At 44.8% G+C, this 144,179-nt stretch overlaps 1 protein-coding gene across 2 annotated transcripts; it reads right to left on the minus strand.

Annotated features, from left to right (window-relative positions):
* Nucleotides 1-3,624: 3,624 nt before the first annotated feature.
* MYOCD (myocardin) lies at nt 3,625-97,087 on the minus strand. Of its 2 annotated transcripts, XM_073797019.1 has the most exons (15): nt 96,647-97,087; nt 61,958-62,023; nt 56,677-56,720; nt 51,994-52,049; nt 50,257-50,332; nt 48,115-48,276; nt 34,794-34,966; nt 31,709-31,834; nt 26,398-26,642; nt 24,581-24,734; nt 16,523-17,461; nt 14,285-14,428; nt 12,858-12,986; nt 9,874-9,931; nt 3,625-7,549 (listed from the first exon to the last, which is right to left on the minus strand). In XM_073797019.1, exons 5-15 carry the CDS (start codon nt 50,270-50,272, stop codon nt 6,975-6,977), a joined length of 2,721 nt encoding a protein of 906 aa, XP_073653120.1. In that variant the 5' UTR covers nt 50,273-50,332; nt 51,994-52,049; nt 56,677-56,720; nt 61,958-62,023; nt 96,647-97,087; the 3' UTR covers nt 3,625-6,974. The 2 variants fall into 2 exon arrangements, with proteins under 2 accessions (XP_073653120.1, XP_019799687.1); XM_019944128.3 differs by lacking the exon at nt 56,677-56,720.
* Nucleotides 97,088-144,179: the final 47,092 nt, after the last annotated feature.

The raw sequence follows: 144,179 nt of genomic DNA on the forward strand, positions 1-144,179 counted from the left end.
AAGAAGGGCACCAGTGATTTATCAAACGAATTCACAATTTACTCGGCTGCCCTTCCCTTATCCTTGTCACTCCCATCCATTTCCACACTATAGCCAGAGTTCTTTTTCTAAATAATTTGGAATTTGGGATTAACAGATACAGACTACTATATATAAAAATAGATAACTACAAGGACCTACTGTATAGCACAGGGAACTATATTCAATATATTGTAATAATCTATAATGGAAAAGAAATGTGAAAAAGAATAGAGATATATATGTGTAACTGAATCACTTTGCTGTACACCTGAAACACTGTAAATCAAGTATATTTCAATAAAAAAATTATAGTAAAAATAATAAATAAAAATAATAAAACAATAAAAATTAAAACATAAAGTGTAAAGATTATTATAGCACTTCCTTGCTTAAAATGCTCCAATGATACCCTCATGTTTTAAAGATAAGTTCACACTTATGGCAAATTCTCATTTATCTCCAGGCCTTTACACAGGCTGTTGCCTCTGCTTGGAATGCTTTCTTCCTCTGCTTTGGCCTGGCTAACTCCATTGTTGTAACTATCTTTGCTTGGTGGTCCTCTGGAGAGCCCTTCCTGACCATCCTCCCCACCCAAGACTTCCTTCAATGCCCTTTCTCTACCACATACCACATGGGAGCAGTATGCACTTACCCGCATGTAAGCAACGTAGGCTACGTTGTCATTCCTTGTTTGTTTCCTCCACTAGGTGACAAACTTCTCATCAACAGGGGTTGTATAGAGTAATCTGTAGTTTGTGCATCCTTTCCACCTTTTGGTAAAAGCGCCTCAACCTTGCTTTAGAAAAGCTCACCTTCTCCACTGTCAGTGCACGAGATTCAAATGGTCCCACACCGCAGCTCAGGGCTAAACAGGAGATCCAGACCCTATGCATGAATTTGTATCTCATGCTCATGGCCACAGAGATTGGTTCATGGATGAGACCGCTGAGAGACAGCTGTCAGATTTCTGCTGCGACTCTTAGGAATGAGAAACTCTTTTTGCTGGGACTGCTAATCTGGCAGGATGAACACCTGGGGCTTCTGGCCACCTGTGACCTTCTTGCTTCTAAGCAGGGAGAACCCACGAGAAAGTAAGGCCAGAACAGGGAAGGAAGAGCCATGGCATGGGGCAAGATCAATGCTAGTCTGAACTAGAGCTGAGGACCCCCATGCCAGGGCTCTTTCACAAAATCTCAGCTCCTCCATTTGGTTTATATATGCACTGATGAGAAAATGATGGTCAGGAATAAATTTAGGGGAGAAAAGAAGATAAAAACTCAGTCTTCCTTGGGGAGTCTCTACAGATTTTATAGATCACCTTGATGCCCAATTTGTTCTACGTTACCATTCGGTTTGCTCAGCTGCGAAACTGATGAGAACATTGGGTTGGCTAACTTATCTGTCCGTGTGTTTTAACAGCATGTATGTAACTGCAGACTCTGTTCCTTTTCACCAAAGTCCTCATTTTATTAGTATCATCAGTGGTAAGTGCGGGTGAGACGTACAGTGTTTGAGATCAGGGACATCGGAGATAAATAAAGTGCGATTACTGGTTCTGCCAATTTTGAGATGTGTAACCTTAAGCGATTAACTTAGCCTTTCCAAACTCTGTTTCTTCAACGTAAACTGGGGATGATCACGGTACCGCTTCATGGGACCACTGTGAGAATTCAGTGAAATAACAGCACAATGCCTGGTACATCACATAGTTAAGAAAAAAGCTTCCATCTTTTTCTAAAATAAACATTTTATTTAAAAATATACATATTTTTTTTAAAAAGAACACATGCCAACTTTGGTATTTAGCCATTGCTTCTTTTCTCTTCCTGGTCACCCACATTTCTTTCTAGTTACGTATCGTTGAGCAAAGGAGGCCGACGTGAAAACTCCACCACGCAGGGTCCCTGCAGAGAACGTATGCTGGCTCTTCTGACTTCTTCACAATGTGTCTCTTGGTGTTTCGCCAAGGGAGGATTTCAAGTACCCAGCCACACACTGCCCTCCTTCCCCACTGCGGGCGCACTGGAGAGAACTCTGGGCAGCAGTGTGGATTCCCTTCCTTTGGAAAACATTAGAACAGCCTCCAGGATCCTCATCCTTATCCTCCCTTTTCCCATAAACCCCCGGGAGCTGTTAAAACATGTACAGGAAACTCACATGACCAGTGTCCATGAGGCTGGAGGTGATTCAAATAAGCACAAGAGACAATCAGGTGTTGGCCTTAATCCGCAGAATTCTAGAAGCCTAGAATCCACCGACTCCTACAATCAGGAGGGAACTTATTCATATGTTATCAAACTCAATGAATCCTATTACAATTTCCCTGCAAGATGATAGAGACATTTTTCTCAGACCTCTTGCTGTCTTAAAATCATCTCCTAATGTGCAGTCCCAGCCTAGACAGGGTTGCTCTGAAAATGTGGATTCCAGAATCGAACCCAGCTTCTCACCACACAGAGCGGCTCTCAGACTTACAGGACCGTCTTGTTCTAGGACCTGGACTCTGTGTGTCTAGTAATATCATCTAATAAAGCATTAGCAGTTTCAGCATCTGTTGGTTTCTACTGGCTTTATAGGAAAATGAACACTCCAGACTCTTTTAATCCGAGTTCTCTCACAGCTGATAGCAAACTGTGTGCATCTGTGGACTTCCCCTGTGAGGACCACAGCCAAGCCCTGAAGGGGGACCACGCTGCCCTCGCAACCCTGCAGCTTTTCTCCTAAAAGATGGAGACTCCCCGTGGACACCCCCCACCCTTAAGTGTCCCTTTGGTCCGGAGAGCTCGTTCTGAAGATCAAGATTAGGGGGTGAGGCCAAAAAAAAGTTTCCTTTACCTTTCCCTGATTTTCAAGAGGCTTCTGTATCGGGCAATGAAAACAAACCCTAAAGCTCTCACAGATGATTTAAGTGGTGCAAGTAAGGAAAGATGTCTAAGTGACACACTGAGGCTGTTTGAGAAGAAAAAAAAAAATGTTAGCATGGGCACAGCTTTTACCTAAAAAGGGGCCCTCCCCTCCACCTTCCGGGAAAACGCAGATCCCTTTGTCACCACAGGTAAAGGGTTTCTGGTTGGAGGACTGAGAGATTCCCAGTGTTCCTGCAACTCCCCAATCACTCAAAATCTGAACCATCTGTGCAGAGTCTACGTGGTGCTGTCCATTTGGGGGTTTGCGTGCTTTGCACAGGTGAGACATCGAGTACTTAGCCACTGGATGAGTAAATTGGATGTGGGAGTTTTCGGCTAGGCCAGCATTGGTTTCTAGAAGAGCTGATGGTGTCTGAACATTTTTGGAAAAGGACTGTCTTGAATGCTTGGGGTAGGTTTTTGATTATTTTTTTCAGATTGGAAATGTTTCTGAATGGCAAAGGCCACCAGTTCACAACCCCTTGACTATTTAGGTGAAGACCCTCTTGCTTTCCTCATTTACCAGTGCAATCATTTCATTGGAGAGAATCATTTCTCATCCAAAATTTTGCAATTTGCTTTTCATAATGCAGAGTCTTAGTTGAACTGAGAGGTTAGGACCTTCCCTTCCTTTCCGTTCCTTTCCTTTCCTTTCCTTCCTTCTTTCTCCCTCCCTCCCTCCCTTCCTTCTTTCCTTCCTTCCTTCCTTCAACTTCCTTCCTTCTTTCTTTCCTCCCCCCCCCGGCTTTATAGCAGAGTGTGTGTCATCTCAGTAACGCTGTTAGCAGCAGAGCTTCTAATGAGCACTGGCTTAATGAAATCATTTGCACAAAGCAATTTCCTGACTCCACTGGATAAGCGTGAACCTACTGCACCAGCGTTGGGAAAAGCTGCAAATGTCTGCAGGTCTGCTTTACCACGGGGGGTCCCAGGGGTCTTAAGAGAACTACATGTGGCTAGTTTCAAGCGAACCTTGACCCTGGCCATCTTCCTAAGTCTCTGTACATCTTTTAGTCATGCTCAATTTGTCACCAGAAAAGGAGACACAACTAAGAGTTTAAAAGAACTTAAAAAAAAAAAAAATCCTCAACCTCCTCCCAATTATCCTCAGTTTTATCTTGCAAATATCATATCTGATCTACGAAGAGACAGTGAATATGGCGGGTGAAGACTGTGGGAGGAGGTTAAAAACAACCATCCAGGAGGCTGCTCCGGGTTGTGTGTTGGTCTGTAGTTGCGAGTATCTTCACTGTGAGGCGTATATGTCAGTGCCTGATAATATCCTAAAAATATCCCAATGAAAATGCATAGTCTTACAAAGATAGGGGCCTCCTAACCAAGTCTAGCACTTCAGACAGAAATACCCAAAGGAAAAAATAATTGACACTCAGACCAGAGTCTCAGAGATTGCTGTGCGATTGTTTTCCAAAGGAAGGGGGACAAAAATAACATTAAAAAAAATCACACAACGTGGCATAGGAGAAATGGACGGACCAGCGAGCTTTATCAAGATCTGAATACAACTTCGACGTCTGAGGAACACACAAACGTGAGGAATGTGTCACGAAGGTTTTCTTCTCCATAGCTTCATCGTCAAAGAAGAGACTGGCAATCTTCCCCTCTAGATGTTTGGTTCTGATAAAAGCAAAGTGTACCGTGTGGCTCTTTTAAAGCACAACGCAGATGGAGGAATGTAAAACAACTGTCATCTTCCACTGGTGCTCTCCCGTGAGAGACGGCAGTACCCTTTCCAGCGACCAACGGTGATGCTCTTCCGTCTTTTCACATCACAGTCAAGACGCGCTTGTTCATGGTAAGCAGGTGGCTGTGAGTCATTGGGTTGGAGCCATGAGTCATAAACAGAGAGGCAACGTGTAATCTGGGTGATTAATCAGGAACTCGCAGTGAGAAACGGCAAGATCATTTCACAGCAGATGGAGGCTTAAAGGCTTTTGGTATAGAACTCTAACACTGCCTTGAAGATACACACACATACACATATGTGTATGTATATGTACATATGTATGTGTATATATGGATACATATGTACACACACACCTATAGACACACATACATATACATATGTATATATCTATACACACATGCATGTGTGTGTGTGTGTGTGTGTGTGTGTACATCCCTCTCCTTCCCTCCTCACCCCCCAATAAGATCTGGCAGCTCTCAGAGTAGCAGTCACCAAAAACACTCTGTGTTCACACACGTTTACAAGTTAACAATGGAATGACTTCTAAATCTTTGGTTTTTTTTCAAAAAGAGAACTTCTAAAATCACAACATGTTTGGTTATTTTCTCCATAAGTGCACAGTGAACAATTTTTTTTTTTTTTTTTTTAACAAACGAAGAAAACAGTGCCTTAGTGATTTCAATAAAAAATAAAAACAGCGATAGCTACTTTCTACAGCATGCAACACTACGAAACGGTGAGCTGGAACCACAGTGAGCCTTAGGGAGACGATCCTGCAAGTTAAGTTTTTCAGTTCCCAGCGAAAGCACGAGAGGTAATGAGGAATGCACACGAGACCGTCGTCTTTTCTCCTTCCATCCTTTTCAACGTGCAATTGTGTTTTCTTTCAGAAACCCAGACCTGAAATACTCTCTCCTTGTAACTATGATTCGTATTTATCTTTACTATATAATGATTTCCGATTTCCCCAGAGCAACCCAAATCAGGGATTGCTATTAATCAAATGAGGGTAGAGACAGCTTTGTGACTAATGGGCCGAGTCATTGGTTTCTTCCTGAGGGCATTCTTTTGACTTCCTTTTATAGCAGATTACGCATACGGAGAATGAGTTCTCCAGGAGAACCTCGATTTTTTAGCTTTTTAACATATGGCTTTATTAGGGGTATGACAGCTGGTTAGAAGGCAGAAGTTCTCTTCTCCCGATGGTGGGGCAGAAAAGGAAAGATCTCCAACACAGGAGCAAGAAAGGACTGATATCTTGAAAGAAAAGCAGAGCGGGAGAAAGGTAAACAGAGGTGGACCACCTCCCACCAATAAGAAAACAAGAAAAGCAGCCTGACTTCTATAATCGTCCTGTTATAGTAACCCACGGTATTTATTTCCAGGACACGTGAAACGATGTTCTCTAGTCCTGTCTGAATGATCTCTGATACGGCTTCCTGAGGCTAGGGAGGTCCTTCTGCTCTGCCTACATGGTCCTCTCTAGTCTTCGACACTAAAGGGGGTTGTGCTGGAGAACTGTCTACGGCAGAAGGTTTTGCTTTTCTTCTTGCTTTAGGGTTCTCACCTGTTTCACAACGCTTATCACCACGGAGACAGTGGGAATGATTCGGCTACTGGTTGAGAAGGAGGGAAATTCTAGGTGGGGTTCTTGAGGCCAAAGGTGGGTCGGTTGTGGGATAGAATTGGGGCCACCGCAACGGGGCAGCTTTGCGGCTGAGGGACGCTGAGTTCATTTCACTCCCCTGGGAATGGATTGGTCCTGTCCCTCTGTTCTGCCTTAAGAACCTGACACTGGGCCTGACTTCTATTTTGAAAGCCAGGTGACGGAGAGACAGGAAGCAGCTTCCGTCATGGGTGCGTCCTCCATCACCTCTGATGGACTGGCTTCCCTGTGCTCCCTAGAAAGCTTACATCTTCTTTCCACGGTATGTGTAATAAATTCATGAGAAAAGCTTACAAAGTGAGATTATGCCCCAACGATGCCTGAGAAAAAGTACGGGCTAGAAAAAAGACTGGTGTTTGAAAAGGCAGTGGAAGAATTTTTTTTTTTTTTTTGGCATTCTTGGTCTGAAAAAGCATATTTTTGAGTGCACTGCTGAAATCATGAACTGTCACTGAAGGCTGGTAAATATTACATTATCTATCTATATAGAAAAGACTCCGATTTGCTCTTGTTCGTTGTCACAGAAGTCTCCATTGCTTCTTTTTAACTCTCTCCGGCTTCTCCTTCCCCTCCTCCACCCCCCTCCTCCTTCTTTTGGATAATGTAAGTATTTACGGTTGTGTGCTCTCCCCCACCGGGTTCCTACTGGTCTTCCGTAGCACGCTGCGTCAGGCATCTACCACTGCTGTAAGTGGAGGTCCATGGGGGAATTCAAATTGAGATCCGTGACATCCAGGAAATCGATGTTGAAGATGCTGGGGCCGCCGGTGGAGAGGGAGCTGAAGCTCGGGGTGGAGCTGGGTGGCGTGATGTCCAGCCACTCCATACTTTCCCAAGGAGATTCCGTGAAGCTTAAGGGCAGCCCACTGCTGTCCACGGAAGAGGGTGAATACTGAGTCTGCATGGGGGAGAGGGGGCCCGGCAGGATCTCATGCGCGTTGAAGAGGTCTTCTGCAGCCTTCCCGGAGAATCCATCCATCATCCCATCGAAAGGGGGTTCCTCGCTCCCGATTTTCAGAAGGGCGACGTCGCCCACCTTCCCCAAGGGGCTCTGGGAATTTAATAAGACTTCAAGGTGCTCGTTGCTGTCGGCGCCGTAGTGATCGAAGGAGAGCTGGCCTCCTGCAGAGGCTGGTTCAAAGGAAGCCGGGGGCTTGGCGGGGAGGGCAGCAGTGGGGCTTCGAGAAGACCCAGGTATCTTTGGGACTTTTTGAAGACATGAATGATCCTCTCTGGCGTCAGCTGGCATTTCTGTTGGTAAAACACAATGGGAATTGTTCAAGCACTTCCGCTCGAGCATGACACGTGCATGAATCTCTGGAATGAATGACTTACGTGTAGACACAGGAGATGGCCATGCTTCTCGGGTCACTGCTCATCACCCAGTCTGATCCCCAAACTGCTCTGTATATCCTCAGTTCTTCCCTTGGGTCTCTACCCAAACCCTCTCCTGCTGGAAATTCCGCTCTGTGATTATTGATTGCTCAAAGCAGGTTCTTTTACCTGCTTCTTCACTGACACCTGGCTGTCCCCTGAGGACACTACATCCTCCGTTACACCCTCACTGGGGGCTCCTTTGCTGCAGAGCCAGAAGATGGGTCATCAGGTCCTTTCCCATTGCCACGTTCTGATTGTCACTCCCCCTCATTATTATTAACTCCTCAGTGGTTTTTTTCTTTTTTTTTTTGCGGTACGCGGGCCTCTCACCGTTGTGGCCTCTCCCGTTGCGGAGCACAGGCTCCGGACGCGCAGGCTCAGCGGCCATGGCTCACGGGCACAGCCGCTCCGCGGCACGTGGGATCTTCCGGGACCGGGGCACGAACCCGCATCCCCTGCATCGGCAGGCGCACTCCCAACCACTGCGCCACCAGGGAAGCCCTCCTCAGTGGATTCGAGGGTCATGCTGCTCTCCTTGGCCCCGCCCCCGCCCCCCAGTCTCCTGGCCCCTCCTCTTCATCCACTGAAAACTCTACTTCCGGTTCATTGTTTTCCTCCCACTTCAACTCTTGCCATCCTCTGTGCCTTCAGCATCCCCAGAAGTGACCTGTTGTCCAGCTGGCCTCTCCGTTCCTTGACACTCCATCCCTCCAACCCAGCTGATTCCGCCATTCCCATTCTGCCGGACACAGCCTGGACTTGGTTGTCCCCAAACACTGCATCCCCCTGAAAGCTCGATTTCGATCAATATTGCCAACTCTCTGTCCATCTCCTCCTATTCCTCTAGCTCCCCTCATAAGGACCCCACGACAACAACTTCTCAGCCTGCTGGGGTCACCCCAACCTACCAACTCTGCTGTTTTATCACCATCCATCAGCCCCTTCTGGTTTTTACTTCTTGTCCCGCCTATACTCCTGAGCCACCATTGTAATTACTCTCTCACAAATATCCTTAATCCCCTTGTCCTTTTCTCCCATCACCATACTCCCTTGGCAAAAGCCCGCATCTGGATGAATCTTATCATCTGTTTTCTCTGAGCCTGCCCTGGATCGGCTGGACGTTCAAGAGAAAAATTACACAATGAAGCTGCCCGGTTTCTCTTTAACTTCATGATGTCAAGCCTACGAGGGGCACTTAATACCGCCTAGGGATCCTACTGTGTTTCTCCAGAAAACTCAATTCACTTGGGATCAATTCATCACTGTTCTTCTTTCCTGGAACCTCCCGTGCTCCCCTCTTGTACCCCGACTCTTTGCAGACCTTGCCAACATACTTCATTAAAAATATAAGGGTGTCTGATAGGAACCCACTCATCTTTCCATTACAAAACTTACAACGATACATACCCCTGTGTCCATCTTTTCCTTTTTCCCTCTTGTTACAATGGAAGAATTGCCTGTTTACTTGCTTTTTCCCCATCTCCCCTACCAGACCGCAAACCCCCTAAAGGTGGAGATTGTGCCTGGTACAGTATTGAACCTAGTATGATGCCTGACCACTTTTCTCCCTGAAATTTTAAATGTCGTTACTTAAGGGCTCAGATCTGGAGTCTTTTCTTTCTATGCACACGTTCTCCTTACATGATCCTACTCATTTGTGTGGTTTCAAATTTTAGGCACATACTATGTAATTTTTAAAAAAGAAATAAATGAATGACTTAAAAGGAGGCAAAAAGAACACACTGACCATTTTTTACTTGAATGCCATGTGAACATGAATGGGCCATCAGTGGGAGATTACCAATTAAATTTCATTTTGAGTAGGTAGCACAAAACTTGCCTTATCTGCTTTCTTCTTCTTATAATTAAGAAGAGGGGGACATTGGGATTAGAACAGTAGGGACAAGTGGTGTAGCAGGAGAAAACATTTAGGGAAACACGGACTGAGCTGAAAGATGAAAACTGTTAAAATGACTGATGAAAATTTTTCTGAGGACAACGGGACAGAGGCAGTGAGGAATCATCATCTATGCCTTCTATTCACATTATCTCTGCTTCAAATGTGGACGGGAGGCTGAGAGGAAGTGACACTCAACCCTGAGACGACTTTTTGGTCCAGCTTACAATGAGCATCTGACCTTGATCCTAAGGTTTGCTCCCCAGAGTACATGCAGGTGCAGGGCATCCTGATGCCTTACCTCCACTTTCAATGAGGACATCCAGGAGTTCGTCCATCTGCTGACTCTGGGTCATTTGCTATTGCAAAGTAACCAAAGGAGAACAGAGAAGTTAAAAAATGGCAACCGCTTCTGTAGGAAATCATTAGAAGCAGCACAACAGGCTTTTGAAGTAGGTCTGGCTAGGGTCTGTTTTGTTTTAATTGTGGTAAAATACACACAACATAAAATTTACCATCGCAACCATTTCAGAGTGTGCAGTTCAAGTGCATTAAGCTCATTCACATTGTTGTGCCACCGTCACCACTGTCCAGCTCCAGAACTTTTTTCATCTTGCAAAACTGAAACTCTGTCCCCATTAAACACTAACTCTCCATTGCACCCTCCCCCAGCCCCTGGCACCCACCGTTCTATTTTCTGTCCCTCTGAATTTTTTTTTTTTTTTTTTTTGGTACGCGGGCCTCTCACTGTTGTGGCCTCTCCCGCTGTGGAGCACAGGCTCCAGAAGCGCAGGCTCAGCGGCCATGGCTCACGGGCCCAGCCGCTCCGCGGCATGTGGGATCTTCCCGGACCGGGGCACGAACCCGCATCCCCTGCATCGGCAGGCGGACTCTCAACCACTGCGCCACCAGGGAAGCCCTGTCCCCCTGAATTTGACAACTCTGAGTACCTCGGATAAGTGGATTGATACAGCATTTTTCCCTTTACAGCTAGATTATTTCACTTAGCATAATGTCTTCGAGGTGCATCCACGCTGCATGTATCGTATGTCAGGGTCTCCTTCCTTGTGAATGCTGAGTAATATTCATTGCATGTACAGAATATGTATTTGGTTTATCCATACCTCCATCAATGGTTTATGCATTCATCCATTCAACCAACTTAGGTTGCTTCCACCTTTTGGCCTTTGTGAATAATGCGGCCATGAATATGGGTGTCACTGACTAAAGGTTTTTGAACCATGTGTGATTAAAGCTCAGTATGAATTCTAGACAGGAAAACTACTGAATAAAACAATCTATTACAACAAAAGAAGGGGAAAAGGAGGCAGAATGCTCCCCAGCCCAGAGTTCTTCAGAGTGAATTCAGTTGTTTGAGAAGCTTCCATCCCAGGAGATGGGCACCTTAACACATATATAGTATGGTCATTTTTTATCACTTTGAAGTGACTTGGGTAGGACACAAAACAAGCCTCAACAAATTTAAGAGGACAGAAGTTAGTTCAAGCATCGCTTCTGATCACAATGGCATGAAACTAGAAATCAACCACAGAAAAAGAAATGAGAAAAAAATGCTTACATGGAGACTAAACTACATGCTACTAAAAAAACCAGTGGGTCAGTGATGAAATCGAAGAGGACATTTAAAAATATCCAGAGACAACTGACAGTGAAAACACAACCATACAAAACCTATGGGATGCCGCAAAAGCAGTTCTTAGAGGGAAATTCATAGTGATACGTGCCTTCCTCAAAAAAACAAGAAAATTCTCAACTTACCACCTAAAAGAACTGGAAAAAGAACAAACAAAACCTAAAGTCAGCAGAAGGAAGGAAGAATTAAAAGAACAATAGGAAAAAAATCAATAAAACCAAAGGCTGGTTCTTTGGAAGGGTAAACAAAATTGACAAACCTCTGGCCAGACTCACCAAGAAGAAAAGAGAGAGAACCCAAATAAACAAAATAAGAAATGAGGTGACTCAGCTCTGCCTCCCATTTGGTTGCTGAGGATGTGACCCAAGAACCTGGTTCACATTTCTCTGGTTCCTCATTGTGATAGCTTGTGGAATCTATCAACGTTTGTACGGACTACACCTTCCCCTCTGGCTCATCTGAGTTGTGAAGCAGAGTCCGTTTATGGAAGTCCACTTTGCCTGGCCTTTTTTTTTTTCTTTTGAAACCAAGAAGGATGTGTTGATGTTTACAGATACCAGGGGACAGGAATGGGGAGAACAGAGGCATAATTGGATCTCACTCTTCTGAGAGCTGGGTCCCAATAAACACAGGCATCAATGATCAACGTGGGTGAGAGCACTGCTTGGAGAACGAATCATTTGCATTAAATGCCTACAAGGTCTGGCAGGTCATGTAAATGAGCCAAACGCAGAGCAAGAGAGAGAGAGGGGTAGAGGCTAGAACACATGTTCTGGTCCAAGGAGGCGACGATACTTTGTTTCAGGCAATGGTTGTCTGGCAGAGATGTGCCTCCGGGTTGCCAGTTCTCTGATTTTTTTTCAGAAATGGGAAAGCCTACGTTTTGCATAAAATTTCCCGATATTTAAAACACTCTCTCATCTAAATGAAATCTAACTGCAGGCTGACTTTGCTCTGCAGGATACCAGGGGGCAGCCACCGATGGAGATGGTATTTTCTGGGTTGAGCACACACAGAGGGCCACGTGATCCTTTATCCACATTCAGGCCATTTGAAATATAAGATCACGCATTGCTGGTTTTTTCTTTCTTTTTATTTTTTTTTACTTATTATTTGAAAATTTTCCAAACATAAATGGAAGTGGAGGCTACGACAAACCTCCACGATTACCCAGCTTCTACAACCATTCATATTTTACTAGGATCACTGAATTTTGAAGCTAGGAAGAAACTTAGAAACGACTGGCCCAGCAATTCCTCTCGTATATTTGAGTACCTATCCCATGTCTGGACCATGTGATAAATGCTGCATCATCTGAAATACTTATGCAGTAGATATCGTCCCCATTTTATGTAAGAGAAGTTGAATACTTGCCCAACGGTAGTGGGAGAGGCAGCTGGCACGAAGCCCAGGCATCTGGGCGTCCAGCCAACCTCTTCTCTCTCTGCCTCAGGCAGCATCTGTACACACACAACACATCCCCACAGTGAGCATCTAGACATTTTGCTCATTCCAGCAGGGAGGTGACAGACACGCTCAACAACAGAATCTCCACGCGTGAGGCCGCATCATGTAAAAACACGTCCGCTGAGTCAGCCTACTCTTCCGTAAAGACCAGATCATGTGCTTACCTGCTTTACTGCATCTTCATAGGATGGAGGCTGGCTTATCTCTGAAACTGCTGAAGTTGACTTAGAAAAAGTTGGGGACGGAAGTGAAAACTTTGGCCCTGACTTATCAGAAGAGTGTAAACCAGCCATCTGGGTGAGTAAAACGCAGAGAAAGACAATCAATCCATGCGTCGGAAACGGTACAGCTTCTGTTTTAGAAACGACAGGCTAAATTCTGCAAACATTGACTTAAGGCAAAACAAAAGCTGCAGCTTAAATTTATGTTACATATATACCACAGATACATATTAACAATGGTACACATCACTATGGACTCAAAGCTGGAGGCGTCTCAGGATGGGAACCTCGAAAATTCATTTCCCCCCTCTAAGGTACACCCTGTCTGTTGGGAGAAAGTGAGATGAGAAAAGAAAATAAAGCAAAGGGTCCATCCAATCAGACATGAAGAGCTCCACCAACCCAGGAATTTCCAGAGTGATTTATCTCCCACCCCGTTTCATTCCTAAGTGGATGTATATGCAGACAGTTGCAGGCAGGTGTTGCCAGGGTATCTCTTCATGAGCCAGCCTTGGGGATTGTGAGAGCATTCTGTGCAGTGCCCGGGACCTTTCAGGGTCTCTGTCCCCTCAGGATGCCCTGCCCTGGGGCCTGCAGCACTTTTGTGTCATGGCCGTCTCACGTTTGTCTCTTTTTTTTTTTTTTTTTTTTTCTGGTACGTGGGCCTCTCACTGTTGTGGCCTCTCCCGTTGCGGAGCACAGGCTCCGGACGCGCAGGCTCAGTGGCCATGGCTCACGGGCCCAGCCGCTCCGCGGCATGTGGGATCTTCCCGGACCGGGGCACGAACCCGCGTCCCCTGCATCGGCAGGTGGACTCTCAACCACTGTGCCACCAGGGAAGCCCATTTGTCTCCTTTTTACCATCTTCCCACTGCTCCTTGAATTCCCTGTGTCCCGCATCTTTTATATCCCCGATTATCCCACCTGCTGACATGTATCCGCATCTTTTATATCCCCGATTGTCCCACCTGCTGACACGTAACATCTCTTCCCTTTTGCACCATGATTCCAACTTTCTGCATCTCTCCAGTCCTTTCCGAGGACCCACTACTTCTTTCTCCACATTTTTTTCCCATGAGCCCTGACTCCAATCTTGAACTTCACTGAACCAGGTCTGTTTGCCATGATGTTTCGCAAACATACCAAGGCCGTGTTAGTTGGCATGATTTCTGGGATGAACCCTGGAAACAGTGCCTTGGAATACCCTCACTTTTATCTGTACATCCATTTCTGTCCTTTTCAAGTGGACTTGTTTCTATCCAAAATGTAATTTCTTTCTGCCTTTGAACCTCAACATTTGGAGAACAGGGGCCACAGAGAGAGAAGAGGCAAAGCCAACCCCCAGTTTAAAGCTCTTCCCAGGTGCCTACCTTTTGCTGTACACCTGGGCTTTTGGGACAAGAGTTGCCCCCGGCACCATGACTGCTGTCTGTCTGGGCTCCAGAGAAAGAGGGGTGAAGGCTGGAAGGCTGGGGAGAGAAGCTTGAAGGATGGCCCTCACGTGCCCCTGAGTTCTGTAGAAAGGAAGAAGGACAAATTAAATGGCCACCAGCAGCATATTTGAGGGTAACCTTTGCTGAGACAACTAGTCCCTGCCCTGGTATCTCATCTTTCCAAACCTCCCTGAATTCCATCACCAAAGTCTCAGATCTGGCTTTCGACGTATCATTTCCTGTTCACAAACTTTCCATGGTTTCCACACATCTACATCGTAGGGTCTCCACATCTAACCAGGATAAGTCTTCCAGACGCTCCACAGTTGAGTACGATTTCCCTCTGCGAGCTTAAATTCTACTAACCCCTCCGGGCCCTGGACATACTCCCTCCCTGTGTTTCTTCACATGGAATGATCTTTTCCCGACTCTCCTTCTCCAACTCCACTTCTCAAGTTCAACCCCTTTGCAAAGCCTTCCAGACTTTTCTAGCACTTCATGGTCAACACCCACTGCCATGCTCTGGGGGGCATTTAATGTCAAAAGTGCCCATCAGTGATGTTATCCTATATTGCTTTTTATCTTTTGATTTTTTTTTATTATGGAATCATTCATGTCTTTACAAAGAGTGCTTTGTAAACCATCAATGACTGTACAAATGGTAGTTCTTCTTCAGAGTATCGATATCCTTCAATTGAGCCCCTTCTGGTCCACAGCTGTATATTTCAAGAGCTATTTTCACCTTTGTTGCCTAGGCCATGAGGCGCTCAATACCTGCTGTCAATGAGGATGGTAATCCGTGTGAGTTTCAGCTCCTCCCAGAGTGCTGACTGAGGTCTGAGCACCATTCACGTGAATGTGTTGTTCTGGTGGGTTCATAAAAATGCATTCGCCTTACCTATGGCCACGCCTCATACTCCCAGGGTAGAGAATATTCAGTGGGAAAAGGGCATGCATTTTAGAATCTGATAAACCTAGGTTCCTGTGATGCTGGGCAACTGGCTTCTCCTCCCTGGGCCTTATTTTCCTCAATAGCAAAGAGTGATAAATTGGAACTCGTAAGGTTGTTGTGACAATGAATGAGATGACTCATGTACATGCCTCTTATTACCCGGTACACGGCAGGCATCCAATTAATGTAAGTGTTTTTCCTATTCCCTTTCTAATAACATGGATTCCAGAACCTTTTGATAACGTTAACTGTCTTTCTCAAAGAGACTTTCCTAATAATTCTTTGTTTTCATGGATAAAAGGAAAGTCCTGGATGGTCACCTTGGTCTAGTCTTTGAACGGGTCACTGTTCTAAGCCATCCCTACTCTCGCTCTGCACCAAACACACTGGTTTCTTTCTGGTCCTTGAACATTCCACATGTGCTCCTACCATAGGGCCCTTGCACTTGCTGCTCCTTCTTCACCTGCAATGCCTTTGCCTCAAGTATTTACAAGGTTTTCTCCTTTACCTCCTTCAAATGTCCCGGGCCCTTCCCTTTAAAGTTGTAAACTTCCAAACTCCTAATCTCCCTTCTCTGCCTTTTTTCTGTAAAATGTATCATCTTCTAATGTGTTAAACACTTACTTATACCTTTTGTTTACTATCTGTCTCCCCATGAGAATAGGGATTTTGTTTGGCCAGCTCAGCACTAATCCCCAGAGACTAGAACAGAGCCTGGCACACCGTAGGTAAAGATCTGCACCGTGCAGACCATGACATGGCCATGGTAACTCCCTCTTTGGCCCTCTTGATGAGTTGGTTTGGCCTATGGTAAGGCTAGATACCAAGGGGTCCTGGGAACAGCCCCACGAGCCAAATCCAGCCCCTGGCTTGTTTTTGTAAATAAAGTTTCACTGGAACACAGCCACATGCATTCGTTTACCAGTTGTCTATGGCTGCTTTCATGATCCAGGCGTAGGGCTGAGGAGCTGTGACAGAGACTGTACATCCCACAAAGCCAAAACCACTTATGATCTAGCCCTTTCCAGAACAAGCCACGCTAGTCTCGGAAGCGAGTTCGCTCTACTGTAAAGGCTTGTGCATCGTGGCGTCGGGCAGCTGCTACTGGGTTTGTGGCGAACCCTCCCCGTGACAAGTTCCAACGTCAGCTCTGTAGCAGCTGCACGTCCACGTCCCGCTTCCAGGAAGACGGGTTCACCAGGCATGGGGCCAGGAGTTCTTACCTGTGCAGTACGCACCTGGCTGCCGACAGGTGAGGAGACCCTGTGCTCTTCTCCTTGGGCGCCCGAAGATGCGGGTAGGAAGTAATGGTTGTTTGGCGAGGGGGGCAAACTGATGTGCTGCGGGCTTTTCACAGCCCCGAGGGGCGAATGCTGCGGGGAGCACTGCGGGCTGAGGAATGTGGAAGAAAGTACGCTGGTTTGACCCGAGGGCTCCGCACAGTGAGCGTTCCCGAGGGGCAGGAGCTGAGCATCTTCACGAGCCGGCGGCTGGCCCTCGGAGCAGGCGCTCTGTCTTTTCACAGCTATTTGCGGGGACGCGAACGGACAGCTGGAGGTGGCGTCTTCCTGCTTGATGGGGGCGGCCGGGAAAGGCAGCAGCTTCTTCTCGGGACAGTGGCTCCTCTTGTGCTTCTGCAGCTGCAGCCTCAGCTCCTCCACCTGCCTCTGTTCTTGCTGGAGTTTCCAGGTGAGCTCGTTGATCACCTTCTGCTTCTCCACCAGCATCTTGTCCTTCTCGGAGTCCAGTCCGTCCAGCTCAGGAGGGATGGAACCCCCATTGAGACTGCCCATGAGGCTTTCCTCGGGGCACGCGTGGACTGGGGACGGATGCAGGCCAAAGGACGGGGAGGCATCGTTGAAGGTGTCCGGCAGGGACCCCGCCACCGACAGGTCCGAAGAGGCGGGCGAGATTGGGGGGCTGGAGCTCGTGCTGCCGAAGTGGTAGAAGCCGTTGGACAAGGCGCCGGTGGATGGGGAGGACTGGTAATTGGGCAGCGCGTTGCTGGGTGTCACAGGAAAAGTGACAGTCGTTATGTCACCGAAGTTGGGCACAGGGTTCCCAGAACAGTCCTGGAAGGGCCGAAGCCGGTCCATGAGGGCCGTCTTGGTGCCGGACACCGGCAAACCTCGTATTCGAAGCTGCTGTCTTAACTCAGAGACCTAAAGAAACCAGGCCGTCGTTAGTGCTGCTTAATGACAATCTTTTAAAAATGTATTTATTGTTACAGAAACTTTAAGACATCACGAATGGGATTTTATAATGTCCCCTTCCTTGTTTCCGATTTCCTCCCCTACACCAGATGTTCGACGGTTTTGCACAATTTTACTGATTTGAAAATACTGGCATACACCATGTTTTCACGGGTCCAGATTATAGAAATGTCCAGCTCAAATGAACCACGGCGGTTATCTGGTCTACTGCTCTCCAACCCCCATCTGGGTCCTTGTCCCCACTTTACAGGTGAGAAAACTGATACCTGCCTGGGTTTGGACATCAACCCTCAACCCACAACATCAAAGCAGGCTGACGCCCCAGGACCTCTGCATCCTAGTTGAGTGCCCTGTCCACCACCTCTTTGCCACCACTGGCAAGAGCATTACAGCACAGCTGGGCCCCAGCCCGGGGTTCCTGATTCAGAAGGTCTGAGTTGGGGGCTGAGAATCTGGGTTTCTAGCAAGTTCCCAGAGGATGCAGATGCTACTGGTCTCAGGACCAGGTTCTCAGCCTTGCAGTTCTGCCTCACCATCAATGTCCTAATTTTACTGACTGGCTTGGTAACAGTCATATACTGAGAGAAGTGTGTGCGGAGATGAGACCATCATTCAAATCCTGGCCCTGCCTCTTCCCAGCTCAGTGATCTTTCTGTAAAATGGGTCTGACAGTACCTCCCTTATACATTTTTGTGAGGATTAAAATGGCCTAAAATTTGTAAAGGGCTTGGAGTAGTGCCTCACAAATTGTTAGTGCAGTGTATTTGCTATTATTATTACGTTGATTCACATGGAATTATTTCAACCCTGCAATTTTATATAATATATATATATTATATAAAATTGAAGGGTTGAAATAATTCCATGTGTTCATAAATCACAGATATGTAAAAATATGACAGACATGATAGAACACTTTAGATCCATTAAAACTGATGCTATTTGTTGATATAGAATAATGAGTAATTATTTATGGTATATGATTAAGTGAGAAATGTTTGAATTGCTTGATTCTATTTCTATAAGAATTATATAAACATGTGTATGTGTGTATATGTGTGTGTGTATATATATATATATATATATATATATGCTTAAACCTATGCTTGCAAGATGAAAATGTCTAGATAAAAATATGCTAAAATGTTAACAATCGTTCTCCTTATCTGTATTTCCAAAATAGCCCACATCAGCATATTACTTTTGTAATTAAAATGGGAAATATATTAAATACCTAAATGTCAATAATTCCATAAAACAGCCAGAAATCTATAGGGAAATATTCTTCTGATACTTTGCAGGGAAAGATCTTTCAAGCCTCAAAGCAAAGAAAGTAATAATAAAAATATTGACCACAAAAATTGAAAACTATAAGTCAAAAATACTGGAAGAAAATGCAAATGCAAACAGTCATCTCATTAAAACAATAATTGCAGGGCAAGTAATAAAGTGTTCGTAAGCTCAATGTATCAAAAGAAAAAGACTGACACCCAGTATAAAACTGGGTAATGGACATGATCCAATCCTTCACAAACAAAAGATAAAATTAAAAGAAAAATGGCCAATAACATATGTGTACCATCATTAGTGTTCCAAGAAATGCAAATAAAATAAGTATGTACCTAGCTTTGTATTCATCAAATCGACAAAGAAATGAATAATAACACTGTGTCAGTGAAGTAGCAGAAAAATAATTGAATAAAAATGTTAAGAAAAAAAAGCTTTTTAATACCTTGCTATTCCAAGTGTGGTCTTTGGACCAGCAGCATCAGACAGCATCTGGAGCTTACGGGAGAAATGCAGAATCTCAGGCCCCTCCCCACACCTATCAAATCAGAATCTGCATTTCACCACGAGCCCCAGGTGGTTCACTGGGCACATTCAGGCTTGAGAAGTGCTGCCCTAACACACTACCTCTGGGAATAGATTGGCACAAATGTTCAGGACAGGAATGGGGCCATATGGATCAAGAGTTCTTAAAAATAGTTATATATTTTGGTTTAGAAGTTCCACTCCCATGTATTTAGCCTGGGGAGATAATTAGAGAAATTAATAAATGTGTGTACAAATTTTATATCTATATATATATTTTTTGCGGTACGCGGGTCTCTCACTGTTGTGGCCTCTCCCGTTGCGGAGCACAGGCTCCGGACGCGCAGCCCCAGCGGCCATGGCTCACGGGCCCAGCCGCTCCGCGGCATGTGGGATCCTCCCGGACCGGGGCACGAACCCGTGTCCCCTGCATCGGCAGGCGGACTCTCAACCACTGCGCCACCAGGGAAGCCCACAAATTATATTTTAAATAGCAAAAATTTGGAAGCAAGTTAAAAGTCCAATAGAGGGATGTCAACGAGGTGGAGAAATGATATGCCAATATTAAAAAGAAAAATCTTATTGAATATTAAACGTTATGAAAAAGTCCATGATAAATAAAATAAAAGAGCATGCCCGAAGTATACGCTCACATAATTATTTTAAAATAATTATTTTAAAACCAAACACGTTCATGCATATTTTAAGTCTAGAAGGATACCGAATCTGTGAGTTAATTGTCTTTTAAAATACTTGGGACTTCCCTGCTGGTCCAGTGGTTAAAACTGCGCCTTCCACTTCAGGGGGCGCAGGTTCGATCCCTGGCCGGGGAACTAAGATTCCACATGATGTGCAACCAAAAAAAAAATACTCTTCACTTTTTTATACGCTATCATATTTCAATAGTGAATATATATTACATTAAGAGTTATTTTAAAAGTTATCTCAAAAAGGATTTGAATAACTTACCGTACCACAAGCAATAAAATACGTTCTCGGCCCCCCAGCCTGGCTAGCATTGTTTTACCATTTTCTTTTAGATTTGCTGGTTTGAAAAAGTGCAAGATGGCAGCTCATTACTGTTTTAATTTAGAGTTACTTAAAATTAATGAGCTCTACGTTTATTTTTAGAATCTGCTCTGGCACTGAATAATTTAAACAACATTATTAAATAATGCGGCTCATATTCTAAAATAAAATGAATACTTGTTCAGTCCAGTTTGCTATAAATTTCAGAATATTATGCTGTGTAGGCTTGCCTGGGACAAAGATTTGTATAAACCTCTTTCTTACATTCCCTGGTGTTTTATTTTTTTAATTAATTAATTTTTTGGCTGTGTCATGCAGCATGTGGGATTCTAATTCCCCGACCAGGGATCAAACCCGCACTCCCTGCATTTGAAGCACAGAGTCTTAACCACTGGACCACCAGGGAAGTCCCTCCCTGGGGTTTTAATCGTTGATAAAACTTTAAACCATTTATTACGAAAAATTTCAAACATACACAAAAGTAAATAGAAAAGTGTAGCGAACCCACAAACCCATTAACCAGCTCTGACGATTATCAGCCCGCATTTGTTTCATTTATACGCCAATCTTGTTTGATTTACACCCCAAACTACTTCTTCCCCTACATTTCCTGAATTATGTGGAAGCAAGTTATACATTTTAATCTGTAAATATTTTGGTATCTTTGTCTAAAAAGTAAGTACTTAAAAAATATAGATATAAGATCATTATCACACCTAAAAAGATGAATAATTATTTCTTAATATCCATCAAATATTTTCCCAATTTTTTAAACTTCCCATTTACTTTCTCTCTCCTCCCCCGACCCCCCATGCTCTCTGGTTCTCTGACTCTCCAGTTTGTTAGAAGCAGGATACAAAAAAATCCATATACTGTCAAATTTCCACTTAGAACTTTTTAATGAGAAATCAAATTTTTTTCTCAGTGCCTTTCCCCTTTCACTTCTTTTTTTTTCTTTCTTTCTTTTTTTTTTTGTGGTACGCGGACCTCTCACTGTTGTGGCCTCTCCCGTTGCGGAGCACAGGCTCCAGACGCGCAGGCTCAGCGGCCATGGCTCACGGGCCCAGCCGCTCCGCGGCATGTGGGATCTTCCCGGACCGGGGCACGAACCCATGTCCCCAGCATCGGCAGGCGGACTCTCAACCACTGCGCCACCAGGGAAGCCCTTCCCCTTTTACTTCTATGAAGCAAAACATAAGCATTTTTCTGGAAAACATCACCTTCATTGCCTTACCTTTCTGATTACTTTTTTTGAGGGTTACCTTCATTAAGTCCTCTGATTTCTTCCTTTCCCTAAATGTTTCCATCATTCACCTCCTTTATTCCTCTTCTCTCCTTCCTTTCCGCCTTCTCCATCCTTCCCTCCCACTCTTTCCATTTTGTTCTCCTTCTATCTCACTTGCTGCTCTACTTCCAACCCTCCCCACTATACAAACGATTCCAAGATTTCTGTTCCTATCCCTGACAGCACAGGTGAGCTGAGCGAGGCTAATATACGTCTAACTGATGGAAACTGCCTAGACTTTTTCTCTTGGTTGTCCTCCTGGTACTTGTGCTCAACTTTTCTAAACTGAATGAACTTGCCAACATACCTTGAAACCATCTCCTCAGTCTACCCTCCCAATTTCTGCTACTGCTGTAACTCTCCCAGGTGACACCTCTCCCCATACACCCAGTAGTCAAGCCCAGTTCAGGTTTCTCCCGTCTACCCCCCGCCCCCTTTCCACTCTCAAGAATGACAATAGCAAAGCCTTTGATATCAGTCACTTGAGTTCAAGCCCCAGTTTTGTCACGTAGAAGCTGGTTAACTTGCATTTCACTTAACCTCTTTAAGATCCTGATTTATTATGTTTACATTTAAAACTTATCTTGTGGGGCAAAAATTAAACCAAATCTCAAAGTAAACAAAACTGATAAACTTTTAGCCAGACTCATCAAGAAAAAAAAGGGAGAGGGCTCAAATCAATAAAATTAGAAACGAAAAAGAAGAAAACAGTGGACACCACAGAAATACAAAGGATCCTAAGAGACTACTATGCCAATAAAATGGACAACCTGGAAGAAGTGGACAAATTCTCAGAAAGGTACAATCTCCCAAGACTGAACCAGGAAGAAATAGACAATATGAACAGACCAATCACAAGTACTGAAATTGAAACTGTGATTTAAAAACTCCCAACAAACAAAAGACCAGGACCAGGTGGCTTCACAGGTGAATTCCATCAAACATTTAGAGACGAGTTAACCCCTCTCCTTCTGAAACTATGCCGAAAAATTGCAGAGGAAGGAACACTCCCAAACTCAATTCTAAAGCAAACCTCTGAAAGCTGGCCGACCGATAGTTTATACTCAAAAAATGGTAGTTCCCACTGTCACCACCACCATCTCCTTATACCTCTGTTAATTACTGTAACTATAACCAGCCAATGATTCTGCGCATGTGCACGCCAAGGAAACCACCTCTAGGGGCTCTGATAGGCACATCATAGCTGGACTATGTTTTCTTTGGGGCCAAGACATCTCCAGTCCTACGTGATCTGAGCTCCCATCCAGAGATAGACTACTTAAAAAAAAAAATCTTTGTAGAAGACATATGACATAAAAGTTACCATTTAATAATGTGTAAGGGTACAGTTCAGTGGCTTTAAGTACATTCACGATGTTGTGCAAATATCACCACCACCCATCTCCAGAACTTTTTCATCATCTCAAATTGAACCTCTGTACTCATGAAACACTCACACTTTATTCCCCTCTCCCCTGGGAACCAACATTCTACTTTCTGCCTCTATGAATTTGAGGACTCCAGGGACCTCACAGAAGTGGATGCACACAATATTTGTCCCTTTGTGTCTGGTTTACTTCACTTAGCATAAAGTCTTCCAGGTGAGAGGAGCTACTTCTGTCTCTATGGATTGATGATCTGCGGGGGTGTGGAGGGTGAGGGGCCACCGCTCTGCAGAGCAACATCATACACCTGACGTCCTCCTCTAGGTTTACAGCTGCCAAACTGAAACAAACTCGACGAAACCTAAGCACTTTTATTCCAAGTGTAAGAAACAGAGAAACCTTTGATATCAAAGCCCAAGATACATTTTATCTACCAGTGTTGACATTTGGTGGCCACTGAACTTCCTCTAATTTGAAAGAGTCCCAAGCCTACTTTTCCCCCAAAGGAGAGAATGACTGAGGGCTGAGCATGGGAAGAAGGATGACCAAGGAGGACTGAGGGCTGGGGAAGGGCCATAGGACTGGCCCAGTGAGGACCACGGGGGCCTTTAGGAATTTAGTGTTTTGGGGGAAAAATGATAAGATCCTTTGGGGAGAAGAGTAATCGGTGGGGTGGAAACTAGGTAAAGAGGTGCAATCATGGAGCTGCAGTAGGCATTAGAGGGAGGTGTGCCCACGCATTGGAGACCCGGAAGGGCCCTGCCTCCATCCTTTTCTGTCCTTTTGTAAACACCGGACAGACGAATCTGGCGATCCTGAGGACTGCTCTGAAACACACCAGGTTCAACTCAAAAGGCCAGCGTCCTTTCAGTGAACAGAGATCCATGAGTGTGATCCAGAGTCAACTGCTAGCGCACGTGTATCCCTTAACAAGCTGCTGCTACACTTCAGGGCAGAAGTTCTCAGAACTGGGGATTTCATAATAGAACAGCACCTGGTCTTAAATTGTATTATCGACGTAGGGTTCCCAACGTTTTACCTCGTTGAGTAAGGACTATTCTCCGTATTTAATAGCATCCTGATGGAAGAAAAAGAAATAAAACACCAGAAACACTCAACTTCTATCCACTGCTGCCATCATTTCCCGATGGAAAGGACGTTTTGACATTCAAAACATTGTGGGGAAATAAATACTTCAGATAAAGACTGGTCAGATATATTGAACGCAGTTAGATTCATGAAAAGCTCTTGACGTGGCTCTTGTTTTTCTTACTTCAAGAGACTGGTAAAAGTTCATTGTGAAGTTGGCCATCGGAAACTTGTATCAATCTCAAAGCCGCCCTCTGCGCTAAGGGCTATCACGTATACGATTCTATTTGACTCTTACAATGACTCATTGCAAAGGAGGAATGTGAGAGGCAGAAACATTAAGAGAAGAGCTGAGCTGGGAGCCCCCAGTCTCCTGTTCTATTGGGTATCCAACCACAGTGGTTAAAAAAATATATATATTTGTTAAAAAAAAGAAAGAAAGAAAGAAAATCATGTCAAACCGTATACCTTCAGATCATCTAGGTTGGATGGGAGCGGGCCTGGCTTGAGAGAAGAGACACCAGTTTGTCCAGAAAAACTGTTTTTGGCAGGAGACAAAGGGGTATTGCTCAGCGGTGCTAAAGGAGGGTTTGGATTTCTGACCACCTGCTCATTTGGTTCCCTGAAAAACAAACAGAAAAGAGGCACTTAAAATATCATCAAATACAGTCAGCTATACATCTGGGGGTGCGATACTGTGATTTAGAATAGGAAATATATATTTGGTCTTCATCCTGGTTTCTGGCCTAGCTCCTAAAACCCTTGGGATTTCCTAAGTCATGAGAGCGCAGAGCTGTCTTTTGTTATCCTAATGAGGTGACTCTTGGAAGCCACCTAAGGATGGAGGGTGGTGGCCTGGAGAACCAATCATGTGATTAGAGGGTTGGAACTTTTAGTCTCGCTCCCGACCTCTGGGGAGGACAGAGGGCTGGAGGTTGAACTGATCGGCAATGGCCAATGATCTAATCAACCGTGCCTATGTAATGACGTCTCTATAAAAACCCAAAAGGATGGGGTTTGGAGAGCTTCCGGGTTGGGTAGCATGTGGAGATTTGGGGAGACTGGTGCACCTGGAGGAGCCATAGATGCTCTGCCTGCCTCCCATGTACCCTGCTCCAAGCGTCTCGTCCATCTGGCTGTTCCCATGGGGAGTTACATGCTTTTCCAATAAACCGGTTACCTAGTAAGTAAAATGTTTCTCTGAGTTCCCTGAGCCACTCTAGCAAATTAATCGAACCCAAGGAGGGGACTGTTGGAACCTCCCATCTGTAGCTGGTCTGTCAGAAGCACAGGTGACAACTTGGACTTGTGATTGGTGTCCGAAGGGGGAGGGGACAGTCTTGTGGGACTGAGCCCTCAACCTGCGGGATCTGACACGATCTCCGGGGAGAGAGCATCGGAATTGAGTTGAATTGTAGAACACCCAGCTGGTGTCAGAGAGTTGCTTGGCAGTGTGGGGAAAACTGGGTGACCAGAACCCTTAGGGGGTGGCTTGCAATTAGACTGGATCACAAGCTAATTGCCCAGAAGGATCAGGCGTGTAATAATAAATACATCAGCAACAATAATCAGTGCAACGTAATAATAAATCAGTAGAAGTGGCAGGGTGAGGAAGAACCAGAGTGGGCCAGATGGCAAGCGGCAAGCACCCCTCAAGCTGGTTTTGGGGAGACAAGAAGGAGTGGTGGAGACTGTGGCCGCGGGAGAGGCCCGTCCATCTGTGATTTAGCAGATGCCCTGTCCTGGGGAGGAAGGAGCGTGCGCACGAAGCTTGATCGCGTACAGCACGTGGCACGATCACCAGCATGACCCGAGGTTGAACAGAGGCAGGTGGGGGAACCTACATCCCAACTTCATGGTTGAGGGGAAAGACCCTTTACAAGGTGACCTAACTGTGAGATCACACACTGGGCTCAGGAGTCAATCTTTGGGGCTGTCACCCAGTCACTCAGCCCTGAGCCAATTCCTGAAACGTAATCCGTATTGGACTGGCTCCCAATTCCAGCGTTACATTCTTAGATGGCTCCTCCCCTCCGTTCTCTAGCGCTAATACTTTCCCCAAAGAGGCCTCTTACCAGGGGCACTGATGTACCTGCTTCCTCCCGGCCTTCCGTCCCTGAAAAAGTGGGCGTGGTTTCTGAACCGTCGCGCTCTAAACACACCGGACCGGGATGCGGTGCAGCGCAGGACTCGCTGGGTCCCCAGGGGCTGGCCCGGGGGCCTCGGCCAGATAAGCCACCAGCAGCGTCTGCCCCCAGGCGCCAGCCTGGGCTTGCCTGACTTACTTGAGCTGAGCTTGGTGGAGCCCGGGGTAGCTGAAGCAGTGCTGTTGCTGCTGACTGAGGATCTGCAGCTGCAAGAACAGCTGCTGCTGCTGGAGCAGCCGGGCGTAGGCGGAATCCATGGGCGGAGGGGACTTCTCGGCCTTCTGGTCCGGGGGGATGTACTGGTGATATTTGAGCTTCTTCACCTTTGGCTTGGGGTCCTTGGGCTTTTTGTGGCGGCTCTTACTGTCGCTCAAGGACTTGGACTGCAAAGCGGATGGAGAAACGGCATGTGCTTTAGGTGATGGATGGGAATGGTTTGGCATCATGAATTATCTCTAGGAGGTTTCATGGGATGGATGTTCCTGAACCCCCGACACACAATACAGCAAAGGCAGGATGCACAAAGAGATCCTGGACGTTAAGGTACCTAACGGGCAGATCCACTGCAAATGCATCGCAAAGGAAGGACACCCCTGAGGCGGGGAGTCTTGAGTCTTAGAAGTGGCTCCAGGAGAATTTCCTTCCCGGAGGAGAGGGAGAGGTACACTTGTGTTTCATGAGGACACCTTCTTTTTTTTTTTGTGGTACGCGGGCCTCTCACTGTCGTGGCCTCCCCCACTGTGGAGCACAGGCTCCGGACGCGCAGGCTCGGCGGCCATGGCTCACGGGCCCAGCCGCTCCGCGGCATGTGGGATCTTCCCGGACCGGGGCACGAACCCGTGTCCCCTGCATCGGCAGGCGGACTCTCAACCACTGCGCCACCAGGGAAGCCCGAGGACAACTTCTTAACCTAAAACCACCTGACGGCCTAACGAAGGAGATATTCTGCTCTTGGGATGGATTCAGAAGAAAGCTCTTTCATCTGTATGCATGTAATCACCTTTAGTGAAGCCCTTAGTACGCTGACTTATTAATGACGTAAACTCAGATGAAGTTCAGTTTGCCTCTGAAAATCCAGAATGTGGACCTTTGTTACCTCAAACGTAAGATCAATTCCCCTTCCCATCAAACACTGATATAAGATCAGGAAGTGACATCCTCTGAACTAAAGATTCTTTATTGACTATGAGAAGGGCTAGTCACCCACTGGGACCTTTCCAGAAGTTACCCATCATGGAGCACGATTTGGACCCTTGAAAAAAGTTAAGGACACAGGCTCGTAAGTGAAGACACATTTTTGAACATGGTACAATCATCCAACTTCATGACATCTCAATTACCTCACTTGCAAGTTGGGAAAAACATTCTCTACTTTTGATCTCAGTAATCAATGGAAGGATGGTGAAACATACTGTTGAAATAATAACAGATTTCAAAGGACAGTGTGATTATATTTATAACCCACTCCTAAAATCCAAAGGCCTCCATAGATTGGAAAGCAATAGATCCATACTGGAATCGGTTAAAAAACATACATTTCCAAACCCTGACTTTATTACAGAAGATTGAAAGGAACATAGACATGGTGATGGTAGAGTCTTTTGAGGATCTGGGGACAAGTGGGAGGGAAGGTGTGGTACCAGCAGTGTCCAGAAGAGGGGGCTCCTGAATAGCTGGCGGGCATGTTGTGACTGGGCAGCTTCCCCGTTTTAACCACAAAAGTTTTCTCTGACTCAGCGCATCCCTCCACCGAAGCCTTTTTTTTGTGTTTTCTCAGGGAGGCTTCTTCTTGGAGACCAATGAACAATGAACTCAAGTATTCCCGTGGACCGGGGGCTCTCCTCCCTGCTCATTCATCGGTTAGCGCTCCAGGTAGTGAGTCAGTCTTCTGCACTTGGGAGAGTTTCTGCAGGGCTCCTACAGTCAGCTCTGCCCTGCTTTGCTCCGGTGCAGCCTCCGCTCCCACTCCTAGAACTTGTTTGTCTGGGGGAGCTGCAGCCCTGGGTCTAGCAATTAATTCAGGGGCTAAGGCATTTTCTCTATCTGTCGCCTTAACATAGGGACTCTGAATATTTTAGAAGGTACGAAAATCAGACCATTTTCTCTGGATAGTGAGGGGCAAAGGCCGCTGAACCCATGGAACTCCGAATCCCTGGAACTGTACAGTTTCATATTTTTGACACCAGAGGATACTAAGGCTGTGGGTTTGCTTTTGTTTTCTTTCTAGAACTGCATGGCCGATAGAAGGGGAGCACAGTCATCTTTCTAAAGCAGACCTGGATCCCAAATCCAGTGGTTTAAGACTTGGGCATGAATGTATAAAGCAAGTTAGTGTAAGGCAAGAGGGAGTGGTGGGGCCTGCAGCTAGAGAGGGCACGACTTCCTAAAGGTCTTCTGCCTCGAATTCGCACACACACTGCGCCGGGCACGCAGCACGCCCCCCAAGCCACCTGCACTCAGTTTGTCCATCCCGCACGGCACACTGAAGTCCAAACTGCAGCCTGCAAAGGAGACCATCACCAAGCTGCCTAAACATACTCCTCTCCAATGGCTTACCCCTCCTGACTCTTCTCCTTGTCATTTTCTGCCATCTGCGACTCCCTCCTCTGCTTACTGTCTGACGTCGGCTCATCCTTCGAGGCTGGCTCAAACCCTGGCTCACCTGGGAAGCCTTTCCTAACCCACAGTGAGGTCTCTCCTCTGCATGTCTCACATGACACTCGAGGCTGCCCCGTAACGGTCACACTGCTGCAGACCCTGCTGAGGGGGGAGGGAGACGGACATCCAGCCCCAGGTCTGCTCCCGAGGCTACTGGCCCTGATGGGGGGCTGTGGCCACCTGGGGAAGGGGACTCTCCTTCTGTATTGCGGTAAAATACAAGGAACACAGAAATCCCCAGTCACCATTCAGTGGCATTTACCGCATTTACAATGGGGTGCGACCATCACTGCTACCCAGCTACAGGACATGTTCATCACCTCGAAAAGTCACTCCATCCCCATTAAGCGGTCACTCCCCATCCCCCGCTTCCCTTGGAAACCACGAACGTGCTTACTGTCTCCACGGATGTGCCCATTCCGAAAACTGCATAAAAATGGAATCAGACACTGTGGTGCTTTGTGTCTGGCTTCTTTCACGCAGCATGTTTTCAAGGTTCATTCACGCCGTAGCAAGAATCAGGGCTTCATTCCCTTTTCTGGCTGAATAATCTTCCATTGAATGGATATGCCCTATTTATCCATTCTTCACTTGATGGACATTTAGGTTAGTTCCAACTTTTGACTATTGGGAATAGAGCTGCAATGAATATTGCCGCATACATTTTTGTTGGAACACCTGTTTTCAGTTCTTTTGGGTGTGTATCTAGGAGTGGAATTCGCTGGGTTACGTGGTCATTCCGTGTTTAATTTACTGAGGAACCACCAAACTGCATTCCACGCAGACGCGCCATTTCACATCTCCATCAGCAGTGCACGAGGGTGCCGATTTCTCCACACCCTCATCAACACTTATTATTTTCCATTTTTAAAATTTTAGCCATTCTAGTTCGTGTGAAGTGGTATTCTGTCGTGGTTTGGAGCTGCATTTCCCTGACAACGAATGACATGGAACCCCCTTCTCGTGTGCTTGTTGGGCAATTTGTTTATCTTTGGAGAAATGTCTATTCAAGTCCTTTGGGGCACATTTTTCTTACTTGCTCAAAGCCCCATATGGACTAGTGGTGGCTGTGATATCAGACTAGATTGTAGGCTCCTTGAGGGCAGGAATCATGGGTTTTTTTTTTGTTTTTGCAGTACGTGGGCCTCTCACTGTTGTGGCCTCTCCCGTTGCGGAGCACAGGCTCCGGACGCGCAGGCTCAGCGGCCATGGCTCACGGGAGCAGCCACTCTGCGGCATGTGGGATCTTCCCGGACCGGGGCACGAACCCGTATCCCCTGCATCGGCAGGCGGACTCTCAACCACTGCGCCACCAGGGAAGCCCAGGAATCATGTTTTATTCAACCTGATATGCACTACTTGGAGCCTGCAATGTGAGCACCGTTCTCTTATAGAGGATTTTACAGTTTTCAAAGAGCATTCTTGTGCATGCTCTCCATGGCCTTGTTTTCAGAGTATTCTTGTGCATGCTCTCAATGGCCTTATGTGAAGCTTACGCAGTCGATAGGGCAGAGATGTTTTCCCCTAGCTGGGTTGCTTCCTTCTTTGAGAAGCCCTCTAGTAGCCTCCTAGCTTAGAGATGATGAATATTCATCAGCTGAGAACCCACAGGCACTGACCAGTCAGAAGAGCTGTTGGCTTTCACGTGAGTCCTGCTGGACCAGCTGGTTATCAACCCTGCTCCTCGTTGAAACTGACTGTCCTTCCTCAGGGCAACTATTATACTCCCTTAGTACCAAGAGGCTGAAGGCTTTGCTCATTTGCATTAGGCAGAATTTAAATACTTTGGTAGAAATACCGATGCAATTTCTCCTGGCACACAACGTTAGAAATCCCTGAATCATCCCCTCCACCCTCCACTTGCAGGGAACAAAATTCATCCATGCCACTTATTTTCAACGCTGTTGAGCTGAGTGGACTGTAGGCTGGGTTTAAGCCACTGCAGTCTGGGGAGCTTTCCTGGAAATCGGAAATACCCGCCCTCCATTTATAAGATGAAAACCACTCCTGTGTACATGCAGTGGAGGGGGCGGCGGGTGGGCACCGTTACTTTAGCATTGATTCTAACTCAATTTACAACCTTTTCAAAAAATGTGTCTTAAGAATCATCTCAGCATCAAGCGGTGGCTTTAGAGCTGAGAGAACATGCCCCCCGATCAATCAGAAGTTATTTGGGATAAAACGAAGAAAGTCAAATGACTACCAGGCAGTTCACTGAGGAGAAAGTACTCTGTGAACTATTAGATATAATCCTGAGAAACTTAAACCAAAAGTATGTGATCGTGCTTGTAGTTATGTGTCTCTTGTGAGTGTAACCCTCTGCTTTGTCTTTATTTCCATAGGGAGACTGGCTTGAATGATATAGGGTCTGCTGTAGGCAAGGCCTTCAGGTTTGCTTCCCTTGCATAAAATGCAGCTGCCCTACACCTGTTTTACGCCACATACAAAGCCTGTGTGCACTGCAGTCAGTTGTGTCTATCTCTAGGCTGAGCTGATGAAGCCTTTTAAGTCAGGAATAGGCTGGCTGAGCTGTGATCCCAAAGAAGGGCAAACATTGCCCAGCGGGGGTCTTCGTCTGCAGGGGAGACCCCTGCTGGGCAAGAGCATCTTGGTCCATATACACTGATGGCCCAGGTCTCAACTCCTGTCTTGCGATGCTCCCGGTGGATCGAACACGTCCGTGGGTCCGTGTGACGCTCCCCCTGTTGACAGACCTAACTCGGCACTCACTGCCCCGAGCTGGCCCTGTGAGCTGAGTGCTCAGACGGGCGTGGAGGCCGGCCCACCTTACCTTGACAGCAGCGTGTACAGGGACGGGGTTGCCCAGGGGGCCGAGCCCCTGCTTCCCCGGGTCTGACTGGTTGCCGGGCTGGGGGGCCGAGTCATTCCTTTCATTTTCTGAGCCAGAAATAAGATCCTAAAAATCCAAAGTTTAGCATTATTAGGATGCGGGAGTAAAGACTGCGTGACGTGGAAGTGTTGCGGGAGAGCCTCCCGCTCCCACCCCGAGGTCTGCTGTGTTAATCCTGGCTTATCTCATCTCAGGAACATCAGATTCTGTCCTCCAGCGGGAGGAGTCGTGTGTATAATTTGTCATCCAGTTGAGGACACTTTTAAGAGAGAAAGCAGGCATGATTAATAATTATTCCAGCAGACAGGTATAGGACTGGCCTGTTCTAGGCAAACTGGGACATCTGGTCACCCTGGGTGAGGGTTCCACCTACCTGCGGCTAGGTCTACCTGTTGGAATTGACAGTGGGATTGAAAAAGAGAGGAAGTGGGAGAAGTGGGTGTAGGAGCTTTGGGGGAAAGTAGGACAACAAAAAAGTTAGATGAAACGGGGGTTAGCAGATGGAGGGAGAGTGTGTAGGTATGTGTATGTGTGTGTACGCATCTGGGTCTCTGTATTTGTGTGCATGTGTGCCTCTCTGTGTGTCTGTGTGTATGCCTGTGTAATGTATGTGTGCATATATATATGTATCCCTTTGCACGTGTGTCTGTGTGTATACTTGTGTCTGTCTACGTATATGAACATGTGTGTTTATGTAAGTGTGTGTGTGTATGTGTGTAGTATCAGGAAAACCTTTATGAAAGGCACGTTCCCGTATGCAGAGGACTCTGAAATGGACCAAGTGCCCTCTCTCTTTCCCCTACAATCCTAGGCCATGACTTTGCAAAAGGGGCAGGGGCTGCTCCACGATCTCCCCGAGCGGCTCAGCCCTTCCCTGGGCCCCAGCACCTATCAAAGGTCTGCAGCATCCCTTTCTCTCAGAGCCTGTGCCCTCATCTGTCACATGAGGCTGCCGGATGAACTGACATAAGATGATTTTTGCATTTTGCCTGGCATTGCTCAGCGTTTGTTCCCTTTTTGCCCCGCTCCGAAGGTTAAAAAGAAAAGAATGCGTCTTCTCCCCAAAGCATCTTTAAATCAGAAGCTGAGGAATTTACTGTCAGAGTAATAAGATACAAATGGTCTGATGTACTGTTTGATGTTATCAAAGAAGTTGGGCTGCAGAGACCAGCTGCGGGATGCAGGGGAAGGAAAAATGCTTTGATTATAAACTCTTGCACAATAAACGTACGGCTCTTTTGGCTCTGCTTTTTCTGTCTCCCGTCTCCCTCCTGTTCCACATTTCCTCCTGGGCAGCCTTGGCTTTGTTCTGATGGAGTGAAGAAGGGCCTGACAACGACCGGTAACAGCACAGTTTCAGGAAACAGCATCGTGGTAAATAATTCCTGAAACTGCCCCTGATCCCTGCATGCTTTACAGTGTAAAAATGTTTTCAAATACACTATCTAATACGGTTTACAAAGTACAAACATCCAGCTCTACAGTAAGTCCTGGGGGTGTAATGTACAGCATGGTGACCATCGTTAGCAATACTGTATTGTCTCTCTGAAAGTTGCTGGGAGTAGATCTTACAAGACTCTCATCACAAGAAAGAAAATTTGTAACCATGTGTGGAGATGGATGTGAACTAGACTTACCCTGGTGATCATTTCACAATACATACAATGATATATTGTATCTATCGTACATATTGTGAAATACACAATACACGTGTATATGTACCATAGATACAATATCAAGCAATTATTTTGTACACCTGATATTGTATACACTGTATACATTGTGTATTTCGTGATATATACAATATCAAACAATTATGTTGTACACCTGAAACTAATATAATGGTATGTGTTCATTATACCTCAATTTAAAAAATCAGAAGTACATACAGATATAAAATATCCATATACAATAAAAATGAGATATCTCTATATAATTAAAATATATAAAATAATATCTGTTAATGAAATATACATCATATATATAAAATCTCTGATTTCAAGTCATCGAATTCCTGTGAGGCCAAGAGCAGTAAACGCTTCCTGAAGGGTAGGGGCTGAGGTCGGAGGGTTCTCTCCAGAGCCAGCATGTGGTGGAAGATTCACATCTCATTGTCTCACAAGTGCGACCCCTCCCCCTCCTGTGTGGGCCTCACACTCATCTCCTCTGGGGGCTCTGGGAATACCATCCTGCCAGCCCAAGGAAAAGTCCCGGCAAGCCTGGGTGTGGCTCATAGAGGGGGAGCTCCAGGTGTTGGTGGGGGGCCCTGCATGCTCTTGGGGCCACACAGCTACTCAGCCTCACTTCCTTCTCCGCAACACCTAACAGAAAACGCTTGCAAGGTGCCTAGCACTGGCCCTGGTATACAGTGGGCACTTAATAATGGCAGTAGATGATGTCAGCCATCATTATACTGCTCCTTATAAGTGTGCTTTTAACAGTATGTGCACTATCCATTTCTCACATCTCGACAGTCTGCGGATTTGTCCAGAAAAAGGGGAATGCTGTGTCTGGGCTGGGGCTGGAAGCGGTCCTTGCTCCAGGGGTTCGGCAGGTAGACGCCTGCTAAGGGTAGAACTGGCTCGGGGCTCCAGCTTTGTAGCCAATCAGCGCCTTCTGCTTCCCGCTCCCCAGGGTCCTACGGTGGTAACCCAGTGCCTGGAAAGACCGTGGGCTTTGAAACCAGTCCTGCTGAGGCCCTTTCTCTCCAGGAGACTGTTGGTTGGTCATCTCATCTTGGAGAGCCTCATTTCTACCTTGTCTCTAAAAGTGGAGATAAAAGAGATCTCCTTGACAGAGTAGATACCGAAAACCTAAGTCAAAAGGGCATATTTCTGGGGATTCTCTTTCGGTGTTATCTGGAAGCTTTTGCCCTTACACACAGACCCCTGGACCGAATAGGGTGAGAAGAAGGATCAAGATGACGTGCCATGAAGAGACATCTCTGGGGTCTCTAAGCAAAACCACCTCAGCACCGCTGATTTCAAGACTGAAGAGGTGACAGGCTGAGATGTGGCTTGTTTACCTGGGTTTTCCCCCGAGGACCCGCCGAAGGGGTCTCTGTAGCTTTCATGTCTGGGGGGGATCCTGCTGAGCCCTGGAGGTCTTCACCTCGAGTCTGATCCGGAGAAAGCCCATCGCTGCTGTCCTCCTCAAAGGCAAATGCATCCGCTGATTTGGAGAAACTCACCTGGTTACCTGAGGGAGTGAAAGCCAAGAAGAACTGGGTCAGTGACAGTGCTTCCCTTTCAGGAGCAGTTACCTACCTCCTTAGATGTTTCCAGTTCAAGGTAGGAGTGGAGATATATTTAAAATGACTTGCTTTCCCCTCTATTTACTCCATACAGGGGAACTTGTGTTTATATAAGTGACACGTTTGACAGGGACGAATGAGTGACATATCAAAGGTCTATCATCTTTATTAAACTTCATTTTCAGACTGATCCATTCCTGCACATTCTGTATGTGAGCCCCTATCTTTCTGAAGCTAAATCAGGGAAGATGAAGGAAAGAACAGGGGCCACCGGGTGCAGGAGGAGAAGGTCCCTGTCTCCCTGGGGCTTTACGACGAGAGGTGAAACTGAAATGACAGAGGGCCATCTGCATCGTGTTCAAACATAAAGCGGGGCAACCGGCGCAAAATGTTTCGCGAACTTTGCTATTAAGGAGAAGACAGGGAGCTCCTAAGTTTAAACTCCTAAGTGTCAGAAGAGCTGTCACCAGAATGTCCCAAAGCCCCACTCAACGAACGCATATCTGTTTATAAAAGCCATAACCGTGTTTCAGAAACTGGAGTGCGATCTTTACTTATTTATTTTTATTATTTGGATTTTGTTGTTATTCCTCTCATCTTTGTCTCTATTTTGGAAATCCCCAGCGAATCACACGTGCTCAGATTCTTCCCCAGCAGCCTGCGTGGTCTCGGGAGGGAAACCCAGACATTGGCTTGGGGAGTGGGGTTACCAGACCAGATGGGACTATCGTGACATCCTTTTATGTCCCTTATGTGTTTTCTTTTTTTATCATTTTGATCATTTATAGTACTGTGATTTTATTTATTTATTTATTTTTGGCTGCTGCACGCGGGCTTTCTCTAGTTGCAGCGAGCAGAGGCTACTCTTCGTCGCAGTGCGCAGGCTTCTCACTGCAGTGGCTTCTTTTGTTGCAGAGCACAGGCTCTAGGCACGCGGGCTTCAGTAGTTGCGGCACGTGGGCTCAGTAGTTGGGGTTCGTGGGCTCCAGAGCGCAGGCTCAGTAGTTGTGGCGCACGGGTTTAGCTTCTCCGCGGCATGTGCGATCTTCCCGGACCAGGGCTCGAACCTGTGTCCCCTGCATTGGCAGGTGGATTCTTAACCACTGTGCCTCCAGAGAAGTCCCTCCCTTATGTTTTTTAATTGCCAAATCTCCTCTGGCTTATTATCCAAATGCACAGTACAAAATGTGCTGAGGCTACACAGCTCTTGTGACCCTCTTGCAGGCACAGGTCTTCGAAAGGAATTTATGTATTATCAGCAAGGTTTCCAGCCCGGTATTCTGCAGTTACACTGACAAGAACTTTTGACTCAGGCTTGGGGCAGATAAGAGAGAGGAGCTCTCACTGTGGAGATTGGAGAGGCAGCAAGGAGCTGGAAGTAATGGAATGAATGTGGTTTGGGGCTTGTCATCACCACCACTGCTGGCATCTGTCACGGACCCTCACTCAGACACGCAAGTGTCAAATCAGGAGAGAGGCCGGACCAGGACAGGGCAGGTGGGAACTCCAGTTACTGGCCCGCTGGGCAGCCTGCTAACCTGGAAAGGCCCGGGGACCAGCGTTGCTGCTCCTTGGTTTCAAGATTTCTTTATAAAAGTCATTATTACTTTTCTGTGATTATAGAAGTAATGTTTACTTATAAAAATTCATACCATATGAAACGTACATAACAAGGTACGTAACCATCCCACTTCCGTTAATGATTTATTCCCTCTTCTAGACTTAATTCTATCCATACAGCAGGACACGCACATATTGAAAAAGCATTTCAAACAGACAGGACTGAGTGAAAGACACCGTACTGAAACTTGCTTTTTTCACCCTACAGTGTATCTTGGAGATCTTTACATGTGAACTCAGAGATCTTCCTCAATGTTTTGGTAACAGCTACACAATATTTCATTGTATGAATGGGAACTTTTGTTTTCCAACTTTTATTTCCCAAGGGGTCCTTATCTTTAACTATAAAATTTTTGACATAATAGAAAAGTACAGAGAATAATATAAAACATGTGAATCACCTGAAATAAATATATGCCAGTATTTTCCTATATTTGCATCAGAAACCTATTCATTTTCTAACAGAAAGGGCTTTCAGCGGGTATTTGACAAATGTCAACTTTTTCTTTGCAATCAGGAGTCGCTCTTCTCTCCCATCTGGTCTCTCCCTCCTCCCTCCCTCTCTATTTTAAGGTCCAGAGCTAGCTCACACCCTTCCCTTCTTTTCTTACAGCAACATCCCCCCCCCCCCCCGCCACCGGGGCTCTGCAAAGAAGCCTCCCTCTGTCATTTTCACACAGTGTGAAGGAATTTATATGCCATTTCCCCTTTCTCCAGGGGATCATGTGCCTGCGATCTTCCTAGGAAGGTCCTTCCAGGAGCCTCCATGAATACCTTCCATTGTAAACTCAACCTGTTAATTTCTTTACTTTAGAAACCACGTTTTCATTGAAATTTCAGGTCCCACTTCTAGTTGTGGAATTAAAGGCTTTGTCCCTGTTGAAAAGATGACATGTATTATTCAGGGCCAGGTGGGCATGGGATTTGGTGGGGGGGAGTGGGTGTTAAGCCCTCCCCACCTCAGAAGCCACAGCATTTCATTGGGATTTACTTGGCGTAGACCGTGAGGCAAGACCAACTCAGAGAGCCCTGGTGTGTGACCGTACCAGCCCCTGGGGGCAGCCAGCCTGCCCTGCCCAACAGGACCACCGTGGGGAGAGCTGTAGCATTACACTATCTCCCCACCTCCTTCAGTCTGAATGGTACGGATCTTCTCTGTGTGATCTGACACTTCGTGTGACAAAGACGACGCCCCCGCCCCCTGCCACCTCCACCCGCATCAAGGATCATGTCCCAAACGCGTGCAAATGAGAGGGAATTAACCAAACTGCAAAGTTGTCCAAGCATTCTAACACGCATGGAAATGTTACAAGAAGGGCGGGGATGGGAGAAAGAGAGAAAATTTCTCTCTTAATCCCCCAACTATCCCCCTTCAATAGTTTCAAGGGGAAAGATAACAAATGAGAAAAACAGTGGTTTGCATCAGCAGTTCACTTAGCAGTGGCAGGAGTAACAGAAACAATCAACTTGTGTTAGGCCTTAGAACGGTCCAGGAAGTCAGAGGAAGGACCACATTCTCTCATCTCTGTTTTGCAGACGAGGACATCGCAAGATCCAGGTCCCCCAGTTCTTTAGAGACCGAGCTAAGACACAGGTCCAGCCTTTGTATGCTCAGAGCCTCCAGCAGAGGGGGAGGCAAAATCAATATCCCTCCCGGGAGGTCAACAGATATATGTTGTTTAGGGAACATCGCAAGACCCACTGGGTTGGTGGCAGTGGGGAGGGGTAGCGTAGAAATCGGCCAACGTCCTTTTCTTTTTCGGCACACACGTACTAAGGACAGCTCCATTCTCCACAACATCTTTTACTCGAGTTTTTGAGATCTGAAGGACTGAACGTGACATCTTGACTGTGAGAAGAAAGAAGGCAGGCGATCACTTCGATCTCATTGCCACTGTCTCAGAAAAGGGATTGGGAGGATTGTGAAGCCCTGTTGTTGTGGCCATAAATCAGCGTGTCCTTTTCACTTCGGCACCTGCCTGGAATGATGTGGAAACGTCCTAGAAGTAGAGTGTTTGGAATAAAGGAGTTGGTAACCAGTCCCATTTTCCCCAGAATTGGATGGAACATTCCTCAACTATTTTGTTCACTTCCAGCCTTCCCACTCAGAGAGGAGTAGAGACAAGCAGAAGTATAATCAGATACAGTATGGTGAAGATACGGAAACCACGAGAAGGATGCTATCCGTCTATCTGCACAGGACATAACCGGAGAACCTGTCAAGGACTAGACTGCCTGGTGAGTGCTGTTGGTGGCTAGCAGACAAAGGGGATGGAGATGTGGGTCGTCCAGGCAGACTCACTCCCAGGCGAGGTGGGATGGAGCTGAGCCTGAAATGACGGTGGACAGGATGACAGGAAAGGGGAGGGCACCTGGCAAGAGTTGCGGGGCGCAGAAGGGAAGTCACAGGGTGGTGATGAGCAGAGTTGGTGTGGGAAGGATGAAGAAGTAACTCTCCCAGCCACCGGACTGGATTACTTTAAGATCCAGTTCCTGGAGACACACAGCTTTGAGGAGTCTACTTTACAAGTGACATCCATCATTTAAAGAGGTTCCTCTGGGCTTTCCTGGTGGCGCAGTGGTTGGGAGTCCGCCTGCCGATGCAGGGGACAGGGGTTCGTGCCCCGGCCCGGGAGGATCCCACATGCCGCGGAGCGGCTGGGCCCGTGAGCCATGGCTGCTGGGCCTGCGCGGCCGGAGCCTGTGCTCCGCAACGGGAGAGGCCACAGCAGTGAGAGGCCCGCATACCGCAAAAAAATAAAAATAAAAAAAAAATAAATAAAAAAAATAAATAAATAAATAAAGAGGTTCCTCTGCTTAAGTCAAGGAAGAAGCCATGAGTACGTGCAACTGTATACACGAAGAAGCCGTGAGTACATGCAACCCCGTACATGAAGAAGCCATGAGTACATGCAACCCCATACATGAAGAAGCCATGAGTACATGCAACCACGTACAGGGTAGTTGTTCACACCTGAATGAACAAACACAGGGTGAAGACCAAGGCCCCCAAAATGACTCCCATCTAGTTTCTAAAAAGCATGTTGTACCAGGTCAGAATAAGCCGACAGACACACTGAGGACCCCTCAGAGGCTGTCCACACTCAGAGAGCCGACCACGGGGGGCCCTGCCAGTCCCCCAGCACCACAAAGGGCTTGGATCTCTGACTGCGAGGCCAGAAGGTGAGCGACAGGGCAGATAGATGAGCCCACACTAGGCTCAGCCCCTGCTGATGAGAATGGTGACAGCAAGAGGCCCCCCGAGAGCATGGCAGTGGCTTCCTTTGGAGCTGAGGTACGTGGTGTTCAGTGTGGGCAGTGTGGGCCAGACAGGTCGGTTTGTTTCTTGTTCTACCACTTCGGTGGTGGAGTGACTGTTGATGAATTACTCAACTTCTTAGAGCCTCAACTTCCCCATCCATCAAATGGGCAACATCATCATAGTCACCTCTCAGGGTTTTGAGGATTAAAATAACGCGTGTAAAAGCACTGCGCTTTACATGTTTTATATGTTATTCACATGGTCCCTGACGCACACGTGTCCAGTCATTTCTAGCTGCCGTTGTTGTTATTATTGTTTTTGGTAGCAGTGTCTGCTTGTCTCAAGTTCACCACGATCAAAAATAAAACAAAGGGGGGTTTCCCTGGTGGCGCAGTGGTTGAGAGTCCGCCTGCCGATGCAGGGGACACGGGTTCGTGCCCTGGTCTGGGAGGATCCCACATGCCGCGGAGTGTCTGGGTCCGTGAGCCATGGCCGCTGAGCCTGTGCCTCCGGAGCCTGTGCTCCACAATGGGAGAGGCCACAGCAGTGAGAGGCCCGCGTACCACAAAAAAAATTTTAAAAAATAAAACAAAGACCACCCAAGAGGCAGTTTATCCTGTGGTCAGCTTTGCAAAGGTCAGCCCAATTCCGGAGCCAGAAACACTGAGAGGTTCCTCCCGGGAAAGCAAAGACAGACCTTCCCCAGAGCAGGAGTGTCACAGGAAAGGCTGCGCGCTCCCCCCTCTCCTGCCTGGTTCAAGGCGGGCTCGGTGTAGAGGGACGAAGGTCACCTTATCTGGCTGCTTCAGGAACAAGCAAAGTCTGTTGGCTCCGTGCTGTGACCCTGGGCCCCTGCTGCAATCCCCCACGGCGGGCGCGGGGCTCACTGGCCGCTGTGGGAGAGTAGGGCGCTGGCTGCTGTCCCTGGAGACACGTCAGGCGCTGTGATGACAAGGACCTGCTTCTGGAAGCCCTGACTCACCCCCAGGCTATGCCCACGGGGCTGTCTCTGGGCACCAGCCCCTTGGGGATCTCGGCCTGGTGACTCGGCGCTTTCCCCCTCTTTCTCGGAAGTGATTGGATGAATGAATCAGTTGGACTCTCCTCTGCATAAACATTTAAAATTCCAAGATGAAAATGCGATGGCTAGAGTCCTGGTTACCTTTCCGCCGGGACCCACACCAGGGGCTGGAAAGCATGGGGTGGGAATGTGAGAACAAGCTTTGCTCGCTTATCTGTTTGCAAGCCTGAGCGGTGTTCGCATGACAGCTATTTTAATTCATGATCAGACTTCCCCATGTCCTCCTGGAAGGGACTGAAGCCAAATCCACTTCCTAAGGGAGGAGGTGGGCCAGTGACAGTAGCTATAGTTTAAGAGTGGCTCTTGCCTCAAGAGATTTCAGTACTCTGAAGATACCACAGTCCGGAGGAGATGGATTATGCCGTCCAACAAAGACCGAACCTACTGCCCTTGCAGGGGGTCAGATGCCTTTAGGATGGAAATCGATGAAAGTGGAATTTTGGAGGAACAAGCATTCTTTTTCCTCAGATCCCAGGCACTTCAGAAATTGGCTTTAAGTCTCTAGATAGACCCTGATGCTAGGAACACACGAGTTGTGAAAAACAATTCAGCTGCATAAACACTTGTCCCGTAACAGCTTTCGAGGCTAATTCTCCAGGAACGAATTCTTAGGTGGGCAAAGATACATTAGCACTGTCTCAGGGCACCCTAACTTTCCTCCCTGTCACCGCCCCCCTCAAAGCTACTGGCTTCCTACTTCTCTTTTCCCACCCCCTTTCCAGAACCTTCCTCAGAAAAGTATTTATCACGTATGCCTCCGTGCGTTTCTTTGCCCCAAGGATTATTCGCGCTTTGGAAATAACTTCTCATTATGGAATGACAGATTTTGTCCACGAGAAAGTTATGCCAAAGCAAACGACGCTACCATCTGCCTTAAGGCCATGGTTATTGTCTATTTGTCTTAAAGATGCATGATCGGAGTGGTCGACTTCCAGAGTCTCTGAAGAATGACTGGATACTTAGTAAACAAGAATTTTTGTTCTGTTTAGTTATAAAGTCTGAGCCTTGGGCTTACAGGTGAGCGAAGACTAGCGTAGGAGCTTCTAGAAAAATGTACACGACGCTTGTAAATGGATGACTCCTGGGCCATCCCTGGCGGACAGAAACGTTGCTTTCCTGTGTCGAAGGGTTATGGTGATAAAAAGAACTGCTTTATCTTGGATAATGGTGCTGTATACTCTGAATCACAGGTTCAATTAAAAAAAAAAAAAAGAGCTGAAAAGCAGACTCAGGGATTCAAGTGGGAAGCCTGGCTCAGTTCAAGGAAAAGAGGAGGACACTTCAGGGGGAGGGGCTTGTCCACTAGAGCAGGATGCTGGGACCCTTCCACTGTTTGAAGAGTTGGGAAAGCCAGCTGCGGTTCTCTTTTACCCAAGCAGAAGCCAGCTTCCTTGGTACCTAAGGGATGCTCCTGGCAAGTTAAGAAGACACCCAGATGACCAGAGAGAGGATGAACAGGCTTGGAGTACGGCTCTCAAAACTGAGGGATGCTAAGTGACAATGCCCACGTGTAAGCAGAACAAAGCCAGGCTCAACTCCAGTGTACAGTCTCTGTTCTCGTAAATCATCACTCCCGCATAATGTTATACTTGTTGCATCTGGAGTTCTGGCCTGAGAGAGAGTAGCTGTTAGAGGTTTTCTAAGAAGGAGAAACAGGGAAAACAGGCGTATGTTCTGAGATGTAGCCACGAGGCGCCCCAAGCCTCCTTCTGTGTCAGTAAAACCACAAGGCCCCCTCTTCATCCACATTGCGTCACTCTGGTCACACAAGCCTATGTTTCCTCCCCAGGGAATCTGTAAAATTCTACCTGACTCAGAAAATAAACTTCCAGGCTGGAAGACAGATGACTAGCTGGCACCCCAGAAAGAAGAGGAAAGTTTGGGGGGAAACGATTTGCTACAGTCATTCAGCTGAGTGCAAGAGGGGGGACATCTGGGAAGGAGAAGAAAAATCCCAGAGTAGGGGCTGGTTCCCTGTCTTACAGTATCCTTCCCTCCCTGCACTGAGAGAGGTTCTGGATTATTGTATGTTTGGGATGGAGAAGAGTTGGTCTTGAATAAAACCGGGAGGGAGGGAGACAATGAGTGTTTCGCTCAGGGCTTGGCAGAAACACAGACGCACAGCTGCAGAGGGAGCTGGAAAATGTAAACACATCTGGAAAGGCACGTGCACAGAGGAGGAAAAATACACAGATGCCAGGAGAAGGATACACAGAAAACCACAGCCCTGAGTCACCACTTCACCGAGGGTGGATGATGTGACCCCAAGAAGTGACAGATAGGTGAGGGGTCGGCATCATCACCACCACCGGAAGGGCTACTCAGAGCGCCGTCTCTACAACCGGTCGCTGAGCAACTCCCTCTGCCTCTCTGACACTTCACAGGATGCCACGGCCTTGCCCATAGGAACTCACGCACATTGAAAGATTACCGCTAGAGAGCCTGAGGCATGGACGTTCCTTGGATGAGGTCAACCTATATCCTCCACCTCTTTCGCTAGCTATGCCTTCTCTCTATTCTTCACAGATCCCTGCCTCTGTCTTACATCTTCCTACATGAGAGCCCCCTAGCCCTCTTTGCTTCTTATACATCCTTCATACCCCCAGCTCCCCCTTCACACCCCGTCTACCGGGCACTCCTGATTCTCTGTACCCTGCGCAGCTTCTATTTTTACAGCATCTATCACCATTTATTGGGATATATAATTATTTATGGGTTTTGTGTGTTGTCTGTGTCTCCTGCACTATAATATAAGCTCTGTTAGAGCAGAAATTTTTGTACGTTTGTCTAGTGTCAGACACGTAGAAGATGTTCCATAAATATTAAATGAAGAACTAAATAAATGAAAGGGCAGGCTTATCGAGTCCATCAGTTTAAATTACCGCAAACACTAAAGTCTCCCAAGTCTACAGCTCTAGACCAATACTTCCTTCTGAAGTCTAGTTGGATAGAATCTACTGCTTATCGAATCCCTGCCCTTGGAGTTCCTGCAGACCTATCAGCTGCAACAGTTGAAACGGGAATTCATCATCTCTCCCCAGATCTGCTCCTCCACTCTTGATACATGGCTGTCATTTACTCAGTTGACCAAGAGGGAAACCTCACTGTCATCTTTGACTCTTCCTTTTGTTCACACTGACATATTCTACTGGTCATCTAATGATGCAACGTCAGTTACCTCTCAGATGCTCGTTTTTTGGTACCCACAGCACGACTCTTGTTCAGACTCTTAACTAAAAGCTGTTCATCAGATTTTATGTTCCCCCTTCCGAAGTACAGAGACATTGCTGTGAAATCGCTGTTCAGCCTTGGAACACCACCCCTGCCAGCCGTGTTTTCACAGTGGGATGTGAGTGGAAGCGATGTGTACATCTCCAGGTTGAGGCTTTTTAAGCGTGTGGGTGGACCTTTTCAGTTTTTCTTTCCTCTTCACTGGCTAGATCCAGAGGATGATGAGACTGTAGGGCACAGCTTGGCAAAATTAGGGCCTGTGAGCCTGCTGTCTGTTTTTGTAAATAAAGTTTTATTGGAACACAGCCATGGCCATTTGTTTACATATTGCTTATGCCTCCTTTCCCACTACAGCAGCTGAGATGAGTAGCTGTGACAGCTTAGAGACCTCAGCTTATTCTTTAAGAAAAAGTTTGCCACCCTGGCTCTGGGGGATGGTGGAGCAGCAAGACCAAAGGAGCTTGAGTGCCTGAAGGGTTTGCTGTCGAGGAAAACCCTCTCTGGACTGTTTATGAACAAGAGATAAACGTCTATGGTTAAGCAGCTGAAATTTTGTGGTTTGTTTAGCAGCCTCTGTTATCCCAACTAACAATAAAAGAGATGTAAAGTCTCAAATAAAATACTAGCAACTTCTAGGGAAAAAAATCCAAGGAGGATTTATTTCCAGAAATGCCAAGGACGATTAGGAAAGATAGCAATACCACATTGCTAGATCAAAGAAAGAAGCCCATATGATCATCTTTTCATGCGTGTTGAAAGCATTTAAACAACTCAGCATCCACCTTGCAAGCTATCCTTAGTGGAACAGAATAGAGAAACACTTCCTTAGAACATCTACCTCCAGCACAAGTTAGTGTCATATTTAGAGGTGAATGACCAGAGGAATTCCCACTGAAGACTGAATCAACAAATGTTATCACTGGGCTTCCCTCATTGCGCAGTGGCTAAGAATCTGCCTGCCAATGCAGGGGACACGGGTTCGAGCCCTGGTCTGGGAAGATCCCACGTGCCACAGAGCAACTAAGCCCGTGTGCCACAACTACTGAAGTCTGCGTGCCTAGAGCCTGTGCTCCACAACAAGAGAAGCCACTGCAATGAGAAGCCCGCGCACCACAATGAAGAGTAGCCCCCGCTCGCCACAACCAGAGAAAAGCCTGCGTGCAGCAATGAAGACCCAACGCAGCCAAAAAAAAAAAAAAATGTTATCATCAACATAACAAATATATAACATTATATAATACTGCTTTTGAAGCACTGGCAATGTACCAAGAATAATAATTGTCTACTATGTAATATAGCAATAATTTTTAAATTATATAATGAAATATTGCATAATGCAAAATAATATAAATTATATGTGCTTTATATAATTCACACATATGATTTTATATGTAAGATATATACCTACGTGATATAAATATTTTATATATGATAAAATATATATAGATTTGTATAGTATATTATACTATTATAACATATATCATTTACAAATAAAATATTTAATTTATAAATAAAATACATAAAATTATATTGAATTTATGTTATGAATATACTGCATGTAACTTTTAAAATGATGTTAATTGTGTAATTTATTAATAATTCCATGACGTTGCTTTTCAACAACCAGCCAGCGCTCCAAGGCAGAAAGAAAAAACAAACAGGAGGCGCATCTTCCTTATTTGTAGATGATGTGATTGTCCACGCAAACAATTAAAGATAAAATGAGATACTATCGGAACAATTAAGAAAATCTTCAAAGATGCCCAGTTACAAAATAAATGTGCAAAATTAAGAGGTTTCCAATATGTAAGTAATAACTGATGTGAATTTATTTTAAAAAACCTTACCAAGGGAAATAAAAGAAGATGTGTAGACGTGAAAAGAGATACTATCTTTCTGCCTCAGAAGAATTAATATATTTTAAACCTATGAATTCACCATAAACTAATCTATAAATTCACTGCAATCCCAAACAAAATTCTAATAGGATTGAAGTTGGAATATAATAAACTGATTCTAAATTTCACCCACCATATACTTGTGAGAGTAGCCAAGAAACATTAGAAAAATCAGACCAATGTAAAGCAACTTGTGAAGACAGATATTAAGACGAATTATAAAATACACCACTAAAATCGTGCAAAAAGGAAACTTAGACCTGTCTCTTAAACCGTGCACTGAAATAATGTAATATGCAGTAAAGACTGAAATATAAAAATGAAGTATATACGTGTTAGAAGACAGTATAGGTGAATAACTCTATTCTTGGGGTAGGAAGTGTTTTTGATAAGCAATAACAAATTCAGAAACTACAAAGTAAAAGATTAAGAGATTGCACGATACAGAAATTAAAAACTGCTATAGGTGAAATACACTACACACAAAATCAAAAGGCAAAGGACAGAAACGAACAAACAAACAACAAACAAAGCCAACAATAAAAGGCAAAGGACATGCTGGTAAAAGGATGTGTAATACCTGTGACAGATGGAGGATCAGCTTTTTTTTTTTTTTCAATATATATAAATAGCTTTTATAGTGAGGGAAGAAAATGCCCAGTAGAAAAAAGGAATAGCCACGAATTGCCAATGACACAAGATCCCAGGGAAAAACATCATCTCTCTATAAACCAAAGAAGGCGATTTAAAATGAGATATTTTGCCTATCGTATAAAAATCAAAGATAAATTTGCATGCATGGAATAAATATAATGTTTCAATAAATGATAAGAGATACGCGATAGAGATCTTTTCTGTCCTAGATCTCATCAAGGTAAAGACGGGGATGGTGCACTGTTGACTGGGCTAGTCCAAGTTCAAAGGCACAAGATATTTAGTGTGGACAGAGAGAGTAAAGAAGAGAGAAAACCACGGTGGGATATTTAATGGGCAGTGATGAGGATACTGTCTCCCCTAGAGTTGATTCTTCCATATTTACGGGTTCCAAATACAAAATTCATGTGGCTGGCCTCTGACTGGTTGGGTGCACGATTTTAGAATGTGGATAAGTTTAACAATGAACTTAGCGTTTAATAAAACATCTTTATGCATAATATTAGACAATATGTCAAAACATGTAAATGTGCATTGCTTGTTATATATCAGTAATTCTTAGAGCTTTTGTAGGCTTCATTGGAAGAGTGTAATTTGCCCGTGGGAATGCCAGGATCCCCTTGCTTCCTTCTACCATGGTTTTCCCAGATTCCACCTCAACACCTCTGTGAAGGAATTCAGGACCCTCCGGCCGTTTGGATCCACGTGGCTTCAACTGTTCCAAAGGTCTACAAAATGATTTTACGCAGCTGATGAGAGAATTAACGTTTGTGTCTCCTCTTTCAGTATCTGTACTTCAACCGTGTAGCACACATGTGTGTTGTCAAAGAGTTTTCACGTGCTTAAAGAACTGAAGCTCACTCCCAAGAGCCGATGAGTTGGGCTGGTTGGGTGTTCATCTTCGAGGAGTGAAGGGACCTGGGGAAGCCCCAAGCCACAGCACCTGAACTGGGCTTGGCGTCCAGGTCTTCCCATTCAGGTCCAGCGCTCTTCCCGCTCTGCCAGTCTACACCCCTTTAAAAGAGGAAGGGCGGAGAGTGCCAGGACCCCAAAGTGATGGAACCTTGCAGGGAAGATGTTTTGAGGTTTAAAATCAAGTCAGCTCCCCAACCTGCTTGAGCAGAACCAGACTGGTCTATGTTAACCTGACTTTGGAGGCTGAGCGGGTTTCAGTTTCTTCCTTACTCCCCGGACCTCTGGTTACGGGGAGCACTCTGGAACAGCGACCCATGGATTGACTCTTGTCTAGTGAGAGGTCTTCACCCCCAGGGCCCCAGCGTTTCAGAGCCATGGCTGCCCTCAGACCTCAGCACGGAGGGAAGCGTGCCACTCATTTGTGCTACCTACCCTTTATGGCCTCTTTCACAGCAGAATCCACAGGGAGTATGTTCTTCTCTACCAGCTCCAGGGGCCCCGGCCGGAGAGCGATTTTTTCATTGAGGTCATCTGCAAGTCGGGCTCTTTTCAGCTTCATCTGAGCAGTTGGAACGGATCTCTCTGCAGTGGAGCCTAAGGGGTTAAAATCAAAAGGGTCAGCTCTAGAATTCGATGTTATTTTTGTGGGGTTTTTTTTTTTTGCTTTTGTAACCCAAACACTCTGACACATTGTACTCCACCATCCTAATAATTTTTCAATGCAATCATCCTCATTTCACATGGATTAGCAGCGAAGACTAGACACTTCCAAATAAAGGCAAATAGAGAAGCACGGAAGAGTGAGAGAAACTTGCTTTGTGGGGATTTGGGGGAAAAAAAATGTGCAATTTGGCGATTCTGTAAGTAAGTAGTCCACGGGGCCTGTATTGCTTGCTGACACTAAACTATAGCATTTGCACGCAAAGCCTTGTCTACATACTGCCCGGCCCAGGCTGAGCTGGCAGTAAATATTATCTATTATTATAATTAATTGTAGTAGCGTGACTTCTCAAGAGTTTTAGACTTGTTGAGGTTGTGTTACTAACTGATTCAAATGTCCAGGTCCAGCTGTAAAAGAGAAACAATTTTTGGGGGGGGAATATTTAATTAAACAGGGATTTTAAAAAATTGAATTTATCCAACAGGCAGTCTCTCATCTTTGGGAGAGTGGGAAAGGTCACTGACAAGCCCTGAATCACCGCTCTATTCCTCTTTGGGTGAGGCCCAGACTTATTTCTGTGCAAGAACGTGGAAGAGAATCTTGTGAGCCGGTGGTGGCTATGACGCAGGACTGGAAGTTAGGGTTCCACGGGAGTTTGTAGCTTTCCGCTCAACTCTGCACATCTGGAAGTTGAGACCTTTACGGACGTACTCCAGCGAGCCTGGTCCTTCGCCTTCTGCCCCCCGCCCCCCATCTTCCTGAGGTCACCTTTGTACCTTTGCTTACTTTGTTTCCCCGCCCTAACAAAGTCTTCCTGACTCCTGTTCTTATAGCTTCCTTCTGCTTCGACTACCCCCAGCAGTTACAAGCATTGGTCCCTAATCTTATATTGCTATTTCCAAAATCAGACCATGAACCCTTGGAGGGCAAGGGTCATTTATAATCTAGTAGATCCTTTGTTTACCAGGGAGCCAATTTCCAGTTTCTGTGGGGGGGAAGGGTGGGTTTCATGGGAACCAACAGAGACTAAACTTGGGGTTTCTGTGGTTCATAGCCTGATATTTTAATTCAAGACTGGCCTGATACAACAGATGATGCTTTCTTGATTATCATATTATACATACGTATTGTCGTAAGTATGGAAAACGCTAAAACATTATGCAAAAGAAGTGAAAGCATTAGGAAACTCCCCACTTAGGGTCAACTGTTTTTAATAACTGGGCATCTTTCTTAATTACTTATACAGTATTTATTGGTAAGTCTGTATTTCTTCATCATAGAATCTGACTGTAAATACAATTTATGTATATATTTTTGCCTCCCTGATTTTGACTGTAAATATAGTTTTGTTTTCTGGTCTCCTCACTAAGGAGCCTTTTCTCATTAAAACACGATTCTTCTAAAGCCGCATTTGTGGTAGCCGCAAGTTATTTAATCACACGGATGGTGCATAATTTATTCAGTCTCTCTACTATTTTTTGACGTTCCACTGATTTCAGTGTGTCGTTATTTAAAGTAATGACATGATAAACGCCACTGTACATAAATCTTTGTATGTCTGATTATTATTTTTTTGATACAATACTAGACATTTATTACTGGTATGAAGGATGGACATTTTAAAGGAAGCTGATATATGTTGGACACTCCCTATGTGCTCAGAGAAAACTGGGAGGGGGCACAGCCCAGAATGAATGCCAGGTCTGGTACTTCTTGGCCACTATATGGCTTCCCAATTTGACCGTCTACATGGCCTCAAATGACTAGATGAGAGCTCAAAACCACCACTTTGGAATGGCAGGGGACCCTTTCTAAGGGGAGTTAGCAATTGTGCAGAGACAAAGGACACCGGAAAACGGCCCACGCTCCATTCCCACTGATGGGCCCCAGTTTATGACTCTGGGCAACCTTACCTTGGAGTATGTGCATTTTCACCACGTCTGCACGGTCGGACCTGTTTCTGACCTTGTGCTTCAGGGTGTCTTCAGCCTGTCAGACACACACACAGAATTAATTCTGCTATCAGCCTCATACACTTGAGTCACCTAGTTTTAACTTTAAAAGAAACCCCTTTTCTCTCAAAGGGAAAATGTCTCTTTTTGTTTGTTGTTTGTTTGACAAATGCAACATGCAAATATCTCTGTTCTCCTATGTCTTGATGAAGGAGGGCTCACAAAGACCTCTAATAATTTTAGGATAGAAAAATAAGACACAGAGGTCAAAAGCTTGGGTCCACCTCAGCGCTCCACACTTCAAGGCCAGGCAGGTACCTAATTATAAAATATTAATAAAACTGTGATGATACTACACTGCTTTTGCATGAGAGCCAATCCTATTCCATTGCCTCTTTTTTTTCTTTTTTCCGGTATGCGGGCATCTCACTGTTGTGGCCTCTCCCGTTGCGGAGCACAGGCTCCGGACGCGCAGGCTCAGCGGCCATGGCTCACGGGCCCAGCCGCTCCGCAGCATGTGGGATCTTCCCGCACCGGGGCACGAACCCGTGTCCCCTGCATCGGCAGGCGGACTCCCAACCACTGCGCCACCAGGGAAGCCCTCCATTGCCTCTTAAAAGAGTCAGAAATTAACTAGAGTCAGAGATGAAATGTAACCTCAATCCATCCAGTATAACATGACAACATGTGCCCCCCTCCTGTTTTGCCCTTGATCTCTCTCTCAAGACGTGAAAATGTAAATCCTGCAGACCGAGACCCACTGTAAGCTGGGAGGACACTTAGAGATGAGTTATTTACTGAGTCTCGTGGCTTTCTTGATGATGGAGTTGTCTGTAGGGACGGCGCTGGCTGTGACAGGGCCACAACTGGACCTCAGGGCTCTGATTTCTAGTTCTGGGTTTTTATCCCACTGTCCTGAATCTCTTAATGGGCCCCCGAGAGGAGTCTGGGGATCACTCCAGTTCTGATGAAAGACAATTATTCTCCAGGCAGTAAGGAACCCCAGCCTCTCATGAGTGACTCTGAAGAGTCCCAGGGCTCTGCTCCTTCTTCCAGCCCCTCCCCTCACTAGTTGCCAGGCTAAGATATCCCAGGAGAAAGATACCTAATGGCCTTTCCTTCTACATACACTGCTGATGCTTTCTCAATAGCACTTACTGTATTGATAAATTCAAGTGGCGGAGATTTGCTCTGGAGGTACAGAATATACACCGATTCCCCCCCCTCAAATGCTAAGAGAAAGAGAAATAAATAGAATTCCCTTTGCCTTTAAATAGCCACGAATAAGCTCTGTATCTGCAGGCCCTACCCTACCACTGAATTGGATTTAAAATAATCTGATTGTTGCTGAGAAAAGCCTGTCACGAAAGAGGGGGCAGCTTGCCGACACACCTTACCTCCCTGTTTCATGTCTCTCTGACCCCCGCCGCATCCTTGCAGGGATACCCCCCGACATCAGAAAGATGGGGGACATTTTCTTAAAGCTAATAAACAGTAGCTTCAAAGCCAATACTATTGATCCCATTTCCACAGTTTTCAGTTTCTAGGAGGAAGATTCCACATGGTGTGCGGGGAGGGGACCAGCAAATCGGTTGAGTTTGCAGGAGAAATTCTACCCGCTTTCCCCCAAGCTTAGCATTCAGAGATCCAGAGGCTGGGGCCTGAGTTCAGGAAGGTGGGAAGTTTGCAAACAGTTACCTTGCCACTATCCAAACGTTTTCTTTGCTCATGGAATTCAGGTGGGCTTTTCAGGGCTGAAACAGAAAGACACAGACGTGAGCAGAGAGGGCTTGGGGCTGGGAGCGGCGTCGCGGTGCTTGCCGGTGTGCTTGCCGAGCGGTGCACAGTGGAGATGTGATGGACATGTGATGGCCTTCATCAGGCCACAAGCAATGGAAGAGGAAAGGCCTGGAGGTCACCAGCTTCCCTGCAGCCGGAGAATCCAGAGGAAGGCGGACGTCAGCCTCAAACAAGAGGAGCAGCAGAGACAGAATACGCGACAGGAAGAGAAGTGGCAGAGACAGGGCATTCCAAGATGCTGAGGAGGGACAGGCCTGGGGGAGGAGACCAGGCAATGCTCTAGCTTTAGGGGAGACTGGGGTGACTACCACCCTGTTTGACTTCGCTCTGCCCTTGAGTGCGCAAGTCTGGGTGGAGACTGCAGTCTGTGGAGGAACCTTGTCCCACGTTGCAGGAGGGGACTTGTCCTTTGGGTCAGGGAGTTGGCTGGTGGGGTAGGAACATGCAACCAAAGGGCAGTGAGTGAGAAGCACAGAATCAGACTCTGAGGGCTGGAAGGGACCTTGGAGATGGTGAAATACAGCTCCACGCCTGAGCGGAATGGGGAAACCGAGGCCCACGGAACGGGACTGCCTCGCCCAGGGTCACACAGGTAGGGCTAGGAGCCTAGGTCTTCTGACAACCTAACTTCTTTCAGGGTGTGATGCTCAAAACACTAACAACCAGTCGACAGGGCACTGGTCCCTCACAGCTCACAGCAGCCGGAGACAACTTGGACCGAACGCCAGCCTCCCTTCTTTCCAAGACCCACTGCTCCCCTTCCCAGCTCCCAGCAACTCCTCAGGACGATGCACTGAGCTTTTGACTTTGCAAAGCAGTAGAACATCACTCAGCAAAATTCTACCTTTTTACTGGCTTTCCTGATCCCCTGGAACAATTGCAACCAGAAGCCGTAAAGGACCACCTTTCATCAGAAGTGATGAGGCGGTTCAGAGGTTAGAGAATTGCATCAGATAGTTTTCTGGATAGTAGGTCTGGACAAGTGGGCGAATCACGTGATCCAGGTTTCTCATATTCACTCCCACAGATGTCAACTCTCGAGCGGCAGGCAAGAAAATATTCTTCCAAACCTTGGCTGGCATAAAAAAATTGGATTTCTAGCCAGGTGGGCACTTGGGGCTGTGTGTGTGTGCATGTGTGTGTGTGTGTGTGTGTGTGTGTGTGCATGTGCGTGAGTGTGTGTGCCTCATTCAGCCTTAAGACCATGCCGAATTTGAGCCCAGCTCTCAGACGGGCTTGCTGGACAGCAGGCAGACTCCACTGTGGTCCTGGCAACTGATCGACCACGTTATCCTCTACTGAGCATGCTGCCTGGGAAGCTACTAAGGCATCTCTAAGTCTTCCTGTCTCACCCCGACATCTGCCATGTTGACCAAAGGAACGCACAGAGTAGTCCCAGCTGACTGCCTCGTGCCGAGGAGAATGGACAAGCACACTATTCTCCTCGATCTGACCAGAGACTAAGAGGCTTCCTTCCTTATAGGAAAAAAAGAATCACCCGTTGCTTGACTATCTTATTTCCCATGGATCTAACAGCCCCCGTTTCTCTTTGCTGCTTTTCATGCTTAAAATGAGCCTCTCTGCCAACCCTGTCCTTTTCAATAGCCGCTTTCCCCCTCCCTGTCTCCTCACTCAGTGGCTCTGAGGAATCATCTGGAAAACTGTGCAGGCCTGCTGCGTTGCTCACGCATTTTCTCTGATTTGGGTCTGACCCTCATCCTGAGTCAGGAGGCTTGCCGTTATTTGCACTTGATCACAGTTGCAATTTATATTGATGGAGTTTTGAAACCATCTCCCATTTCCCCAGGCAACCAGATGCTACGAATCTGCTTGAAGTCCAGTGGGCCCTGGTGAGTCTGTACAACCTGAACCCATAGGTCTGCACCTCTGTCCGACGGTCTGGTGGTCACCTAAGTGGGTATTATACATTGGTGCGGCTTAATCTCTTCCATAATCCAGAAAAGGAACTGATCTCAGTGTGGCCTTATTAAGTGGTTAAAAAGAGCAACACAGCCTTTGCCTTAAGAAGCAACCCTAAGGGAACAGCATGAATCTATCTTGAGATCGCTCTTACATTCCAAACTCAATTGGTTTTAATTGGTCTTAGGACTTAGGGGCAGTTCATCTGGTTCTCTTATCCCTGAGGCTTTTCAATTCTTATTTGCGGAACTTATTAATTCTTCTATGAAACACTGCATTTCCTGTATCTTAGCTTGCAGAGCTATAAATCATCACTTCTTGGTGTTAACTATTCCCCTGTGAAATGATTGTACAGTCCAGTTCTCCAGGGCCAGGAGCACAAAGGTCTTCTGGGATCTTCTGCCCCCGGGTGGGAGAGGCTACGCCCATTTAGCCAGAACTTGGGAAGGAAGCTAAAACATCCACACACTGCGTTCTACCCCACGCTCTTCTTTTCGGGGCTTAAGGGGTGTTACGTGGGGTACCATCTGGCTTGCCATGGGCCCTGTGATTGACATTTGCCTTTTCTGTGATTCCAGAGAATGTGGGTTTTAGCCACCTCCCCTGAGGGCCAGCGAAAGCCATAATGCACCCCCTATCCCAGTTGACTTTTTGGAAGAAAGGACCTCCTTTGCTGCCAGCCCTGGGAGTATCCAATGGCACAATTTTGTATTTAAGGGACGTTGACATTTAGGATTGAAAAGGAATTTGGATTTCTAAATTAAAAAAAATAATAAGTCAATGTGATCTCAAATTAAAATACGGTTGTAAATTCAGTCAACCCCACGTCTAACTCATTCCGCCTGGAGGAAGATGAATCGCTTCTCACAGGGGAATTCATGTTCTCGCCGCGGAGTTTAGTTAGGGGCTGTTCCTATTTCTGTCCCCGCGGCTCCAGCTAATTTAGGTCAGCTGTGTGTATAAACATTTGCTTACTTAGAGCTCAGGAAAAGATCCCAAGATAAGAACAGGCCTCCTGCGGTCCCCTGCTGCTAACCTCCTGCTTCCAGCAGGAGCCCAGCAAAAGGAGAAAACAGGCTGCAAGGCCATGGACAATCCGTCAGGGAGAGGGGCCTGGCTCTCACAGAGGAGGGGCCTGGGGCTGGTAGCAGCTCTGGTGGCAGAGGCAGGGCCTGCCTTCTCTCCCAGGGCCGCACACTGCCAGGCTTGCAGGGGAGAACCCAGCTCCACTGGTATACGGATAGGGACCAAGAGGCAGCATCAAAGAGGCCGCATCTTGGGCAACAGATGGAGCAATGGTTCTCAGAGTGTGGCCCCTGCACCAGCATCTTCAGCAGCAGCTGGAAACTTGTTAATAATACCAATTTCCAGGCCTACAGAATCCAAAGCTCAGGTGGGACGTAGAGGGACGGAGGGGTCTGTGTTGGAACACGCCCTTTGGGAGATCCTGGCGCCCCGGCGTTTACAAGGCCAGTGGGTGCTGATCTAGAGTCCTTGGGAAACTGAGAGTTCAAAAAGTGGGGAATGATGTCTAGGACTGATTTCTCAGTATTTCAAAAAGCTGAAGAAAAAGGGTGTGTTTGCCCAGAGAAAGGCTGCTTAGTTCAATGAAACTGCCACTTCTCATAGTTGCTGTCTCGAATCAGAATAACTTGGGTTAGAACTGGTTGTTCTCATCAAGAAGCACTGGCTGGTAAGCTTATATGCCACTAATTAAAGACAGATATATGGATTAATAATTCACATATGTAGGGTTCTTTGGGAGGAAGACAAAACTAATTCAAACGCAAGACCTATGGCAGTAATGGGTATAGTTTAAAAAGTGACTAAAATTTTGGGAGCCTTCCCTGCGGGCTCTGTCCTTGCTTTGCCATCTATTTTTGGAACAGCCTTGAACACGTCTGATAGGTTTCCTGTGTTCTCAGTTTCCCACTTACAAAATGCATCTAGTAGTACCTGTCCTCTCTTGGCTCTGCTGTTAAGGACAAATTGGCCCACGAGTATTTTTTTTTCCCCAAACAAATGGGCTCCATGCTATGGGTGTGATAATGCTTTGGAAATTGTCTTAACTCTTTAGGTAGCAACAGGTTGCCTATTCGGTACCCAAAGGATGGCCTCAGGGGTCTGAAAAGAGTGCCTTTTCCCAACGGAGCTCTGTAATATTTAAGGCCTGGCTTGCACACTTGGAGAATTTAATGCATCACACATGAATACTTTGGAATTTCGCAGAAGGGTTCAAAGACAAATTCAAAGGGTGCCTGTCATCACTGGTTTACTAGTTTCTAAGGAGCAAGGAACTAGAAAATCGAAGGAAAGAGGGAGGGAAATAAAGAAGTGAGGATTTTAGACCCAAAGGGGCTTGGCATGAAAATCCAGGGCGCCTTTTTTTTTTTTTCCTCTCTCTGAGTTTGAGATGTTAGAAGGAAGGGGAGAGGGACAGATGAAACCCTCGTGCCGTGTTCTGCTCAAACAGCCAACAGTGTGTGGTACGGAGGGTGCTGTGGGGAGAAGCCAAGTCAGATGGAGGCACTGAGGAAGGGAAGGAAGACTTTGCCCCGTCAACGTCTCAAAACTATCAGGAAGCTGCATGTGCTGTGGGTAGAGGAAGTGCCCCGTCACTCTTCTTGCTATGCAGGAGGATCACAGAATTCAGGGATTTACCAAGGCTTTGCAGTAAGTATGTGGCTGCTGAGGCTTGGATTAGTCTGCAAAACAAATAAAGGCAGCACCATTCACAGACAGCTCATCGTATCTTTCCATTCATTGACATCGATCAGACCATGGAACCAGGCTGCCCAGAAACTTCTTTCTGGCCAGCGGTGCTTTCTCTGAGTCTCTGGGGAGAAGTCGCAGCCTCTCTGGGCCCCTGGGCCTCTGTAATCCACTTCAGTTCTCTAATCTCGTTTTCTATATTCCTGGAGAATAAACTCAATGTTCCCTCCTCTCTCCCCTGGGTTCCTATAGATCAGCCCCACTGTAGTAGCAGAAGGAAAGGGAGAGAAAGTCATCTATTTCCTTCAATTCTCCCAGAAACTCACTCCGTGTAGCGGTGGGACATTATCCAATATTATGAATGGGGATAACTAAGCAGGAGCGATTTGAGGAACCTTCTGGACTGTAGGCTCTTTGAAACAGAATTCATGTCTGACTCCTTTGTGTTCCATAAGGCCTTCCTCCCAGCAGATGGTCGAAATATTTACTGAATTGCTCTATGACCATTGTTTTCTTTTTTTTTTTTTTTTGCATTGAAAACTCAGAGCTGATCGTCTTTCTGCACTAAGGCTTCTGAAATGGTTGGAATAAAACGGTATTTAAGATTCAACCCAGGAGAGTGATGCCCAGAGAAAAGAAGATAGTGGGGAAAATCTGCCTGAGAAATAATGAACAGATCTGAGCCCCATCCATAGGGCTCCAGAGGACGAGCCTGGGCTCTATCTCAAAGGCAAGAGAAAATAAGAGAACCTTGATGTCCTCTTGCAGCCTTGAGCCTGGCAGGGAGGGGTGGCAAAGCCATCCCTTTGAACTCTAGTTGATGGTGACAAGCAGGCAATTTGAAATCTCCGTTTTGAGATTCAGAGGTAGGATTTTGGAGAGGAGTCCAAACAATATATTCTTAAAGTAATATTTCTACGTTAATGTTGAGAGGCTATTTCACTCAGATTTCACGACTCTTTGGAAAATGTGAATTCCGCCATTGATACTATAAACGTGAAAGCAATCTTAGAAGCCAACCTGGGCCCATGCTTCTGGCCCGAGAACGCTTTCCCACTGTTTGAAGTTGTTCAAGGGGCCGTGTGCCTTCCTTGACTAAATTCAAGGAAAAATGCCTTTAAGGGCATTCAAAGCACTGGAAGGGGAAAATCCTAAACCTATAATATATACAAGTAAGATAGGAGTACATGCTTAAGAGAGGTGATGAAGGGCGATTATAAAAGAGACTTCGATTCTGTGATTGCTGTGGCCTGTTGGTTACTCATCAGCAACTTTGAAACCTGCAGGATGCAAGCCCATGAAGGAGGAAGAAATTAAATTCAATCCATGTGGACCAGTTTCACTCGTCTACTGAAAATCACCCATGGTCCCACTGGAGTCAGTGGGGGAGAAACCTTCTACTTCATCATCAGTTTGGTGCACATTTGAAATGAGACCAGCCACAGAGCAAACTCAGTGGAATTTTCCATTCACTCTTGGTCATGGTGAGACATAGATCACAACGTAGAACCCAAAGCCATTTCATTAAAACCATGGGCTTTTCCTTGGCATTTTCACATATACATGTTTTTATTTTCCCAAATTCCAACTGAATTTTTCTGGCCACAAAATGTTTGATGATAGAAACTTAAGGAAGTGCTTTTACAGTTCCAGTGATTCCTTTTGAATATTTGAGTCAAGAGCCCTACACCAGGATCAGGAGACACGGGTTCTGGCCTCAGCTCTGCCGCACTAGGAGTGGACTGCACTCTTTTTTTGCAATGGACAATGCCCTTGGGATTTAATCTAATGTACAACTCATGACTAATTCTGTCCAAGGAGACCAGGCGTTTCCATTGACCAGCTAAAAACTGCAGAGCCATCCGATAACACCATAAGGACAATCGACAGTTCACTTGGCCATAAGCTTTCCATTTAGGCAATTATGACAAGTTTGAAAATTCAGGGGGAGCACTGCAATTATTTCCAACGTATGGATAACGTGAGATCGTGTTACTAATTTTATCGTGTGTGCATTTAAGGTCTCACAGTTCAGGTCTGTAAGTAGGACCACACTGGGCCCTGATTTGGGGATGTTTGAAAAGCCTCCTAGGCCTCTCCAATCTCGGCTTCATGGAGGTTAAAGACAATGAGACGTGGACTAGGGAAGGGATTTTCAAACTCTGTTTAAAGACGACCAGCGCTCTGGGGAGGATAATCAGGGTCATCTAGGAGGGATGAGGGGAGCCGGATGAATGGGACAGAGGACCCCGACCCTGTTCCAGTCAGTGTATATATATATATATATATTTTTTTTTTTTTCCATAAATTTAAAATTTTTATTTATTTATTTATTTTTGGCTGCATTGGGGTCTTCGTTGCTGTGCACGGGGTTTCTCTAGTTGCGGCGAGCGGGGGCTACTCTTCGTTGCGGTGTGTGGGCTTCTCATTGCGGTGGCTTCTCCTGCTGCAGAGCACGGGCTCTAGGCATGCGGGCTTCAGGAGTTGTGGCTCGTGGACTCAGTAGTTGTGGCTCGCGGGCTCAGTAGTTGTGGCACATGGGCTTAGTTGCTCTGTGGCATGTGGGATCTTCCCGGACCAGGGCTTGAACCCGTGTCCCCTGCCTTGGCAGGCGGATTCTCAACCACTGCGCCACCAGGGGAGTATATGTGTGTGTGCGTATATATATATATATATATATATATATATATATATATATACGCACACACACAGACACACTATCTTTAACTATTAAAAAACATTGAAAATCAGTAAATTAGATGATCTCCAATGACTACCGGCTTTGCTTCCCTCCATTCTACCCCCTTTCTTCCTCCTTTCCTCTTTCCTTCCACTTTAAAAAATTCAAATGATAGAACGAAGACATAAAGAGCCCTCTTGTAGAACATAACTAGTTTCACCCTGACTCATACTATCTGTGTCTCTTGTCACCTTTTCCCCTGAAATCTCGAGTCTCCGCGAAGGACGGTCCTGCTCACTGTGGCCCCCCACAGCACCTGGCACACCACCCTGCAGAGAGCCAAGTTCATCATGAAATGTGTTGAGTTTGATTGAGCTGAAAGGACCCTGAGACCGTGGGCTCCTGTTCCTTCCTCTAGAGCGGCTGCTTTTACACACATGCCCCCGGGGGCGCTGAGTAAACAGACTGCATGTTTCATGTCTGGGTTGATGAGGCTACCATCTCGGCCCCCAGCCTCTCAGCAGGCGCAGGGGCTCGACTGGGTCTGGCTTCCCCAGAAGCACTAAGTCATCGAGGTCTAGGGGCTGGGCCTGCAGGGTGCACCTGCTGCGGCTCTGACATTTTTCCGCAGCAGAATCGACACCCTTGGGAAGCCTGGAGAGGAGATGGCTAAAGAGTAAGGAAAACTGACGATGCTTAATCAACCCTTCTCATTTTTCTGAATTAAAAAGAAATATCATTGCATTACTCTTAAGACTTTCCCCCAGCAATTATCTTAATCAGACAATGGGCTATGGATGCAAAATTTCTGTCAAGCAGTATTTCGTTAATATGTACACTACTTGATTCTGAAAATCCTGGACAACAAAATATTATATCTTCATTGGATTCGACTCTACAAATGGACGTTCAATTTGCATGACTTACATAAGGGTGTTATGTAAAAATGCACCATCGGGTTCATTCCTATTTTTATTAGGTGTTTCACTGACTCCCTGAAATTTAACCCCAGCAACCTAAAAACAAAAGTTTATTCTCATCCGAAAGCCAGCTGCAAGACCCGGGCTTGGATTATTTAAGCACGTAGGTTAAACTTTAAATCAGCTGTGAACAGCTTGAGGGGATGCAAAGGTACCAGGCCTCTCTACTCCAATTGCCTTTCCAGAATTAAGGGAAAGAAACACCCGTGAAGGAACAGGTTATTTGAATCCCACTGAAACCGATGTGCTCATCTTATATCTGAGGGCACGTGGCAGAGACTGTGGTCTACGGAGAGGATCCTGGTGGATCTAGACTTGTCTACACTCCATTCTTAGTGAATCGTTCTTCTAGACGTGGTTAAACAAGTTCGATTCTACGTGTCTGCAACAGGATTCTGAAAAAGACTGGCCTGCTCCCATTGGAGTGCGCACGGATTTATCTGTCTTGAAGTCTGCAGACTCTTGGTCTTTCCTGGGTTTTAGCACCTGCCCTGCTGGGCTGACTGAGATGAAACAGGCCACACAGACTTGTACCTTTGGTTTCTCTTCCTCACTGTACATTTTATTGAAGCAGCCTTTCAGCTGCAAGGTGAGATCTTTCTTCTGTGCTTTAGCAAACCTCTAAAAAAGTTGTTTTGCCGTAGGTCACCTGCTGTTTATTCTTTGTAGCGCTTAGCCATGAACAAAGAACTTCACCTGAATTACCAAGGGAAAGGGACTTAAATAGTCTTAGTTCTGTTCTGGTTCTGAAGCACCGACAACACTTAAATTGTTTGGACCTTGGATCACAGGGCACCAAGGTTACTACCTGCAGGACATTCAATCAAGGGCACATGCTTAACCCTGAAGCCACAGTCATGACGAGGACCTGGATTTCTGCAGGAGTCATTATGGATATTGACTTTTAAATCTTGCTGGGGTGAGAAGTTCGAAAGTGTCACCTAAAGGAGCTTACATGGTGATTCCATTTATCCAGTACTTTTCCTGTTTCTATAGCTAACCCAAAGTTAGCTTCCATTGCTAAGCTGGCAGGAAATTTCAAACGTATCTTCTAAAAGATATGATAATCCTTCTTCTTTGACCCAAATGATGGCCAGTAATTCAATGTTATACCATTTACACTAGAATGGTATTGCCACTCATTATTCCAGAAAGGAAGCACTGGACAATATTCAATTACTTGTGGACTCAGGCACCCACACAGAAGTGAAACCGAGGAGGTGAGAAAAAGGTGATGTGATTGATGCTTCCGGAAAGAAGAGTGATTAGATCCAATTCTAAAAGTAGGAGAGAGGGACGGACGCCCATAGAATTGTGTTTGTCCTATAAACAAACCACCACATTAGAATTTTCGGTACAACCTATATGATTAAAGGGAAGCGCTTACAGGTGAGTAGCATTTGGGGCTAAGCCTCCTTGCCAAGGTCTGGGGTTCCTGCTGACACAGGGTCTGTGAGGATCTGGGGAGACTGATCCATGGAATTAGACTATGACCTCTGAGGTGCTTTCCAGCTCTCAAGCTGCATGGTCCCATGGTACAGATCAGTCAGTAAGAGATGCAGCTACTCACGTGGTATGATGCCTTGGTTAGCCAGCTGTTCTTGGGTCCTTCTCTGTTGAAGCCGTAACTGTAAAACTTAGAAAAGCAAGTGTTAGTTTGTGAGTTGGGCTAAGACTGATTGCAATCACTTCTATTTGCCTCGTACTTTTTTTTTTTTTTTGCATCACTCTTCTTGCATTATTTCTAGAACAGTTCTGAAAGTCTGCGTGAAGGACACTTGCGCGTCTGTTGTAGACGTGGAGGAGGAAGGATGAGAGAAGCTGAGGGGCTTGCAGGGTTCTGCAGCAAGTGGGTAACAGCCAGAGACTAGAAGACTTGTCTCCTCTGTGAAGTGAATGTTACTTTCACAGCAGCATGCCCTGTCTTCCCCTGCTAGACCACCTGGGAGGTGAATACCATCAAACACTGCTGGGAGCTCGGCCATGATTTCCAAAGAGGAGACGGAGTAAAGGAAGCTTGGCCTCTCCACTCTCCCCTGGGTTCAAATCCCATCTCTAGCCCCTTCCTATGTGGGTAACTCTGGGCAAGTTGCTCAACGTCTCTGACCCTCAGAGTGTTTTCATTTGTAACTGGGAACAACACCTGCCTTACAGGATTGTTATATAGTTTGATTAAACTGTGTATGCAGACTGCTTAGCAGGGTGCCTGGCACCTAAGTCATCAATAAATGGTAGTATTCTGAGAGTTTAGAATCCACCTGGAAATTCAGAGAAGGGCTATTGGAGTCATGCTTTACTTAGAAAAATTAAAACATTGTAATCTGTCCAAACTATAAATTATAAAACTTTGTTACTATCCCTAGCATATTATTTATGATTTTCTCATTCTCTTCACCCCTTTCCTCCTAAAAAAATACCCATCATCTTTGGACATTTACAATTTCTCAGGGAGATTCTGAGTTCGCCATCTTGGTTCCCGGGTTTAAGTTGCTCAGGATAAGAACAAAAAGAGCAGAAATTTTCAAGGAGAGGGATTGGTTTAATCGCCTTATAATGAAAAGAGAGAATAACCATTGCTTTTATGAAGATAAAATTAGAATGGAGAGAAGAGAAGCAAAGATGAAAAGGATATATGGGCTAATGTTCAAGTTTATTTAGTATTTCAGAGTGAGGCTTCAGAGCAAATGCAGTCATAAGATACACTGAGAGAGTAATGGAGAAAGACAATTTTAAAAAGTGTTGCTGTGGGTTTTGAATTGGCTTCTCACCAAACTTCTTTGGGAGAGACCAATGTTGCTGAAATACTTTTAATTACTTTTGGTGGCTGGACTGTGCTTCACTGAATAGCCTCATATGACTCCATCTTAGGACTGGACAACAAAGAGGACTAAATTATTTAACTTTGTGGATACATGAAAACGACACGAGCGTTTATTATTCAAGCCCTCCTTCAGACCAACCCTCTTACTGATAAAAACCATAAACTCTGAACATAATGTGAAAAATAACTACGTAAGGATTCTGAATAGTGACAAAATCAGGCAGACTGTAGGGAGGAGTTGAAACTTGGAGAGGTGACTTACATGCAGGTGAGTTTCTCATTTTGGGGCGGGAGGCTTTGCCTTGAGGGTGGCCTGTAGTCATGAAGTGGCAAGTCATAGGCAGTTAAAACTCCAATAGAAAACCTGCTCATCTTTCTGGCCAGAGGAATCAGGAAAAGGTGCCCAGACAACCAAGGCTGCCCACCAGGGAGTAAGAGGGAAATCAGCAAGGGAGGGAGCTGGAGGAGGGGGTTCCCTAATTCCATGTGTGAATCTCTCCAAGTTTCAGGTTGATCCACTAATGATGTTTCCATGGGGCAGATTCAAAGCAGCACAGCAAAGGTTTAAAATTAAACTGGAATTTGGACATCTGTGCACACAGGCAAGGGAGAGCTTAAAGTGGGACTCTACCTGGGTTAACTGTGCGCTAAAACAAAAACATCAGCATTCTCCTGAGGACCGTAGGAGTCTATGTGTAAGATTCACAATGTCCAGGATGCAATGCACAATTACTCTACACACTAAGAATTAGGAAAATGTGACCCACTCTAAATGGAAAAGACAATAATGAGATGCTAACCTTGAGATGACCCACATGTTGGTCTTATAAGGCCTTTAGTTATTTTCAACTATGCTCAATGAAGTAAAAGAAAACATACTCGAAATGAATGTAAAGACAGGAAGTCTCACCAAGAAAACAGAACACATAAAAAGGAATCAAATGGAAATACACAACTTAACAGTAGAATATCTGAAATAAAAAATTCACCGAAAGGCCTGAAAAGAGAATGAATATTAGAGTAATTAATCGGTATACTTGAACACAGAGCAAACTGAAGAAGAGAGAGGGAAATGATGGAAAAAGTGGACAGAGCCTCTGGTACCTGTGCCGCAATATCAAAAAGTCTAATATCAGCTAATTAGAGTCCTAGAGAGAGAGCAGAAAAATAAATAATTGCCCAAACTCCCTAAATTCGGTGAAAAACAGAAATTTACAGATTCAGAAAGTTCAACAAACCCCAAACCAGATATAGTCACAGAAAACCACACTTAGATACATCATAATCCAATGGCTGAAAACCAAAGAGAAGGAGAAAATCTTGAAAGTAGCCAGGAAAAACAACACATTACATAAAGGGAAACATTGATTTAAATAATCACAGACTTCTCAGTAGAAATCATGGAGTCCAGAAAATAAAACAAAATGAAAACAAACCTGAAACTGTCAACCCAGAATAGGAAATATCCTCTAGGAATGAAGGTGAAATAAAGATATGTTCAGGTAAAAGGGAAACAGGATAATTTGTTGCCAGCAGACTTTACTACAATAAGGAATTAATTTCCTTATTACTTACTACTATGCTTAAGGAAATTCTTCAGGCTGAAGGGGAATGATATCAGAAGGAAACCTGGATATTCAAGAATGATGAAAGCATATCAGAAATGGTAACTAGCTGGGTAAATTTTAAAGATTTTTTTTCTTCTTAAGTTTAAGAAATATATATGTCATATATGTGTGTGTGTGTGTGTGTGTGTGTGTGTGTGTGTGTGTGCGTGTGTGTGTGTGTATATATATATATAACTGTTTAGAGAAAAGTCATATCATTGTCTGGTGATGTTCTTAAGGCATGTAGACGTAATACAGGTAACAATTATAACATCAAGGGCCCTTTGTGACAGCAAAGGCTACAGGTAGACTTTAGGTAGACACTGTAGGTAGACTATGAAAGGTTAATTATGTATATTCTCATCCTTAGAGCAACTAAAAAAAAATGCCAAGAGGTATAATTTAAAAGAGTAAATAGATTAAAATGGAATGTTAAAAAATATTCAAATAATCTAAAACAAGGCAAGAAATGGGGAAAATAGAAACAAAAAGTAGAGGGACAAACAGAAAATTAGTAATAAAGTGGTAATCAATAATTACATTAAATATTAATGGATTAAACACTCAAAAGGCAGATTATCAGGAGGGATTTTTAAAAAAGCAATATTCAATTATATGCTGTCTACAAGAGACACACTTTATACATAAAGACTCAGATTGGTTAAAAACAAATAGATGGAGAAAAGATACACCATACAAACAGTAATCATAAGAAGGTGGAATGGCTATATCAGTTAATATATACTTTAAGTCAAAGAGTATTAACAGAGATAAAGAAGGGACATTTCATAATTATAAAAAAGACAATTCATCAGGAAGACCTAGCAATTATAAATGGATAGGCATCTAATAAGAGCTTCAAATTACAGGAAGCAAAAACTGACAGAATTAAAGGGATAGACAATTTCAAAATCATGGTAGATTTTTAAGATCCCTCTCAACACTTGGTAGAACTAGATAAAAAATTACTAATGACATAGAGGATGTGAACAACAATATCAACCATCTTGATTTAATTTATATTTATAGAGCTCTACACCCACTAACTACAGAATAAACATCCTTCTCAAGTGCACATAGTACATTCATCAAGATATACTAGACCATAAAACAAGTTTCAATAAAAAAAACTGAACTCATATAAAGTATTTCTCTGATCACACTGGAATTAATTAGAAATGGGAACCAATGTGCTATTTAGGAAAATACCAGGTGATAACTTCTAAATAATTCATAGGTCAAAAAATAAATCACGAGGGAAATTACAGATATTTTGAACCGAATGATAATGAATATACAACATACTACAATTTATGGGATGCAGATAAAGCAATGCTTAGAGGGGAACTAAGAGTCTTAAGTGCTTCTGTTAGATTAGGAGAAAGAGTTAAATAATCAATGACCTAAGTTTCTACCTTAGTGAGCTAAAAAAGAAGTATACTCAAAGTAAGGAGAAGGAAGAGAAAGAAAGATCAGAGCAGAAATCTTCAAAACAGAAAGCAGACAAGTACCAGATAAAATTAACAAAGCCAAAGGCTGGTTCTTTGCCAAGATAACAAAACTGACAAAGCCTCACCAGACTGACAAAAAAAAAAAAAAAGAGAGAGAGGGAGAAAGGATAAATTTTACCAGTATCAGGAATTACCACCCTAGACACTCGACATTAGAAAGGATAACAGGAAAATATCATTAACAAATTTGTGCCAATAAACTTGACAATTTAGATAAAATTTCTTGAAAACTACAACTTACCAAAATTGATACAAGAACCAGAAATCTGAATATGCTATATTTAATAAATAAATTACACTGATTACCAAAAAGTTCTCCCCTCAAAAAACCCTCCAAGCCCAGACTGTTTTACTAGTAAATTCTATCAAAATATTGTGATTGGAATAAGTGATTTTGCAAGTTCTCCGTCAAATAACTTCCATATTCTATATATTACACCAAAAGTAAGTAAGAATCCTCAATTATTTTGTATTTATCATAGATCTTAATCCAATAAAGGAAAAAGTTTAGAGAGATATCCCATTACTAGTGTCAACCATTTTGAAGCCTGCTTCAGTTCTCTAGATATAAAGCTATTTTGACTTAGATTGACTGCATTAAAGTAATAGAAGTGAATGAAAGAAAAAAATATGAAAACACTTTTGAACAAAAAAAATGGAAGAATTTGGTGATATGAAGGAAGAGAGAAATATATATATATATCCCCACATGTGGAATCTGACGTATGGCTTGAGGCTAGACTATAACTTTAATTTATTCCAAATAATTGGCAAACTACATATATCTCTGCCATTTATTAAAGAATTTTCCTTTGCTCACTGATTTGTAATGTTGCTTTCATCATTTATTAGAGTTCTAATATAAGTCATGATCTGTTTCTAGGTGCTAAGTTCTAATTTATACTAATTTACACTTCTTATCCTTTTCTTTCCTCTTAGCAGCAAAAGTAGTAAATGTTTTCTGTTTCGAGATGGCAGACGGAGTACACAACTGATTGCTATAAATAACAGAAATGATAGTTTAAAAACTCTATACCTTCACAGGGAAAGAAAAAGGGGATTCCTCAGTGGACTGGAACTGTAAGTAATCTCTGAGACATAAAATGAATATGGAATTGATTGGATTGGAAAACTCATCCCAAGACATACACAAGTGAGTGACTGAAAGCCATGCCAAGAATCCTCCTTGCCTTGGAGCAGGAAGGAGTCTAAGGCTCAATGTAACAGTATTGTTAATTGGGGTACCAAAGCTAGAGGTCTGCCCCTACTATGTCCTGTACCCCTCCATACACTGGATCGGGCATTGGTTATGTGGGATGAAACTGTCTCCAGGTGGGAGCAGTAAACAAGTCATCTTGGGAGACACAGCGGTGGGCTTCAGACTGTGAAGCAACATGTCTTTTCCCCACAGACTGTGCTCACCTGTGCATCAGACAGTCTAACAGGTATCCACAGGGCATACGTGAGGGTACAACCAAGAATCACCTAACCTGGGAGGAATGTCAGCACCATGAAAGAAAGGCTCCAAACTTCAACAAAACAGTGTGAACAAACGGAGCAGGTATTTCTCAGAGGCAGGCAAGATAATTTTCATTAATTAAAAATAAAATAAAATAACCACTTCATACCCAATAGGATGGCTACTGTTTAAAAAGTGGGAATTAACAAGTGTTGATGAGGATGTGACGAAACTGCACGGCTGCTGAGAATGTAGACTAGTTTAGCTACTATAGAAACCAGACGGTGGCTCCTCAAAAAATTAAAATAGAACTACCATATGATCCAGCAATCCCACTTCCGAGTATATGTCCAAAAGAAGTGAAAGCAGAGACTAGAAGAGATACTTGTACACCAGGTTCATAGCAGCATTATTCACCGTAACCAAAAGGTGGAAATGACCCAAGTGTCCACCAGTGAATGAATGGACAAACAAAATGTTGTGTAGACATACAGTAGGGTATTATTCAGCCTTAACAAGGAAGGAGATTCTGACACACGCTACAATGTCGATGAACCTTGAGGCCATTATGCTGAGTAAAATAAACTAGTCACTAAAGGACAAATACTGCATGATTCCACTGATATGAAGTCCCTAGAGTAGTCAAATTCATAGAGACAGAGAAAACAATGGTGATTGCCAGGGGAGGAGGGGACCAGGCCATGGGGAGTTATTGTTTTAATGAGTATTGAGTTTCAGTTTTGCAAGATGAAAAAGATCTGAAGATGGATGGTGATGATGGTTGTAAAACCATGTGAATGTATTTAATACCACTGACTGTACACTTAAGAACGATTAAACTGTAAATTTTATGCGTGTTTTACTATAATCAGAAAAATAAAATTAAAAAATAAACCAAAGGTCAAAGTATAACTTAGTTCATTAAAATAAACACACTCAAGTGGATGGCTGGATGAATACAGTTAAAAATAAATCAGTAAACTGGATGTCTGAGCCATTCTCTTAGAATGTAACATAGAGGGATAAAGGGTGGATAGCAAAAGCAATATGGACTCAATGTAGAAACACTGCAAGATACAGAAAGGCTTCCAGGAAAAAAAATACTCATCCCTGAGCTAGAGATAACTATTACTAATATTCGATTCATGTACTTGAGCTCCTTTTTCCTATATGTTTATGTGGGATCATACAGTAAGTTTTCCTTCATTAGCTGCTCTTTTTAGTAATGTATCACAAATATATTCCTATGCCATTGAATACCCTTCAAAAGAGACAATTTTATAAGCTGCATAGTATTTCATTTTCTGATTATTCCGTAAGTGATTGAACGAAATGCCTGTCATTGAATAATGAGTTTGTTTCCCGTATCTTACCATGTAAAACTGAAGCAGACATTTTTTGTGGTTAATCTGGGGCCACGTCCTCAAGATACTACTTTGGGATACACTCTTAGAAGTGGAACCGTTTGCAGGCTTTTGGTCCGTAAAGCAAACAGCTCTCTTGAGGGGTTATTCCGACGTTCTTCTCACTAGCTAAGTAAAGCACGGCAGGGTTGTCCAGCACCCTTGGCTTTGCTGCTCTTATCACTTGGAAGCTGCTGTAATCCTTCTCTCCAGTGAAGCTGGTGGCCTGGTTGCCAGTTCAGTGCTCCAAGCCTACAGGGAGAGGCCAGACGGCCAAGGGCAGGATGATCTTGGCAGTGGCATTTGTCCCTGGGAGGCTTCTTCTCCAGGTTTGGCAAAGCTCTGATGCTACAGAGGTGGACACTGAATGACCACCTCCCTTTCCATGCCTGCTTCCGGCTGCATGTGGGAGACCCCTGATATTGGGGCAGAAACCGTACCGCTACTGGCCTTTCCCTCTGGGCACAGCTGTCCTCAGCTATTGTCTGGCCTCCATCCCTGACTGTCTCTCTGTGCTTTACTGACCAGCACTGCCCTCCCTGCTTTCAGCCTGCTGTGGCCATTTGTGCCCCCAGAGCTCTTGGCAAACCTCCACTGCTCCACTGTAGCTAAAAATACTCTGAGCAGAGGGTTGCTTTTCAGCCCAAGCCTTCCCCCACTCCCAGTTCCAAGCACCTACAAATTACGGGTATCCATGGAGCTTCCTCTTCGCTTCCTTTGAGGCCATACGGTTATCTCTGGGAGGTGAAAGGGAGTGAGTTCTTGGCGTCTTTTCCATGTCATCCCAATATGTTCCCTTATGGTGCTGCATTCGGGTGTCAGCCTGTCTTAGCTTTCAGAAACAAAGCAATGTTTCTTCCTCTATTTTTGTGTTCATTTGGGCATCGTTGCCAGAATTAAGAGTCACATGTTTGCACTCAGGTCGCTTCTTTTTTGTTTAAATTAAGTTTCTTTATTAAAAAAATCAAAATCATTACAATGTTATATTTAAGGACAAAAAGAGACAATAAAAACCAATGTGATATTTCCTCCCAATGTTCAAATAAAAACGTGATAATTATTGTGACCAATTACACAATAATTGTTAGGCAATATTTATATCATTCTAGAAATTTCCATAACTTGCCTAGGAACCAATAAGAAGATCTGAGAAAATATTAAGGTTAAAACAAAAAGGAATCCTCAGTACATGCTGTTCTTTACTACACACTATTTACATTAGTGATTTTAATCTAATCATAAAATACCAGCTCTACTATATTAAATTCTCTTCAAGACTGACAATTAGTCCAATTTGGTTTTCTTGGTACAAACACAGGTATTTATTCTAATCAAGTTGCTTCTTTATTCATAAGTTCTGGGCTCTCAATTCTGAGTTTCTCATCTGTCTGGGGCTTTTCTTGCCCCAGTACTACACTCTTTGAATTATTCTAGATTTATGATAGATTTTCATGCCTGATAGGGAGGATCTCACATCACCCTTCTTTTATAAATGTGTCTTGACTACTCTAGCCTGCTTTTCCCCCAAAATGAATTTCAGGATGTGAGTAGCAGGTTCCATCATCACCCCAAGAACCTACCTCCCCAGAAGCAGGAGGAATATGTTCCTTTAATATTCTGTAATCACAAGTGCGAACCATACCTGGATAGGTAGCATCATCCTGGTTAAGATTATTAAAGAATATATAGAAACCTCTGGATCAAGTATAGCGCAGGACCAGGACTAGGTTCCCTGCATGCAGCTGGGGCTGAGACTGGATACCCAACCCAAGAATGGGAGCTAGGAGTACTATTCACAATAGCCAAGACCTGGAAACAACCTAAATGTCCATCGACAAGTGAATGGATAAAGATGTGGTATACACAGACAATGGAATATTATTCAGCCATAAAAAAGAATGAAATAATGCCATGTGCAGCAACATGGATGGACCTAGAGATTATCATACCAAGTGAAGTAAGTCAGAAAGAGAAAGACAAATACCATATGATATCACTTACATGTGGGATCTAAAATATGACACAAACGAATCCATCTACAAAAGAGAGAGAGACTCCCAGACAGAGAAGAGACTTGTGGTTGCCAACGGGGAGGTGGGTAGGGGACAGAAGGATTGGGGGTTTGGGATTAACAGATGCAAACTATTATATATAGAATGAATTAACAACAAGGTCCTCCTGTAGAGCTCAGGGAACTAGATTCAATATCCTGTGATAAACCATAATGGAAAAGAATCTGAAAAAGAATGTATATATATGTCTAACTGAATCACTTGCCTATAGAGCAGAAATCAACACAACATTGTAAATCAACTATACTTCAATAAAGTAAATAAATTAAAAAAAAGGATGGGAGCTAGAATATCTCTACACACCACTGGGTTGCAACCAGAACATGTCAGTTGCCTGGGCCCAGCAGAGGAAGCAGGGCCAGTCAGGATGGGAAGGACCGGGTACAACTGTGCACGTCTCTGAAGAGTTTCAGGTTAAAGAGGAGGGAGCTATCGGGATTGATGGACACTGTGACATTTCTCTTGTCACACAGAAAACCACCTCTGCTATATGCCCAGACAGACCTTTCCTGATGCAAAAGGGAAGCAATACGATGGAGCAAGGGTGGGAATGGAAAACAGAGACTCAACTTTGATTCCACCAAGCCGCGTGACCTTGAGTAAGTCACTCTGTCTACGAGTCCTAGCCTTCTCTGTGTATAGCAACAGTGTCAATAACAAATCAGAATAACCAATTTCACAGGATTATTGGGATGGAGTTAACGAGTTAACCACTTTCGAACCTATACGAGGCTGTCAAATACCTTTCTGTTTTATACTGCTAATAGCTGCTTCGGGAGAAAGCCCAACTGCTGGGTTCTGGTTACAGAATTTGAAGAGAAGGAGCTTTAACTTGTAGTGGGAGCACTAAAGTATAAGTTTTAGAAAGTCACTGCTGTCTTTAAATACTGGCCAAGTTCAGGGCTAGCAGTTGCTGGGGGCAGCTGATGCAAATTGTAAAGGAGGGATTTGTAGGAAGAAGGGACCAGAGGTACAGAGGTTATACAGTATGGAGAGTGAAGTGGGAAAGGCAGAGGACAGAAAAGGAAGTGAATGGTAGAAGCTGAATCAGTAACTCAACACAGATCAATTCTTCCATCTTCCTGTTCACTATTTCTCCCCGTCTCTCTGGCATTGGTAGAATTGAAAAGTGCCAGTCTCTCGGACACAAGTTTTTATATAAATCATCTCATCGAAACCTCCCATTAATCCTGTAGTTGTATGAATTCTGATCCCTATGTTAAAACTCATAAGGCCCAGAGGGTGTAAATAGCTCATCCAAGGCCATAGACTTACGAAGCAAGGACAGCGAACTTCAAACCCGTGACTTTGGACTTTAAAGTTTTGCCTCATGGGTGCAAATCCTGAATGGAACCATTTGGATGATAAAATGGTAACTTCCTCCATGTTAAACCTTATGTTTTAATGTATTTCCTCCATTGGAAGGGTTCCTTTCAAATGAAGAATCAGGAGCCACTAGAAAACGAGGCATGTTTTATGCTCCCTGCCTCTTTGGTAACCCAACGTAAGGGACCCTCAGCTCAGCATTACTGTCCGTAGTGTTTCCATAGCAACAGTCATGTGGAGTACCATTCTCACCAACACAGGTGATGGGCTCAGTGGAGCCTCCAGTTAGGATGAGGCTCCTGAATGATCCCAGACTCTGACGGCATCGCACAGAGTTGTTGCCATGGTTTTGGTGAGAAGTATTGCTTTTCTGAGGATTGCAAAACACTTTATGTTCCAACCCCATGCTTGTTCATTCCTGACAGAGTGGAAAATGCGTCTCCTTGGCTGAAATGTTCCTCTTGAGTCCAGCCCAAAGATGACATTTTTAGGAAAGTTTGAGAAGAATCCTGGGTCTGTTACTGAGTCACGATAGAGTAGAAATGGATCTTTTCTATTTAAAGAGTTTTGTGCTACTGTTTGAAAATGTCACATTGCTAGGGAACAGTGGAAATGGAAAACTTTCCATTTGCCATCAACAAAGAAAGATCATTACTGAATGTGAAACAGAGGAGTTGAAGAGAAGTTCTGTTACCTGTCTGACCAAAATAGAAGGAGGCTGATGGGAATTTGATTTAATAATATCGGTCTGCATAAGCCTGGTGCCCTAAAAAGGGATCACTTATCTGGAATACAGCGCATGTCATTCTAGAACCCCCTCTGCTCTTACGTAGTTGTTTCTTTAGACTGGTCCCAGAATCTCTCTGGATCTCAGTTTAATCTAAAGCAACAGAAGAGATTAGATTCGCTTAGATCAGGATTCTCCCAATTCATCTCACATCAAGAGTCACCTGGGACCTGGAAAAGAACATTTCTTTGGGATCTTGCCTTGGAGACTACAGTCCAATAGCTTTGGTGTATATTGGAAGTATATTTTAACAAACATTCCAGGAAATTCTGAGGAAAGAAGTAGTCTTGAGAAACAGAGATAAGCAAATATATTATGCGAAGAAATGAGACCATGTCTTTATACTGCTTTGTGCCTTGCTTTTTCACTGCTAATATATTGTCACTTTTTGTGTGGGTGTGTATATGTACACTCTCATTTTTAATGGCCACATAGTGTCTTGTCATGTTCTACGATCTGTTTAACAAACCCCCTTTTATTGTACATTTAATTTTTTTTTCCAGAAATGATGTATCACTTTGTACTCCTACTGGGACTTTTGGAGGGTTCGCATTTCACTACACCTTATTAACAGTGCTATTAAAGAGGAGAAAAGCTTTGCTAATTTGATAAGTAATGATGGTATCCGTTATTCCTTCTAATTACTCAGACACATTTTCATAGATTTGTTGATTATTAGTATCTTTTCTTTTGTGAGTGGCCTGATAATATTCTTTGCAAAGTTTTCCAGTGGGATTATATTTTCTTATAGGTTTGGGAGAGCTATTTATATCTGAAGCACATTAAACATAGTCATATATGTTGTAAATTTCCCCTGGTCTTTTGTTTCCCATCAATTTTGTTTGTGATGACTTTGGGCATTTAACATTTCTATATGCAATCTTTTTAAAAACTCTTTTATGATTTGTATCTTTGGTGTATATGTAGAAAAATCTCCTTCATCTCCAGATTATATATTCACTTAAATGTTCTTATATTTTTATGGTTTTGGTTTTTGTATCTGACTTTGCACTGCACCTGGAATTAATTTTAGTATATAGTATTAAAAAAGGCTTTCATGGTTTTTTCAAATTGTTAACTAATTATTCTAACATAATTAATTTCGAATTAAATGGATTTTAGATCTAGATTCTGTCATATAATACTTACATATAGTACTTCTATACCCTTGAATCCTTTTCTACCCTTTCTTTATCTTCTGACCTCGATACTTTGTTTTGTTAGGCTGGGTTGATCCTTGACTTAAACATACATTTGGTACGGTGTAGGAGTCTAATCTGAAATACCCTCAGCCCTCCAGTTACACAATCCTTGTTTAGATGATCAAAACCAAGCCCTCAGAATGATTTCTAAGTAATTACAAGGTTTCAAGGGACCAACTGGTAGAAAGTAGCTTCTATTCACACCAGCAACAGAGGTGACATATCAAAGTGAAGACAGTGCCACGTATTCATGGAAATGTTTATATACGACAGGTAGGAAAAGTCTAATCTGATGAAGTCTGAGTCTGAATCAGTTCTGAATGTACTGAGGATTTTAGGGAAAAAGGGAGCAGACAAAAGAAGAGAAAGCAAGGATGGGATAAAGGTAAAAAGAGGAAGTAACAAAAAGAAAGACAGTAGGCAAAAGGTTTCGTTTTCTTTCACTGTGAGGAGAATATTTGTGTGTGTATGAATATCCCAGTGAAGGCGATTAGTTCATATGTATGTATTGGAAAATAAAAGATGAGTTAAATCAAGGGTGAGTTTCTGCTCCAGGAAGGAAACCACAGATGGGCCTAGTGTCTTGGTACCACTATGGATTTGTAAGGCTTCCACCCAGATCATGAGCTGCCTCCCTGGGCCCAGCGTGGAGGTGATTCTAATTCTGAATGAGGCGGAGGGAGAGGGGAAGGATGGAAGGAAGGGAGGGAGGGAGGGAGGGATTTCGAAGCAGCAATTTGGGAAGTAGAATTCTTCATGGGAGCCATCTATACCGACCCAATAAGCTGGATTATTACCCATTCATACTTGAGTTTGGGCTGTATTGACAAAGCTGGCAGGTCCAAGTGAAACCCAGATATCTTTCCTCCGACCACTGATGGTGGAGAGTAGCTGTCTTTCCCCCTAAACAATAACACTAGGTGTCTTGGTGTTTCCCAACTCTTCGGCAGTTGTGAATTCTTGTTTATTACTTTCTATCTAGAATACGACATGGGCCCATGAAGTTGCATCCTACAAAGAAGTTGCTGGGATCTGTGTGCTAAGCTTCTATTTGGTCCATCTAAGTAAACCATCACTGCGATGAGCATCATCCTTACCCATCACACCTCCCGTGTTGCCATGGAGACACTGCCTTCCTAAGACCATCATATTATTCATATTTGATTGATTTTCTGTTCTACCCTCCCTCTACTCAACTGTTTTTTTTCCTACCAAATCCTCCATTTTTCCTAAACAAATTTCTCTCAGCCTCGCTTTACCTGTGGTCTCTACGCAGCTCACTTGCCATCACCCTTCGGCCTCTAAGAATGGTCATATTTTCTAAAGCGGTGGTCCCCAACCTTCTCGGCACCAGGGACCGGTTTCGTGGAAGACACTTTTTCCACGGACGGCGGGTGAGGGATGGTTCAGGTGGTAATGCCAGCGCTGGGGAGCTCTGGGGAGCGATGGCGCGACGGGGAGCGGCAGATGAAGCTTCGCTCGCTCGCCTGCCGCTCACCTCCTGCTGTGTGGCCCGGTTCCTAACAGGCCGCACACCGGTACCAGTCTGCGGGCCGGGTATTGGGGACCCCTGTTCTAAAGGAACCCCAGAATGCATGGTCTAACAAGATACTGTTTCTGAATTATAAATTAATTTGTATTTAAACGTAACCAAAGTCATAAACTAATTTGTGCTTATTTTACATTTAGTAAGTCATTTTTGTGGGAGGGAATGAATGAAAAAACACCTCAAAGAAGGTAAATGATAAACGGAAGACATGTACTCACTAAACCAACCATATATTCATCATCTAGAGAATCATCTTCCTTCTAATGTTCCATAAATTCCACTCCAACAGTGGCTCTGCTTTGACTACGTGGTAAGGTGAAAATCAATCCCCCAATTTTGCTGAGCGAACCCAAAGGTCTTCTTCCAACAACACTTCAAAATAATAATACAGAAAGGTCATCTCGGGCTTCCCTGGTGGCGCAGTGGTTAAGAGTCCGCCTGCCGATGCAGGGGACACGGGTTCGTGCCCCGGTCCGGGAAGATCCCACGTGCGGTGGAGCGGCTGGGCCCGTGAGTCATGGCCGCTGAGCCTGCGCGTCCGGAGCCTGTGCTCCGCAACGGGAGAGGCCACAACAGTGAGAGGCCCGCGTACCGCAAAAAAAAAAAAAGTCATCTCTTTGGGCTCCAGCCTCCTTACCCATGAAGGACAGGACAGATTAAGTTAGAATTAGGTGTTCTCAAACTTAAAAAAAGAAAGAAACCTTTTTTTTTTTTCAAGCTGAAATCCTACATGGAAGGAAAAACAAAACAAAACAAAACAGTACCAGGGAGCACAGTAAAAGCAAAACCTCTCATGAAATGTCAGAGCTCTGTGGAGTAGTTTCAAAAATCATTGGGTTGGGTCGTCCCTAAATCCCTTCCAACTTAAATGTTATTTTTGTGATTTCGATCTAAAAAATCTCAAACCTCCAAGGAGACATTGCTTAGGAACAGATGGAGTGATTTTTACTCAGGAACGAGGGTCTGAGGGGCGGATAACGGCGCCGCCATTGCATCAAGAGAACCCTGTTCCTCCAGCCCAACTTGGTCCTTTGAACCCTCCTTGCGGGGGAGTAAAGCCTCGCGAGAGGCGGTAAAGCTTCCGATTCAGAGGACCACGCCAAGGTTCCTTAGCAACAGCAGCAGAGGGAAGCCTCTCCCATCAGCAGCTGGTGGTGGGCTCTCACTGCTTCTTTAGCACCTTATTACAATGCGCTCTTGTCTCCTGGTAGAATCCTCTGTACCCTGCCTAGCAGCCAGCATCCCTTGGCAACCACAAGAGCAATCATTCCGTCAGACCGGTAACACTGCTTGTATCCTCATTGCTCTATACGTTGTTTCATGTCCTGCATATACAATATGCCCTCTGTCTAAATGTGAATCCTTTTTATCATCTGAATATTGGAAGACAGATGCCAAAGTCCAGAATCTCACAGAAAGCCGAAGTGAATTGTATTAAAAAAAAATTATAACCTGCATCTACGGTGAATTTCTCATTTGCACGCAGGCAAAGTACTTATGAGTACTGGTTAGAAGATCACCCTGAGCTCTGCCTGCTGGAATACAACAGCGGATGTCCCCTGCAAGTCACACGAGAGTTCAGGGGACCAGGTCCTGCTGCTCCCATGAAACAGCTGTGTGACCTCGGTCACCTCTGCAGGCCTCGGCTTCCTACTAAGAGCGTTAACATTTCATGACCTTTGGTTTCATCTTTGACCAGGGTCTTTCTGTGCATGTCTCCAAATTCAAGCCTCTGAGATGTTTCTTAATCTCAGGAGTTCTCCCCATGAGATGATGACACGTCTTGTAATAGTTCTTAGTATTATATTCGAAGTGCAGGAAAAAGAGTGCAAGATAGCAGAGCAGTATACCATCGAGGGTTCCAAGAAGTCAGATGTGAAATGCAGGGTCTTAAAGTGAACCTCCAGAGGCAAATGTGACCCCAAACAGCTATTATTTTTACAAAGGCCCCAGAATTTTTATGATGCCCCCCATGAAGCTACCAATTCAGTCTCTCAAAAAGTATTTAACAGCCCCTTGCTGAGGCATCTCCAGACATTGAGGATGATACACAGTAATTTAAGGCATGAATAATCTAATGAAGAAGAGAAGATGCCCACACATGAGTTAGATAAATAAAGTGTCAGGCAACACATGATTAAAGAATACGTATTCACAGAAGGGTACCGCGGATAAAAGAATGGAACCTTTACATTTGCAAGGGAGAATCTTATAGGGGAGATGGTTGATAAAGGGAATTCTTGATCAAGGGAAAAGCATGCCTAAAAATTGGAATGTGGAATCCATATGGTACCTCCTGGCCAGAGCCAGCTTCATGAGCATATATGACCTGTGCCATGAGCATCCCACACTCAGAAGGGCCCTGTGCTTAGTTTAACGCTGTGCTGTCACCACCTGAAATTGTGATCATTTTGAACAAAGGACCCCACATTATAATGCTGCATTGGGCCCTCACCAGATATGTAGTGTGCCCCAGAACACCAACTTTTCAAGGAGAGGGACTCCTATCGTGGGGCGGTAAGAGATAATACTGGGAAAGGAAGTGGGGATTCATGGAAAGAGGGCCTTGAAACCTACGCTGAAGTGTTCAGACTTTATCCTGTAGAAAGACGGCAGTACTGGCACTTTTTTTAAAAAAATAATTTATTTTTGGCTGCATTAGGTCTTCATTGCTGTGCACGGGCTTTCTCTAGTTGCGGCGAGCGGGGGCTACTCTTCCGTGCGGTGCGTGGGCTTCTTGTTGCGGTGGCTTCCCTTGTTGTGGAGCACGGGCTCTAGGTGCGCGGCTTCAGTAGTTGCGGCACGCGGGCTCAGTAGTTGTGGCTCGCAGGCTCTAGAGCTCAGGCTCAGTAGTTGTGGGTCACGGGCTTAGTTGCCCCGCGGCACGTGGGGTCTTCCCGGACCAGGGATTGAACCTGTGTCCCCTGCATTGGCAGGTGGATTCTTAACCACTGCGCCACCTGGGAAGTCCAGTACTGGCACATTTTGAGCAGCAGAGTCATATGGTAACATTGAGATTTTAGGATAACTAATCTCGTGTTAACATGAATGGCGGAGATGGGGCTGGTGTGAAGACTCTTATCAGGCTCCGTGGGTAAAGCAAGAAAGGTCACTTGGACATGGTGAGAATGGAGACGAGAGGGAAGATTTGAGAAACAAGTGGAAAAGAAGAATCACTATGTCTTGATAATAAATTAAAGATGGAGAGAAAGTCAGAGACAGGTGAATCAAATTTACATGACAATTTCTTTCATCAGACTTTGGCAAAGAAGAAATAAAACCACAAAAACTAAAGCACTGGGCTTCCCTGGTGGCGCAGGGGTTGAGAGTCCGCCTGCCGATGCAGGGGACACGGATTCGTACCCCGGTCCGGGAAGATCCCACATGCCGTGGAGCGGCTGTGCCCGTGAGCCATGGCCGCTGAGCCTGCACGTCCGGAGCCTGTGTTCCGCAGCGGGAGAGGCCGCAACAGTGAGAGGCCCGTGTACCGCAAACAAACAAACAAACAAACAAACTAAAGCACTGTTACTATAATTATTGGTAGCAAAATTGGTAGGGCTATCAGGAGCTTTGAGGCCATGCTTTCATCTGGGAACTTGGCAGTAAGGTGAGTGCGTTAACATCATTCATCCTTCATTTCATTCTTTCAATAGTTATTGATCTCTTACTAAATATCTAGATACCGTTTTAGACATTTAAAGGTCCAGCTGCAAATAAAGCAGTCACTGACTCTGCCTGTGAAAATTTTACAGCCTAGAAGGCAAAAGACATTAAACAAATAATCACAACTGTGGATACATTATGAAAAGGAAGTTTCACATCGTTTGGGAATTAGAGAGGCTTTTCTGGTCTTTTCTCCCAGGAAACTTAGGCAAATAAATAAATGGAGTTGTTAAGCCCATGGCACTTAATTTGCTTCCTTTCAGTTCTACTCAACTACAGCCCATTTTGTGTGTGTGCATCCGTGCGCACGCATGGGTAGTTTCCATTTCCGAAAGACTTGGCTCCCCTGATAAGAAAGGGGGAGATATTGACAATAAAGTCCCTGGCAGAGTGAGGAATAAAAGAGAAAATAAGAAGCAAGTCATACCTGCCTTTCATTCTCTTCTGAACGGTTTTCCACTGAACTTACAAGGAAATGCCTTTCTGATCTGCTATGGAGGTGGGGTTTTTTTTTTTTTTTCTTTTTGCGTTACGCGGGCCTCTCACTGCTGTGGCCTCTCCCGTTGCGGAGCCCAGGCTCCGGACGCACAGGTTCAGCGGCCATGGCTCACGGGCACAGCCGCTCCACGGCATGTGGGATCTTCCCGGACCGGGGCACGAACCCGTGTCCCCTGCATCGGCAGGCGGACTCTCACCCACTGCGCCACCAGGGAAGCCCCTGGAGGTGGGTTTTGTGTAGCTAAGATGTTCCCACAGGATGGCCTCTCTTCCTGATCTCAGTTTTCCCCCAAGGATGGGCATCCCCCCAGCCAGATTGGGCTTTTCCCTAGGAATTTTGGAAATTGGACCGGGCGAGAGCTGTCTACTTGGGAGCTGTCGGGAGTGGCCGTTTTCAACCACGTGAACTGGGAAAATGGTGAAGCTGGCCAACAGGGATGGGGAGAGCCAGGGAGAGTGGCCTGAAGGTATTCCAATCCCCAATTCCAGCTCATTCTCCTCCAAGTATCAACCACATTGCTGTTGCCGAGTTCCATGAGACAGCCCGGGATGCTTATAGTAAGTGCTCTTTCTTTGTTTAAGCTTGTTCAAGATTTAATTCTCTACTGGTTGCAAACCAAGAAGCTCCCTGCCGATTAGTATTGAACGGGGGCTGCCGGTGGTGGTGGAAAGCTACCAGCACAAGCAAGCAAAGCTTTGAGATCTATTTTAAAATCCTGGTCCACGAGTCAAAACTCCTAGGGGTGCAGATCTAGGGTCTGTAGAGGTGGCAGAACATACACCCCAGAGCACGATGCTGGCAGACCCAGGCGGCCAAGTTAAGCACGTCACGGGAAGCATCCTGGATGGCTGTTAATGTGGCGTCCTCTCTAGCCGATGCCAGGTAAAGACCACAAGCCCTGGACACGACAGAGAGATAGTCGGCTGAAAGCTCTCCCCTCAGAAGGGGCAGTTGTATCTGTCCAAAATTTTGGCCTTGAACTTCTTTTTGTTGAGCTCCACCCTGAGTTTGGATCAACCTTCACGTACGACCCCCGACTTCGACGTCACTGCCTTCAAGGACACCGTCAGGCACAGGGCAATGGAGGATCTCCTGGCAAGTAACAAGCAGGACCACCACTGGAGGTTTCAGGGATGCTCAGAGCTGGGAGCTGATGTTGTCGGACACAGACTGTAGAAATAACTGCTCTCTCCTTGCCCAACGGGTGGCCCACTCACAGAATTCTTTCCTTTCCCCGGCATTTTCCGACTCTGGGACAGACCCCCTTCCCAGGAGCAGGCTGCGTCACTTGTGGGTCTGATGGTACACGGGCATCAACCCGCCTAGTACAGAGGAGATGGGGGGATGAGAACTGAGAGAATGTGGCCTTTTAGGCCACGTTGTCTACACTGTTCCTGCCCCAAGCCTGGCCGTGTTCCCCAAACAAGGCTGAAAGCCAGGGATTATTTTTGTGTATCCTGCTGACATCTGAGCACACCCTGCTCCTTGCCTTCAGAGTCCAGGTACCAAGAATAACTGTTCCCTTGACCAAGCGTTGCCCTGTGTGCAGCCACGTGGTCACGGTGAACAAGAAGGACAGAAGCTGACTGGGTACCCGTCCATTGCTGGGGGCATCGAGAGAAGAGGCAGAGAAAATGACGATCAGGTGACTGATGCGCCCTTTGTGGTCTGATGGAGAAGGGGAGCCTGGGCTGCCGGACTGGCGTTAGTCGTCTTCACAGATGAGCAGACATGCAGGGAAGAGGCTGGGACCAGGCATCACTGTTCTTTCTTGACCTCACGAGATGTCCCGACTCTGCTTCCTTCGAGGGGATTGAGACACACGAATCCAGGCCAGCTTCCAGCACTGGGCACGTGTTGGGTAAAAACCAGGGGAATATTCACATCCAAAGAGCACCAGCTCAGAATGACCACGCAGGTATTTCAATGATCAAGCCTCACACACAGTCTCAAGTTTGAGAAGGATGTCTGTTCACACAAACAGTGCGAAGCGATCCTTTCCCTAAGCACCACACTCTCAGTTTGTCAAAACATTTGAAGAAGACTAATTCATGCCTCAAAAGGAATTCTCTCTCACGCAGCCAGCTGCCGGGTTTGTGAGCTGAGGGCTTTTATGTTGCAACATCTCAAGACACTACAGGCAGGAGGAACGCAGGCCTCGAGTGGGTGTGCTGTGGGGCTGACGATGTCACTAAGGGGACAGAAGGTGCCATTTGCCTGCTCTCGGGGAGGACAGGGTGAGAAAGCCAGCTCCGGCCAGCCTAGATGCCTGTGAGAAGCAGTACGGAGTAGGAGTTGCAGACGTAGGCTCTGAAGCCAGGGGTGCATATGTTCAAGTCCTAGCTTTTCCATTTACTAGTCGTGGAGTCCTATGAAATGCCCTTCGGGGCTGGGTTCTCCAATTTCTCCATCGGTGAATGTGGCGGGACGGAGGGGGACCCAAGGTACCACCCCACAGGACTGTTGTGTGGATTCAGTTCGTACATGTGAGGCACTGAAAGCAGTACCCAGCAAACAGTGAGCACCCAATCATTCTTGGGGTGCTCTACTGGGACTGCGGTGCATCTCCCCAGAGCCACCCCCGTGTGGGGAGGACCAGCTGGCGTCAGGCCATGCTGCCACCAGAACTGCCCGCTGAGCCCTGACCACTCGGCTGCAGGGAAATTTTTTCCTCCATCACAAATAGGTCCCTGAAGCGTGCAACAGAAACTCGGCAACTGACATAAACAATTTCAAACAATCATTTCAGAAGACAAATGGTTCCATGTGGGCATCAAGATTCCTCCGGAGGCTTTCCCCACTTGTTTATGTGTTCCATGGCCTAGAGCCACGAGTGAATTAGGTGGACAGCGTGCCACCCCGGGGCGGGGTGGGGGGGGCAGGAGGGGCCTGGGGGACCAGAACCTGCTGTTTGACCTGCTTTCCTTGAAAGCTGGTGCTGGGGTGGGGGGTGGTCCTGGAGGAAAGGGGCTCTGATTTTCACCTCCCAGGGTCCACCATTCATTGGGAGGGGGTCACGAGATCCAGGTTCAGCCCCGCTCTGCCATGTTTCTGCGTGTGAATTTCAGTGGGTCACGAACCCTTTCTGAACCTCATTTTCCCATCCCTCTAAGGAAGGTATCATTAGACCCATTTCACAGGGTCACTGCCGTGATCAAACTAAGACTCCGTGAGCTGGGATAAATGACTACACAAACATTCGAGAGGTGAACGTAGGCGTCCAGGGAATACCTGGATGAGAACTGGTATTAGAACTTGGAACCAAGGGTGTGCTTTACGAGGGCAAGGAAAAGGAATTCTCTCCAAATTAAGGGGACATTTTTCATTCCACGTCGCTGTAGTCCTGGAATAGACTGAAGTTCTTTTGAGATCCTAAGTGAAGCGTGTGGTATACGGTGCTAGCATTGAAAGGACATATTGCCTCTTCTGGTTATAAAACATATTTCCATTTCATTAGCTATTCTTTGAAAGTACCATATATAACATGCACGTTATATTACATTTCAGTGTCTTCAAACATTCTCCCTTTGTTGAGCATTTTGAGTTTTTCCTTCAGTTTTTCTGTAGCATGTATAACACTACAAAGAATATCGATCTTTGACTCGTCATATGAAGTGTATAGTATATACATAGTATACAATAGACATATGTGTATATTATATACTCACACCATTATATAATCATGATCTATATAATAGTGATTGATATAAATATATATAACATATAATAGTGTGCGTATATATATATATATATGTACACATATACTGTACCTTTAAAGTTTGAGAAAATAGTAAACGTAGGTATATTAAAATTCTTTTTAAGCGTTAGAAAATAATCTTGGCTCTACTGTTTTTACAAGGTTTTGAAACAACCAAACATAACATTTAAGAACATTTTCTGTCTCTGGGACATTCCATAGCGCTGGGTTCTAGTCTATGTGCTAAGACCAGAACCTTCTGCAGAGACTGGTATTCTACTAAAGCCAAAGGCTGCTTTGCCATTTCTATGCCTATTCTGTTCTCCTCTCCCAGCTAATACTGTATCTAACTTGCTGAATCTCTAATCTAGCCCTTTGAACCTTGAAGCCAGTGCAGATGGCTACTACGTGCGAAGAACGCTCTAAGCAGAGGGACCATTTATTTTGCTGAGAGCCACTGGCCTTGAAAAAGCCAGGCATCGGCCCATCTTTGCACCATCGATGTCTTCCCAGGCTGCATGTTCCTCAGAGGATCACACTGAGAACTTGGTTCTGGGAGCCCAGAACTCTGATTCCAAATCTAATGAGTAACCTTGGGCAGATTTCTTTTTTCTTTTCTTTTTTTTTTTTTTTTTCAGTACGCCGGCCTCTCACTGTTGTGGCCTTTCCCGTTGCGGAGCACAGGCTCCGGACGCGCAGGCTCAGCGGCCATGGCTCACGGGCCCAGCCGCTCCGCGGCATGTGGGATCTTCCCGGACCGGGGCACGAACCCGTGTCCCCTGCATCGGCAGGCGGACTCTCAACCACTGCACCACCAGGGAAGCCCTTTGGGCAGATTTCTTAATGTCCCAGGCTCTCAATCTCATCGGCACGACCAGTTTTGTAATCGCACAGAGTTGTTATGAAAATATAAGCGTATCAACCTGCGAGTTTAATGCACCATAAAAATAAAAGGTATTATAATTTAGCAGAGTGCTGTCTGATCCTCCAACACTGTTCCCTCTGGAGAGAGCTCTTCGCCTTGGTTTCAGTTTTAGACAGAACAATATTTTCGATTACAAGGGTGTAGGATTTGGGCTCTCAGTGGCACCCGAAGAACAGCCATGAGCCACGCTAATCCTTACAGCCAACTGGTAACCTTGCAAGGTCCCAGACAAGGCCTGGGGCTCTTGTCGGAAACACATAAGGACCTGAGCTGGACGACTACCCGTCTGGAGGATGAAAATGATAATAATGCCTTTCTCAAAATTTTCTTTGAAAGGGAAGGAATAAGTGATAGTACGTACATAAATCACTTTATAGAATACAGTGTAAATCCTATAATGATCATGAGTATCTGCAACACTCTCAAATGTAAAAAGAAACGAGAAGTAGCAGCAAATCTCACGAGGTAACCACAAGATGGCTGTAAATTTAGAAACAATATGATATTTTATAATAATATTGAAGTAATTTTAAATATTGCAGATTAACCTCCTATAGCATATTGATATAAATAATGATATAATCATGAATATTAATCCGTGGATAAAACCATTATCATTGACGGAGTACACAAGTACATCCCTGCACTAGGTCCGATACCTTTTTTGTCATTTCACTAAAGCCTCGCAAAATTTCCACAGGGCAGGCAATTTTGTTCCCACCTTCACAGACGGAAGAGTGGAGAGCTTGAAGGATATGCTCAAGTTCATACGACCAGGAAAGGTGGAGCCAGGATCTGAGCCCAGGTCAGTGAGACTGTAGGGCTTGTAGCACGATATACACATTAGAATTTTCCAACACAGATTAATCGGAGGGGGTGCCAATGTTCAGTCTCAGCTGCGGACCAAGTTTCCTCGGTTGTAGTCTGAACGTGAATGTGCTCTCGGATTGGCGGGAGTTTGTAACAACTTAAACCTCCTAGGTGTTCAGCCAACCTGTTTCAGCGGCTCCTCAGTTAAGGAATCTTTCATCTCCTACGACTGCATGGCTTAAAACTGAATACGCAAGCAATGTCCGCTGCTAATTCACGTATTACCAAAGTTATTCCTGCTTACTATAGAAGATACAGGAGACACTGAATAGATCATCAAAATAAGGGATATAGGAATATAAGAAAGAAGATAAGAAAAATTAAAAATTACTCATTTTCTCACCACCCAGAGATAATCACTGAGAATGGATCCTTCTAGACTTTGTTCTATGCTTGAATGCTTTTGGTACATTTGTGGTATGTTTTGATCCCTAACTTGCTGAGCTTAAAATATTTTAGCTATCAAAGTTTTTTTTTTTTTTTTAAAGGGAACACTTGTACACTGTTGGTGGGAATGTAAGTCGGTGCAGCCACTGTGGAAAACAGTATGGAGGTTCCTCAAAAAACTAAAAAGAGAACTACCATATGACCCAACAGTTTCTCTCCTAGGCATATATCTGAAAAAAGCAAAACCACAAACTTGAAAAGATACATGCACCCCAATGTTCACAGCAGCATTATTTACAATTGCCAAGATACAGAAGCAACTGAGTGTCCATCAACAGATGGATGAAGATGAATAGATAAAGAAGATGTGGTCTATTTATAAAATGGAATATTACTGAGCCATAAAAAAGAATGACATTTTGCCATTTGCAGCAACATAGATGGACTTGGAGGGAATTGTGCTAAATGAAGTAAGTCCGTCAGAAAAAGACAAATACTGTATGATACCACTGATAGGTGTAGTCTAAAACATACAACAAACTAGTGAATGTAACAAAAAAGAAGCAGACTCACAGAACAAACTCGTGGTTACCAGTGGGAGGGGGGAGGGGCAATAAAGGGGTAGAGGAGTGGAGGTACAAACTACTGGGTATAAAATAGGCTCAAGGATATACTGCACAACATGGGGAGTATAGGCAATATTTTGTAGTAACTGTAAATGGAAAGTAACTTAAAAATTGTATAAAAAATTTAAAAATACAAAAACGTTTTTTTTTTCACTGCCTTTTGATCAAGAAATGAGCATGATATTTAGAATCTACTGACATTTCTGTGTGTGTTTGGGGAGGGTGCTAAATTTAAAACTGTCTTCTAATATTTTATGTCATGTCACTTATTTATTGTATAACTGAAAGTCTGTGCCCTTTTATTACCAACCTCTCCCTATTTCCCCCACCTCCCAGCCCCTGGCAACCGCCACTGGACTCTTCTGTTATTTGATATTTCTTACATGTATAGTGTCTTAGGGCAAGTCTGTTGTTGTTGTTTTTCAAAAATCTCTTAAAATTTTTTAATCAGATAAACTGAGATTAAAATACTCAAGTTTCATTAAAAGTCCTGGGATTTGGGAGAGATGGCATGTATAACTTACAGGTTAATTAGTATTAGAAACAAGTAGCTTAGTAAATCGCTATTTAGAAAATCACGGACAGTAATGGCAATTGGGTATAAACCTGAAGTTGTAGTCCAGAACTCCACTGGAATGTAGAATTAAATCCACTGGGCCAAGTGTGTGTGTGTGGGATGGGCGGTGGAGGGGGAGGGTGGGAGAAGCGAGGTTTAGCTTGTGACAGAGATGGTCATCATGGCACAGATGGGATCAGACCTCGTCTCTGCCGTTTACCAGTTATGTTACTCCGACTAAGTTGTTTGACAGCTTGAGCCTCAGTTTCCTCATCTATAAAACGGAATAAGCATACCTGTCTCATAGCATTTTCTGTAAGGATTAAATGAGATACTGAAAATGTCATAGATAACAGGTTCCCAGTAACTCTTGGTCCTGTTCTCTTCTCCTTTGACGAAGCATCAATCATATCTGGTAATACGGTCACATGTGGTCCCCGAATAGCAGATCACACAGAGGGAGCCAAAGGTTTCCAAAGGTATCAGGTACTTGTGGCTCCTTTTCCTTTTCATTCTTGACTGAAAAGGTGTGAAAAGCTCACTGAACGGCAGTCCACATTGGATAAGTATCCAAGATGACTCTGAGTTAGTTCTATCACAGGGTCAAATAGTCACTGCCATGCGGAAAAGGGACTAAGGTTAAGCTTGGGGCATTGTTAAGTGCTCCAGAAATACAAGCTACCCTAGCGGATCATAAAGATTCCTATCCATGATTCCCACACTTGGATTATTTCCTCTAAAGGACGAGTATCCTGTAAAACAGTCCAGAGGAAGAGAGAGCCTATGTGCATGAAGATTTCCATAGTAGTGTTATTTAGAACATAAAAAGTGTAACTGGCTTAACATTCCACTACAAGTGGAATTAGTATGTACTCACTTGGTGGAATAGGATACAGTCTTTAAAGCAAGAATTATGCTACTACGGAGCAGTTTGGACAACTGCTTATGATATCGTGCTGACTGCTAAAAGGCTGAGTTTAACTTAGGCGTACGCTCTGACCACAGCTTTGTAAAGTTCTTTACCTGTCTGCACAAGGGCAGGAAGGGAACACAAAACAGTAAAGACATTTGAAGTACTGAGGAAATGATTGTTCAATGAATGCTGAATAGCATTCTCTTGGAGTTAGCCTGTTTTGAAGCCCCACGGCCCTGTCTGGAGCTTGAGTATCGGAATGTCCCGTGTGGAACTTTCCCTCAGATCAAGAAACCAGCCCAATCAGTCATGAGGACAACAGAGTCGAATGACTTCCTGAAAGGAGAGTGTCTCCCGGAAGTAGGAACGTCAAAACAGCTTATGGGGTATTTTCCAGTCATTATCTGTGAAACAGGGATATTCCTGGGGGCTACTGGACTATATTTTATGAGAAAGAACTGATGACTTTGCACTACTTAAGAGTCCAAGGCGAAAGAGATGCAGATTGAAGGATGGATAACTTGTTTGAGTGGCAGTTCAAACTGAGATGTTAGGCAAGACATGAGAGTCTGTGTATTTGCTGATCATTGCTGCGCATACCAAGTGATGGTTAAGGTCCTACACGGGGGAACCCAATAAATATATTTTACAATATTACGGTGGCTTAATCCACTGCTTCTACTGCTAGAATTCTACTGCTTTCTCTAATGATCTAAGGTGGCTGAATACAGCAAACGTCAACTGGTGTAATTGAAACGTGAGAGAACTACTCTAGCGGTATCTACAGAGAAACAGGAGAATTTATCTTCCTCAACCAACAGGAGAAAAGAATGCAATTATTCTTCCTTCAGTGGTTTCTGAGGGCACTTTGCTGTGCTCTGTAAAAAATGAAAGTCAGGAATCAGCCTTATTTATTCCGAATTTCTGGGAATAAATGACAGTATAAAAAATTTGGAGACCCTTGTATTTTCCTCTAAGAATGATAATGCAAATGTAGTTAGGTAAAGCTTGACTTACCAGCTGTTCTAGATGATATCAGAATAGAAATGAGTGCAAATTACTGACTTAAACAAACACTGTCTGCTTAATAAAGTTGAAAAAACTAAATACTAAAATCATAAGGCTGCAAAAAACTATCATTTGGCTAATGGGTGGTTATTTTTTAAAATCTTATTTACGTCTATCAAAACCACTACTCCATGCTTCTCTCTTGTGCGATTCTTGCCACCAGGTCAAGGAGTCCCTTCCCACGTGGGGAATGGAGACGTCTTTCTGCAGAAGAAAGCCTTGATAATTCTACAAAACTCTTTCCCTCACAAATAGCAGGGATCATTTTACCACTATGGAAACAGATGCCCAGCAAGCTGCAATGACTTTCCCAAGATCCTGGAGTCAGAGAGTGGGCGTGATGGGTTCCCCCTACAGGTCTGCCCACAGGAGAGCGGGCATGAGACTGGAAAGACTCATACCTGGGAAATACACCTGCCAGCTTCCCTTTCCTGATCTGGGCAGAGATTCAAGATAGCTCGTCATGGCCTTCCCTGGTGGCACAGTGGTTACGAATCTGCCTGCCAATGCAAGGGACACGGGTTCGAGCCCTGGTTCGGGAAGATCCCACATACTGCAGAGCAACTAAGCCCGTGCGCCACAACTACTGAGCCTGTGCTCTAGAGCCCGCGAGCCGCAACTACTGAGCCTGTGCGCCTAGAGCCCGTGCTCCACAATAAGAGAAGCCACTGCAATGAGAAGCCTGCGCACCGCAATGAAGAGTAGCCCACGCTCACCACAACTAGAGAAAGCCCGCGCGCGGCAACGAAGACCCAACACAGCCAAAAATAAAATAAAAAATAAAATAAATTTAATTTTAAAAAAAAAAAAAAGCTCGTCACCATCTGCTAGAGGACCAGTGAGTTCGTGCTAATAAGATGGAAATAAAGATGAAAGACCACTTCATGTTCCAACATCTCCTATTCAGGTCTGGCTTCTTTGAGGTATGTAAAATCCTCAGAGTGCTGGGTTGAGCACTTCTGCTTCTGCCAGGTACTTCTGTTGTTCTCCAATTCAACCCAATTAGATCAGAATCCATTCAATTTGGTTCAGTCCTATTTGACAAACTCTTACTGTGTCTGTCATATACTGTAGCAGATAAAAGATGAATGCCACTCTTTATGGTCCTAAAAAACGTATGTTTTCAATTTTTTTCAAAGACCCCAGATACACATAATCGGATTCATCATCATCCCTGGTCCAAGTCACACTGTCATCATCGGCCCGTGAATGAACATTATTTAATTAATTTGCTGAATAATCAACGTGCATGTCACCACTGCTCAACCTACGACCACCACCAACAACCTTTCTCGTACTCAGGCTCCATGCCTAGCTCTTCCCCTTGCCTCTCCTACTGCAGAGGTAACTACTTTTCTGAATTTTGTACTTATATTCACTCATTCTTTTTTTGTTCTAGTCTTAAGCACCACTCCTTCAATATGCCTACAATCTATATAAAAACATAGACTGGTTACTTTTGTTTCTGAATAGTCTTTGTAGGGGAAAATAAAATGCATCTATTCAAGGCATTGTTAATGGTGCCTTATCTATGCCAATCACTGTGCGAGGTGCCGGGGGAATAAAGCAGTGAAAACGAACAGACAAAAATTCCTGCCCTCGTGGACAAATAACTGAATGATCAAGTAAAATGTTTAGTGTCCTCCATAGTGCTAGGAGCTATGGATAATAATAATAAGGCAGGTTAGGTGCAGGGGGGCAGTTTGGGGCTCTTGCTACAGTAATTAAGATGCTGGGGGAGCCCATCTGGTATATGAGGTGAATGCAATGGTCTGAAGTAGATGGGCTGGCCCCTGAATGTTCCACTAGCTTTAAAAAAAGATTTAAAAGTCCCATTTAGGACTTAAAACACACTCATCTTTTAAAATCCCGGTAACTGTGTTCTCATGTGGACTTCTAGAAGGCTTGCAGGAACCACGCACAGGGTATTAGAGGGTCAGCTCTAACATTCCACGTGAGGACATGGGATGGGTCTTTTCTGCTTCCCAGTCGAACCCCCAGCTCCTAACACAGTCTCCATTACAAGGGAAACATGGAAGAAATATTCCTGCATGTTTGTTGAACGAATGAATGAATACGTAGCTCTCGTATAGCATTTTTTCAGCACCTTTCAGGTTGCCTGTGAGCTCCTTGGGGACATGGGTTATAATCCTCTGATGGATATTCCCGGGGTGGGGCATTGGTGCCAATAAATAACGGAGGTTTGAGCAGTGAAAGGGGGACCCAGCACGGGAGGAAGCAGCCAGGAAGGAAAAGCAACAGAGTGCGCACCTGGCTGGGTGCGGAGGGCTTGCCAGCTTCCTAGACACAGAGATTAACCCCATGAGAGAAATCACTGTCGGAAACCGTGAGTTTTTCTGTCCAGAAAGAATTCTCCACGATGTGTTTGTCCAGCTAAACTTGTCCTCTGAGATGCTGTGTGAATAAAGGTGAAGCATGTCTCGGAATCCCTGCCTTTCAGAAGCTCATAATAGACATGAGAAATAGTAAGGGCTTCAGAAATCCTGCAATTAAAAATCCAATTTAATTTTTCACTGTACTTTGCTTCCCTCTTTTTTAAATTTCCTGCTGAACAACTTGAACGTACTGTGGAGTTAGTCTTCTGTGGACCTCCCTGGGGAAAACACAGGTATTATGGCTGAATAATCTATATTAAAGGAAAAGTGCTACAGAACAAAGTCTGCAGGAGAGAGGCATGTGGAGGGGTTACAGTTAGGAATGCCTTATTGGAAGCTGCTGTCACAGGCAGAATAACGTCCCCTCCTCGAAGATGTCGACATCCTAATCCCTGGAACCAATGAATATGTTACCTTACATGGTCCTATGGACTGAAATGTGTCCTCCACACACCAGATTTCACATGTTGAAGCTCTAACTCCCATATGTCATAGTATTTGGAGATGCGGGGCCTTTGGAAATGATTAGGTTTAAATGAGGTCCTGATGGTGGGGCCTTCAAGATGAGATTAGTATCCTTGTGAGAAGAGATCAGAGAGCTCGCTGTCTGCCTGTCTCTCTTTCTCCGTGCCATGTGAGGACGCAGCGAGAAGGTGGCCGTCGGCAAGCCAGGAAGAGAGGTCTCACCAGAACCTTTCCTTGATGGCACCCTGAACTTGGACTTCCAGCCCCCAGAACTGTGAGAAAATAGATTTCTGTTGTTTTGCTACCCAGTCTATGGTATTTTGTTACAGGGGAATTAAGGCTGCTGATCAACTGACCTTTTAAAATAGGGGGATTATCCTGTATATTTTCCGTTTATTAGCTTAGAGTTAGCTCTGAGTGCAGGGGTAAAATCTTACTCGTTTTTGAATTCCCGGTATCTGTCACGGCGCCCGGCATATAGTAGGCTCTGCCTTTGTGGTTACAGGAAAATGTTGTAACCGTGGGCAAATGAGAGATATTCTGATAGCACATTAAGTAAACAAGTAGTAAATTTTTATATCACTGAAATAATTTTACTTCAAAATTCACCTTTGTTTTAATATTAGAATATATACCAATATTCTACTGGTCATTTCAATAGCAAAATGGAATTTGGGAATAGATATTTGTGCTCCAGTAAACGTCACACCCAAAAGTTGTCAAGGAAATTTAGAAAAGAAGACTGAACACGTGAAGCAATTGAAACGATTGTCTTAGAATAATCATATCTTAGAATAATAATGGATTAATTATAAAGATGGCAGGTGTGAATTATTCATTCATCCACGTGAGAAAAATTTATTGAGCATCTACTCTATGTCCCGTTCCTGAGGATACAACAGTTGAAAAATGTCACAGTAACACTTCTATGAAGTTTATAGTCTTCAAAAGTTTACAGAAGTACTCAGGGACGTTCATTTGGGAAAATATCAAATCTTAGGGCTGGAAGCAACTGCAGAGATGAACCAGTCAAATCCTCTGTTTTGTAGATGACAAAAATGAGATCTGAAAAGGTCAATTAAATTAGGTAAATATATATAGTTTTATAGCCTAGTTGCCACAGAAAATGCAAAGTGCCTAGTTCAGGTGAAAGTATGCTCCCAATATAGGCTAAAAAATTATTCATTGTTTATCTGAAATTCAAATTTAATTAGGCATCCTGTATTTTTATTTGCGAAATCTGACAGCCCTAAATTTTCGGGGGATGGAGGTAAGGTCATGGCAGGAAGCAGAGTCTCCCTTTGTATGAGCTGTTTGGGGAGAAGAGAAAAAGAGAAAAAAGCAAAAGAAACACAATAGTTCTTTAGAAGGGAAACCCACTAATGGACCTCTCTCTCTCGTTTTGATCCTCTGTGCATGATGTGTGTGTGTGTATGTGTACACACGTATGGGTCCTTGTGTCTTACTGACACAAGGATTATGGTATTGAGGAAAATTACTGACAGTGATACTGATTACAGATACTGACATAACAACAGTGAAAAGATGAAAAACAATAAAAATGTGGTTAGTTTAAAAGCAACACTAATGACTGCATTTAAGTAAACTGCCTCTGATTTATGCCCAACTGGCACACAGCCCAATCACAATTTTGCTTATTCCCAATCTTTGCATTTTCAGAGAACCATAAAATGTTTCTAGAGGGTCTGAGAAATCACCTAGTCCAACCCTGACATTTACAGATGAAGTAACCAAGACTCAGAGAGAAGAAGTGACAAACCCAGGACCACCCTGCCTAAGAATTTAAATAATAGAACAATATTTTTTGAGAGCTTACTAAGTGCCAGGCATTTTTCTAAATGCTCTACTTCTAGTATCACATTTAATCATCACAACAATCCTATAATCATTCTCATCATTCAAACGAAGCAAACTGAGGCAGATAAAGTTACATAATTTAGCTAAGGTTCGAGGTTATACAGCCGATAAGGAGAAGTACCTGCTAAAAACCCAGAGTTTGGCACTAGATCTGCACATTCAATTGTGAAACCCTGCGGCCTCTCCAGTAAGATGAGTTTATATCACTAAACACGTTTGCCCATGTAAACTTTCATGTTTATTGCTCCAGTAGCACCGATTCGCAGTTAATAACAAGGTCACTGGAATACAGCTTATAGAAAGTCAGTTGCAAGCTGTTACCATACATGTCAGTTTCAGAGTCAAAACAGTTACCTGTTCCCTTACAAACCAGCCCTACACACAGGCCCCTTGGTATGATCAATTTCGTTTCCTGTATTTTTTTGTTTGAAACTTTTTAAATGAAATACACCAGAACCCACTGTCAAAGCAAACATTAGCCCTGAGATAGTTTTATGAGTTCACATTTTGAGTAGTTTGTGAAAGAAAAGAAGAAGATGAAAAAAACAAGAGAGAAAGAGAGAGAGAGAGAGAGAGAAATCAAAACAGAGAAGAGGCCTTCTTTATTCATTGTTAGCCATAAAATAAATCGAGGACTCTTAGGAAGAGGCCCTCTTGTTCGCATGCTGCCAGCCAGACTTCTGTGCTCCCGCAGCTAGGGCTGTAATTATCTCCAGGAAGAATAATCCCCGTCCTCAACACTACATTTACTTAGTTTTACATTCAACTTGTCTTCTTCTCTATCTTTTAGGAGATTATCAACCCCTTGCATTCAGAGGACCAAACCACTTTGTCCATTTCCAGACCCCGTTTCCCTGTTTATCAAAGGTAGAGGATTAAGCCTGCCTATGTCTGCTTCGATAGCATAGCATGTCTTCCCAAAGCAATCCTTCCTGTGACACAGAAGCCTGTCCCAGTTTAAAAAAAAAACCAAAGTGAGGCTGCCATCGGAATTCTCGGAAGCTGCAGGGTCTACGTCTGCAGGGTCCACCTGGGAGACACCAGGACTCCACGGACCCACCAAAGCAGGAATTAGGAGCACTGTCTTCCTTGCCTCTGCACTGCAGCTGAAGGAAGCATTCGTTTGGTAAGTCTGTTTCGCAATTCTACTATCAAGTACATCACCAAGTCCATCTAGAGACAAACCAGCTCCTCCCCTGCCCCTGCAGGAAACTGGCAAGGGTGCCTTTGAAATGAGCGTAGCTTCTTGCAAAACAAATCCACATCCTCTCTTCTTCAGAAAGGTGGCAGTGTTGCCCTGCGGTTTTGACCAAATTGCAAAGCAGTGGCCATGTCTCTAGTGGATTAACAGACCAACCGCCTCACCTCACCACGGAAAGGAAAGGATGGATTAATCCACTGCAGAACCTAGTCCCTGACAGACCGGCCCCGGATCTTCGGGGCACTGAGTCTTGTAGCTGCCTCCGTTCTCAAGGTTTCATCTCGCTTTGACGGTACAGAGCCATAGAAAATCTCCAGTGGACCCCACAAGACATCTAAAAGCCAGGAGCATCTAAGCAAGTCCCAGAGGACCCTACTTTCCAGCATCCACTCTTCTCATTTTTTGGTAACATCCGTCCAAGTGAAATGCTGCGTGGTCCCACTTAGAAGGGCTATGGAAAACTTAGCAAACTATGCCAGCATCCTTCTAACACCTGTTATGGGAAATGTTCACATCACAGTTTATATAAAGTAACCCATCTTCTAAGCGGAAGTTGTACCGTTTACTGAGCAGTTTGTTACCGCTTTTATAAAACCGATATTCTACACAGAGCTATTGACAAAGAACCAAAGAAGTCTCCCCGTCTCAGTGTGGAGACCCACACACATCAACACCTTCCAGGGGCGAGTTACCACCCTATGTGTGAGGCAGTTAAAGGCCCGTCTCCTCTGCACTCACCTTCACTCAGCGTCCTCTGAGAAGTTCCTCTATTGCCACTAACACAGAAATTTGGGGGAAAAGTCCCCATTTATAAACATCAGATGGTTTGGGAAAAAATATTTGTGGCACTGGACTTCTTTTTTTCCTACAGTGATGTCATTTTAAATACTTGGTGTGCTCCAAATTTGCTATTTTTACTTCCCCCAAGTTACTTTTTTTGGGAAATACATTTGTTTGGATTAGCTCCATTTGAAGTGACTCCTGTATCTAATAGAACAGCATCAGGTTCATTGTCTCAGCAATTCTGACTGATACTGTGCAGCTCTCCAACTTGAAATCCCCTATTTGCTCACTTTCAAGGTTATTCCTGTTGGATGGACCCCTCCAGAATTTCTACTCGCAAACAGAGAGACAAAAGTAAAAGGACTGGCCTTTTCACAAACAAAAACCACACTCTATGACTCAAAGCATTTACAACAGAAGACATTAAAGGCCCCCCAAGGCACATACAATTCTTCACTTGCCAAATGTGCTTCTGGGGAACAGAGTTGAAGTAGCCAAGGCGCTGGCTTTGAAACATTTATTGGAAAGCAGTGTGGAGTTGAGACGTGCAGAAGAGGAAAAGTTGAAGAAGGAATGCCAAGTGCCTTAGCCCTACCTGATCTGAACTTGCTCCTAATCAGCAATGAGTGCTCAGACCCCAGGAGTGTCATGTTGAGTCTCAGCGAGCCGCTGGTCCCTTGGCCAGATGGCCCCTGACTTCCACCAGGTACGGGCTCCCGGGAGCCCAGTTGACCGCAGTTAACAACCCAGAATTCATCCAACTCTCCGCGGGCTCCCCCGGGTAGGAGTACAGTGGCAGCCAGTGACCGAAACCAGAGTCCCCAGAAAAGTGGCGGCCTCGCCGCGCGGGGCTACGCCGCGCCTCCTCGGGGTCTGGCGGGGCGCCGTGGCATCCCAGGCGTGCGCGGCTGATGTCATAGGCTGCCCGCGCTCCTCGAGCATCCCCACCACGCCTTTATGAAGGTCCCCAGTTTGCTATCTGATCCTCTTTTACTACTGACAGGAGCTCAGCCAATCAGGAGTGGCAAGCGGGGCCCGGGACGCGGAGCAGCCGGAGGAGCCCCGGGAGCCTGTCTGAACTCTTGGCTGCGGGCGGCGCGGGGGCGGGCGGCAGGGATGCGGAGGGCGCGCGCGGGGGGCGGAGCCGGGAGCCGAGAGCGGCGGGGAGGGGAGGGGCGCCGCGTAGCGTCAGGCGCGCAGGTGGGCGGGCCAGGTGGGAGGGTGGGGACCCCGGGGGAGAGGGGGCCTCCATCCCTGCAGCCTGGCAGGCGGGCGGCGGGCGGCGGGCGGCGGGCGGCGGGCGTGGCCCACCCCGGGAGGGGACTTGCGCGCCCGCGCACCCGGGGCGCATCGAGCTTGGCAAGCAGGCTGGACCCCTGGCAAATAACCGAGGCTTCCAACGCACCAGGGTGAGCACATTCTCTCTCCGTTTGCGCAGGCAGAGACGGAGCATACATGTCGCAGTTCCCGTATCAAACCTGGATACACGTCCACGGAGAAAACGAAACGCCTTTCATTTTTCTGGGATATGCTCTTTTTGGACAAACCTGACTCAGGCTGTCTGCAGGTGCAGCCAGGACACAGTGCTCTCTCTCCTGCGGGAGATACACGAGTTGGAAGCCCTTTTGGGGGCGCTCAGTAGAGTGGGACTCAAGGAGGGAGGGTCTCTGGAGCAGAGGGATGTCCGAGCCGGGCTTGGGCTCAGCTGGTAAAGGCTAAAAGACTTTTCCCACGAGTGAGTCCCGAATCCAACACCAAGTGATTGCGCATCCAGAATGTGCCAGGTGTGATAGGCTCGTCTGTAAATAAAATAAAGACATGCTCTCGAGAAGCTTGCTTAATCGTTGGCAGCACAGAAAATAACACGGAACTATATACACACATAGTGTTGGGTTGAATTTATTTGCAACCTTCTGTGCACGTGGGCGTCGAAGTGTCATCTACTACATGCACGCCTGCTTATGTCTCAGAGTGCTAAACCCTTCAAAGATCCGTGGGTGACAGATGAAGACCTAATATGGCCACAGCTCCTGGGACAGCTTCTAATGCTCTGAGTTTGGGCCTTGCCCAAATTCTCGGATCCTTGAGTCCACCCTTTGGAACTGACCAGTCGTTGGTATAAATGAGGTCTTCTGGACTAGACCACTTAATTCCTGATATGTCAGAAAGGCGGAGCAATCCCATCCTTGTTCCTCTTGGGGATAGAGGCCTGTCCCCAGAGGCCGTTTACGGAGGATAAGATGTGCATGAGTATCTCAGTTATTATGAAACACACTCATACACAAGGCATCTCTTTCCTAGTTCCGCTGGAATAAATTGTCACAACTTGAGTGGTTTCAAGCGACAAGAATTTATTATCTTGCAGTTCTGGAGGTCAGAAGTCCTAGGTGGGTCTCACTAGGCTGACATCACAGTATTATCAGGACTACTTTCCCTTGTGGAAGATTTAGGGGAGAATAGTTTCCTTGCCCTTTCCAGCTTCTAGAGGGCGCCCATGTTTTTTGTCTCTGGCTTCTTCACGTTCAAAGTCAGCATGATGGGTCAAGTTCTTCTCACGTGATATGGCCCTGCCCTTTCGTCTGTGCCTCCCTCCTCATTTTAAGGACCTTGTGATTATACGGGGCCCACCTGGATAAACGCCGTTGTAAGGTCAGCTGATTATCAACCTTCATTCCACCTGCATCTTTAACCCTTTGCCATGTGATGTAACGTACAGATTCCTGGGGTTTAAGATGTGAACATAGGGGGTAGGGGCATTACGGTATCTGTGACACAGAGTGACCCCTTTTCCTACCAGCCTGTTCTTGTCCTCAGTTGAACCCCAGGCTCGTGATCTTCAATGAAAAGAGGTCAAGTGGAGGGAGGTTTGGGAATAGAGCTGCCCAGGAGCCTGGAAGAACCCTGGCCAGCTTTCAGATACCTGTGGCAGGGAGGTCCTTGACAGGGAGGAGACCGGTGGGAGAAGGAATATTGCTAAATTATCTGAGCAGAGAAAAAACTATTCAGAGCCACATTCAACAAAAAAAAGCCAAACAGATTATTATCCTGAGGGCTGTGGAGCGATACATGGCAACCTGGCGGAGAATTCTTGCAGTGGAAGTCGGGATAAGGGTCTGCCTGACCCAGATGAGTTGGACAGGAGTGGATTGTTTTCCCTCTGCAGGCCCGAGAGCGTGTGTGTGTGCGTGTGCGTGTGTGTGGGGGGGGGGGTTTCTTTTTTGAGTAAGTTTGGGAAATGCTGGTAACCATAGCCTTCCTCAAGTTTCCCATCGGAGCATGGAGCTGCTGACATCAGCCCTCTGGGATTTATACCCCCTATGGCGAGGAATATCTATGGATATAAATATGCTCATATAGAAGCTCATCCTTCCCCCCTCTATGCAAGCATTTTTTGTGAAAAAAAAACGTTTTTGGTGGAATTTAAAGAGGATGTTCCCGAGGGAAACATGTGTCCCAAGCTGCCGTGCTTTGGGAGCAGCGGGCTAACGCAGCAACGGCAGGCCCCCAGGCTCTGTCCTGCAGTTGGACCACATTGGCAGCACTTCTCGGGGGCCTTGCTATCCCCCTGAGGCCTAGCGTGAGCCTGGGATGCGATGTGATGTAAGGGAGAGACATGAGCTGCTGGGAAGCTCTCCATTTGCATCTAAGCTACCTCTGTGACCTCGAGTAAGTGACTGAAGTCTTCTGAGATGCTGGGCATCTTCATGTAAAATGGAGCTAGAAATGCTCACTTCCCAGAAGTGTTGGGGCACTGAAACAAAATAATGCACCTGGAAGAATAATAATTACCCAGAACAATTCTTCCTGCGTGTTTTAGGTCCTTCTCTTTACCCTGCCCTCTTCTGCATCCATTCTTGATCATACCAGGTAATCCCAAATCCTTTTCCCTGGTTTTGGCTTTCCTTTCCTTTGCCCTCAGGTACCTAAGGCTGTGTCAGAACTTACCACGGATCTAGCAGCTTGCAACAGCCCACACGTTTCTTTTTTTTCCAATTTACTTATTTATTTATTTTTGGCTGCATTGGGTCTTCGTTGCTGCGTGCGGGCTTTCTCTAGTTGCGGCGAGCAGAGGCTACTCTTTGTTGTGGTGCGCGGGCTTCTCATTACTGTGGCTTCTCTTGTTGCGGAGCACAGGCTCTAGGCATGCAGCCTTCACTAGTTGTGGCTTGTGGGCTTCAGTAGTTGTGGCTCGTGGGCTCTAGAGTGCAGGCTCAGTAGTTGTGGCGCACGGGCTTAGTTGCTCTGTGGCATGTGGGATCTTCCCGGACCAGGGCTCAAACCCGTGTCCCCTGCATTGGCAGGTGGATTCTTAACCACCGCGCCACCAGGGAAGCCCTCACACGTTTCTTATCTCCAGTTTCCATGGGTCAGGATTCAGGGCCTGGCGCTGCTGGCCCACTGCTCAGGACCTCACAGGCTGCAATCCAGGTGTTGGCTGGGGCTGTGGTCTCATCAGAGGCTCAGCATCCTTTTCTAAACTCACTGGTTGTTGGTAGAATCCAGTTCCTTGCAGCTCTAGAACTCATCGTGGCTTGCTTCTTCAAGGCCAGCAGGAGAATCTCACTCTCAGGGAAGATTCTTTTAAAGTCCTCACCTGATTAGGCCAGACACATCCAGGATAAACTCCCTTTTGATGAACTCAAAGTCATACTAATTAGGAACCTTAATTATACCTGCAAAACCTCTTTACTTTGACCATAGAACAGAATCTAATCATGGCAGTGTCGTCTGTCACATCACCCACCCCTCCCAGCTACACATGAATGGATAAAGAAGATGTGGTCTATATATACAATGGAATATTATTCAACCATAAAAAAGAATGTTCCATTGCAGCTACAAATGGCAACTACAGATGATCATACTAAGTGAAGTAAGTCAGAAAGAGAAAGACAAATACCATATGATATCACTTATGTGTGGAATCTAAAACATGACACAAATAAACATATCTATGAAGCAGAAACAGACTCACAGACATGGAAAACAAACTTATGGTTACTAAAGGGGAAAGGGGATGGGGGAGGGATGGCTTGGGAGGCTGGGGTTAAGCAGATGCAAACTAGTGTATATAGGATGGATAAACAACAAGGTCCTACTGCATAGTACAAGGGACTATATTAATATCCTGGGATAAACCATAATGGAAAAAATTTTTAAAAATAAAAAATGAGTGCTAAATTAGAAATGTGGTGGGTAATGTAGCGTATCACCTCTGATTGACAACTGACTAGAGTATGAAGACTCAGTTCTTTCTCGTGGGACCCTGAAGTCAACTGACTGGAAATGGCAACTCAGAAATGCCTCCTAGTTACATCCTGGTTTCCTTTTCCCACCTGGAACTCTCGAGAATTCTCAGCTCCTCCGGGCACCCATAGCACCAGTGCAAGTCCCTTAATTTTCAGCTTCATTGCCTTCACAGTAAGTCCATCTCTGGGGCCAGTGGAACATGTGTGCGAGCTCAGGGAGATTCATGCAGTCCCGCTTGGCGACCCCTGTGACGAAATTTGTGCTCTAATCTCCAAGGAGCTCCACCTAGATCCTGGGATGGAGGGGTGAAATCTGGACTACCAATTACCTACTTCAGGAATACAGCCTCCACCTATCAATTTCAGTGTCAATTTCCTGTCAATTTCAGCCTATCAGTCTCAATTCCAGAAATGTTTATAAAGCACAGACCTTGTTCTAGCACTGTAAGGGTTATAAAGATAAAGCAGATGTGATCCTGGACCTCCAGGGGACAAGAATAGGGTGGCAGGGCCTCCACAAACTCCCAATAAACCAGAAATCCAATGTCATTATTACACTAGTAATGAGATCTCAGATGGAACTCGTGTGACCCACCCTATTCATATAGCCTGTTTTCTTTCATGAACGTGAGTACAAAAAGACTTTTGCCTGATTTAAACAAAGACTTTAAGTTAAACACATGTAAAGAAAGTAGTTTCAGTGGAAAGTATCTGTCGCAGCTCCTTCTTCTTCCCCTGCTTACCAGCAATACCTCTCACCCTTCCCTTCTCTCTTTCACTTCTCTATCCTAGTTCCTGCCCAGGAAAAGGGAATCCGATTTGATAATTCAGAGTTAGAGCCACTGAGTTGGGCCACATTTGCTGGAGGACAGGGTCACTGTGTTAAAAAGTCATGCATCTGTCATCACCTCCTCCTCAGCTTCTTCCTTGCTGCTCTCACTTTAAGAGGGTGGGAGGAGCATAGATCTGAAATAAAGAATGTGCATCTGCCCCTATGTTTGTAGCAGCTCTATTCACAATAGCCAAGGCATGGAAGCAACCTAAATATCCATCAACAGATGAATGGATAAAGAAGATGTGATACATATATACAATGGAATACTACTCAGCCATAAAAAAGAATGAAATAATGCCATTGGCAGCAACATGGATGGAACTAGAGATTATCATACTAAGTGAAGTAAGACAGAAAGAGGACAAATGCCATATGATATCACTTATATGTGGAATCTAAAATATGGGGGAGGGATGGAGTGGGAGGTTGGGGTTAGCAGATGTAAGTTATTATGTATAGAATGGATAAACAACAAGGTTCTACTGTATAACACAGAGAACTGTATTCACTATCCTATGATGAAGCATAATGGAAAAGAATATTAAAAAGGAATGTATATATATGTGTAACTGAATCACTTTGCTGTCCAGTAGAAATTAACACAACACTGTAAATCAACTATACTTCAATTTTTAAAAAATGTGCATTTAACAGTGTTTGAATCAATCTACACCAGTCGTCCCAGCTCCATTACGAGTATTGCTTAATCTGGTTTGCACTGAATTTATGCAATGATGGTGTCCCTGGGTCCAGGGTATACGCAAGAGCCTGTCACACTGCTGTGACTTGCTTGCCATGGGGAGTATGGAATTTGGAAGTGTGATGCCCACAGCTGGACTCATGGTTGTCATTCAGTATTGGATGGGTGCCATTTGCATGGTGCAAATTCTTCAATTCCCCTTTGTCTTTTTTTTTTTTTTTAATTTATTTTGGCTGCGTTGGGTCTTCGTTGCTGCGCGCGGACTTTCTCTAGTTGTGGCGAGCAGGGGCTACTCTTCGTTGCACTGTGTGGGTTTCTCGTTGCGGTGGCTTCTCTTGTTGTGGAGCACGGGCTCTAGGTGCGCAGGCTTCAGTAGTTGTGGCTTGCGGGCTCTAGAGCGCAGGCTCAGTAGTTGTGGCGCATGGGCTTAGTTGCTCTGCGGCGTGTGGGATCTTCCCAGACCAGGTCTCAAACCCATGTCCCCTGCATTAGCAGGCGGATTCTTAACCACTGCGCCACCAGGGAAGCCCTGTTTTGTCCATTCTGTGAGGGCACTAGGACGACAAATAATTACCTACTTGTCCAATAGACACTTGTCAGTTTTTGTCTTTCTAGATTCTCTCAGGGATCAGGCATTGTTGGTCCTTTCCCACATATCCAAACGCCTTCTCCGCTGGGGTTTACCCAAAGCTCTTCAAAACAACAGGTACAACACCTAACTTATACTTCCACTCACCAAGTTTCCCTACACACCTACTCTTTCTCCTGCAGTTCCTGTTGAGTGAACAGAACAGTAGCCCCCGAGTTTCTGGTTTGGGAGATGGCCCACCATCCCTTCATTCGCCCCATCACCAATCTGTCACCATGCTTTTTCCATTCTCCACCTAAATACCTTTTGAACCTACCCCTTAATTTGCTCCTAATGCCTCTTCCTTACTTCAAGCCCCCCTTGGTTTTTTCCTGGATTATTACCAGTGTCTCTTGAGTGGTTGCCCTTCTCTTTCCCTGCTCCAACCCATCTTCCATGGTGTCATCAAAATGGTACTTCTAAATCATAAGCGGGATCAGTCTGCTTCCTGCCTACATCTTTCTTTGGCTCCCTACTGCTGAAGGATAATGTCCACACCCCTAAGTACGACATGGAGAACCCCACGTAATTTGGACCCATTAACTCCTACTTTATTTCCTGCCTTTCTTCCCGTTTCATCCTCTGTATACCTGCAATAACAAAGAATTTTAAAAACACTGAGGCTTTTCTCTCTTTCTTCCTTTCCTGTTTCTTTCTTCTTTTTTAAAAATATTTATTTACTTATTTAGGCTGCACCGGGTCTTAGTTGCAGCATGTGGGCTTCTTAGTTGCAGCAGGCGGGCTTCTTAGTTGCGACATGCACGTGGGATCTAGTTTCCAGACCAGGGATCGAACTCGGGCCCCCTGCATTGGGAGCGCAGAGTCTTACCCACTGGACCACCAGGGAAGTCCCCCTTCCTTTCCTGTTTCTTTTACTTAGAATTCCTTCTTCCTTTCTCTGTCTAGAGACATCCTACTTATACTTCAAAACCCAATTCAAACTTTACCTTATTCAGAAAACCTTTGACAGGCCCAGGCAGAATTAATCACACCCTCCTTGCTTTGCTGCATTCATCTCTCGCTTATACTTTGTTATTGCATTGATCAAGTATTATGGATTACTTTTGACATGAACATCCCTCCACTAGTTTCTAGGCTATTGGGGGACAGAAATGTCCTGTTCATTTATCTGTAACCCACTATTTTTCCTTTTGTTCTACTTTGCTGATTTCCTGTGTTAATCCTCTCATAATAGACTGCCCTTTGACCTACTTTGTATTTGAATTACTGTCTACAGGATAGTGTTTCTGGTTTTTGATCTTCTCTTCTGCAAATATATTATACATTTCTTGAGGGCTTTGGCTACATCTTAGATGCTTTCTCTCTACCAAGGCATCTTAAATGGTGGTTTTCAAATAGTTGTTATAACAGGGGTTGGTTGGATGACACCTGGGGTGTAGGGGCTGTTTTGTTCTGATTCACTCCATTCAGGGCCCGATGCAAACTTATACACTTTCCAGAGATGATGAAACTGCTTCTGGTTCATAAAGTGTGATCTGATGTGGGAGTGTGCTTTCTCTTCCAAATCTTTGTTTTTTTTCCTTCCTTTTTTTTTTTGCAACTGGTCACATTCTGTTTCCTAACTCTTCCCTTTGCTTCAGTCTCCTGCCATCTCCCCCGCTCCCCAGAAAACAGAATGGAGGCCCATAAATCCCTGACCTGCTTCAGATGACCTTACAAATCACGCATGCCTAGTCTCATTAACCCTGGACGCCTATTATGGCCAAGGAATGGAGAAGCACCGCCCCAGCAGGGAGGGGCGGGGCAGGCCAGCAGTGCTGTTTCCTGGACCCCAATCACTCAACAGCTTTCCAAACCTCACCTTTATCTCACCCCACGTTTCCAGGGCTGTGAGTCAGGGAGGAGAGCTTTTAGTTCTAGGGGACCTGGTCTAGAAAGGCTATTTCTCTCCCCTTGGAAACACCACACAGAGAGTTAGAACAGGTTAACTGAAACTGACATCTGACTTTTATAATTAGTACATTCCAAGTGAGAATGTCTGAAAAGGGAAAATTCCAAGTGCTGTTCCAACCAGCTATGACAACAGGAAAGAAAATTCATGGTGGGAGGCTTGTTAACCAGGAATACCCTCAGCTGGTCTCAGTAAAAGGAAACTTGGAAAAAAAAAATCGTTCATTTCAGCAAATAGTCAAGGGACCTTCAGACCCACCAAATGCTTCTGCTACAAAATTCCTCCTTATGGATATGATGAGAACAGATATGCCAGTTTGATAGAAATGGATTCCTGAAACCCTCAGACTGAAACCTACACCATGTTCAGGCAGGGGTTGCAATCCTTAGTAGTTCTCTTTTTATAAGATTTGTTTTTATTAAGACTTAATTTTTTTAGAGCAGTTTGAGGTTTGTAGCAAAATTGAGTGGAAGGCACAGAGAGTTCCTGTATCTCCCCTCCCCCACCCCCACGTACACAACCTCCCCCATTATCAGCATCCCACCCGAGGAATGCATTTGTGACAACTGATGACCCTACATTGAATCATCATTATAACCCGGAGTCCACAGTTCACATTAGGGTTCAGTCTTGCTGTTGTACCTTCTCTGGGTTTGGACAACTGTGTAATGACACGGAACCACCATTACAGCATCATACAGAGTAGTTTCACTGCCCTGAAAAAATCCTCTGTGCTCCACTTTTTCATCCCTCCCTGCCCTAAGATTTTCCTGTCTTATAATTGCACTATTTTCATGCTTCTTTTCCCCAAGGTCACATGTACTTTTAACTTTTTAAAGCCCTGGAGTGTGTACTTTCCTTTGTAGCCATTCTGGGAGTTCTCTGAGACACTTTTTGACAGCTGAAGTAACTGACGCAGGAGAGAGGGTCACTGATGCATGGGAAGTTGTCCCTCTAGGTAGAGGCAAGACCAGGTCTCGGGCCTCAAGGCCTGTGTGTGGCTGTTCTTCTCACGAGCTCACGCAGCCTCTAATTTGACAGGTGACTCAGAAGCCCACTCTGGTTTCCCTCTCTGGGTATACATGTGCCCAGGCTTCAACAGGTGTTTTCTTTATTCCCCTGGGTGGTCAGTATTCGTGTCAGGGAAAATTTAAACATCTCTTCATTGCTTCCTGGCTCATGCAGGATTTTCTTACAGTACGTTGCCAATTTCTGTTTTTCTTCTGGAAAATTCTTTATTACGAACTGACCTTGGTACTGACCCATTTCCCCCCCCCCCAAAAAAAATCCATAAAAGCCAGGATTTTGTTACATTAGCATTTAAAGCTAAGGAATGGTAACTGTGTGTCAAAGGCTTTCATGACATGAAGCTGGGGGTATCTTCCGGTGTGTCTGAAAGAAAACTTATTAAAAATGACCAAAGATGAATCCCAGAAGATTCAATAAAATGTACATGTCTGCAGAGGGCTGGGTTTGGAAAGGTTATTGAAACATGGAGCCGTTGGAGGTGTAATTTTCCCCTTTGTGGTCAGGTGCAGCAGTGGCATAAAGGCTAGTCATGGCAAAAGTTGTGGGTTCTGGAGCCAGATGCCTGAATGTAATTGCTTGGTCCCACCTTCTACTACCTGTGTGACCTTGGGCAAGTTACTTAACCTCTCTGTTCTCTGTGCCTCGGTGTCCTCATCTGTAAGATGGTGGTCTAATCCAAAAAGTTACAGAGAGGACCCGATAGGTAAATAGATACACATAAAGCACTCAGGACAGAGCCTGGCACGTGGGAAGTTCCCCCAAAAGGAGCGCTCCCCTCCAAAGATGGCTACGATGGTGGCGGTGATGGCAATGCTGACAGTCGTGCATATCCATTGACCAAGGCATTTATGGGCAAAGCTAAGGTGCAGAGAAGCACCTCACATACTTTTTTTTTTTTTTTTTTTTTTTTTTTTTTACTTTTTGGCTGCACCACACGGCATGCAGGATCTTAGTTCCCTGACCAGGAATCAAACCCACGCCTCCTGCAGTGGAAGCGTGGACTCTTAACCACTGGACCTCCAGGGACGTCCCGCACCTCACATACTTTAAAGTGCTCTACAAATGCTACATATTAGAGTCTGTGAATGGTGGTCATTTGGGAAATAACTATTTTCTGTGGTGGAAACAGCCAGAGTCATTCCAACGCAGTGAGAAAGTCAACATCCTTTAAACACCCTCCAGTTTCATCAGGCCAGGCTGTCCCTGCATGAAATCAGTGCTTCATAGCAGACTGTGGTCCTGCAAGTGGGGGAGCCATTGCCAGGGATGCTACAGTCAGACCCCTGAGCTGCAGGTTTGGATTGGCTGGCATCTGAGTTTTTTTTCTAAAGATTCCACTGGAAATACAAATGTGGAATGATCCATGCTTAAGTGACTCATAAAAATGGAAACAATATTCAATTTTGAGGCAGTTAGACTTTGGAAGTTTTATTCTTGCCCTACTTGAAAAGAAAAAGAAAAAGCCTGCAAACTAATATCTACTTGGGTGGAAATTTGTGAAGCTAGAACTCAGAACTCTAAAGGCTTTGTGTCCTCTTTTTTGTTGTTGTTATTGCTCTGTTTGGGTTTGCTGATGGGTGATTTGAAGCTGGACACACACTGCACCTGCCAGAGAATAGAGCCAAGTGTTAAATACCGATAGATACATCTGTCATCCAAAAGTTTTCTGAATCTGGGCTATAACATACGTATTTATGTGTATAAACACATTTATGTGTATAATACACACGTGTGCAACAGTAGCTGACATGAAGTAAATGCTTACTCTATACTAGGGATCTGAATGGTTCTATTATCTCACTTAATACTCACAATGGCCTTAGGACGTAGGTACACTTTTTATTCCCATCTTGCAGGTAGGGAAACTGGGGTCCGGAAAGGGTACTATCCTCAGACCCAGATGCCATATCTCAGGGGCCCCCCTATGCTTTGGACTGCCTTCCTTGAAACTTTCTAGGTCTTCTGAGAACTGTGGAGGCCAGCAGAGTCATTTGGGCTAGGTGCTCTGAGCCCAAGTCAGATAGGGTGGGCCCTACTGCCTGGTCTCTGTTTCTCCCCTTTGGGCTGTTCTCTAACCCTCTAGCCTGTGGTGGGGTTGACCAGATGCCCAATGAACTCCAGAACTGCAGCCTAATTAATGAATCATCTCAGATCCTTGTGACCTGCCCTGGTGCCAGGAGGGCAGCCTGGTGAGCTGATAACTTCCTCTCACTGGTGTGTTATCAGGCTGCCAGAATGATGCTGCCATGCTGATTTTGAGTTACTCAGAGTGTTTATATAGACAGGAGCCCTGCCTTCGGGAAAAATATTTTCCCAAAGCCCCTGCTCTAAGCAGCCCTGCTTAGAGGTGAAGCGATTTGACCGAGATCGTCCAGCTGCTTAGTGGTAGGGCTGTGACTTGACCTCAGATGTGTCTGAAGTGCTTCACATATTTGTTCTTTATTTTTAAAGATTCTAGGGGGTGTGATGCTTATATATACATTTGGCAGAAAAGATCAATTCCCTCGACTATCTTAAGTCATTTATTTGCAGAGGAGCAAAAAATCTTCCCACAGTTTCCTTTGATCTACGACCAGCTACAGGCTAGGCCTAGCTTCCATAAGAATATGAATTTGGTAGTCTACCTACATTTATTTATGGGACATCAGAACTTCTCAGGAGTGAATAATGGTTTGGGATTGGTATTATAGCACCAGCCTTTAAACTGCTCATCACTGATATAGTCTGTGATTAAAGAGACATCGATGGATTTTTAGAGACATTGATGGACTTTAGCTCTTTAGCTGGAAATGATACGTCATCTGGGATCACAGCAAAAGCATTTCTGATATCTGACAAAAAGCGTCATCCGAGAGAGAGAGAGAGAGAGAGAGAGAGAGAGAGAGAGAAAGGGGAAAAAAAATCCTACAAACATTCATGACTCTGGAATTTAAAAATTACTGACGTTATTTGTTTATTAAAGATTATAACTCACTTCAACATCACAAAGAATGAAACCCCTTTAACCAGATAATAAGCACAGCATGTTCTTTATGATAATGCCAACAATAAAACTAGAAGACTTTACAGTTTGTTATTTATCGGGTCGACTGGACACATCCTTTTTCTACATGCCAGGCTCGGAAAATTCTTTATTTCCTCTCTCCTTCTTATAAATAAAGACGGCATAGAGCTGACACATTTATCTCAATGCACTTTGCACTACAAGAGCCACATGAGTTGGTACCGGTGCCGAGGTTCCAGAGTTCGCAACTCTGAGGGTGTACGTACATTCTTATGTCCCATCAGCATTGGAGAAGGGTCTCCCTTTAGCTCATGGCAATGGCAGGACTTGCTTCTAAAATGTTTTTCCAGCGTGTTTCCTGAATCCATTTATTTTTCTTTATCTTCAGCCACCATGCTAAACCACCCCAACATGCATTTTAAAACATTTATTTAGATGGTGTAATAACCTCGTAAATATTCTCCCAACGTTCAGTCTTGCCCCTGGGAAGTCCGTTCTCCACACAGAAGCCAGCTTGATCTTTTTCACATAAATCAGTTTAAAGTCCTTCTTTGCTCAAAACTGCCAGGGGCTTCCCAATGCCCTCGGAGTTACAGCACACACCTCATCATGGCCATTCTGGATATCATCTGCTCTCTTCCTTTTTCATCTCCGATCTTCCTCCTTCTTCCTCTGTCCTACCCTCCACTCTGGGGAGGGGGTCACAAGGGTGGGGCAGTGCTCGGGAGGTTGACCAATACGGCCAGGGTTAATAGGTTCCTTTGCCCTCTGACTTCCCGGTGTGTCCAGCCAACGGGGAGCTCTGGCTGGGATTCCACGGAGGTGGGAGAGTGAGGTCAGGGTGCGTGTTTCCCAGGGTCCCCTGACCCCAGCAGCATCCCCTGTGAAGACCACAGCTCTCACTAGGCAGTCTTGCCTGTGCTCCCTTCCTGTGGGCCCTGCGGACCACTCCGTTCTCTTCCTTCAGCACCACAAGTGGCCAAGGCGTCTCTCTGCCTGCAACACACTTTCCCCCAGATCTTTACGGGCCCAGGCTCCAATCACATGGGAATCAGCTTCACAGAAAGACCTTCTCTGACCTCTTCCTTGAAGCAGCCCACTCTTCCCAGCCACTTTCTATCAGTTTCTCTGTTTTGTTTTTTTTCCAGTCCCTTATCACGGACTGAAATGATCATATTCAGTTATCTGGTTTTTCGTTTGTGGGTCTGTTTTGTCTCCACGGCTGACACCTGGGCAGGAATCTTGTCTCTCTGGTGCTGCTAGGCAACCCCAGTGCCTAGGACTGCACCTTGCACACTGCCGGTGCCCCATAAATGGGTGCTAAGCATTTGTTCAATGAATCCAATGGGACCATCTCACTTTGCAGTCGGGAAAGCTGAGATCTGTGGAAATGGGTCTTGTCTAGGACCCCTCTTGGGAATTGAACCAAGATTTTTATGACTCAGGGCTGCCTGTCCAGTTCTCAAGTTCCTATCTCATTTTAATCCCATCTTTCCTGTAGAAAGGGGCCTCTCTTCTTTACCTTCTCTTTACTGGCTATGATCTTTAATATAATGAGTAATTCTCCTAAAGCATGGATGTTCTAACCTGTATCTCCAACCCCCACCCCATCTTTCTTTACTCTCTCTTGCTCTCTTTCTTTCCTATGACCTATCCCCATGCCTCTTCTTGTAGCTATGAACCACTAAGTAAGAGCTAATGTTTAGATACTTGGGAAAAAACATGCTAGGACTGGAGAGCAACTGGGGGAGATCAAGACCTGGGAGACCCTGGAGAAAGTCAGGGACTTCCTTGGTGGCCCAACGGTTAAGACTCCGAGCTCCCAATGCAGGGGGCTCAGGTTCCCTGGTCAGGGAATGAGATCTCCCACATGCATGCCGCAACTAAAAGATCCCTCATGCTGCAATGAAGATCCCTAGTGCCGCAACTAAAGGCCTGGTGCAGCCAAATAAATACATACATAAACATTAAAAAAAAATAGAAAGTCAGAGCATCTGCCCCACACACAGTGATAATAAAAGTTACTGCTCCTTAATGGATGAGCACTCAGTCTGGACCATACACAGTATGAGGCACTTTGCATATAATCCATGTAAGTTCTTACATATTTTTCCTCATAGTAATCCCGTGACCTACACATCTTCCTCTTCTTTTAGGGGCAGGAGCTGAGATTCAAGGAGGTTAGGAGATGGCTTAAGACACGGGTCCCACTCGCCTTAAGCCCTGTACATGACCTTCTCCAAATCTAACGAGGCTCCTGGTAAATCAGGTAAGGGAGCTGCAGGTAACCTGACCTTCAAAGAGAGGGGGTGAGACAGAAGAGCGAGCCTGATTGGGAGTTCAGCCAGAGCTTGGAAAAACCAGGCATCAGTGGAGGAGTGAAGCCCGAGGAGTAGAGAGCACGCAGAGCCACTTTAAGGCTAAGGGGTCGAGATTAGATCTTGAGCCCAAAGTTAGAGATGGGGGCCCATGCAAGGCTCATCACAGAGATGGTGCTTTCTGGCCCTTTGACTTTCTAGTGCCCTCTTTGCATCTTTAAGACTATTCTTTGGAAAGGACATGGAGAAAACCCACTGATATTCAAGGAGGGTCTTTCTCTCTGACTCAGTAATAAGAGGAGATACTGGCTGGACCCTCTCTACGGCAGAGATAAGTTGCCCTTGAAACATGGTGACTAGCTCTCAGGCCTCACAAAGCAGCAACGAGGACAGAGTTAGGGAGAAGTATTCAGAAGTGAGAAGTATCTGGCAAAAAAGGAGGAGGCCAGCTGAGGGCCGCGTGGCCCCCAGCTGCCGAACAGAAGACTTCAGATCATTGCGTGTCAATTCTTACTTTGCAGCACAAGGTTCCGTATTAAATGTATTTCCGTGACTGCCGTCACCTGCAAACGCCCACTCTCTGCCCCAGAAGAGTTTCTCTCCGTTTCACAAAAGGAGTGAATGGACGGAAAGGATGGTGAGGCTGCTCCGTGAAGGAGGCCAGAGGCAGGTAGAGGCAGTGTCTAGCCATGAAACATTCATCTCCATGCTTCAAGCATCCCAAAGAAACGTCTTAATGGATTACCACGCCGGGGCTCTTGCGCAATTGACGCTAACAAAAAATACTTCTGCACTTTACTAAGTCTGCTTTTGAGCCAACCCATGTTTTCATCATAATATTTACTTCTGGGTAAATAGGCTAAATTCTCCGATTCTGATACAAAACAGAAAGATCAGAGAATGAAAATAAATAGACATGGCTGTTTAAAGATCATGTAAAATGTTTTCTAGCAGCATAAATATTTGATTGTAAAACTTTCAATATGTTGTGTCTATTAACTAGTAATGTACAATATTTAAATAATTCAGCCAGCCCAAGTAGGCCAGGGTCATTTGGGGAGGACAGAGTGAAGGCCCAAGCTGGCAAGATGCCCACTTGCAGTCATAACACAAGCCCGAGACTGGCCCCAGACACTATCCATTCCATCTGGAGCTCTTCGGTCAGGCCAAGCCACAGACAAGAACAGAGGGTTGAATGAAACACTCGGGGACATGGACAACTTCCCTGTCACTTTCCATTGCTAATTTGGTTTGCTCAGAAGCTTCTGTGTGTCATTTATATTTGGACCTTCAGATGTTCAACCAGTTGGTACTCTTTGGCATGATTCTTTGTGTGCGTTTGGAGGTTGGGGATGGGGGGAATATTTCTAGAAGCCCATCCAGGACTTCGGTGGAATTACTCTGAAATTCCATCCATTGTCTCTGATATCCCTGACTCTCTACATGTATAATCTGGCAAAGAGGATTTGATTTACAGTCAGGAGGCCTGAGTTTGGGAGGCCTTTGTAGCCATCTAAATTCAGGCAGTTCTCTGAACCTCTTTGGGCCTCACCTTCGTCATCTGTGAAATGGGACTAAGATGTTTCCTGGCTGTTCCACTGTGTAGTTGGGAGGGTGAAACATGAAAATGAGAGAGAACAATGAAAAGTATGGAAGTTCTCTAAAGGACAGTCCTCACTTAAGGGACCATTGCATTCACATGAGAGTATATACCTTACTGTATGTGTTCCACCCTCTGACACCGAGCCTAGCACGTTGTAAATCTCTTTATAAGTTTGTTGACAGAATAAATAAGCATCGTTGGTAGCCTGCACGGTCCTCTCCTCACTCAGTTCTGCAAGGAGTGTGCTTAGAACGTCCAAGAATGAAGAGCTGAAGTGGATCAAGATTACAATGGGCCCTCAGCATTCTCAAGGGATACATCCCGCAGTCTTGAGAATCCCCAAGTTCCTGAATAAAACTGAAGACGAGAAGGACAAAGCTGCCGTGAGATGCTGAGATGCTGGCTGGCAGTCTGCGCCCACCCCCAGCTTGGCGACTCTCGTCTGAGTGCCAGCCTCCCAGGTGATGGAATTCCCAGGACAAAGGCGAATTTCTAGACAGCGTGGACTCTGCAGTGGCTCATAAACAGTAAAACCAGAAATCTGAACTCAACATATGACAAGGACCTGCTGACTTGCTATTGTAAATAATTGGGAAGAAAGTAATTTCATAAGGCAGTACGAATAACGCATCAATTCTAATTCTCTGTGTTCCTTTGCTTCCGCCGGAGAATCCCTGAGACAGCTCTCAGGTACAGGACGTAACGCGATTGCTTCATCTCACACTTTTTGAATATTTCCCCCCTGACTTATGAAGTCCTGTAAAGACACGCACGTTGAGAGGCCTGTAAGCTAAGTAGTTCTAACAGACTGTGTATTCTTTTAGAACAGACTTTATTACGTTATGTGCACCTTTTTTAAAATTCATTACCTCACACTAAATGTTTAGAGTGTCTACCACGTGCAAAACTATGTGAAATATTACCTACTAGGGGATATAAAGTATAAGACATTCATTTCTACCTTTAAAGACCTTATCGTCCTTTCTTGGGGGCGGGGGCCATAAAAGGCGTGTGTACACCAGAACATAAGCTTGAATGTAGGTGTCTTGTCGGTATTGTTCGATGATACCGTCGGTACAGTGCTGAGCATGTGGTCGGCAGTCAGGAAGTATTTACAGAATAATGAATGTATGTATGAATCACCCGCTGTATTTTACTGAATCCAAGATGCACATTTTTCTATCTTTTACTATCACCAAAATACAATGCCTCTTAAAAATCAATGGGATGCAAAGGGGAAAGGGAGGAGGGATAAATTAGGAGTTTGGGATTGACATATACACACACTATATATAAAATATATAAACCACAAGGACCTACTGTACAGCACAGGGAATTATGCTCAATATTTTGTAATAACCTATAAGGGAAAAGAATCTGAAAAGGAATATCTATCTATCTATCTCTGAATCACTTTGCTGTACACCTGAAACTGACCATTTGTAAATCAACTATACTGCAATTAAAAAAAAGAAAAAAAATCAATGAAATGTCACACTGTACTTGGAAGTTTTTTCTCTTTCTCAGTAGTTCATACAATAATGTCTTACCTTATAATCAACGCTTTTGAATTCAATGATATATGATGAATAATGATACAAGGGAGGATTTATTTAAGTATTAGAATACAGCACCTGATTCTTTGGACATCATAAGAGGAAAGCTTCTTTGTAGTAGGAGCTAGACTACATTTGAAGAGGAGAAAAGGAGATCTAGTTGGGGCTGGGAGGTGAAAGCAGGGAAGGATGACATGGAAATAAGTGGAGGGAGATTACAAATGTGAACAAGACACACAGAGAGACGTGATTAAAATATGTTTCAGGGCTATTGAAAAGGCAGACATTCCTGGAATGGAGAGTTCATATAGAGAAGTGGTACAGCGTAAGCCTATAAGCAAAGGTGGGATCATGGCAGATTTTAAAGGGCTTTGAATAACAAGCTGGAAAGTTTGGATTTCATCTCGTATATAAATTTTGAGCCAAAGAACACTTAAAATAGTGTTCTAAGAGGATTAATCTGTGCAGGGTGGATTGAAGTTTGTAAAAATACTGGAGACAGGGAAAGCAGATAGTGGATTATTTTTGTAATCCAGCAGAAATTTAAGGACAGACTGTGCTAGGGTCATAGAAATGGGAATGGAGAACAAAGGTGAGATATGCGAGAAATTTTGAAGAAATTGGTCAGTGATATCTCTTGTTTTACATAATCATCATTTATTTAACTCCTTCTATGTGTCAGGCAGCGTTGTGCTAAATACTTTTAAGCATCATTTCACTTAGTATTCAAACAGAACTTATTATTTTCTCCATTATTTTCTTAATATCACTTATTTCCTCTATTTTATAGCTGAGGAAACAGTAACTGGTACATAACCTTGTGTCATTAAATGCTTCTTGCCTTGAATTCTTCTTTGGTTAATGGTAGTCTACCCCTGCATTTTAAAAAATATTTTTCTATAAAATTATTTATTTATTATTTATTTTTGGTTGTGTTGGGTCTTTGTTGCTGCACGCGGGCTTTCTCTAGTTGCGGCGAGCGGCAGCTACTCTTCGTTGCGGTGCATAAGCTTCTCATTGCGGTGGCTTCTCTTGTTGCGGAGCATGGGCTCTAGGCGCGCGGGCTTCAGTAGTTGTGGCTCGTGGGCTCTAGAGTGCAGGCTCAGTAGTTGTGGCGCAGGGGCTTAGTTGCTCCGCGGCATGTGGGATCTTCCCGGATCAGGGCTCGAACCTGTGTCCCCTGCATTGGCAGGTGGATTCTTAACCACTGCGCCACCAGGGAAGCCCCAAACTAGAGTATAATTTAACCTCTGCTACTCTCAGTAATAACTCTCAATAATTAATCAAGAATATTAAATATAGAGGAAAGTATTCAGACTTAAAAATTTTTTTTCATTATACAGTATTTTTGGCAAGAATTGGTCTTACATTTGCATCCAGTGTCAAAATCATTTTAACAAAAAAATGTAAAACTTTAAATCTTATTGTCCTTATTACTCACCATCATCTATTTGTACTTTTCTCTCTTCGAGCTAGCGTTATATCTTTGTATTTTATATACTTATCTGCTTTTGTGAAATCACTTTCTCTGATTAACTTTGTAGGAATGGGTGTATTGGTGTCATTTTAAAGTGTGTAAGTCTAAGAACATTTCCCATTGTTGCAATAATTTCTCATCTGAAATCTGTAAACTGGACTTCTGCTTTCAGTGTTGCAAAGGAGAAGTTTGATGTAGAACTGACTTCTTCTGTGAGTAATTTTACAAAAATACATGGATTCTTATGGGTTCTTCCCCTCCCACACTTGAATTAGAAGAAAACGCAAACAAGATACGTCTTGACGTTTGTCTTAGTTTATTCTTAGGTGCGCTACTTGGTGAAAAGACTCATGTCTTTTGTTAGTTCAGGAAGGATTTTCCTTTAATTCTTTGTTCATTGATCCTTTGAATACTCTGATCTCTTTCTGGAATTTTTGTTCCACATAAATACTAGACTTTCTGGATCATGCCTAATACTTTACCACGTTTATCATTTATACTCCACGCTATGTGGAAACGTCTTGATCTTATACTGTAATTAAATTATGCACTTTTTATACAGACTCCATTTGATATGTGCCACCTTCACTGAATTTTAAAATGTATCTGTCATTTTTCAGTTGCTAATAAATATTTTCTGATGTCAGATTGCTTCCTTTTCAGGATCAGCTTCATAAGTGTAAAATCTTCCTGAAGAACATTGAAAATACATATTAGAGGTAGGTTGCCTATGATTATTTCAGTAACTGTTACTGAAATGGGGGGGGTATTTCCTTTATCAGATCAGTTCCCTTTTTGGAGACTGTGGAATATTTTCATACATCTACCGCTTTTCCTCCATGACCATTCAGGTGATTTGTCCAGTATAGAGAGTTGAGATGGATTCTATCAAGGATTTTGTGTATTGGTATTAAAATAGTTCGGGTCCAGGTGAAGGGAAAAGGGAAACATTTAGATTCACAGATCTTTAGTTTGCCAGATTAGAGACCCAGTAGCTGGTGGGGAGCAAGGAGGGACTTCAAACCAGAGGCAACTGTGGAAGAAGAAATGTGGCCCAGACAAGACGACATCCCTACACCATTCCACTCTTTGTGGGACAACACAATGTCCCAGTCTTTGCAGGTGTGCTGAAGCCAGCTTGGACTGTTCGTGAGGTTTGATGGCATGCATCTCTTCCCAACTCCATTTTCGGTGACATCACAGTGCTAACTTGAAATAGTTGGTGGTGGGAATATTTACACCAGAGACATTGGCAAACACTACAAGTCATGGCGCCCCTCATCCCTGACAAATGGTGGTTAAACATTTACCAGAAAATGACTGCTTCTAGAAAACATATTTAGTTTTCCATTTTCCTGGGTCCAATGTCTAACTCTGCCTTGAGAAAATCTGTGATGAAGATGAAGCTTGATTTTGGTGTTTTTACATATTCCTCTGTTATGGGCTGAATTATATCTTCTCAAAATTCGTGTGTTGAAGCCTTAACACTCGGTACCTCAGGATGTGATTGTCTTGGGAAATGGGGTCTTTAAAGAGGCTGTCGCAGGAAGCCCTAATCTAATCTGACTAGAGTCCTTATAAGAGGGGGAGATTGGGACACAGAGAGACACCAGGGAGGTGCACACACAGAGGAAAGGCTAAGTGAAGACACAGCAAAAAGACAGTTGTCTCCAAGCCAAGAAGAGAGGCTTCAGAAGAAACCAACCCTGCTGACAATTCGATCCTGGACTTCTAGACTCCGGAACTGGGAGGAAATAAATTTCTATTGTTTGAGCCACCCAGTCTGTGGAATTTTGTTATGGCAGCCTGAGCTGACTCACGCTTTCCCTCTCATGATCCCAAACCAACTCATACTCCCCCCTTCCCTTTACCCCATGAGAATGTCAACCAGGGCTTTCTAGTTCCTTACAAACAGCAGAGAATTATGTATCAGCTTACATGTTTAATCAACTTTGTTACAGATTCCCACCCAAGGGTCAGCTCAGTCCTCCTTCTAGTGTGCAAAGCCACTGACCTCTTCCTTCCCCTTGTCATCCTACACCTGCCCCTAGAGTTTCTGTCTACATAGAGAGTCAGGCAGGGGAGTGAACCGAACAGTGAGGAGGGGGCATCACACACGGGTGAGAATGCAACCAAAGATCAAGGCGATGGGTTCAAAGGTGATGAAGGGCAGAGTTATCTTGATGTAAGAAAAAAAGGACTTTTTTTTTTTGGCTGAAAAGAACGTCCTTCTTTCAAAATACACTATCTTAGAGGACTAAGAAATGGTGGACTATTCACAGATGAAATTCTGAAGGTGGCATCTTTAATTCCAAAGATGTGCCCAGTTGACCCACCTCCTCATCTTATTTCCACCTAAATCTGTGTCCCTAAGCAAAAAACACCTTAGGGTGATGCTACTTCAATGCCTCATAAAGAGTTACGGATGGACCTAGAGATTGTCATACTGAGTGAAGTAAGTCAGACAGAGAAAAAATACATACAACCTCCCTCATATGTGGAATCGAAAAAAATGGTACAAATGAACCTATTTACAAAACAGTCACAGCTGTAGAAAACAAACTTACGGCTACCGGGGGGAAAGGGGGCAAGGATACAATGGGAGACTGGGATTGACATATATACACTACTACATATAAAATAGATAATAAGAACCTACAGTACAGCACAGGGAACTCTACTCAATACTCTGTAATGACCTATATGGGAATAAAATATAAAAAAGAGTGGCTATGTGTATATGTATAATTGACTCACTATGCTGTACAGCAGAAACTAACACAACATTGTAAATCAACTATACTCCAATAAAAATTAATTAAAATAAAAAAGAATTATAACTCAGGCTTCTTGATTATATATTTCTTTAATTTTTTTAACATCTTTATTGGAGTATAATTGCTTTACAATGTTGTGTTAGTTTCTGCTTTATAACAAAGTGAATCAGTTATACATATACATATATCCCCATATCTCCTCCCTCTTGCGTCTCCCTCCCACCTTCCCTATCCCCCTCTAGGTGGTCACAAAGCTCCGAGCTGATCTCCCTGTGCTGTGTGGCTGCTTCCCACTAGCTATCTATTTTACATTTGGTAGTGTATATATGACCATGCCACTCGCTCACTTCGTCCTAGCTTACCCTTCCCCCTCCCCGTGTCCTCAAGTCCATTCCCTACGTCTGCGTCTTTATTCCTGTCCTGCCCCTAGGTTCTTCAGAACCACATTTTTTTCTTTTTCTTTTTTTAGATTCCATATATATGTGTTAGCATATGGTATTTCTTTTGCTCTTTCTGACTTACTTCACTCTGTATGACAGACTCTAGGTCCATTCACCTCACTACAAATAACTCAATTTTGTTTCTTTCTATGGCTGAGTTATATTCCATTGTATATATGTGCCACATCTTCTTTACCATTCATCTGTCGATGGCCACTTAGGTTGCTTCCATGTCCTGGCTATTGTAAATAGAGCTGCAATGAACATTGTGCTACATGACTCTTTTTGAGTTACGGTTTTCTCAGGGTATATGCCCAGTAGTGGGATTGCTGGGTCATATGGGAGTTCTATTTTTAGGTGTTTTTTTTTTTTTTTTTTTTTTTTTTTTGCGGTACACGGGCCTCTCACCGCTGCGGCCTCTCCCACTGCGGAGCACAGGCTCCGGACGTGCAGGCCCAGCGGCAATGGCTCACGGGCCCAGCCGCTCCACGGCATGCGGGATCCTCCTGGACCAGGGCACGAACCCGCGTCCCCTGCATCAGCAGGCGGACTCTCAACCACTGCGCCACCAGGGAAGCCCTATTTGTAGTTTTTTAAGGAACCTCCATACTGTTCTCCATAGTGGCTGTATCAATTTATATTCCCACCAACAGTACAAGAGGGTTCCCTTTTCTCCACGCCCTCTCTAGCATTTACTGTTTCTAGATTTTTTTATGATGGCCATTCTGACTGGTGTGAGGTGATACCTCATTGTAGTTTTGATTTGCATTTCTCTAATGATTAATGATGTTGAGCATTCTTTCGTGTGTTTGTTGGCAGTCTGTATATCTTCTTTGGAGAAACGTCTATTTAGGTCTTCTGCCCATTTTTGGATTGGGTTGTTTGTTTTTTTGATATTAAGCTGCATGAGCTGCTTGTAAATTTTGGAGATTAATCCTTTGTCAGTTGCTTCATTTGCAAATATTTTCTCCCATTCTGAGAGTTGTCTTTTCGTCTTGTTTATGGTTTCCTTTGCTGTGCAAAAGCTTTTAAGTTTCATTAGGTCCCATTTGTTTATTTTTGTTTTCATTTCCATTTCTCTAGGAGGTGGGTCAGAAAGGATCTTGCTGTGATTTAGGTCATAGAGTGTTCTGCCTATGTTATCCTCTAAGAGTTTTATAGTGTCTGGCTTTAAATTTAGGTCTTTAATCCATTTTGAGTTTATTTTTATGTATGGTGTTAGGGAGTGTTCTAATTTCATTCTTTTACATGTAGCTGTCCGGTTTTCCCAGCACCACTTATTGAAGAGGCTGTCTTTTCTCCATTGTACATCCTTGCCTCCTTTATCAAAAATAAGGTGACCATATGTGTGTGGGTTTATCTCTGGGCTTTCTATCCTGTTCCACTGATCTATATTTCTGTTTTTGTGCCGGTACCATACTGTCTTGATTACTGTAGCTCTGTAGTATAGTCTGAAGTCTGGGAGCCTGATTCCTCCAGCTCTATTTTTCTTTCTCAAGATTGCTCTGGCTATTCAGGGTCTTTTGTCTTTCCATACAAATTGTGAAAATTTTTGTTCTAGTTCTGTGAGAAATGCCATTGGTAGTTTGATAGGGATTGCACTGAATCTGTAGATAGCTTTTGGTAGTACAGTCATTTTCACAATGTTGATTCTTCCAATCCAAGAACATGCTCTGTCTCTCCATCTGTTGTATCACCTTTAAGTTCTTTCATCAGTGTCTTATAGTTTTCGGCATACAGTTTTTTTGTCTCCTTAGGTAGGTTTAATCCTAGGTATTTTATTCTTTTTGTTGCAATGGTAAATGGGAGTGTTTCCTTAATTTCTCTTTAGATTTTTCATCATTAGTGTATAGGATACAGGACATTTCCTGTATTTGATATCTAGTCTCATAGCATTGTGGTCGAAAAAGATACTTGATACAATTTCAATTTTCTTAAATTTACCAAGGTTTGATTTGTGACCCAAGATATGATCTATCCTGGAGAATGTTCCATGAGCACTTGAGAAGAAAGTGTACTCTGTTGTTTTTGGATGGAATGTCCTATAAATATCAATTAAGTCCATCTTGTTTAATGTATCATTTAAACCTTGTGTTTCCTTATTTATTTTCATTTTGGATGATCTGTCCATTGGTGAAAGTGGGGTGTTAAAGTCCCCTACTATGATTGTGTTACTGTCGATTTTCCCTTTTATGGCTGTTAGCATTTTCCTTATGTATTGAGGTGCTCCTATGTTGGGTGCATAAATATTTACAATTGTTATGTCTTATTCTTGATTGATCCCTTGATCATTATGTGGTGTCCTTCTTTGTCTCTTGTAATAGTCTTTATTTTGAAGTCTAATTTTGTCTGGTATGAGAATTGCTACTCCAGCTTTCTTTTGATTTCCATTTTCATGGAATATCTTTCTATCCCCTCACTTTCAGTCTGCATGTGTCCCTAGGTGTGAAGTGGATCTCTTGTAGACTGCATATATACGGGTCTTGCTTTTGTATCCATTCAGCCAGTCTATGTCTTTTGGTTGGAGCATTTAATACATTTACATTTAAGGTAGTTATTGATATGTACGTTCCTATCACCATTTTTACTGCTGCGGCCTCTCCCGTTGTGGAGCACAGGCTCCGGACGCGCAGGCTCAGTGGCCATGGCTCACGGGCCTAGCTGCTCCATGGCATGTGGGATCTTCCCGGACCAGGGCACGAACCCGTGTCCCCTGCACCAGCAGGTGGACTCTCAACCACTGCGCCACCAGGGAAGCCCCACCATTTTCTTAATTGTTTTGGCTTTGTTATTGTAGGTCTTTTCCTTCTCTTGTGTTTCCTGCCTAGAGAAGTCCCTTTAGCATTTGTAGTAAAGCTGGTTTGGTGGTGCTGAATTCTCTTAGCTTTTGCTTGTTTGTAAAGGTTTCAATTTCTCTGTTGAATCTGAATGTGATCCTTGCTGGGTAGAGTAATCTTGGTTGTAGGTTCTTCCCTTTCATCACTTTGAATATGTCCTGCCACTCCCTTCTGGCTTGCAGAGTTTCCGCTGAAAGATCAACTGTTAACCTTATGGGGATTCCCTTGTCTGTTATTTATTGTTTTTCCCTTGCTGCTTTTAATATTTTTTCTTTGTATTTAATTTTTGATAGTTTGATTAATATGTGTCTTGGCATGTTTCTCCTTGGATTTATCCTGTATGGGACTCTCCGCGCTTCCTGAACTTGATTGACTATTTCCTTTCCCATATTAGAGAAGTTTTCAACTACATTCTCTTCAAATATTTCAGTCCCTTTCTTTTTCTATTCTTCTTCTGGGACCCCTGTAATTCGAATGTTGGTGCAGTTAATGTTGTCCCAGAGGTCTCTGAGACTGTCCTCAATTCTTTCCATTCTTTTTTCTTTATTCTGCTCTGCGGTAGTTATTTCCACTATTTTATCTTCCAGGTCACTTATCCATTCTTCTGACTCAGTTATTCTGCTACTGATTCCTCCTAGAGAATTTTTAATTTCATTTATTTTGTTGTTCATCATTGTTTGTTTGCGCTTTAGTTCTTCTAGGTCCTTGTTAAAAGTTTCCTGCATTTTCTCCATGCTAGTTCCAAGATTTTGGATCATGTTTACTATCATTATTCTGAATTCTTTTTCAGGTAGACTGCCTATTTCCTCTTCATTTGTTTGGTTTGGTGGGTTTTTACCTTGCTCCTTCATCTGCTGTGTGTTTCTCTGTCTTCTCATTTTGCTTAACTTACTGTGTTTGGGGTCTCCTTTTTGCAGGCTGCAGGTTTGTAGTTCCCATTGTTTTTGGTGTCTGCCCCCAGTGGTTAAAGTTGGTTCAGTGGGTTGTGTAGACTTCCTGGTGGAGGGATCTGGTGCCTGTGTTCTGGTGGATGAGGCTGGATCTTGTTTTTCTGGTGAGCAGGACCATGTCTGGTGGTCTGTTTTGGGGTGTCTGTGACCTTATTATGATTTCAGGCAGCCTCTCTGCTAATGGGTGGGGTTGTGTTCCTGTCTTGCTAGTTGTTTGGCATAGAGTGTCCAGTACTGTAGCTTGCTGGTCATTGAGTGGAGCTGGGTCTTAGCCTTGAGATGGAGATCTCTGGGAGAGCTCTCGCCTATTGATATTATGTGGGGCTGGAAGGTCTCTGGTGGTCCAATGTCCTGAACTCAGCTCTCCCACCTCAGACGCACAGGCCTGACACCCGGCCAGAGCACCAAGACCCTGTCAGCCACACGGCCAGGTACGTGGGGAGTTTCTTGCCTTTTGGGAATTCTGAGGTCTTCTGCCAGCGTTCAGTAGGTGTTCTGTAAGAGTTGTCCCACATGTAGATGTATTTCTGATGTATTTGTGGGGAGGAGGGTGATCTCCACGTCTTACTCCTCCACCATCTTGAAGGTCTCTCCCGAAGCTCTTTTATAGAAAGACAGACCCCGCGCTGAGCAGAAACTGTGCAGCTCGGGGGGCAATGGTCCTGGCGACGGCTCTTCCTATAGCCTCCCTCCCCCTTTCCCACAGAAGCTGTGCAGAGTGGGCTTCCTTGGGGCAGCCATTTGGGCTCTTAATATCTTGATTATATTTAGAAAGTCAGAAAACAATTGATTTTGAAATGACTGATGAATTATGATTATGTAAAAACATTTGTACTAAAAGACTCTTTAATATGGCTAAATAAATATTTGTCTCACTAACTTATACTTGGTTCAGTTGTGGTCACCGGGATTACCCCAAGTCACATACTGTTTGGGAGAGGGAGTCATGGCGATTCATAACACTCCATAGTAGGATACTATGTAGGAAAGTCATCCCTTCAACAAATCCTTACTGAAGAAGCCCAGTCGTCTGCTAGCCACTGAGGACACAAAGATGAACGAGATACAGCCTCTGTCCTCCACCAGGTACAAGGCATATGAACACACCCTTTCAGTAAAGTAGGTTCTAACGGAGGCACTATCATTACACACTGTGTATGCTTGGAAAAGTCATTTGATTTTCTTCAGTCTCAATTTCTCTTATCCACGAAATGGGATCACTGGGTCCTGTCGGACCATTCCCGAGTTTTTCCTGAGTATCAGCTAGGATCCAGTAAGTGAGAATTAAAGACTACGTTGATGGTAAACCCCAGGCCTTCTCAGACCTCATCTTAAAGACAGAAACATTGTGTGCATTGGTTTGGCTCTTCCTGTGCACGCTGGACAATTTCAGTTAACCTTGGGCTACTGGAGCCTGTGCTCTCAGAAGCAGATGCTGTAGGGTTTTCTCACTTCTGGCCTCTTCCCCTACCCATGTTCTCTGCCCAGCTGTGTCATGACTTACGCCCTCGACATCTAACTGTGGTACAGAAGAGCACGGGTTTTGAGTCCAAAGGGCTGGGAGGACAGATCTTGCTTCTCTTTGTGTGGCAATTTCTTAGTTTCCCTTTCATCTATTGCAGGTGCTTGGGAGAAAGAAAACAGACCCGCCAGTAAATCACTAAATCAATAACTTTAACAATAAATCATGAAGCCAGATGCATCCACAAGGACTGCAGCACGAGGATCCCTCCGCCCTCAACAAGACCGTTTGTTTGCATTCATCAAGTCTTCTCTACATGCCGGCTGCCTCTGTGAGTTCCCACCATAACTGAATATTGCATTCAAGGGAAAGCCAAGAGAGGTTAAACAAGGTGCCCCAGACCACACGGGTCTGCCTGATTGCAAGCTTCAGCTCCGTCCCCTTGACTCAAATTGCCTCACGACTGTCTCCAAGATCCTCGTTAATGTTCAGAAGTAGGGTATTCCCGGAAGCCCAGTTTCTGGGCTAAAATAGAACAGTGCCCACCCACCATTTTCTGTCCCTCATGCTTTGGGTGCATACTTTGAGGCATATGCAAATATCTCTTTACCTCAATTCCTGGCTATTCCTGACTCTGGAATTCGGTTCAGGAGGAGAGTTAATATTGAAAAGAGATGATGTTAAGGGCTCTAGAGATGACTAATTCCTATTCTCTACCGACTTGCCTTGGGACCATGGCTGAGACACTTCCTAACCAGACTGAAGTAAGAAATGTGTCTGTGAAATGCGGAGGATTGAGTTGCGATTCGAGTTCTAGAGCGGGAGACACTCAGCCCTAGCCCAGGTGGCTCACATCCACCCAGTGTCCTTCCACTGACAGCTCTGTGTCCTGGACACAGTCCTCCTGCTGGTGGCAGGAGAAAGGTCGGGCTGGCGTACTTCTCAGTTCCCTTTTGCTTGTTAGTTGGCAAATCCTCATAGAATAAAAACGCCTTTCCGTGTAATTCTAATCAAAACACACTTTGAAAGGGGTGTCTGTTGCCAAAACTTTATATTTATCCCAAGAAAAATGAGAAACTATTTTTGGATTATCTGCCCATGAGTCTCCTGCCTTACTGCAGATAAACATGAATTACTTGCATGCAAACCCCTGTGTGGCTCAGAACATGTGTCTGAGCACATGTTCTCAGACAATCCTCCCTCCCAGGATTCTGCCCGTGAAAACGGAGGTTCTGTACTGCTTCTCCTCCCTGGCAGCTCCAAGCTGTGATTAGGTAAAGGATGTAGGATGTACAGATCTAGGTCTGAGCTCTGGCTTGGTTACTTCCCAGCTCTGGAGCTTCGGGCAAGTTTTTAAACCTCTCTGAGCCTCAGTTTGCTCATCTGTAAAATGGGGATGGGGGACACCTAGTTTCAAGGCGGCTGTGGGGATTAAATGCAACAAAGCCTAGTTATACAGAGGGGGAGTATTCAATAACTGCTTTGTCCCTTCTCTTCCCAGATCTGTATTTGGCCCTGAAAGAAGAGATCTTAATCTACACTGAAGGAGACGGCAGAGAAATCAGGGAAAACACACACATTTGCCTTCATCCTCCGTGTGTTTTGGCCAGGCAGACTTAGCTCTAGAGAGGGAAGCAGCTATGGACAGGCTGCTTCAGAGCAGGAGACAAACGCCAATGGCCTTAGGAGCCAGGCAGGTAACAGAGATGCAGAGAGCAGACAGGAAGTGATGGGACATGCTGTTCAGCAGGGATGCACATGCTAACCTCAAGCCTCTGGATTTGAAAATTTCACAACACCACGCCAGCCCAGCAAACACTTGGGTGGGCGGAACGGCGCCCTTGGAGCTCCAGCCTGTAACTCCTACTCCAGAGGGACATATTGTTCCATTCCTTCAAAAGCCATCTCACAAAATCCACCTCCCCTGGAAATCTGTTCTTCCTTCCTCTACTCATGGTCCCTGGCCTTTTCTAGCCCAGCCACTCATTTGCAAGCAGTTACTGAGCACCTGTTTTGCACAAATCACTGTGGAAGAGACACATGAAAAAGCACGCAAGAGTGGACACAGTCATCCGAATTTAGAGCGAAGCATCTGGAAATGAGAAGAGCATTTCAGTGAGCTGTTACATATATGTATTACAACAGCATTGCAGTTTGCTAGGGAAATAGGACAGAAACTGCTTCTGTCTGGCGTGGGAGAGGGGGCGGGCGCAGGAGAGAGGGACACTTAATTGTGGAGGTGTCCCAGGAGCCCTAATGGGTTTTGACAGGCGGCACGCAGGGAGGTGGGTACATCCCATCATAGGTCTGTGGTTATGGATTTTGTCTGTCTCTCGCGTGTATGTTTATGCCCTCTTTCCTGTGGGAAATTTGGAAGCTCCTTGAAGGAGGGGCTGCATCCCCTATGTGGTTTTCCCGAGTTCCTTGACATTCCATAACACCTATCTTAGTTTCTTGTTACTGAAGCATCCTTTTCTGGTTGTTGAGAGAAGGAGAAGCTGGATTCCTCTATCGGTGGGAAGCAAACAGTCGGAGGCACTTGGGGAACACAGATAAAGGTAGTGAGATTGGTGTTGGGCCTGAACGAGCCATGGATTCCTGAGACTGTGGCTGACAGGTGATGTCTCGCCCCTGATAATGGCCCATCAGGACTTCCTCCTCAGCTGAAAGGAGAGGAAAGGCAGGCACACTGGTCCCTAATTGTCCCTAATCACGGATGTTTAGAGACAACCCAGAGGGAAGACCTCCCGCGTTAGGGATTCTACCAGGAAGCAGTGGATCAGGTTATCAGCAGGCAAAGGATAAAGAGTGTTGACTTAGCTGTAGGGGGGTCGGACCCAGGCTGATTTGGCAAAACCAATGACACTGGGTCTCATCCCTTTTACCGAGGCTCCCGGTCTTGTCTGTTTCAGGGCTTCAGGAAAGATGGAGATGAAACAGGGAAAGATAAGAACGTTTCCCAAACACCTGTTATTTGCTAGACTGAATTCTTTCCCTACATTAGCTCATTGACTCCTCACGGAGACCCACCATCAAATCAGTGATAGGCATCGTTGTTCTTATTTTACTTTGGAGGAAAGCCGAGAGACGGGGACTGCGTGCCCTGCCTGGGATCGCGCTTTGAGAAGGCTGCAGGGCGGAGCTTCAGTCCCAAGTCTGCCCATCATATAAGCTTCCTGCTCCAGCTGTCTCCGTGACCTCAGTCAGGATCCTCAGGAAACAGACTCTGACAGTGTTAGGTGTGGTCGTAGAAGGCTTGTGGGGAATAATTCTTACGAAAGTGAGGAAAGCAGAATTAAGCAAGGAAAGAAGTTAAGCTGTGATGTGATTGCCATGGAAACCCCAGCAGATCCCAGTAGAACCGGGACCAGGGTGAAGCAAGTCTTGCCTTGGGACGAAATGTAAGGGGTGCCAGGAAACGCAGTCGTCACGATACATAGTATTTTAATGCAACGGGAAAAAAAATTAAGCTAACGGTAAAAAATCCATCATGAACACGCTATCAAAATTTTAAATACAGTCAAAATCCAACCCTGCACTTGTGTGACTGCCCTCGCTCTCCTCACCCCGGTCAAGGTCAGTCTTCATTGAAAAATTTGATAGTTCTCCTGGATTCTTTGTTTGCAGTATTAAAAAAAAAATATTGCATTAAAATTGTATCTGTCTTGTTTACTGAGACTTTGGGTGCCCCCTTAGGTTTTGTAGCTGAGGTGAGCACCTTCATCTCCTCATCCTAGTCCTGGCTCTGAATCCCAGGAGCTCTGGAGCTGGGATGGTCCTTCAGAGTCGTTCTGCCTTCAGGCAATGAGGCTGGGGCTCCTTATCACCATCCTCATGGACCAGTCATTGAGTGTATGTGCCCCTGGGGAGGGGATCGAACCTTGGGTAATTCTCTTTGGCTGAGAGCAAATCTCTAAGTGGGATTCAGCTGAGAGCCATCAGCCCCCAAACACTCCAAGCAGCTGGGGGCTCTGGGTGTCAGACTACTATATCCACTACACCCCTCAAAGCAACTTACCTTGAATCCAGGGCTTTCCCTACTGTGTCCTCTGAACTAGAGGCAAAGCTTATTATTAGACTAGAACTCTTAGGGAAGGAAAGAACTCTTAGGAGAGCACTTGGAAATGCTTTATCAAGAGCCCAAGGTGGGAGCAGAGGGGTGGAACGTACAAAGCAGGGATGTGGGCAGCTGGACCCTGAACGGGATTTGGGATGGGAGTTCCATGGTACATGGTACAGTCCGTTCCTGCTGTATAAAAGGATACCACAGACTGGGTGGCTCATAAACAACAGAAATTTATTTCTCCCAGTTCTGGAGGCTGGGATGTCCAAGATGAAGGTGTCGACAGATTTGGTGTTTGGTGAGGGCCCACTTTCTGGTTCATAAACAACTGTCTTTACACAGGAGGTGGGGTGAAGGAACTCCCTGGAGTCTCTTTTGTCAGGGCACTAATCCCATTCATAAGGGCTCCACCCTTATGACCTAATCACCTCCCAAAGGCCCCACCTCCAAATACCATCACACTGAAGGTGAGGTTTCAATGAATTTCAAGGGGATACAAACAGTCAGCCTGGGGTCAGGAGAGCTCAGCTTTCCCAGTCCCTCAGTTGCACCTGCAGTCACAATGTCGTCAAGGCAAAGACCCTGGAGTCTAGCTTCTTGGGTTCAAATCCCACTTCCTCTACCTGTTAGGTGTGTTGACTGGGTGAGTTACTTAACCTCTCTATGCATCACTTCTTCAGAGAGAATAATAATATGGGTCTTGTAGATTTACAATGGTTCAAACAACCAGTATGAAGGAAGCACCTAGAAGAGTACCTGGCACAAAGGAAGTACTGGTTATTTTTTCCAGCCGTGTTCTCTCTCCTTTATCCTCTCCTCTCCTCTGTTTCCAACTCTCCCTTTCTGTCTTTCCTTCCTTCTCTTTCTCTCTTCCTTAGCTGATTCTCATGTGAAGCTGACATAATATGCTTTATGACTCAAAACATGACCTCCTTTGGGCTTAATTTAAACTCAGGTAAGGGAAAGGTCCCACATCAGAATGGTCCTTTCCATTGTTTCTTTTTGGTAGTTTATGGTCCTCAAGTGAGATTTTCCCATGGTCGTGTGGCTCAAAATAGAAAACCTGTTTCCCACCCTTGACCTCTGTTCTCATTACCTCATCATGAAGTCTCTATTGGCTTTTTCTGGACCCTAATGTTACTGAGATTAGACTTAATGTGGTGTGGCCAAGTATACAAGGACCCACTCGGGCCATGATAAAGGTTTCTACGTTTCATGAGAAATCTTGAATTCCTTTTGAGATGATTTCAGGAGGGTACAGAGATGTTCTTTTTTTAAAAAGTTATTTTTGCCTGTGGAACACACCATTGCCACAAATAATGAGCCTCATGCAAACGCCACGCTAGACAGGCAAACTCGCAGCTTGTGAGACAGTAACTCTTTCCTCTCCTAATTTTTCACTCTTTCACGGCTTATCAACATGGAAGGGAAAGTTCATCGGCTCTTGGGAGTAAGTTTAGAGATAAGCAAATTTAAAACATGCAAGCCAGCACTGGAAAGTTTAAAAATTAGCAAAACCTCAGGAAGGAGCCAAACGGACAGTTTTTTAAACCTAGTTACTGTGGAGAGCGGGGACCAGCCATTGATAGAGAGCCATGTAAAGGAGATGAGGCAAAAACAACTTGTGGAAAATGGTGCTACATTCAGATAAGCCTGAGACTGGACACTGTTTTCTTTCTCGAGAAAGGAAGAAGCATGAAACAGCCCCGATCAAAGAGAAGACACTATTTGTTATTCAGGAACCAGACAGGACCCATTTACAGAACAGAGTTGCAGCTCTAGAATTTGTCCAGAGAAAACAGAAATGGATGGATCAAAGTTCAGTTAAGCAGCATTGCTTATTTTAAAGCTTACATATTCAGCAATATTAGGCACTGAAATTAATATTAGCCCTGAGTTAAGGAAATGACTAACATATTAGGGAACAAAAGTGGATCTGTGGATAATGCGAAACCAGCAATGGAAGGAAAGCCTCCATCCATCTGTCCATCCACCATCCACCCATCCTCCCATCCATCCATTTGCCCATCTGCCCACCCACCCATCCATCCATCTCTCCGTCAACCCATCCACTAACCCACCCATCTTCCCACCATTCATCCATCCATCCATCCAACCAACCACCCACCTACCCATCCAGTGGGAACTCACTGGGATGTACTAGTTGTAGTACTAGCTGATACCTACATGAAAAGTCAATCTGAGCTTCAGAGAATTCACAGACAAATGGAAAGAAAAACATGCCAACAACAGGATATGATGAAATGAGGTGAGGCAGCACCACCCAGGCAAAGAAAGCCTGTATCTCCCTAGAGGTCTCAAAGTTTTACAGAGAAGACAGGCTTTGTTCTGGAATATTAAGGCTGAGCCAGAGTTTACCAGGTAGACAGCACGGCTCTCTCTACCTGGACGCCTCCTCTCTGTCCCCTGGCAGACTCAGAGGCAGGAGACAACCTCGCGTGTTTAGCCTTGGTGGGAGGGGTTTGCATTGCTGAGGTATAAAATAGGGCTAGAGGCCTCTTTGAGACTCTGATATGTGTCCTGCTCCCAACGCAAATACACATATACACACAACTGGACACGCAGTTTCAGGAGGTCCCTGAACCTATTTGTGTGCGCCAGGCCCGTGCCTCTGGGCATATGGGAGAAGAGAAGGAAGAAAAGAATAAGCTGGAGACACTTTCCTGTCAATGACATCAAGATCTGCCTACGGAAGACAGGGTGACATAGTGGACCCCCAAACAAACATAAAGCAAAAAGCCTGAACACAGAAACAGAGTAGAAAAGTGCTTGCCACGGGCTGCTGGGTGGGGAATAGGGAGAGGTTGGTAAAAGGGGACACACTTTCAGTTATAAGATGAATAAGGTCTGAGGATCTAATACATAACATGGTGACTACAGTTGATAACACTGTACTGTGTAACTGAAATTTGCTAAGAGAGTAGAACTTAAATGTATCCCCCCACCACTACCACCAAAAAAAGATAAATATGTAAGGTGATGGATGGGTTAATTAACTCAGTAGGCGGGATCCTTTCACAATGTATGCATATATCAAATCGTCACGTTGCACACTTTGGTTTTTTTTTTTTTTTTTTTGGTGGTACACGGGCCTCTCACTGTTGTGGCCTCTCCCATTGCGGAGCACAGGCTCCGGACGCGCAGGCTCAGTGGCCATGGCTCACGGGCCCAGCCGCTCCGCGGCATGTGGGATCTTCCCAGACCGGGGCACGAACCCGTGTCCCCTGCATCGGCAGGCGGACTCTCAACCACTGCGCCACCAGGGAAGCCCCACGTTGCACACTTTGAATGTCTTACAATCTTGTCAATTATATCTCAGGCTGGGAAAATACACTAAAAAGACCCCATCAGTACCATGTTACCGGAGTTTGTTGTAGATAACAGTTTCGGTCAATGGTTTCATGACCAACATGGTTTTTTTTTTTCCTTCCATAGTGTGTAGATAACGGACACAGTCTCCAATAAGTCTTTGATGTTCATCATTATATATTTTGGTGTGAAAGAAGCAAAGTATCACGTGTTAAAATGGAAAGAAATATTTAAAGCTGAAAGACCCACTGAGTATTCTTAGTCAAGAGCTCAGAACCTAGAGCGGGCATCCAGGGAAGCAGTTCCCGTGGAAAGGTGTCTGAATACAGCCCGATTCCGGTGGTAGCACCTGCCCTGTAGACATTTGTTGTGTAGGAACACTGAAAAAGCTTCCAACACAGGACTGTCTTCAAAGCTGCCTTGTCATGGGAGTGGGGAAAATGAAACTTGAAATCAACAGACTTTGAGCAAATTACGGGCATTGTGCTTGCTATGGAAGTAACCTTCAAGACAGGTCTTACCACCTCCACTTCCCCGTAACTTCCACCCAGACTGGCACCCCTTAAGCCATCCTGAGTAGAATTACGCAGACCTGGGAATCTGGATGTGAACCTTGCAAGCACAGTGGGTGGGTTCTCTAAAAGCTAATGGTTTTCTCATTTTCCCTCAAAAGTGAATTTAGGACACCACATCTTTATTAGAGTAAAAAACAGGTTATCTGTTCATATCCATTTCTGGAGAGAGCCCAGGAGATATTTCTTACCTACTGTTTTAAGGATTAGACACTTACCATTTATTGTAGGTCACGGAAAATGTTATTCTTTTCAAATTTCTGGATTATTTTTTATGTCCAAGGGTAAGTCAACATTCATAAAGACTTCTGTAGTCTACAATGCTGAGTTTAGGCAAGTTGGTGCCTCTGGAAGATATGAAAAGACTCACTGCAGTCTCTATTTATGGAAGAGACTGGCGGGGGGGATACCTTTCCAAAGTAGAAACTCTCTGTCTGCTTTGTGGCTCCTAACTGCCACGTGACCAAACTGGCCAATGAGATGCAATGGAGGTGTTGTGTGGGACTCCAAAAAGAGAAAGGACCACACTTTCCCCCCATCTCCTCTCTGCTTTTACTTGGAATGCAGTCATGATGAATAGTGACCTGGCAGCTATCTGGGACCATGAGGTAAACTGGAGAATGGAAGCCACATGTTCAAGGTGGTAGAGGAAACAGTTAGGAGCCTGGGACCCGGATGACACTGTGGTCCCACTATATTAGTCCTAAACCTCCTCTTCGACTCTTTTTATGATTAGACCACTAATACAGTTTTTCAGTTTTCGCAGCAAAACGCATTTTTCACTGAGACGGCATTCATCTTTTTTTTTTTAACATCTTTATTGGGGTATAATTGCTTTACAATGGTGTGTTAGTTTCTGCTTTATAACAAAGTGAATCAGTTATACATATACATATGTTCCCATATCTCTTCCCTCTTGCGTCTCCCTCCCTTCCACCCTCCCTATCCCACCCTCCCTATCCCACCCCTCTAGGTGGTCACAAAGCACCGAGCTGATCTCCCTGTGCTATGCAGCTGCTTCCCACTAGCTATCTACCTTACCTTTGGTAGTGTATATATGTCCATGCCTCTCTCTCCCTTTGTCACAGCTTACCCTTCCCCCTCCCCATATCCTCAAGTCCATGCTCTAGTAGGTCTGTGTCTTTATTCCCGTCTTACCCCTAGGTTCTTCATGACCTTTTTTCTTTTTTTTCTTAGATTCCATATATATGTGTTAGCCTACAGAGCGAAGTAAGTCAGAGAGAGAAAAACAAACACCGTATGCTAACACCTTCATGTTGCTTTGTCAGTAGAGGTCAGTCTCCACGCCTAGGAGAACAATCATGTCGAATCTCAGTTTTGTTGAAGCAATCGCCCACGGCTGATCTTCCTGATTGGCAGCTGTCCAAGCATGTCAGGCATTCCATCGGGCTACGGCATCAGAAGATCGTGGGTCATCAGCGTGATGGAAAGTTACAGTCGGCATAGCTGGGCAATGGTTCTGACGCTTCTCCTCTAAGATCTAAGAGAATCTCCAAAGCTCTGCCTTTGATCCACCATTTGTCAGAATCTTCTCTTTCTACCCGGCCTATTGAATAATGGATCCAGACAGGCTTGACTCTTCCCTCTGTTGTAAATATCCTAGATATGGGAGGCACAACCCATTTTTCTTTCAATTATTACCTGACTCGTGGGGCTATTTGACTTTTGTGCGTCAAAAAACAAACACAGAACATGAGAATGAAGCCAGGACTGCCCCAAACGCAAGAAAAAAAAGAAAGTCTTTCTCTTCCCCTGAATGTTTTTCTAGTGACTCCTTTTGGAATGTTATTTTGAACTTACAAAGGTTCTTTTAAAAAAAGCTTTGTGTATTTCTTTTAAGCATCCCTTGAGAAAGTCAGACTTAAACTTAGCCAAAGCGCTGGCTTTTCAAAAGCACTTTCTTAAAATAGATGATGTAAATCTTGGTGGGAAATCTTTAGGTGCCCCGAATGGACGGAAATAGAAATGTTAATGGAAATGCCATTTGTGAAGACAGTGGTGCGGCTCCATTCAGATGGACCCAATCAGAAAAGACTGGAGTTTTGCAAACCATTCCAGTGTGAGTCTGAGCCCGGGGAGGGGGGAGTGGGGTGATAGGAAGCCAGTGGAAGAAAGTAAGAGCACAGGCCATAATAAAATTGTCTGCACCAGAGGGACTCCTGACTTGGTTTTTTTTTTAACCCTTTTATGGAGCAACTGCACCTTACAAAGATTACAAATGTTGTTAAATGAGTCACCCCGGTAGCTCTGCAGGGCTTGGCATGACGTCAGCTGGTTTGCTGTGAAGGTCAATAGAGAGTGAAGTCACAGAGGTCTGGGCTACAGTGGAAACCCAGGGGCAAAGGCCTCCGTGCTGGGCTTCACAGATGCGGACCTGATGTTCAGATGTTTAGAAATATGCCTGGTCCTATGACTGTTCCTTAGCAAACCCAGGCAGTGCCAGCTTGGGGGCGTGGCTTGGTGACAGTGCTGTGAGGAGACAGTACAGCAGAGGGCTTTATCTCCCCCAATTCTATTCTAGATATCCCCCAAAGCTGTCCAGATAAAAGAAAATGGTATCCCCCCCCCGCCAAAAAAAAAGAAAAGAAAATGGTATAACTGGATACAGACAGTTGAGAGTTTCTTATTCTTATTTTAAGAGCCTTTAAAGGTCTCTTTCGGGCTTCCCTGGTGGCGCAGTGGTTGAGAGTCCGCCTGCCGATGCAGGGGACACGGGTTCGTGCCCCAGTCCAGGAGGATCCCACATGCCGCGGAGCGGCTGGGCCCGTGAGCCATGGCCGCTGAGCCTGCGCGTCCGGAGCCTGTGCTCCGCAACGGGAGAGGCCACAACAGTGAGAAGCCCGCGTACCGCAAAAAAAAAAAAAAGGTCTCTTTGGAAATGCAGTTTTGAAACACGTCTCACCCCGGCCTTGCTTCTCTTAATCACCTCTGCTCTTCAAAAACCTGAGGGCTCTCCTTCAACCGTAACCCCACACGATGTGTTCTGTATCCAACAGACTTCCGAGCCAAGAGGCTTTACGTAACCCCACATGTTATACTTATTGCTGGATTCATTGAGATCCTCAGGCTCTAATCGCACCAGGCAGGTTTTTAGCCCATTAATCAGTGTTGTGGTTTAGAATCACAGGTCCCACCATGAGGCTGGGGCTTTTTTCTGCTGGTGCGCTCCAGTTAGGGGACCACGGCTCCCTATCGGCCCTGTTGCGGTATGTTATAATAATATTACTGTCCCCTTTCACTTGTAAAAGTGTCCAAATTTGCATGATTGATTAGATGGTCACCCTACTTGCAGGGGACAAGCGGGCCATCTGGCTTTGGGGTCCTGACTCTGCTCAGAGGTTGGAGGGGAGCAGGGGTGTGCTCAGGGCGCCGGGCATGGGCCACAGCTGCTGGTTCCACTCACAAAGGGGTGCTATCATTACACAGGTGGATAACCAAGTTCAACTCCCTCTGAATGGCGATTCCCCCCCATGATGCCGCTGATGTGGTCCCTCAGGCTGGGGTCGTGACCTTGATTCAGGAGGCAGCCTACTCTCTGTGTGGTTCGGTGGATTCTAAAATGTTCTTTATCAGACTGAGCTGAAATCTTCCTTCTCCAAGAGCACAGAAAGTCTGCTCTCCCTCCTAAGGGAGAACGCTTCAGATATGATTATGGAAGGTCCGAGGATGGAAAGGTGCTATCAGACTGGAGGGGCAAGGGAAGTCCTTTGCTCCCCGTTGTTTCCTGGTTCTCCCCTGAGGGATCCCTGAGCCCCATTCTAACTGGCAGCTGCTGGTCTGGGCGCCCGGAGCTCACCATTAGCGTTAAATGGCCTTGGGCTGAGTCCAGTGCCTGATTTATCTTAGCTCCCCAGGCTCAGGGCAGACACATATTCAGGTTCAAACATCCTGAACCTCCAAGGGCAGGTGCTATGGCGCCCCCAGTGCCTTGCGTCCCTGGACTTAAAAGTCCAGAGCTTTGGGCTTCCCTGGTGGCGCAGTGGTTGAGAGTCCACCTGCCGATGCAGGGGACGCGGGTTCGTGCCCCGGTCCGGGAAGATCCCACATGCCGCAGAGCGGCTGGGCCCGTGAGCCATGGCCACTGAGCCTGCGCGTCCGGAGCTTCACAACGGGAGAGGCCACAACAGTGAGAGGTCCGCGTACCGCAAAAAAAAAAAAAAAAAAAAAAAAAAATCCATAGCTTTTTGATGGACTTCAAAGCAGCTCTCTCTACACAGCCTGGAACCTCCTTCCTCATCTCACCCCAGATATGCCTTCAGGGTCTCATTTTCTAAAACCTCATGTTCCCCCCGCCCCCCAACCAGGCACATGGTTCCTGTTTTCTGCTCTCTTCTCCTGTCCTGTAGTTTGGGCGATGAGTTCTTACGTGACATGGGCGTTTCAATATTCAGCAAATATTTTCTAAGTGTCACTTCTGTGTGAGCTTTTGAGGCTATTTGGTGAACAGGACAAGCATACTCTCACCCTCATGGGGCTTTATTTCAGGGAATGGGCTCAAGAGAAGCCTGGGCAAACTTTCTCTGGAAGCAGCGTCATCAAGGCTGATAGTGTTGAAAGACGGGACAGGACTAACCTTAAATGAAAAGTTGCAAGAATTTTTGTTTTCCAACTTTTCCCCCCGCAATGTTATCGAGATAACTGACATATAACATTGTCTAAGTTTAAGGTGTACAACATATCGATGTGAAACACTTCCATGTTGCAAAATGATCACCTACGTAGCATTAGTCCCATGGGGTCACGTAGTTCCATTTCTTTTTTGTGGTGAGAACATTTAAGATCTACCCTCTTAGCAGCTTTCAAGTATATAATACAGAATTATTAACTATCGTCACCATGCTGTATATCACCTCCCCAGAACTTATTCATCTTATAACAGGAAATCTGTACCTTTTGTCCATCTTCTCCTCATTTCCCCCAACCCTCGATCCCCGGCAACCACCACTTTACTCTCTGCTTCCATGCGTTTGGCTTTTTTCAATTCTACGTGTAAGTGAGATCATACAGTATTTGTCTTTCTCAGTCTGCCTTCTTTCACTTAGCATAACGCCCTCAAGGTCCATTCATGCTGTTGCAAATGGGAGGATTTCCTCCTTGTTATGGCTGAGTAATATTCCACTGTAAACAGTATACTACTTTCTCTTCGTCCATTCATCCATCAGTGGACATTTAGGTTGTTTCCATGTCTTGGTTATTGTGAATAATGCTGCAGTGAACATGGGGGTGAAGATCTTTGAGATAATGACTTTATCTCCTTTGGCTATATGCCCAGAGGTGGGATTGCTGGCTCACATGGTAGTTCTATTTTTCGAGGAACTTCCATACTGTTTTCCATAGTGGCTGCACCAATTTCCATCCCCACCAACAGCGTTCCCAGGGTCCCCTTTTCTCCACATCCATGCAAACACTTGTTATCTCTTGTCTTTTTGACGATAGCCATTCTAACAAGTGTGAGGGGACATCTCACTTGGCTTTGATTTTCCTTTCTCCAATGATTCGTGGTAGTGGGCATCTTTTCACTTTTACAACTTTTAATTAATACTGATTATTAAAGACAATGTTGATAAAAGGAAAAAAGTTTTCAACCAATCACCCTCGCAAAATCTATTTTTGGTTTAGCTTAAACCCTTCTATCTTTCTAATTCATTTCGGCGATACTGTGCACACACTCAGGTATTTTGCTTTTTGCACAGGGATATCGAAGCGTGGAGAAAGAACTGGCTCCCCAGCTTCACTCAGCCTTGTGTGCTGCCGGCCCTGGAGCTCAGGGCCCACGTGAGGGGCCTTTCAGCTCTTGGTCTTTTGGTAACTCTAGACTTTTTGTCCCTGGTTGAGATTATTCGGCAGCTACACACCTCTGTCTAACTTGCCTAAGAAAAAGCAGAGATAAGGAGGGCTTTCATCCATTCGCTCAGATGCTCTGAGTGGGCCGTGAATAGCACTGTTTGGAAACCTACTTCTGATTATCACTGTCAAAGGTGTCAGCTGTCCAGAAAACCGCGAGAGAAAATAACACCGAGATTAGCTAAATGCAGAGGGACACCAGGAACCCTTCTCAAGGGCAGAGGTGGCTGACAGCAAGCAGCACCTCGCTGCCAGGTGTGATCCAGAGAGTTTGTTCTTCGGATTTCTCTTCAGGGGCGCACACCATGAAGCCAGAGGGAGACGGCTGACTCAGCCCTAAGACCAGACACAGAGCCTCAAACTCCATTCACGTCCTTCTAATCACGCACTTGAATCTCATGTTTTGTTCTAATGAACCGCAGAAAGGGGAAACGATGCATACTTTAGGAACCTTGTGCCCCAAACACCAAAGAGATGTTGCACCACGATGGCACCCTTAGAACAAGTAGAATAGACTCCCCCAAGGTCGTGTCTTCGGAGGTTGTACATGCGTTGGGATTTATGGTCCCATTTTCAGGACCTTTGCAATTTTTATTTCTCTTTTCCTGGAATGCTGTTCTCTCCCATCTTGGCAGACTCCCTCTCTCATTCCATTCATGTCTCTGCTCGAGGGTCATCTCCACACAAGATCTTCCTGACGTCTTTACTTGAAACTGCCTTCTCCCCCATCTCCCACCCTGTAACTCCCTCTGCCTTGCCGGTTCATGAGGTGGTCACGTGACTAGTGTCCCTGAATTTTTAATTGTCTTTAACTTAAATTTAAAAACTGATGGGGTGTAAATGATTTTCCTGTTAAACAACTTTATTGTTTGATGGGACTGCCGATTCCACTTTAACCATTGACACTGAAGTATGCTGAAAGTGTCAAGTATACTTCGGTTTCACAGATTTTTTTTAATGAATTTTGGAGATTTAGTATGAGAAGACAATCATGTAAAATAGCTCAATGTTTATATTCATTACATGTTGACCACAGTTTGGATATATTTGGTTTTCTAAAATATATTATGAAAATTAATTTTACCGCTTTCTTTTTACTTTTTAAATGCGGCTAGTAGAAATTAAAAACTTCTATTGGATGGCATTGTTTTATGTCTTTACCTTTTCACTACCTGCCATTATATATCTTAACTAATTTAATAAAATTAATAAATAATGAATTCTATATTATATAACATATCATGGTATTATCTGTTTATTGTCTGCTTCCCTTTCTAGAAGCCTTACTAGCATCTTATATTTTCTTAAGTACTGGAGTGCCTTCCTGAGGCTGATGTAGGGGAAATATAGCATCTTCTTAAAAGCCCAAATGGAGGAAAATACACTGGATCTGGTCCCAAGTACATAAGTCCCCTATATACGAACCTTCAAGTTTCGAACTTTCAAAGATGCGGACGTGCATCTGGTTCCAGCAAGGAACCAGAACCTGTACCATCAACGTCAGGCATGAGTGAAATGGCAGCTCGCCCTCCGTCTCTTATTGCTGACGATCCTTCAGCTCTGCCGTCTCCCACCTCCTCTCCCTCCTCCAGTCAGTAGCTCATCTTGCCTGTTCACTCCATGCCAGCCCCTGTGTGCCAGCTGTTGTCCTGTACTACCGCACTTTTCAAGGTACTGTACTGTAAGATTAAAAATGTTTTATTTAAAAAAATTTTTAATGTATTATCTGTGTGAAAAGTACTATAAACCTGTACAGTACAATATAGCCAATTGTGTTAGTTGGGTACCTACGCTAATGTTGTTGGACTTACGAACAAACTGGACTTACAAACCCGCTCTCTGAACAGAACTTGTTCGTATGTAAGGGGCCTTACTGTAGTGAACAAAGACTGATGGGAACGGGGCATAAGTGTGGGTGAGTGACAAGTAGAAGGAAATTTAGAAGGAACCAGAGATTCCTTGAACCTTTTGTCTAAAACTTTCATTTTATGTAGGGGGATCTGAGGTCAAGTACTTGACTTTCTTCAGGACCAAACCCTTGGGAAGACGCTTCTTTTCCAAATTAAAATTATAAAAGCATAGTGAAATTACTTGGTAGACTGTAACAGAGAGGGATTATTCCTTAGAAAACTGTGGTAGTCTCCGCAATAACCCAAAGCCAACGGCGGCTGTGTGCACACCTGCCTGTATATTTCATAGAGAGTGTTCTGGTCTTGTTTTACCTCTAGATTCACACATATCACATTTAAAAAAACATGTGGAATGATAACTTAGCTAACTATGAGGGGAAAGATGTAATCGTCTATTAATGGAGGCCGGCTGGAGAGAGGCTGGGGGATGCACTTGCTCAGTGCTCACCCTGATACACTGTACACCGGGAAGTGCCTGTGTCCTTGGTATGAGCATAGGGTAATGGGACTTACAAAACTCCATATCCTGCTTTCACTCCATCCATTCATTCAACAGTTATATTCTGAGTGCCTTCCACATGCCAGGCATTGGTCTATCTGCTGAGAATATTGCAGTGACAAAGCAGGCACGTCCAGTGACCCCCTGTGGGTTCAAGTCAAGGTGAAGACAGATACCAAGGAGCGTGAAGGTAGCGGCCACCCTTTCAGGGCTGGAGCCCTGGGTTTTGGTCCTTCCAGAGACAGGCTCTGTCTGGTGTTTCTTGCACTTGGTTCCTGTGAGTTTCTGTGGCTTAGGGTCTGGGTGTCTGTCACTTGCCTGTAAAAGGGTGCTGACTAATACATGAGAAAGCCACCACCCAGCTGGCAAGTTTGTTGGGAGGATTAAATAAAATAATAAATGCAGGGCTTCCCTGGCGGCGCAGTGGTTGAGAGTCCGCCAGCCGATACAGGGGACACGGGTTCGTGCCCCGGTCCGGGAAGATCCCACGTGCCGCGGAACGGCTGGACCCGTGAGCCATGGCCGCTGAGCCTGCGCGTCTGGAGCCTGTGCTCCGCAGCGGGAGAGGCCACAGCAGTGAGAGGCCCGCGTACCGAAAAAAAAATAAAAACTTAAAAATAAATAAATAAATGCAAAGTAACCAGCGCGACAACTGGCAAACAAAAGGCTCTCAAGAAACGGTCATGAGGACGGTGCCTCAAAAATCCCTCAGGGTCCTCGACATCTTTCTCAACCTGAAGCGGCCAGTGCTAAGCATCTCAGAGGTACTGATGTTGATCTGGGCTGCGAAAGGGCTTGCTTTCTCTAAAGAAACAGGGTGAAATGTTCCGAGGAAGTGTGTCTTTCACCTGAAGTGAGCCAGGTCCGTGGGGAACAGCTGTGGTGTGTCTCCACCAAGCCCTCACGTCCCCTCAGTGTACCGTGTATCTCAGAAGCTTGGCTTGCGCAATGTTTTCTTTCCTAAGAAGCAGACTATTGTTTTTCCCCTTGCAAAATCTTGTGCAAAACCCAAATTATAAAGCAGATAAAAGCGGTGTGGTTCTCTCCTACACCACTGGTGTGAATGTAAGTTTGTGCAGCCACTCCGGAAAACAGTATGAAGGTTCCTCAGAAAACTAAAAATAGAGCTACCATATGATCCAGCAACCCCGTTTCTGGGCATATATCTGGACAAAACTGTAATTCAAAAAGATACATGCACTCCTATGTTCATAGCAGCACTATTTACAATAGCCAAGACACGGAAACAACCTAAATGTCCATCAACGGATGAATGGATAAAGAAGACGTGGTACATATATACAATGGAATATTACCCAGCCATAAAAAAGAGTGAAACAATGCCATTAGCAGCAACATGAATGCAACTAGAGATTATCATACTGAGTAAAGTAGGTCAGACAGAGAAAGAGAAATATCGTATGATATCGCTTATATGCGGAATCTTAAAAAAATGATGCAAATGAACCTATCTATGAAACAGAAGCAGAATTAGGGACACAGAGAACAGACTGGTGGTTGCCAAGGTGGAGGGGGTTGGGGGAGGGATGCAGTGGGAGTTTGGGGTTAGCAGATGTGAACTATTATATACAGGATGGATAAACAACAAGGTCCTACTGTAGAGCACAGGGAACTATATTCAATATCCTGGGATAAACCATAATGGAAAAGAATATATAAAAAAAGAATGTGTATATATATATATATATGTATAACTGAATCACTTAGCTGTACAGTAGAAATTAACACAACATTGTAAATCAACTATACTTCAATTAAAAAGAAAAGTGGTGTGGTTCCATGCTGCGGGGTCCTTTAGTTCTCCCTGTTTTCCCATTCCTGGGAAATCTCCCTGGAGCTCTAGGACCACTCAGGATGCATTTGGAGAACACTGTTAGAGGTGAGGGAAGATGGAATGATAGAAAGGCTTTAACTTGGGACGAGTGACTGGAATTAGTGTCCGAGGGCTTGAGTACAAGTAGAGGCATCGTGATGGAAACTGATGGAGATAAAGTAGGGCGTTCGCCCCTGCCCTTGCCCTGCTCTGAACTCTCAGAGGCTAAGCTGGGGCAGAGGGGCCAAAGCCCTCCCAGGAGCCTGAAGCAGTTTTATTAATGGAATAAACAAGAGTGAAGGTTAGAAACTGAGCTTTATTATAATGAAATGGCAGAACATGGTCTTTTATTTAGATGTCTCTTGCCTTTCGCTTTTCACTTTCTAAAACAACATGGAAGTTTCTATATTACCTTACAATTTATAAAAGCCCACCCTCGTTCACTGCCTTTTGCTTTTGCGGATTTGTATATATTAACTTTACGTGGCCCTGGATCATTTATACTGAACATGAAATTTAATTCATCCTCCTTCTAAATAATTATATTTCTTTAGAGAATACATGAAATGATTCTTTTAATGCCTGAAGAAAAGGCCACACTTGGGTTTCTGCTCTTCTTTCACTCTCTCTTTTAAAAATAAAACCTTTTGGTTATGGGCAATTTCAAATATATACAAAAGTTGAGAGTAGAGTGTGATGAACTTTCCTTCAGCGAGTTACTCAGGGCTAACCTGGTTCATTTCTATTCCTGCTTCTAATCCTCTGGACGATTCTGAAGCAAATTTCAGACACACATCAGTTCATCCGTGTTGACAGCTGATTCTTGTTACTCGTGGTAGTGATGTTTTTTGAAGTCTCGTGAATACCGAAATAGCAAATACTCAACCATGGCTCTTGGAAACATACAGGGTTAGGTTCCTGAGAGCCTCCGGTCACGAAGTTTTTGTCAACTGATTAATACATACCCTTGTTTTATGCGTACGTCTGTTTAAAGACACCTTAGTGACTATATATCATGGATTCGTTAATACAGAACTCATGGCCAACAGAGCCGTAACTCATGCCTGAAGGAAACTTATCTTACACACTTATCTTTCTTCCGAAATGCACATCACAGCCTTCCCACGCTTAGGGACACCGGACAGCACTTCAGCATATGCTTGGGGATCGTTTTAAACAATAAAGTCACCAGCAAAAGGCACACAGATGCAAAACATGTAGCACTAAATGGATGGCAAAAGGGACACAAGGGCGGCTGTTGCCTTGCTGACCTCAGGT

This window comes from Tursiops truncatus, chromosome 20 (assembly GCF_011762595.2).
Source record: "Tursiops truncatus isolate mTurTru1 chromosome 20, mTurTru1.mat.Y, whole genome shotgun sequence".
In the NCBI taxonomy this organism is placed as follows: domain Eukaryota; kingdom Metazoa; phylum Chordata; class Mammalia; order Artiodactyla; family Delphinidae; genus Tursiops; species Tursiops truncatus.

What these genes read in the sequence shown, in the direction of transcription:
- MYOCD (XM_019944128.3), bottom strand. Translation starts at nt 96,701, where the DNA reads ATGACACTCCTGGGGTCTGAGCACTCATTGCTGATTAGGAGCAAGTTC. An exon ending in TGTGAAAGAGGCCATAAAGG is followed by an intron (nt 34,967 to 48,114) that starts GTAGGTAGCACA and finishes TCACTCCCTCAG; the next exon opens with GTAACCAGGTGAGTTTCTCC. An exon ending in GCCCAGGTGTACAGCAAAAG is followed by an intron (nt 12,987 to 14,284) that starts GTAGGCACCTGG and finishes TTACTCACCCAG; the next exon opens with ATGGCTGGTTTACACTCTTC.